Below are 144,179 nucleotides of genomic sequence, written 5' to 3' on the forward strand. Positions count from 1 at the left end.
TAAAATGTGTACATATGACAGAGTTCAAGTCCTGCCCCTAAACCTGCCCTCCCATTAATTTCCAATGTCCTACTCTTGGTCTTGACCTTACTCATGCATGTGAGAACTTTAATTTCTGTATATATTTTAATTACATTTTAGAATGGGTAAATAAAAGAATGGACTAAAATCCGAAACAGGTTATTTTTTTAAAGGGCTTAAAAGAAGAATGAGGAGTCAGAGGACAGAATGAGGGAAGAGAGAAGATTTGAGCGCTGACACACGTTGTTGGGTAGTTTCTGAGGCAGCTGGAAATGAGTGCGGCACAGGGTCCTGCAAAATCACCTGCACCTCAGAGTTTCCCTCTCTGTACACTATTCTAGGGCCTTCAAACTTAGAGAGATTGAAAATGAGAGAAGAAGACAGTTTTATTTCATTTTGTTTTTTTGAGGAAGAGATAGAAAAAAACCCTTTAAAATGTCAAGGTTTTAAAAGGAGAAAATATACATATATAAAATGTTATTCTTTTAGATCATCTATCTAGGGGAAAAGGAAGGGTTAGCTTCTAGACATTATCAATGCTAAGGCAGCAATTCTAGAAAGTCTGAAGTTGTTCAGAATGTTTTGAGTTTATACTACGGTATTCAGTGCAATTGAGACCAAAGTCGCAGAAAGTGAAGAGCAGAGAGAAGGGAGAGAAGTTGCCCTGCAGGGAAAAACATCTGCAGGACAAAGGGCTAGTGCCAACAGAAATGTCATCCCAGTGTGGACACATACTCAGTAATCCCTTCCTATCACCAACTCAGAGAGACCTCATATGACCACTTCATTTCAATAAGTTTTGATGAATAATTGACAGAATAAATGAAAGCAAAATATCTCACTTTGTCAGTAAAGTTGCTTTGATGCTTGGAAATGATATAGTATGGTTCATGTTGCTAGGATACCATTAAATTTACTAGGATGCCACTTCCAGAGAATCAATTACTTGAGCAAGGAGGACAAATATAGACAAACCTATAAACCTGAATAAATGAAGAGAGATTTGTATTTCATATCCGGGCCTTTTATCTGTTTCTTCACCGGAGAGGCTGCTATCCCATGGTGCAATTTGGGTGTGGATTATTGTGCATCCTTTCGGGAGTCATAAAAATCTGTGGATGGAGCTCTTCTTGAACATTATTATGGTTGCTGTTATGAGCTGAGTCGTGTCCCTTCCAATTCACATGTTGAAGTCATAACCCCCAGTAGGTCAGAATGTGACTGTATTTGAAGAGCGGGTCGTTAAGGAGTAATTAAGAGTAAAGGTCATTGGGGTGAACCCTAATGCAATATGACCAGCATCCGCATGAGAAGAGGAGAATAGGACACAGACACGCACGGGGAGACGGTCCTCTACAAGGCCAGCAGCGGGGCTGCAGAAGAAATCCACCCTGCCAGCAGCACCTTGTTCATAGATGTGGAGCCTCCAGAGCTGTGGGAAAATATATTGCTGTTATTGAAGTCACCTGGTCTGTGTTACTTTGTTGTCAACAGTGGCGAACTAACTCAGTTAGCATCTGTCACCCTTAGGGTTCACAGGTGGTAGCCACTTAGCTTCTGCAAGTTAGTTACAGATCACATGCATTTTCTCTCATGGGCGTCAAAATAACAATGTCACGAATCTAGAAAAGTTGCAGTCTCCAGGGTAATTAAGTACTAAAACAATAGTTTTACTAGAAAACTTCCCCAGATAGCCAGGAATAAAATTCCAGGCTAAATTCCAGTTTTTCTTTCAATACTCAAATGGGGGTGATGGGAATACATTTTTAAAAATTCTGTATCCTGTTTTACCTGATCACTGGTAAGAAAATAAAAGATATCCAACTCTAGGTAAATCTCTTGCTTAATCACTGCCCGTCTTCTTATCTGTGGTGTGTTTATTTGTTTTTTTTTGTTGTTGTTGTTTGTTTTAACTGGGAGCAGAGTTACTTGTAAAATAATTTTTAGCTGATAAAGGGGTAACTCAGTATGAATCATATGATTTACAAAATCATTCATAAAAGGAAACATTCCCAGGAAAGGTTCATAATTTCGGCATCTGGCTGATGAGCAGCACGTCCCGTCCCGTATGCTCTGGCGTTGCCCTGTAGGTGCTGGGGATCCTACGCTGAGCAAGTAAGCTCATCCGTGAAGCTTAAACCCCAGGAGTGAAGACACATATTTAGACACCACAGAGCTGTGGGCACTTAAGGGCATCAGTTTACTGATTCAGGAGTCCAGGACAGGGCTCAGCAAACATTTTTTTTTGTAAAGGAACAGTGGTCAATATTTTAGGCTGTGACCACCTAGAAGGGTACAACTGCCCACCTTTGCTGTTACACAGTAAAAGTGGCCACAGACAAAGCATAGACAAATGGCAGGTTCCAGTAAGGACTTACGTAGGGACACTGAGTTTCAAATGTCTTGTACTGTTGATATGTCTTAAAATATTTATCTTCTGATTTTTTTTCAACTGTTTAAAAAATGTCAAACTCCTTCTTTGCTGGCGGTCATAGCAAGGCAAGGGCCTTGGAGAAGACCTGGTGAAGAAGGAGCATCTCAACAGAGAGCTGGGGACAAATAAAGTCAGAAGGCAAGCCGAGTGGGGTGTGGTGGGCCGGGGTACTGGAGTACCCACTCGTTTACGTGCACTGAGGAATCAGAGAAGAAAAGTGTGAAGATCACCCTTTGTCGGTGCTGTGTGACCTTAACAAAAGCAGCTCAGGGGATACATAACAAGGAGGCTTTTGCAGCTCCCAATCACCCCACGCACACGAGCACCTACTCCGCCCATAACGGAGACTCAGCCGACTCTGTCTGTAAGCTGTGTGTAACTACCATCTACTCCATTGCCTGAAGGCCTGTGGGATCAGCAAATGGTTCCCTTATTCTCTTGCTGCTGTGGCAAAGCAATTGTATCAGCGCAGAAAAATAGATCACGAGACAGTGTGATTTAGCAAGGCTTTGGCAATCAGTTCCCGGTGATATGTGAGTCCGTTGCTATAACTTTTTGTGACACTGGACAACTCCCTCCATTTCCTTTATACACCCATTCGTACCTGCTAGGTAAAAATAATCGCCACCAAACCTACCGGAGTCATTCTTGGAGCGCACAGAATATTTTCTCATGCATAGCACAAGAAAATCCCTCATTTTAGAGGAATTGGATAAAATGGATCCCAGGTTAAACATGAATATTTTCCAAAGACTCACTAATCCAAATTCTGATTTATAAAAATGTTGTTGGGTGTATTGTTACATTTTTGAAAACGAGATGCAGCTTTTATAGTTGTTTGCTGCCAAAACTAATGTACGCATATATTTTAGAGAGGAAACTCCAGGGGTTTTGGGTTTTTTTTTTAACTGATGTGGAAAATAAAGTAGATTTTTTGACTTTAAAGTAACATTCCATTTCAGTCAGTATCAAATTTGTTCAGTGTGCTACCCTGTAATGATAACCTGGCAAAAACAGACTGCCTGCGTTTGGCCCCGGGTCCACTACTTGAGTGGAGATGGAGCAAAAAGTTTTGTTTTTTTTTTCTGGTAACCAAACACTGTGTGCCTGCACCACCAAATAACCACAATCACTAAGGTGTGAAACAGCTTCAGGGGTCTGACTCCACATCGGTCAGTAAATACATAAATAAAACAGCCCATCTGCTCATTAAGAAACCATCCCAAGCCAGGGGGAGAGAATCGAGTTTCTAATTTATGAGTCAGCCACATTTCAAAAGGGCAGCGCTAACTCGGTCATCATGCAGCTTTTTCCCACACCGATCTTTCTGGAAAAATAAATTCCTGCAGAGCTCCTCAGAACCACTACCAGTAAGTTCTATTATACTGTCAGACTTAGAGAAAAAAAAATGTTTCATGGGACTTCAAACATAAGATTGAAGAAATGATTATGGCAAACTGTTGTTCCAAATTGTTGTTCCTAATCGATTAAAGTGATTTATATGATATGCAGTGCAGTAACTAAAAAATTCAAAGCAAAAAACCCAAAAATCCCAGTAGTGAAGTAGATTCATATTCAAGATAAATGGCATAAAAGTGGAAGAATAAGTCTCCATGAGTGACTTCTCTCAGGAAGCCTTGAATTTAGTCTTCTGGTTGGCAAGGTATTGACCAGTGGGTAGAGATTTAGCAGGAAACTGTTGACCACAACAATTAAATTCCACAACAAAAATTCTCGGATTGGACGTCATGCTGTTGACCACAAGACGACCGAGAAGACGCAATCTCGTTTGCTTTTCATTCTCAAAAGCAAGAGTCTATTCCCTGCATTTACAATCCTCCTAGTCTCGTTGTCTGTTCTCATTGTCTCCTTTGCTCCTCGCTCCCTCCCTCCGCCGCCCCTCCTGCTCGCTCCAATTCTGACCGCTCTGGTCTGCTGGCATTGTTCTGACATTTGCCTGGCAGAACATAAAACAACAAATACGTCCAATTTGAGTGGTTTCCTGCAATGTTATTCTATCAAACTGGCAATTTCCGAAAGGATTTAGAAAGGAGCGTACAATCCCTCAGACACCAGGGAGGTCCGACACTGACTGCCAGAGCAGCCCCTGCTTCCAGCGGGTCCTAATATCTGAGCAGTGTAAAAACATCCTTTTTTCTCAGGTTTATTTTTTGTGCCTAATATCAAGCAGACCTCAGACACAGTCTAAGTGGCCTGAGAGCACTATATTTAGCACCTTAGCACTCAGAGGGGTTTAGGTTATTTTGGTGTGCGTGGAGACACAGCTTTTTTCCCCCAGCAGTCATGTAAGGTAATGACATGTTAATCAGGATGTTTAAAGTATATCTAATGGACTGATGGTCTCACATAGGAACCAGATGCAAAATTCATTAAAAATGGCTCTATTTATTCCCTGTATAGTCATTTTCTGCTCCCCCACCCAGCATTTGACATTTCCAAGATGGTAGCAGCTTTGGAAATTTTATGATTTGATTGTGGCTTGGCTTGAATTCAAATTATAGGGTCTGAATTTGATCACATTAGACATCTAATGCCTCAGGCGGAACAGCGCCTGCCAATGTCAATGGCGGCAAGAAGGACCACAGCCCTGGCTGGAGACAGAGTCCTGCAGGCCTCCAGGGTTGGCGACAGTGCGCCCGTGTCCGCAGGGCATCCAGGCTCTAAGACCATAATGGGTGAGTGTGGCCCATCCTGTATGATTAGAGTGCCGAAGTCTTCGGATCCAGCAACACGGACTTCTTGTGGGCCGATTCATTTGTGTTTCCCTAAGTGTATAACTACCAAGTCCTCTCTGCTCGGTCCTCTGCAGAAGCAGCAGGAGCGTGGAGTGGTTGTGGCAAGCTCGTGTGGTCGCTCCACTTTCCATGGGACTTGTTGCTTCACTCATCTGTTTCACATCAAGTTGCAGCACCGGGTTGAAAGATGTTCCCTTGTGCTTTTTGCTCTAAAACCAGAGAGATGAGCTTCTGGATCCTTGCTCAGAGGGTGTTTGAATAAAGAGGCCCTTATGTTTTTATCAGAGACTTACCTCATTTTGTTCTGTTTAAACACACACTGTCTCTTACGCTGAAGTTCTGTGAGAATAGGGACTTCTAAAACAACCTCTGAGCCTCGTGTGGTATGACTACATGGCCTTTGGGCAAAGCATCCTGGCAGCAGGCAGTGTCCTAAAGAATGCGTCGTCAACAGTGCTACACCCCTCAGCTCTGGAAGGGCCCCCGTATGTTTGTCCTGTCCCAAACTTTGGAGGCCCTGGTGGCTAAGAGAGCGGAGAAACAGATCCTGTGTCTTGCAACATCCACCTCTAATCATCCCCTCTGGCACGACTCCGAAGAGCAGTGCTTCTTGGTTGGAAGGGGAAGTCTCTGAACCAGAAAGGTGGTGCTGGGGAGAAAGTCACAGAATAGTGACTGGTGTCCGCTTGGCAACTAAATGCGTGCCCTTGAGCAAGTCATTCAACCTCTCAAGGTTTCAATTTATTCAAGTGAAAGGTTATAGTCCATGATTTAATTACAGGAGCAGTGGCTGAATTCTTTTGCCGAAACATACATGTATATGTATATGTATATGTGTCTTCACTCTTCTGTTTCACGTCAAGTTGCAGCTCTAGACGTATGTGTGTATATGTACACACACACACAGACACATGCACACACACATATATGTGGCATAAGTATTGTTAAAATGCAGACAGGGGTTCAGTTCAAGTTGCTTCCTCATTCCCTTATTTATGAATAGTATTCTCCTTGCTTTTGTGAACCTTGTATAGCCATCACTTTATTGTGCTCAAGTTAATCAGAATGTTCCCCTGGGGAGCTGGGGATTTACCTCTGCTTTTGGTATGAACTAGACCTTAAAGACTTGTGCGCCCTGGATGGCTTGACCACTCTGGGACTCATTTTTTCCCTCTACCTGAAAAACAAGAAAGGAAGCTTGATTTCGTAACCTCTAAGATTCCTCCTAGTCTGTTATTCTGTAAATGAGTCCTATCCCCAGCCTGGTGTCTGTGGGAAAGCCGATGAAAGCAACCATTCGATGATGAGGAGCTAAGCATTCTCTTGGTGTGGCACAGGTTTGCCTCAAGCCTGGAAGCAGGAAATCTCAGGGTTAGCTATCAGGAGAACAAGTTAATGTCTATCTAGTTTTTCCTTAAGGTGTGCATTTTCAGTTATTAATGACCATGTCAGAGGGCCTCTCTATGTTGGAGGACTTTTGCCGTCAGACACATGGCTGCTAACTCCTCGGTCTGTGCTCAAGGATCTGGCCTGTTCAGGAAGTGTCACCGCTGCTTTCAGTGCCTGTCAGCTTCACTCAGCACCACCTGATCTCCGGGGTTGCTGTCAGAGCCTCCGTCATGGTAGAGTTATTCCTGGGCCGAAGGAAAAGACAAAATAACAAGACTGTTTTGCTCTACTACACCATTCCGTCTGCCATATTCTGTGCCGCCCCTCAGCTCCCCCTCTATCTCTTTAAAAATGAGAGGTGAGGTAAGGGATGATCTTGTCTCGGTCCAATGCAGATGGCTGACGAGCCAGACTAATAACCACACTTAGCAGTTCAGATAACATTGTCGTAACAGGAGACGGAGGCTCGGGGTCTGCAGGTTCATTAGATCCCCAAGTTGTGCGCTGTGCTAGCTACCATATCCCTGGTTTCTGTTATATGCATCTTAAATCCATCCGAAAACTTTAATAAGAAAAGCATGCTTTTATTAAAACAAGATTGAAATTGTCTTTCTATCTTTTCCGTGTTTACTTTTTTCAGGTCTCTGAGTTTGGTTTTTGTAAAAAAAAAAGATTTTGTTTTATACTTGACAGGAAACGTTGTATGTACAAATCCTGCAGTAGAAAATAATTCACATTTTTAATAAATTCATTTTAAGAAAAGATTTTAAACAGAATTTTCAGAGGAGATGTTTTTTAAATATTGGGAGTATTTCAAATATACAGGGTCTGGCAGAAGAAACACCTGCTTGAGCATGGTTGGTAGAGTAATAATACGGGTGTAATAATTTATAGTTTTAATTTGAACATTTCACCTAAAATATCATAGTATGGTATGATAAAATATCATACCATATGGTATGCTTGAGTGTGAGATTGTTATGGTACAGAATTACATGCTTATGATTTTGTAATAAAAGGTTTTGTAATAAAAAAGGGGCATCATTTGTGCTAGACCCTGTATGTATTATATAGATGAACATACAGTTATGTGTGTTTGTGTGTCTTGTTTTCAGGGAAAAAAGTTGCTGGTTCCTCTAATCAAGAACTCAAATCAATAAGTGAAAAGTCAGAGTAATCATTATGACGTTCCCACAATTTTTCCTATTTAGGGAAAATAATTTTCAAAAACCTTTTCTATTTGTCAAGAGGCTTCTTTTAAAATGGAATCAAGTAGTTCATTGATTAAAGTATGGCTTTCTCTGCCTTAAAAGTTAACGTCACTTTAAGAAGCTAGCAAAAAATAAATGAATGAAATGAATATTCGCTGAGTCCTACATATTTTCAAATGTCTATGATACATTGGCAAGTCATATACGTTCAGTGACCCTACATATAACAAAGGCATTTTGTCAACAATGCCCTCCATTAAATTGTATACTTAGGTATTTACAGTTCAAGAAAATCAATTTTGATCATCTTGTTTGTTCAAAGAGATGATGTCTAAATAGAACAAAAGACCATTAGTGTGTAAGATGTCATTTCTTTTAAAATGTCATTATCATGAGAGCTATCTGTTTCACAAATGCCAGTTGACCTTCTGATTCACATATAATATTTAATACCTTTTCAATCTTTCCAATTAACCTTTGTCTTGGAATCAAATTTGAGTTGTAAGACTTACTAAGAACATTCCTAGAGAGCCATAAATTGTGAGTGCTTAGACATACAGAAGAAAGTAGAAATGGGATAAATCTATAAATTCATCCCAGTGACACTGAAAATGAAAAGCATGTGGCTGCATCATAATTGGTGGGTAACAGCCCTGTTCAATGACAGATATGAAGGTCTAGGACTCATTTATACCTTCTGTTATTAGTTTTATTCACTTAGGCAAACCCATTGACTTAACATCTCCTAGTTGCTGAGTACAGTGCCAGTTATTGAGGATATACAGAAGAATAAGTCAGAACTTCTGCTCACAGGGAGCTTAGCAATCAGTGTACTGGTGAGGGTCAAGGCTAAAACAGAGTTGTGCAGAGCCTAAAACAGGGGTGATAAAGGGCAAATGCAGTCAACCAAGCACGGAGTTTGAGAAGGTGAATCCTGGAGCCCAGTTGCATGGGTTCACACTCCTGTTCTGTCATTTATTCCCCACATTCCCAAATGCTCTAGGCCTCATCTACACAAAAAGGGATGAGGCTGATAGCACTCACCCTAGGGTGGAAATGACAAGAAAGTGAGTTGTTATTCATAACATACTTCAAGTCATAGCTGACACATAATGAGCAGAGTGCAAGTATTCATTAAATAACAAAGTCCTGTGACTTAGGAAGATGATTAGAGAAGAAGAAGCTATTTTGAGGTATGTGGCTCATTGTGCATGGAGAAGAAAGAAATCATGCTTATCCACACAAGGAAGCAGATTAAAAATGACCACACATTCCTTGACCCTTCAATCAAGGCCCGAGTCCATGTCCCCTCTCTCGAATCCAGACTAGCTCCTTCAGCCAGCAGTGTTGTGGACATTTCATTGTGTCGGTTCCCATGCACAGGCCTCGTGAAGCTAGCAGCTTTTGCTCTTACTCTAGGAGAAACTGCCACGTGAAAGCAATGACTACCCTGACACCACGATTCTCTGAGGCAGCCCAGGCTAGTCACATGGAGAGGTGATGTGGAGAGAGAGAGGTGTAACTAGCCTCTAGCTATTGCAGTCATTTCCAACCTAGGTACCAGAGTGCAAGGTAAGAAATTTAAGATATATTTATTTAAGATAAATCTAGCCCCGCTACCATCTTACTGCAATTGCATGAGGTTCCCAGGTGAGCCCATCATTTTCCATAATTGTGAGAGATGATAATAATGCTGTCATTTTGAGCACTGAGTCTGGGGGTAGTTTGTCACAAAGTGATTATGGGCCCTAAGAAAGAAGATACCTACTAAGAAGGGTTCTTGATGGCTAACTGGGCTCAAATTAAAGCAAACAAATAAACAAACAAAAAAGGGCGTAGCAACCATTTCTATACAGGGACCTCTCACACTAACCACATTTTAAGAAGCCTGCACTAAGCTACCTGCCTGTGCTCTGGACTGCCTGCCTACACTGTGTTCCTGCCACCTGAGCCAGCCCTTATAAAGGATTTCCTGGAACTGTATTTCCACCACGAGGACTGAGGCTTTCCTTCATTCAATTGGAGCTGTGCAGTTATGTCCCCACCAACATCTTCACTGACCAAAGTGCCCACATTCTGACCAATCAAGACAGTGGCTTTTAGACCAATCGAACTGAGAGGATTTGTAGTTCTCATTTGCATGAAGATGGACCAATTAGGGACCAGGGCAGGGACTTCTGCCTATAAAAGCCAGCTACCCTCTGGCTCAGAGGGCACAATTTCCCTTTCCACCTGACTGAAGATGGTGTTTCCTTGCTAGAGCTGGAACTCTGAAGATGTCTGTGGAGCAGGCCAGAGAGAGGGTGGACAGAGTTGTATAGTCAGAGAGGGGCCTGACCCAGGGCTGCCTCACCCCAGGGCCTCATCACCACCATGCTGCTCTCACAGCTGTGCCTTGTGACTCAAAACTGAGCTCTTTGCACTGAATAAAGTCTCCTTCTTCACCTCACCCCAAATTGGGAATTCGTGTTGGTATTGAATTGACTCAATCAACCATCACCCGTCAGCTGACACAATAGATAACAGAGTATCTCCCTGATACATGTCTGTGCCCCTACCTATCCAAATTACTTGAAGTGACACCAGTAGCCTGAGTTGTTTCTAAATAGCTTTTTCATCTACTCTTTCCACTACTTAGAGAGTTCCTGCACCAAACCTCAAGATTCAGTATAAGCGTTGCACATTTAAAATGTCCTTTTACTAATTGCCTCCAAGTGCAACCCCAGCCTGACTGTGTATGTGTGTGTGTGGGGGGGGGGGGGGTATAACAAACACAAATAGCACTTTATTCAAGTATTCAATACATGTGGTTCTCTTGTTATCCCCATTTTACAGATGAGAAAACTGGGGTACAGAAAAGTTAAGAAGCTTAACCAAGATCAGACAACTGGTGATTGGAAAAGCCATGATTGAAGCTCAGAGTCCGGCTCTGGATTTTGTGCCTGAAACCTTTATGTGCCTCTGACTGGAGATCTTGCCCCGACTCCTTCTCCACCTTCTCATGGCTGCCTTGGCGTTTCCGCCAGCTCACCACTCAGAAGGTAGTTCCTTGGAAAACTTAAAATCTAAATCAAGTCCACAGGCAGGTCAAGTTCTATTCACCCTGTTTTAGTTTCTATATAACATGTATTATAGTGAACACTTGTTTTGAGCAGAGATATTTGTTCTTATTCCCAACTACACCCCCAGAATCTGACGTATTGCCTGATACATAGTAGGACTTAATAAGTATTTCCTGAAGGAATGAATAAATGTACTTTCTGTTTTCCAAATCCTGATTGTAGACACGGATAAAATCCGCCCAGATTGATCATTATCAGGAATTTGCTTCATGACCACTCAATGTAGCAGGAGTATGACCCCCATCAATAGACTAGGCCCATTTTGTTTACTTATTGTGCTGAGCATATCGGAGTTCCAAGAAACAGCCTGTAACTAATGAAGGGCCCTTCTTTGCTGATAACTTACTGCTTCCTAATAACTTTCTCAGAAAAGAGAGTGGCGCAGGTGTGTAGGGTATAAATCATATTAGAACCGATATTATACTGTAGGAGAACCAATGGTATCTAGAATTATGGTGGTCATTATCTGGTACTACAGAAATCTTTCCGAGTTGGCTAAGATAAAAGTTGTAGAAAAGTTTAAAGAAATTGAGGATTCGTGTTAAGTTTTCTTTTTCTAAAAAATTTTCTTTCCCTCTTTGTCTTCCATGGGCTTTCTTTTCTTCCTCTCTTTTTTTACCTCATTTTTTCCTTGCTATATTCCTCATCATCTCCACTCCTCTCTCCTCCCGCTCTGTATCTCTCCCTTTTTCTTTGCTACAGCATTTCACACAGTGCTTGAGATCATGTATCTTTGTTCTCTTGCTAGTAATTTTATCTTTTAATGTTATGCTATCATCTTTATCCTTCCTAACACTGTGTCAGGTAAGACCCCTATTGTAAGGGGTAAGACCCCTTCCCTAGACCCAAGAGTAACCTCATACTTCTGTCTCCAATCTCCTTTTTAAAATTAATTTTTAATTTAATTTTTTATTTTATTACTTAGTTTTTTAAAAAATGTTTTGTTGTTTATGCTGTTACAGTTGCCCCAAGTTTTCCCCCTTTGCCCCCCTCTACCCAGACTGCCCCCCTTCCATAGTCAATCCCCACACCGTTGTCCATGTCCATGGGTCCCTCATATATGTTCTCTGACCAGTGCCTTCAGCTTCTTTCAAACAGTCCTTACCTCCCTCCTCCCCTCTTACCCCTGTTGGTCTATTTCATGATTCTATGCCTCTGGTTATACATTTGCTCATTAGTTCATTTTGTTCATTAGATCCCTCTTATAAATGAGATCATATGGTATTTCACCACCTGGCTTATTTCACTTAGCACAATGCTCTCCAGTTCTGTCCATGCTGTTGCAAAAGGCAGGAGCTCCTTCTTTCTTTCTGCTGCGTAGTATTCCACTGTGTAAATGTACCACAGTTTTTTATCCTCTCATCTACTGATGGGCACTTAGTGTGTTCCCAGCAGTTGGCTACTGTAAATAGCACTGCCATGAACATAGGGGTGCATAAACTCTTTTTAATTGGTGTTTCCTATCTCTTTCTATTCTAATCCCCCACTTACCCTGTCACAGTGTTTCCACAGCACAGGGCTGATCTCATTATATTCTAGTACTAGGATCCAGATTCCCACATAGCACTTGTTCAGTCCGTAATTGATTCATGAACAAATGTTTTCTCAATATAAAGCATATCTTTGAATTGTTTAGCAATGCAAATAATGATTCATGATTGTCACCATCTCTGGAATCTATAAAGTATAAAGCATTCCATTGATAAAATAGTTGAAGAAATTACTCTGACCCAGTGGTGCGAAAACCTTAACTATATTAATTCCTGAAATACCTGCTTCAAATGAATGTCTCCCACAGTTTATAAAGGAGGTCTCCAGTCAGAAGGGTTTGAATGTGGTTTGTTTTGCTTCATCTTGGGCAATGACGTTGCCTCCCTGCCCAGGTTTTTTCTATCATCACCACCTTTACTTCAGGGGACAATGTGTCACGTGGCCTCCATAAATGCCCTATGAGTTTATGTACATGGAAGATACTATTCCTGTGAGTTCCTCCAGGCACCCCAGATGTGTCTAAATGTCTATAGCAAGTGATTTGGGAAGCAATAAATTATCTTCCGCTGAAACCTCCTCCATAATTGATGCAGATTACTTCTCAGTTAAAAAAACTAAATAACTAGACTTAATGAAAAATTGCAGACTTACTATAAGAGTTCCTTTATATTTTTCACTTTACTTCCTTTCATGAAGAGATCTTATGTGATCCCAGTTTTAACATCAATTAATATTAACATCACTAATAATAATCACTATTGAAATACAGTGATCATTTCTTTTATAGAATGTTCCTCAATTTGTAGTTGTCTGATGTGTTTTCCCATTTAGACAGAAGTTACACATTTAGGGCAAGAATATAAAAAATAATGTTGTATGTTTCTCAGTGCATCATATCAAGAGGTCCATGACGTCAATCCACTGTAATCATTGGGTAAGGATGGTGGCGTGAGGATCCCCACTGCTCAGGGGGTCCACCAACACCGCCAGGGAAAACTTCTTCCTCTTTAATATTTTTACCCATCAAAGGTATATATTGTATGTTCCTCTTCTCACACTCCCAGTCACCTGAAAAAATCAATGAGGTTAGATTTTCATCCAGGTTTTTTAGCTTGCATTCTGCAACTATTCTTAGAGGTAAAGAATGCAAAAATCCTTGCTACTTTGGCCAGCAAGGAGAAAAAAGTCAATTAATAGTAAAAAAAAAACATTTTGACACAGCATACAGTTATGTTGTTATGGAAGAATTTTGGCTGAGCTAGACCCCCTCAAAGGCTGGAGGGTATAGCTACAACAGAAAAAACTAATTTTAAAGGGGGAAACTTTTCTCTTTTGTATTGTTTCTGTAGAGGTGAATGTCCATATTAACTTTTGGGAATAAATTGCTCCTTTATTTCAGAAAAAAATTACTTGCAGGGGCCTTTGGTGGGCGAAGGCAGCTCACAATGTATTCTGGAACAGAGATTTATGACACTGTGTTTCCGAAAGCCGAAGCTTTGCTTCATATGAAGAGTTGTCTTCCAGGTGGACAAGATGAATATTGAGAGATCACTTATTTTAGGAAAGTGCATCTTTCTGATTTGGATCTATAATGCACTTCAAAATGTATTTCTTATTAGGAGTTTTGTGCTTTTGTTCTTGTCCAAGTCCTTGCCTAGAGGAGATTATTGGATTCCTGAGAGCTGAGGCTCAGGTGTACTGTTGAAGTAGAGTAACACACAGTTGTTCAAAACGTGCACACGACGGACAACTGCTTTGTAAGCAGGTCAAAGGCAAGGTGATCACTCTAAGGACGCCTTTCCTTTGAAAGGACTGGACAGTTTCACTGTAAAGCCTTCCACAGGATACCTATCCTGAGAGAGAATGGGATTTGAGAGGCAGACTCTGGACACAAATAAAGGCAGAACTGTTTCTTTCTTCCTCCACGTTGGAGGAACAGGTGGTCCCGGGCAGAGGAGTTGGCCTGGAGTAAGAGCGCTACCCCTGGCACCATGCCCGAGACATGCTGGTAGGACCTCGAGAGACAGAGGTGTAGCCCCTGCCTAGGGCTGCAACAGGCAGACATAGCTGCGGATTCTTTAAAAGCCATATATGTTGACCCGTTTAAAAACCCTTTTGTTATCCTTAAGCCGTTAAGAAGAGACGGTCAGGGCTTAGCCATCATTTGGGAGGTTTGAGCAGAGTGTCTGTGCACCAAACTGAGATGATGAGCTGGTACAAGGGAAGCAGTGGCAGAACGCAGGAAGCCATGTTGGAGATGTGATGTGGCAGGGGCCAGTCCCGAGCCTGCAGTGGAATGGAGTGCTGGAGTGCTGACCGGAGGGGCGGTCAACCGTCAGGACAGATACAGGAACATGCAGGCCTTGCCAAGCCAGGAACCTTTGGGAATCGGGAAAGAGACAACCTGGTAAAAGACTGAACTTCTAAGACTCTCTGGTTGGGGCACACCGATCAATATTTCTCTCCCTCTCTTTCTCCCTCCCTTCCCCTCTCTCTAAAAATAAATTAATAAAATCTTTTTTTAAAAAGGAAAAGATTTGCAGGTATTCAGAAAGTATATAATAGCACAGCAAGTTGTAAGTTAAGGCCAAACTGACATAATTTCAACCAGAAGTATTATTGTGCCTCCAGGATTTCCTAGAAGGTGACTAATCTGATTGACAATCCATTAGTTTATTAACAAAACAAACAAACAAATAAACAAAAACATTTAGTCAGAATTTGCCAAGACAGAGATGCAGGTTTTGGCACTGGGAGCCAGGGAATCCAGCCCAGCTCTGTCCTGGGAAACTCGCAGACAGGAGAAGAGGCTAGCTAAGTGAGTATCTGCTGTGCAGGGTGACTGGGGCGGTGACAGAGGTGAGCACCAGGTCCTGCAGTGAGAGAACTCTGCCTTTACAGTGGCTGAGAGAAAGCTACAAGGACCTAACGTTAGTAACAAAGCTAAACTGATCTGTGATGTATAATGCTTTCACAAGTAAAGTAATTTCTGAACAAAATTCATATCGTGTGTGATGATCCATCATACTCACAGTCTCTCCTTTGGCAACTATGTGGAATATTCAGAAAAACATACAAAATGTCAGAGTCGACTCACTATACGGACATAGAAATTATAGCTACCGCCCTTCCCCAGTCCCAACAATCAGTGTGCCTATGGCCGTGGCTCCTTCTTTTATGGTATTGACTGTACAGGTGCTGTACGGGTTCTCTGTCCACATTTGGGCTGCCCTCAGTAGTTAGAATTATTTGAAAGAGACCTTCCTTGTCAGAACAGTGCCCGACTCTGAGGCCCGATCGGCAGGAAATTGATCTCTTGCGTCTGTCACAGAAGTATGAAGCTCTGCACGGTTGAGTGTCATGTTACGGGCGCAGGTGCATTGCTGAGATGACATGCTGATGGCCGGGGGGTGAGGAAGCCCCGTCCCCTTTCACAGCTGAAGACAGAAATGTTGCAAGGAGAAGGAGCACAACTGGCATGCCTCACATTCCTCAGTGTTGGAAACAATCAAAGGTGGGGGCAGGAGAGAAAAATCAAATTTCTACAAAGAGATGTCAGCAGTAAATTTAATGCAGGTGCAATATTCTCCAGACAAAGGACATGTTGTTTCTCCTGTCCGTGGCTCCCTGGAAACCTGCCCCTGCATCCTCCCTGCTGTGTGTTTTCCTTTTTATCAGTGTCAGGTAGATTAAAATGTCGATACCCTTCCTCGGCAAATGTATTTTTAATGTTCTTAGTGTAACTGTTGAAGAAGTATTAACTTCCCCCAAAGCTTAGCTTTGCTGGATGTAGCAGAGCTTTCTCTATCCTGAGGTTCAATTCATTTGTTCGGCTTCGTATTTTCTTGATTGCTTACGTGTATGACTTTGACATGGTTTTTACTGTGTGTTCTCCCTATTTATAACAGAGTTTATAGTGATTTAAAAATTAAAAAACCACACACTTACTTTAGCTAGAGTAGCAAACTTATACACTAAAAAAAAAACAAAAAAAACAAAACAAAGTCCCCACTGTTAGTTAAGATGAGATGAAAGATACTTTATAAGGGACATAAAGGTGCAAGTTATTTGACCTTTATTAAGCTGTCATGAGCAGAATGATTGCAGAGCATGACCTTGTGATCGGTTTTGCTTAGCACTTGCTTAGTGATTTGTAGACTCTACTCTGATGACAGTTTACCAGAAAAGGGTTTCCTATGCCACTAATGGAACTTAAGTTTAGTTCCAGCTTTGTGAGGCCCTGGCAAGCCATTAGAGAGCATTTTAAGATTTCTTGAGTAGTGACTCATTTCACTGCAGACACATAAGCGATATGCCACAGATGCCACGGTGCTGTTGCTCTGGGTGAACTGGTACACAGGCAGGGGGAGTGTTTCTGTACCAGGGCAGCCAGCAGTAATGGAGCTGCAGATGGAGTGACTGGGAACTGTGACGCCATATCCATCCACAGGTTTCTAGAAACCTGCAGAAGTATTTTCAATCCCAGCTGGTGGTCGTTTTTCATTCCAGCCTCCCCTGTCAAGCTCACTACACCGACCCTCCCCTCCCAAGTCGCAGTGGCATTTCTGCAGTTGGGCAAATTGGGGACATGGCATTGTTTATGGTTTTCAGTCACTTCTTTGAACAGCTAAGTCATTGCTAACTATTCTGGTGTAGAGACACTCCCACTGCCCATCGTACCCATTCACCTAGAGAAAAACACGACAGCATCCACAGCACATCAGCTAATGGCCCAACAAATGCACCACTACACAGGAAAACTGGAAATGCCCTCTGCTCCTACAGTTCATATATGCCAGAAATTTGATAATTTTTAAAATCGACATAAGGATAAACATTTAAATATTACCAATACCAAATTGTATAGTTGAAATTAACTTTTCTAAAGTGTAATAAAAAAAAGAAAGAAATGTGACCAACCCTGAAGGGTTGACTGAATTATCTTCCTAATGTTTCTACAGAGAACATTGCACTGATTGTCCCGTGAAAATGGAATTAAAGACCATGCAGCCCCAAACGTATATGAAAAAATGTATCCCAGTAGTGGTTTGCACAGTTAATGCTAAAGATAATACGCTGCTCTTCTGAATTTTATGATGACTGAAGTTGTCAACTTCAAAAATTTGTAGTGGTTGTATTTTTTTTCTCATTCTAAATAAAAATCCACTTTTATGATTGATTTCAATGTTATAATTTTATATTATTTCCTTAAAAGGATTCCCTCAAATGTGTAAGCTTAAGTTCCCATAAAACCTAGGCCTGCCATGAGATTGGCAAGAGATGTTTGGAAGAGGATTTTCACTGACCAAAAGTCGTAACATGGGAATCAGCACTGGCCAATAATTATCCATCCAGTACAAGTTCCCTAAAACTGTGAAGACTGCAGAGTTTGAAACTTCAGATAAAAACTGGGGATTTAGAATTTAGAGGAGGGACGAAAGTAGACCTAGGGTATCTATCAGAAACCTAAGGCACTCGAGAATCTGTAAGTATATTAGATACATTGTAAAGCTGACTGGATTTTCTGTTGTCTGTGAGGAGGATGTCAAGCCAACTCTATCTGACTCTTAAAGGACTAGATCGCAGCAAGCTGGAGTTGTTGAGAACACCCAGAGGAAGGGTATCTCTTACTTTATATATTATTATTTCCATTTTACAGTTTAGGAAGTTGAACCTAAGATGAACAGCACATTCTAGGTCACACAATCAATATTAAAGAAGGAGGTAAGGCAGGTGTTTTATTCTAAGCAATAAGGCAAAAAACTTGAGGACAAATGCTACGTGTTAATTTTGGTGGGACAGAAAGAAAAAGGGACTCTAGTCATTGCTGATCTCATTGAGCCACTGGGCTGCTTACCTCCACATTTTTAAAAATACAGTGCTCTGAAAAAAAAGGAGTATTTGTATTTACTTCTAGAGAGAGGGGAAGGGAAGAAGAAAGACATGGAGAGAAACATCAACGCAAGGGAGAAACATTGATCAGTTGCCTCTCCTACGTGCCCCAACCAGGGACCAAACCTGCAACCCAGGCATGTGCCCTGACTGGAAATTGAACTGACAACATTTCGCTTTGTGGGATGATGCTCAACCAACTGAGCCCGTCCTAGTCAGGGCCCTCCACTTCTTTCTATGAGAAAAATAGATCCCATTTGGTTAAACCATTGTAGTGGGATTCAAGTAAATACAGTCGGTGACCCTTGTTTTCCAGTAACCAAACATTTGGTTCAACTCTGACCACGTTGAGTATTGACCATGTGCAAACCAAGGCTGTTTACTAGGAAAAATAGTGGGAACATTCAGAATGGTTGGATCTGCTCTTTCTTGTTTCCTTTTGGAGCCAATTCTACAAGAGATAAATGAGCTCAGGCTGCAATTAGACCATCTGCAAGCAGAGATGAATCAACAAAGTAACTTGGCTGAGACACACACTTCCTGCAAATGACCTGCAAACTAAGTTGAGTGAAATTCTCTGGGTTTGAGCCTTGGAGGGTTGAATGAGCTCAATTTTTCTCCATCTGAAATAAAGGGCGGCTTAGAAGAGGCAGCTTCAGGCTGGTACCTTGGGCCGTTCCCACATCCCTTCTACAAAAATTTTATGGCAAACACACGCGGTGATGGCTGGGAAAAAATGCTACTCTAAATGTTTGTATCCTTATCCAAGGTTGTTTCTAATTACCTCAAGGCACTGACCAGTAAGAATTCAGGAACATGATCGGGTAACAGAAGCCAGCAGATAATAGACTTTAATGCAGAAAACTGTCCTCACAGGGTCCTTGACTGTATTTACTCAAGCAAACAGCCTAAAAGCCTACCAAACGTTGAAAGACTTACATTTTCTGAACAAACAAACAACTGAGCCCATTCTAGGATAGGAACAACAAACATCCAGGTTAGGAAAATATCCACCTCTGATTATTCAAAGCAATAATCAATTGCTTTCCCCAAAGCAATCCTTGGACTCTGAACTGTCCTGAGAGCAAACACAGCCCTGAAGGTGTGCTCTGACCCCAATGCTCAATGGCCAAAGGGGCTCAAGGCTGCTCTCCTCCCCCACTGCTCAGTGTGGCAGTGAAGGATTACAGACCAGAGAGACCTTCCAGGGTCCCCAGGCTGGTGCTACGAGTGCTACCCTCCCAGGGTACCCAGGCTGGCGGTACCTGAGCTGGAGCTCCATGAAAAGTTGTACGTACTCTTATCGGTAGGATCTGATACATGCCGTGAACTCCTGACTTACCTTTTTTCCAAATGTGAATTTTACTTGCAACTGATGCTGTTCCTATACCACCATTGTTGTACGGGATGTTTTAAAGGTGGATAATGGGATCATTGGATGAGAAGACACTGCATCTGGTAAAGTTACACTGCCCCGGAAATTCTTTTCTCCTTTCAGGAAAGTGATATTCCTGTTTGAGTGGGAGCAAACTTTGGAATCATAATTGAGACAATTCTTTGTTATTTAGGTGTATTTCACATTTTATAAGACAATTAGTGTTACTAGGCCCTAGACACAGAATGCTATGCACTCTACCTTCCCAGATGCCTTTTTCTAATTTTTATTTTTTGGTGATTTTGGGGGTGGGGGAGAGGGAGAGAGAGACAAAGACACACACACACACACACACACACACAGAGGGATTGGCATTCCACTTATTAATGTATTCATTGGTTGTTTCTTGTCTGAGCTCTCACTGGAGATGGAACCCACAACCTTGGCTTATCGGGATGATGCTCTAACTGAGCTACCTGGCCAGAGCTTCCCAGTTGTCTTGACAGCTAAAAATCTCTTCACACATTTTATAATATTCCCTAATATTGAATAATAGAATAAATGTGTATCTGGATGTTGAGTAGCCAACACTGTAGAACGTGCAGATCCCACCAAATGTTATCATGTTTTTATCTCCTTTTGTAGTAGAAGAATCGCACTTTCATTTGGATAACTCATTGGGTCAAGATAAAATACTCACCTTCCCAGCTTTCATTGTACTTACCTATAGCCCCAAAGAGGTATGCAAAAATCACTAGATAGGGCTTCCAGATAAGTCTTTAAAAGTAAGACAGACTGTACTGGCAGTAAGACAGAAGGCTTTTGTCCCTTCTTGGAACATAGCTGGGGTATGCGGAGCTTCTAGAGCTGCCTTGCATCTGTGAGGTAGAAGACCATCCTTTAAGCTGGACCAAAAAGAAAAAAAGAAAGCCCAGGTCTCCTGTGGTGCTTGGCTACTGTATCAACCGAGTCCACTCCTCTCCAGACCACTACATGAGCAAAATAAGCCACTTAATTATTTCAGTCTCTTTTTGGAGTTTCTATTACTTGTAGGCAAACTAATTTCTGCCTGGATAAGAGCAACTCTTTGTCCCCTGGTCTCAATAAAGATGTCATAGACTTGGGGAGGGTAAAGAGGAAGAGAAGAGCGATAAAGTAAGTTACAACTGTGTACTTTTGAGAAAGGAACTTAAATTCTGTTCCCACAACAGGATGAATGCCAGAAAGGACCTCTAGAAACCCAGGGTAAATGCAGGGATGCAGGGAAAGAGGGGAGTGCTTGCTAGATTTTTCTTGTACCCCAATCAGTCAGATTTCCTGTAAGCCACACGTATGACTTACAGGAAAGCTCAAGGTAAACACTGTATTATAGGGCAAAAGTGGGGTTCATTGCTGCTATGAATTTTTTACTCCTACTCCAGGCAAAAACACATCCTGTGCCTTAACGTTCCTCCTTGCAGCAGGTGTACTTTCCATTCATTCAGATGAACAGGTTGAGACCTCCTGAATATGAATAGTTCATTGTAGGTGCAGCTACTACTGATGCACTAAATCCCAAGGGGAAAAAAGTCAGAATGGAATCAACATTTTTCTTTTATGGATTAAGAAAACACACACTGTAAAGAGATAATTTGCCAGGATACCACATGGGAAACTCAAAGTGAGGACCAGCAGGAGTGTCACGCGCCTGTGGTGTCTCACTCTGAAAACGTCCCTCCCTGTAAGAGTTAAATGGAGCTGGAACCACATGCTGAAAACCCCATCGCAACAGCTGCACTCTGAGCCCTTTCTGCAGAAAGGAAAGAAAATAAGTTTTAATTAAATTGTATTAATTGGTTTAGCTGATCTGGAAATGGAGTAAGGGCTCTGCTCCAATGTTGTACGTTGGCTCCAGTCCACTTATCCTTGACATGAGAATAAAGGCATGAAGCAATAAAATGCCTAGAGATGCCCTGGGAGAGACTTTTAAACTGTCCAAGGTTAAAGATGCTATCTCAGAGACGAACTTAAAATTCTGTTGCCAACGTAGAGAAGTCAGAAGTGCAAGCAAGGAAAAAAAAAAAAAAAAGCATGTGATTAAAACCCCTGCTTCCTTAAAGCTCTGCAAAGCTGCAAAGAAAAGGCAGGCATTCTTCCCTAATAGTGAGCACTTGTTATAAAGAAAAGGAGAAGGTTGTGAAAGCGTTGGGGTATAATGACCTTATTTCAGGCCACTCGGCGTAAGTTTTCGTGTATAAGGTAACTGGGATTTATGAGTGAGCATAGCTTCACACTTTGAAACACATTTCCTTTAAAAAGGTATTTGAATTCATGATGCATTCCTGTGTTGCAGCCTTTTTTAAGAAATAAGTGTTATTTTTAAATATATTATTTTAAAGGCATAATACTAATACTATCTACATTTTTTTTTGCTTTTGAGTTCTTTCAAGCTGGAAGTTTAAATATAATCTCAATGACCAGGAATCATTCTTTCAATGGCAAAATTCTGTGACACATGGAAAATACAAAGAATAGCTTGAATTTTGCTCTCTGGAAACCACGTAGTTAAAATTTTATGTGGGGGGAAAAACCCATATGTGACAATAAACCTGCTATGGACTGAATGTTTGTGCCCTCCCCAAATTCATGCGTTAAAGCCCTTACCCCTAATGTAATAATTGGAGATGGGGTGTTGGGAGGTAATTGGGGTTAGAAACCACAGGGCTCTCACAATGGAAATAGTGCCTTTATGAGAAGAGATACCAGAGAGCTTGCCCCATCTCTCTGTCTCTCTCTCTCTGTCTCTCTCTCTCCCCTCCCTCCCTCCACATCCCCCCCCCACCCCGACTGTGTGAAGACACAGTGTCAAGGTGGCCAGGAAGAGAGCTCTGAACAGAAGCCAACTATACTGGCACTCTGGTTTCAAACTTCCCATCTCCAGAACTGTGAGAAGACAGATTGCTGTTGTTTAAACTACCCGGTCCATAATATTTTGTTATGGCAGCCTCTGCTGACTAATACAAAGTCAGTGGGGAAAAAATAAAGAGACATCATTTCTAAGTAAATGTTTGTGGTAATAAGATTGTCTCTCTCTCTAACTTGGTTTTCATCCATGACTGGGCTCTGGGAGTGCCTGATTAATAATCTGTGACTTCTTATCCTTCACACACTCCTGAGTGATGATGCATTTCCCCATAGCATGATAACTACTAACAGGAAGCATCTAAATGTTGGTGACTCAGGCAGGCACTAATAGTGTGTACTCCCCATCTGTTTTGTATAGTAGAACAAACTGTTGTTTCCAGAACTCAAAGCATGTCTCTCGAGAGAACTATATCAGCTATTTCCCTTCTACTGGAAGGTCTGCATGGTTGGGCTTCATGAATTGTGGCCAAATGATGGTCTGAATGAGACTGGGTTCTCCCCTAGGAGGAGGAGGAGGGGTAGGGGCAGATATCGGTGTCCACACAACTCCAGGAAGGGGCCGATGCTCTGTGGGATGGAGACGCTGATGTGGGATAGGGCCAGGAGTGGAAGGAAGAAGGAGAATTAATACATAAACGAACAAGAGCTCCCTCCTTATTTCTCTTTCAGGTGCTTACCTGAATTTATATTCATTTATATATTTATATAAATAGTCATACTGGGCATCTTTGCGTTCTTACTTTTTTCCCCTGTAGTTTGGTATTTCCTTATAATGGATTCTCAGAAGCAGTTCTTAAAAGTTAGGATTATGTCAAAGACATCTCATAAATATTCTCAGCCATTTCCAACATCGCTCGTATTAAAATAGTATGGTGGCAGGTGATAGAGGAAACTTCGGACGGATCAATAACTTAAGGGAGGTGCTAAGAGAGGTAACAGGTGATATCTTAGAAGTCAGTGACAACATAAAAATGGAGAGAATGGAGACAGGGAAGAGGCAGAGATTGGGAGGGACGACTGTCGGTATTACAAAGTCTGGGTAGATGGAGGGGAACAACCATTGAACTCATGTAGTAGATGGGATGCCAATCCATAAGACACTAGACAAGAGAAATGAAGATGAAGATAACAGGAAGGACGCATAGGTTATCCAGGAAGATACTCAGGGGTGGGTCAGTATGTTTGATATGGAGCTATTTATGACACAGGTGGGCATTTTGTCATGGGGACAGGTCAGAAGCCTAGCTGCGAGGTCAGGACAAGATTAAGCAAGGTTTTGATGCTGATTAATCTGAACTATTAAAATGGTGTTCCTTCAACTCCCTCACTAACAAAAGGATCATTTCCAACACCTAGAATGTAGCTGAGCCTACTGATGGGATTTGGTCGGAGAGTGGAGGAATGGGGCGTTAGGGAATGGGGCGCTGATATTTCCAGCGAGGATCACTTTGCATGATGGGAACAAGGAAGCTGTGAAGTGCTTGGAGGAACATGTGAAATTTTAGAAATTAGAAATAAAGAATTACCTGATTTTTAAGAAATTTAATTTCAATCATGCTCTTATATAGATTTCTACATTTCTTAATCTTAATTTGGGAAATGAGAAATAGAAAAAAGTGACCACCTATGTATGTGGATTTTGCACAAAATATTATTATTATGAATTTTGTCCCTGGGGAAAAGAAAGATAAACAGCTTACCAAGTGTGTTTAGAATTCTGATGGCAAGTATGTTTTGGCATAAAATACAACAAACATTTTTTTTAAAAAACTTTATATATTGGTTAGCAAGATCCAGCTAGAAGAATAATTCAGTTGATTAATTTTATTTCTCCTAAAGGGGGTAAAACAGTAGTGGCAATAATAATCAGAATTCCATTTCTCTCTAAACAGATCTTTGCTGGAGAAACTAAAGCTTTAAGAAGAAACCCCCACCCCCAGCCCCATACCTCATGGGACAAGGCAAGGAGAGAGGGGCCTGTGATGAGTTTGGCCTGCAACATGATAAAATGTCTGAGCCCAGCTCATAGACTGAGGCTAAGAGTTTGGGATTCCAGCCACAACATTTGGATGCTGCTGTGTGGAGCCTGAAAGCCACTCTTTCATCTCTCCCCCAGCAGGAAAGAGGGGAGACCGCATAACCGAGCTGTGGTCCCAGACAGGCCAATAATATCACATTTGGAATTCTCCCATCCATCCCACGGAGAACACCACCAATTCATAAGAGAATGAAAGGTAGGTATTTGGTTCTATTTCCTTTTTTTTTGTTCCCCAACCTAAATAAATAAACTGCTTCCATTGTTTATAGGGGCCTATTGTAAAAACTGTCCAGTTTGGCAGAAGTCTGTTTGTGGAGACCTGTTGTTAAGACTGCTTCATATGGTAAAATCCTGTGTGTGTGCATGGACCAGGAAGAATTAAATAAAGCATCTGTAAACTGCTCTTTCTAGTTCAGAGGTCAAGTATACAACAATCCATAGGAGGAATTTGGCCTTCATGACAAAGGCAAAAGAAACTGCTATGCAGACAAATCTGCTAATGTGGCTAGTTGAATATTGAGAGCAAAAATTAAAGCATAGACTCATTGTCATTTAGAAATGTTAATAGGCTCACCTAATACAAGTCATAATTATAGATCATTTATTATATGAAACTCATAGTGCTAAGGTTCTGTGTCATGATATCCCTAATGGCTAATTCAGTGCAAGGATGCTCAACAAAATTTTATTAAATGAACTTTTGAATAAATACATTCTAATGCCATATATTATTTAAATCATTTATAGTCTTTTTTCTTTTTTATTGAATTTATTAGGGTGACATTGGTTAATAAAATTATGTAGGTTTCAGGTGTATAATTCTGTAATACTTGCATATAATCTGTGTATGGTATGATGTATGCACCATCCCAAGGCAAGTAAATAATGTATATTCTTGATCCAGTTTGCCAAATAAAGCGTTTTGTCAAATTTAAACCTTACTAGGATCTCTTCTCATTCTTTTTCAGTACAGAGAATTTTCCAGATCTAAATGATAAAAGTGTATTTATCACGACTTAAGAACACTGTACTTTTCCTTACATCTAATCTTGACTAATTCTCACATGTATTTCAGAAATATGAATAACGCCTTCATGCAATTCATATAAGGCACAGAAAATAGGTACCATCATTTCTGTTTTAATGACAGATTTTGAGGTTAAGATGACTCATGAACAGCTGAGCAGCCAGTCAGGAGGAGAAACCAAAATAGAACGGAAACGCCTCCATTCCCACCCCCGGGCTCAAACCTCCAGCGCACCCTCCTTAGTGGAGCGAAGCGTGATGTGCCTGGGAGTGAGCTGTGAAGTGCTTCCTGCAAGTTAATGAGCTGCGGAAGGAAGGGTGGGCTGCCCCTGGAGGTGATTAGTGAGCGCGACTCACTCAGTGCAGCTGGCAAAAATGGAAGCCAAGGAGAACTACTCAGAAAAGCAGCTCCTTGAACGCTGAGCTCCTTTCAGTTGGAGGAGGATGATTCACTTACCTTTTACTGACTAACTTTCAGAAATCGCCATCCAAGTCACCTAAACTGAATGATTTTTACATCCCAGAAAATGTTACCTTAAAAGGCGTACTATTTTCCCTGTTAGTTCATCTTGTTCATTAGATTCCATATATGAGTGAAATCATACTGTACTCGTCTTTCTCTGACTGGCTTATCTCACTTAGCATAGAGAGCAGGCTGACAGCTGTGGGGGCGGGGCAGGGGGAAGGGATTGCGCAAAACAAATAAATAAAAAGAGAGAAAGAAAGAAAAAACACCCTCCTGGACTCGGACAACAGTGTGGTGATTTCAAGGTGGAATAGGGGGTGGAGGGAGGTGGAGGAGGGATGGAGGGGATAAATGGTGATGGACGGACACTTAGGGAGGTGAACCAAACAGAGTGTACAGGTGATGTGTTGCAGAATCGTGCACCTGCAACCTGTGTAGTTTTGTTAACCAGGGTCATCCCAATACATTCAATAAAAGGGAAAAAATGCAAAACACTTCGTGTTTTGGACAGGCACAGCCCGCGTGTTTTATTCTCTATGAGGGAATTTTTTTTTTATTAAACGAGGTTCTCTGATTGTTTTATCTGCATAAGAAAAGAGTAGTAAGGCGTGTTTCCACTTACTTTCAGAAAGCCATCAACAACAGAATGTAGCAGATGTCAATCACTCTTTGACTTGCAAACAAATTATTCTGGGATTTTTTTAAGGAGCTTGAGAATATCCTTAGAATATTTAAGGAGCTTAAAGGTAGCCTTTAAAGTGTGTTAAAAAAATATTAGCAATCATTCTGTAGCTACAAACAAAATGGGCTTGAGTAGATGAATTTAAAACTACACCTGTAACATATTCTGTAAAGTTAGGATGCACATTTCCCTCCACCATCTGATTCAAATTACTATGTTGTCCAATGCAAATATTGGTTCCCACTACCCAATGGGTCTTTCTTTTTCTTACACCTCTGTCGCTGGAGGCACACCAGGCTATCTTACTCACTGAGGATGCTTTCATAATCCCAGTGGGCTGGGTTCTAAGGGAAATTTTGTAACTGTTTTCTTTTCCATCAGCCCTTCACCACAATACTGTAGTTTACAGCAACCCACACCAGACAAATAGGAGAAAAAGAGAGTTACTAAAGCTTAATTCATCCCAATTTTTCTATTACTCTTACTGTCCACGCCCCACTCACATTGTTATTTAATCACCTCTCACATCCTACCTGTCTGATTTTTCCTGTTCTCCTCTCAGTGCCTGTGGTTCTTTGTGTTATTCATTTCAGTACTCCCTGAATGTAAACGTCTAGAGTTTATGTTCTCACATGTCCAACCCTCCTACCTCCTCTTGAAAAACAAACGTGAATACAAAGCAGCCAGCCATTGGATATAAGAGGAAGAGCCTGGGAATGAGAGAGACACTTAGAGAATAGAAACCAGACACGTTAAAGCCACATTTGGCCACAGAGAACAGCCTGGGTCTCATAGAAGGACTTCAGCCAAAACAGAAGGTTCTTGTGGCGAGTCAGCTGATACGCTCCAGCTGGGAAAACCTCGCCACTCCTTCCTGTGGGCACCTGGACGCCACAGGCTTGCGGAGAGCAAGAGTCACTTGGCTCACGTGGCTCAAGACGTAATGATTTCAGTTCCTTGAGCAAACTCAGATAAAATAGGGGAGAGAATGTTTCCCCACTCATTCTGGACATCATCCCATCAAAGTGAGGCAGTGTGGTCAAGTAATGTTGTCTAGGGAGTGTTAGTAAGATATGCCATTATTCCTGTGTAATGTAGCAAGCAGGTAGGAGGTTCAATGGCCTCCAGAAGCTTCAACACGCTCTATACAGGGTGGGGCAAAAGTAGGTTTACAGCTGAGAGTACTTGTGAAGCACAGAGTTTATTCTTGCATTATTATTTATTATTGTACTATTTTCCATATGAACAACTGTAAACCTACTTTTGCACCACCCTGTACACATATATTATTCTTGGGACTAGCCCAGTCAAAGAATGATATTTGGTCCATGGATTTGCTTTGAAGTCCCTGTATCCACACAAAGTTTGATAACAATTTACTTCCCTTTGGAAGCTATGAGCACAATGTAGATCCTGACAGTCTTTAATTATGATGTTTTAATTATGGTTAAGGTAAAACCTAGTGGAGTCAGAAATATCTAGAGTAATTCCACTGCAAGAAACAGATTCTTGGGGCAATTCTTCTGTTTCATACTTTGTCCTGCAGAGCTTTCCCGAACCTCAACTTTTGTTAGGCTAACACAACACCAGTTAAGTACTCTGACTTATGTTTATCTCAAAGAGGAATTTGATGTAATGGCTGGTGAGTAAACAAAGTGGCAATGTTATATGGAAGGTGACCTTCTGAAGGAAATGTTCCCTGCAATGACAAAGTTGTCCCTGACCAACCTCTAGGATTTCTTAGCTAAGCATCTGGGAAACCTGGGCAGAGGACTTGGAATTAGGCAGAGTATCCGGGGAATACCCTAAAAGTATATGCCAAATGATGTCATAACATCCAGAAAGGGCGCATGACCCAACTGGTTCAAACTCAGCATCCAGAATTTTCTTATTTTACTTTTACCTTGTGTTGTTTTCTTTGTTCTCACCGCTTGTTTCCCAAGGACGTGCTGTTACTGTTCCTGCTGTCACCGCATCCGCCTTCAATTCAGCCCGCTCCTGCAAACGCTCATTTTCCATTCACTCATTCATGTGTTTATTCAACAAATGTTTGTGAAGGGTCCCGATTGGAGCGCTAGAGTAAGAATAGTGAAAAGAAAATAAAAGCCATTGCTTTAAGAAGCTGATGAGCTAGTGAGGGGGGCGTGGTCAAAACTAGTAAGCAAACAAGATAATTTCAGAGAGCAGTAAGTGAATAAACTAAATAAGCCAACAAGTTTGCAAGTAACTGGAGACACCTTTGCATAAGATAGTCAGGATAGGTCTCTCTGAAAAGAAACCATTTGAATTAGCATTAGAAATGTGAGCTACCTCTACCTTTGACAAGGTTAAGATAAAATAATCCCAGGCAGAGTAAATATTAACACCCAAAGCCTTGAGGAGAAAAAGAGTCTGCCCTATCTGAAGGGCAGAACCAAGGCCTGGAGCCTAACACGTGGTGGGCGGGGCGACTAGTGACACCAGGGACAAAGGGGGAGGTCCGATCTTCTACGATGTTGTAGGCCGTGGGAAAGGGTTTAGATTTGTTTTCAAATTTATTGGAGACTCTTGACGTATATTAACGAGTGGAATGATATGGTCCAATGTACAGTTTTAGAAGATGACTGTTTCGTGTGGAAACAGACTGGAGGGTACAGAGAGCAGACAAACTTGTATGGATGCTATTGGAGTAACAGAGAATGTGGGGCTGTGAAGCGGACAATGAGAGTGAAGATGAAATGAATTCAACGGATACTAGGTCTTCTGTCTTGACAGCTTATCTGAAGTTTAGACACTGGGCATGGTGGGAAGGTAGGTATCAGAAACTTTGTTTTGAGCCCTGGCTGATGTGGCTCAGTGGATTGAGCTTAGCTTGCGAACCAGAAGGTCACCAGTTCAATCCCAGATCGTTGTTTCTCTCCCTCTCTTTCTTTCTCCCTTCTCTCTCTAAAAGGAAATTAAATCTTAAAAAATAATACTAATTTTATTTTGAGCATTTACGGGGATGGTGATACCATTTTCTGAAATGGCACACACAGCTTTGGAGACACAGAGGGAAGGCAGAATCAACAATTACCTTAAATTGGAGATGTTACCACAGGTGATCAGAGACGAGACCAGGGGAAGACTTCTGACCTCGTGAGTCATCAGCCCACAGGTGGTCTTAAAGTCAGTCTATAGGCCTGGCTGCTGTCGTCTGTGATGCAGACCAAGGACAGAGAGTGTAGAGGTCAAATGGATTAAGATAAACAGTCAACATACTTCCTTGAGAAACAAACTACAATGGATGTGGCAATAAATGACTACCACAGGGCAGGACAAAAGTAGGTAAATATGAGTAACAATGAATGAAACCCTTGAAATGGATAAATGGTACCACCATAAAGCTGTTTTTAAAAAGAACGAGAAAGGCTGAAGGATCTGCCAGAGCAATCTCTATGATGTGTTGTTATTTCAGCTCTGAAACTATTAAAAAGCTTTTAGAGTCATGTAAGAATCACTGTCACCCAGAATCCTGAACCCTACCAGGTACTCCTTTGAGCTGTTCTCTCTTGAACCTATAACATGCTTAGGCTGAGTATGTTATCAAAGAGTTTAAAGGGGGAAATGGGCTTCAGATTTTGGTAGAATGTGTTCCTGGGACTTTTAGAGCAGGGGTGTAAGCTGGTATCTTTGGGTTAGAGGGAAGGGGTGTGTTCGTGGGGTGGGGGGGAAGTCATAGACGGTCTCAGACTTCAACCCTCCTGAAGTTGTATGTCAGCCATGAACTTGTGGTTAAGTATCTTTTATGAGGCACTTTTATCATAGATTCATAGTAATCAATTGCTCCCCGTACCCACCTCCCTAAAAGAAGACAACTTTAAAATTTTGAAATATAAAATGCAGAATATTTTAAATGTCATGTCCTAGTTTATATCCATTATGTTTCCGTGGCTGAGGAAGGAGTAGTGGAGGAAGGACGTGAAGGGAAAAGAGAGAGAGAGAGGGCAAGGGAGAGGCAGAGAGAGAACTCTAATTCTCAGTTTCTGAAAGGAGGAAGCATTATTTCCTCAAGCACAATCTAAATTAGACTCAGTAGAGCAGGAAGGGCTGATTGAGTGTGCTTGTTCTCCCTCCTTTTCCTGTAATCATTTTAGGAGAGGGTATGGTTTACAGGCATAGGCATCAACTCTGATGAAGCAAATGAAACGAATGAGAAAGCCATACTTCATCTAAACACTGCAAATCAATGTTGTCCCTCCTCACCCTCCCATTGAAGACGCCTGCCACATGAATGATTCATGGTGAACCATCAGCGCAGCACAGTCACTCTGCAGAACACCAAGGGTTTGCTTACACATAATTACTCACAACTGAGTAGGAGGAAATCCCTGTCTAGGATCATGGAAGATAATGGAATTCCAGCTAAGGATGCCTTGGCAAAGTAGAAGTACTTTCCCTTGGACCTTTGAAATCCTTAATGAGTTGAATCATGTCAAGTAACAAAATAAACAAGGCTGAGAAACATCAGTTGGGTTTGGTCCAAAGTCTAGCCTGCTTAAGATTGGGCTTCCCCCCCTCCCCGTCATTGCTTAAACATTATACAGTTTTCTATCAGCCAAGCCTGTGGTTTTAGTCCATTTTTTTTTCTTAAATCAGATTTCAAAAGCCAGGCACTAGCTGATGGTAATTAGTAGGCATTGGTTGAAGTTTATTCTTGCCGTTCTTTCCAGGCATGCATAATTTTTGTGAAGAGAAAAGAAAATCCAATTATCCCCAAATCCAGCCGGTGTGGCTCATCTGCTCTTGTGTTAGATCTTTAGAAATGGTTCTTAACAATTGAAAGGAAGACATATGGTACTTAAGAACAGCATCTTGTAACCTTGTTTATAATAGTAAGAAAAAAAAGCCTGGTCTCCTGACCATTTACATCCCTCTTTACGAAAATCTGACACAAGAAATATCAATCCTATAAAACATGTGATACAGAGTCTTGCTCATAGTGTAAAGAATTTATTGGTGATTTTATTTCTAGGCACCCTCTTACATTTTAAAAGATTCCCTTAAAAGTGCTTGACCTGAAATTTTCCAGGAACGCTTAACACAAGTCAAACTAAAAACATCTGATATAATGTTGGAAGACCCAGATTCTTCAAATCAAGGAAGGTAGGAATTTCTACTCAGATTTGCAAGGGTTAGGTCTATGACAAAAGAGTCAGCAAATTAAATTATCTCACAATTGATATTATGTTTTGAAATGGTTAATTTTAGAAATTTCATTGATCTTTGAGTTCCTGCAAATGTTGTAGTACTACAAATGTAAATATCAAATAAAATTTTGGTAATGAAACTAATCTTTATCATTTGGATTAAAAAGTTTAGGTCCTATATTTCTACTGTACAATTTCTCTTTAAGAAATAAACATGGCATTAAAGGCATAAACCTTTAAAAGCCAAAGATGCTTTTTATCATTTTTTTTGCTCAAGTAATTTTATTCTTGCAAGTGAAAACTGAAGAAAACAAAAACAGGTTTACATTCATGAATTAGCTTGCATTGAACCCTTCCGACAAAAGCGCTGTTGAACAACACTCTGCATATACAGCCAACTTTCATTATCCACCTTGCTTCTGAGTAGAAAACTGTTGAGTTCTGATGACTGCATGTCACAGATTAGCAGGAAAACAGCTCTCGAGATGGCAAGATCTTCTTTGGCTCTGGGGAACTTTTCTACTAAACATGTAGCAAGACGTTGATGATGGACAGAATTCTCTAGTTATAGAGACTTTTCTCCTAGTGTCTGGATAATAGTTCAATCATACCATCTTTACACTGAAAGAGTTCCAGCAGACTGACACGTTACACAATGAAGTCCAAATTCAATAACATAGTTCTCAGGGCTCCCACCACGGGACCTCACTGTGTGTGTTCACTTGACTTCCCTCGGCAAGTCCAAACCCCATCTTCTGTTTCAGTCAAGGCAGTCTTCTTGCATTCATGTGAATTTCCCCTGCAAGCCCAGGTTTTGCCACACCCGGCATCCATTCATCTTTTCATCCATCCATCCACTCAGGCTAACGAATTCAATGAAAACAGACAGAATCAGGTGTTGCCCTGGGCATCATGGGAACAGAACGGTGACTAAAATAGTCTCTGTCTTTGAAGAACTCACAGTTTAGGGTGAAACATGGACCTGTTAACAAATATGAAACACAATGCAAGATAGTAAGAGCATTTGAGATTTAACTAAAGAAGAGACTTACCTAAGGAAATAACGTAATCAGAAGTGGTTATAGTAGACTTGAACCTTGAACGATAAACAGCAATCTACTACAAGCATTTAAATTTTGTATGGTGAATTTATTAATATCTATTATATGTCTTCTAAAATATTTGTTAAGAGCTAACAAAATGCTAAGCTAGTGGTTTTTTTAAACACAGTTTTCTTCCCCAATTTTTACAACAGCCTTATGCAGTTGGTAAGGCTATCATGCTTTCCAAATAAAATACAGATCCAAAGGAAGCTGATCCATTAATCTGAAGATCTGAAGCCATATCCATTTTTTCTGGCCCCAAGACCTTTGTTCTTTCTCCTCAGCCTTCCTACTCTCTGTCATCTTTTTGAATTTCCTGACTGTTCCTATCACAAAGTGAATTGAGAGCAGATACTCAACAATAATAATTTACTGATAAAGTGAAGCATGTAACTTTGACGCCAAAATTTTAATACAGATTTTTCAAACACTCCAACAGCTCCTAAACCGGGCCATTATCCCTCTTAAATTTGATCCCTGGCCACTTCCTTGTCTTTATATTTCCTCAATCAGAGCTAAACTGCTTGCCTGTGTAGAAACAAAAGTATGTAAACTTGAAGCAGCCAACTGCGCCCAGTGCTGAAGAATCGCACTCCTGAGCTATTGTCAGAAGAGTGCCTGGAGAGGGGAGAAGGGGAGGAGACAAGTCCACGGCCCTATGGGAAATTCTCAGAAGCCCGTTGCCGTTCAGACAAATACTACCAACTACTCTGCAAGTTTCCTCCACAGCCCTAGTTCATGGTGTGGGACCTTTTGATTGCTTAAGTGCTATGTTCAGAGCTTCAAGGCCACAGCAGGGATCCTAATTTCCCTGTCTGAACCAATGTATCTCTTGAATTACTCTTTTCCAGAAGGCACTGCAACTCTTTCATTCATTGTCAAGGTTTCCCAGGTCTTCGTATGTTAGCCCATATGCGATAGTCTATAGGCAAGTAGTAGGGTAGGGCCTGGGAAGAAATGTTCTCCCTTCCCTTTCAAGGATGTTCCTAGAACACTCCATTGAGCCTTGTGCCCAGAATGATGACAGGACATCTCTGGGTGGGCGGGTGTATTTCCCACAGTGTGTTCTCATATGCTTTCCACGAATGACTCAGGCAAGGGTAAGCTGCTCAGAATTCTGGCGCAGAGGAAGTGAGGAAGCTGTAGTCCACTCAGCGTGAGTGTGCTTGTTTGGAACAGGCTGAATAATGCTGTTCTGAAGGTGACGTGTTCGAGGAGAAGCCAGGGAGCAGGGGTCAGCCTCTCTGACTTCAAAGATGGGCCGGTGAGTTAACTGATCAGGACCTCAGTTTCCACCATGTCAAGCAGGAAAAGTAATGCCTATTTTTCCCACTTGACTGAGGCAGTCAGAAAAGTCATGTGCAAAATCAGATTGACTATTATTTATTGAATGTTTGATCAAGAAAGAGTGGGTGAAATTACTTAGAAAAGGTGCCTGAAGAAAAAAAAGGAATTGTTCAACTCCTGCTTAGTGTCTGGTGCTAGGGATATGGTAGTAGACAGATGTGTTCTTGCCCTTAAGGGCTGACATGGTACTTTAGGAGGCAGACACTAAATAATTAATTACATACTTAATTATACAATTAAAATGGTGATAAGTACACAAAAGAAAATTATGGCATTACAAGAATAAATAAGAGCAGATAAAATTCAGTCTAGTCTCAAGAAGGGATTCTTTTTTTTTTTCTAATTTCAATACCTTTTTATTTTGGCTTTTCTGACTTAAGAAGGGGTTCTGCATGGGAGTGACATTTATGTTGAAGTATGAAAGATGACAGATAAAGGTGAAGTGGCAGAGATGTGGGAGACACCTTTTAGGAAGAGTAGGTGCTGCAGGCAAAGCTCTGCGAGGCAGGAAGCTCGCGGCAGGATACAGAGTGGAAAGCAGGCCTTCGGAGCTGGAGCCAAAAGAACGAGGGATAAGGAGTGTGGAACAGATAAGGCTGAGAGGCAGGGGACCAGCTTACACAGGGCCTTGGAAGCCAAGGTGAAAGTTTGGAATATTTATTTTTGGAAAAAATAAGAAGTCTTATCAGCTACCAATAGGAGATGGTATTTGCAAGCCATATATCCAATAAGGGATGAATTTCTAAAATACATAAGGAACTCCTAGAACCCAAAGGTAAAAAAGTAAATACATAAATAACCCAATTGAAAAATAGATGGAGGACTTGAATAGACATTTCTCAAAAACAAACAAGCAAAACAAACAAACCCCATACAAATGTTCAACAAATATATGAAAAAAATGATCAACATACTACTCATCAGAGAAATGTGAATAAAACCACTATGACATATCACCTCACACCTGTTAAGATGGCTATTATGAAAAAAAAAGACAAGTGTTGGCAAAGATGTGCAGAAATTGGAACCATTGTACTCTCTTGTGGGAATGCAAAATAGTGCAGCCAGTATGGGAAACAGTGTAGAAATTCTTCAAAATATTCAAAATAGAGCTACCATATAATCCAGCAATTCCACTTCTGGGTATTTATCCAAAAGAATTGAACTCAGGATCCTGAAGCATGTCTCATGTACATTGCAGCACTAGTCACAATAATCAAGATGTAGAAATAACCTATGTGACTATCAATGGATGAATGGAGAAAATGTGGTATATAAATACAATGGAATATTATTCAGTCTTATAAAAGTCTTATAAAAGAAGGAAATCCTGTAATATGTAGCAATATGCTCCAGTTATTTATACACTCATTGATTGATTCTTATATGTTCTCCGTCAGGGGATTGAACCCACAATCTTGGCATTGGGATGAGGCTCTAACCAACTGAGCTACCTGGTCGTGACCAATGTGGCAATATGGATAGCCTTAGAGTACATTAAGTTAAGTGAAATAAGCCAGTCACAGAAGGACAAATACTGTATGATTCCACTTTTATGAGGAATCTAAAATAATTGAACACATAGGAGTAGAGAGAGGAATAGTGGTTTCCAGGGTTTGGGAAAAGGAGGAAATTAGAAGTCGTCCCATGAGTTTTAGTTCTGCAAGATGAATAAAATCTTGCAGAACTTAAGAGATCTGCTGTACAACAGGAGCCTATAGATAATAATAATCCATTGTGCACTTGAAGGTCTGCAAAGAGTGTAGACCTCATGTTAAGGGTTCTTATCACAATAAGCTTTTTAAAAAGACAAAACAAAAAATGAAAGTCTTTAAGGGGTTTTAATGAGAATGGCATGATTGGAGGGCTTTTTTCCTTTTTAAAAATTTTTATCACACTAAACGCATGGTGGAGAATGAATTACTGAAGTATATGCGGACAGAAAAGGACACCAGGAAAGTTGATCGAAAAGATTTTCAGTTTCTTCCTCCTGTGAGACAGGAATCCAGGGTCTACATTCTGTGGCCCCTTTATGACCTTTCCTCATGAATAAACTCTGAAATTTTTGTCTACCTATGCACATCTCATCAGACTTAACTTTCCTGTCCTCGATCCCTTCCAAATCCCTGCTTGATAGGAGAAAGTCTCTTTACTTCTTGACATAACGTTGATGGGTGGTAAGCTAATCTTCCCGAGCAACCTAGTGGCTTTGTAATGATTCCACAGCTATCTTTTCTGATCACACATTTATTAAACAAATATGATCTAATTGTAGAGACAAATTAAAGATAATAGAGAGATTATATCAGTTAATATGCTTTTAGTTTCAAGAAACAGAAGTCCCACATGATAAAAGGTCTTGAGGCAGGGTGACTCCAAGTTGACTAATTTCTTGGTTCATCATCATTTTAAGGACCTAATTCTTTTCTTTTCCCCCACTTTGCTGTCCCCAGCGTTTGGCAAGCTCTCATGACGTTCACGAGCTGTTCATGTAACACTCTCGCAATTACACCCTTTCGGTCCAGAGCCAGAAAAAGGGTTTATCTCTTCTAGATGTGTCTCCTTCAGTGATAAGAAATCTTTTTCAGAAGTTGCCTGGCCAACTTTATTTATGTCTCACTAAGTCATTCAAAGGAGAATAAAATTCCTATGAACTTCAATTCATTAACTTAATTATTCTGAACTTATTAAAATTCTCATTTTAGGACCAGAATTGAAGGCAGGTTTTCCTGAACCAAGAGGTTTTCATGAGTTTGAGATCAAACAAAACCTGCTACTGACAAAAGAGGGACAATGGCTGCGGAGAGCTAAGACAGCAATAGCGTCTGCCACACATATATAAATTAAAAGTAAATCACAAAACAACCGAGCAAATGAAGATTTCAGAGTGTTGTCTTTAGACTGAGTTTGTTAGAAATATAAATTTGGTCTCTCTGTTCCTGGCCTGCTGGATCCTACTGGTCATGGGCCCAGACCTCTATGTTAGGAGAAGCTTGCCTGTGATTGTGATGTGTAGCAAGCCTGAGAAGCACTATTCTGGAATTACAGAATATGCTAGAAGGTTAAATGATACCAAGCAGGGAGTAGAAAATACAGGGTAGGTGTGTGGGAGAGAGATCAGGCCTTGGAAATTTGACAGCCCGAGGAAAACACAGGCCTTGTAGCAGCCTAGCGAAGGAGACCTTTTGCAAGGAAGCCATTTACCATCCCATAAATCGTATTACCTTTCTCATCTGCCAGTGGAGCCCATCCTGGATGCCTGCAGAAGACAAATGGGTAAAGATAAGAAAATATCATGCAAAAACTATACAGGGAAAGCATAGTGAATAATTCATTGGGAAAAGTGCCCAGGCATGAAAGGTTTTGAGTAAGCTTGAATTTGGGAAATTGATGATGAATTCTGGAACATAAATATGAAAATGAAGACACAGAGGAACTGTAAGGCATGCTATTTTACAGATCCAGAATAACAATTATAGGTTCTTTCTCTGGACATTCCCAGAATGCTAATCAAAGAACGCTTGATACAGCTGCAAACAGCTGGCAGAAAAAAAAAAAAAACTTTATGAAGGTTTCTATTCTAAATGACAAATACTTTTGGGAAGTTGATTTGTGGGGGAGGGGATAAAAGTTTACTTGTGTTTTCTTTATTTGTGCATGTGGAGGCCACACACCTGCTGTGGACGTTGTCCAAATAAACACATTAGGCTCTTTTGTAACAGGGGGAAGTCTCTTAAACACGAAATGCAGGAAGTGAAAGCACGCCGTTAGCGTCATGAATACCTGCCCGAGCGGGTCCCGTGGAAAGGAAATCTGAGGACCTCTGCGGTCTTGGCACCTCGCAGCCTTACGGCCCGCTGACTCTAACCATGAAAGACAGATTTGGGAGAGAGGAAACGGGGAAAGCAGACTTCACGAGGGGTTTGTTACTAGTTCTGAGGTAAAAGAAAAAAAGAAAAACCCAGCTAGTCTTTACATAATAAGAATAATCATTTCCCAAAAGAGCCTTGGCGGGCCCCAACCCTATTCAAAGTGGAGGACACGACCTTGGTTTGCCCTTGACTTTGACGTTTCCGGAGGCTTCACCTTCAGCCGTGGTTCCCAGATCTGTGTGTGCAGTGGAACCTCTTAGCGGGCATGAACAGAAGCACGGCATTTGATTCTACAGATTGGCAGAGGGCTTGCGAATTTGCATTTTTACCAAATTAGAAATTCTGTTAGTTTAGGACCACACACTGAAAACCACTTAGTACTATTTAAGATTTTTGAAATTAAACTATTTTTGTATATTCTCCATTCTTCCTGATTTCCCAACACACACACACACACACACACACACACACACACACACACACACCATGAAACCTAGAAATTGCTCCCTAGTCCAGGCATCTTGAGATCATTGGTGGCTGAAGACAGCTAGGGATATGGCAGTCAGCAAACGGGTTCTTGCCCCACAAGCCAGCCACCCCGTGTACTTAAAACATCGAAAGAGCAGATGTACTTAAAACATGGGAAGAACAGAGAAGGACGACTCACCAGTGTGACCACTCTTACTTGCTTACCAAGTGGAGCAATGAGAGCTTCTTAAAATTCAAGCTAAAATATATGTATTATATTAGGAAGCAAATAAGGAAAGAAAGACCAGCCATAACCAAAGATTATTTTGTCAATAGCTTTAGATGATAGCATGGGACTCTATCAGAGAAGATTGGAGATATAAAGTCCTGGAAATAAAATCAACTAATAACATATAAGAATTGGAACAAGCCATGAGACATAAATGTATTATTATTTTTAAAAGGATGATCAAATTTTTTCCAAAGATGGCTGGAATAATTTTAAAAAATTAGTGATAAGAATGAGGTTATAGGCATTTTTTAAATATTGTGATTTTGAAGTTTTTCATTTATAAGTGAAAACATAATAGTCAAAGAAGTATACATGTAAAGAGTAGCCATTTAAAAATGTAAAATTAAATTTTTTAATAAAATTTTTATTCTAAATACAAAAGGATAGAAGTTAAATATGGAGCCCTGGCTGGTGTGGCTCAGTGGACTGAGCACAGGCCTGCAAACTGAAAGGTCGCTGTTTCGATTCCTGGCCAGGGCACAAGCCAGGGTTGGGCCAGGTCCCTTGTCGGGGCGCATGTGAGAAGCGATCGATAGATGTTTCTCTTGCTCATCAATGTTTCTCTCCCTCTCTTTCGCCCTCCCTCCCTCCCTCACTAAAAATAGAAAAAAATAAAATCATTTTTAAAAAGTTAAATAAAGAATATTTAGAAAATATGAAAAATTTAAAATCTCACTGTCTCACTGTACAAATATAAGTATTAATATTTTGCTGCATTTTAGTCTTTGTTCTAATTTAAATAACTTTGATATGTAATTTACATATGTAGCTTTTACAGTGTTTGTTTTCTTAAATATTATAACATGTATTTTCCATAACTATGAATAATTCATTTGCACATTTAATGTATACATGCATATTCTTAGAGCTGTATTACAATTTAAGTAAATTTTCTTTACTGCCAAACAGTTTGTTTCCCTCTTTTTTCACCTATTCTAAATAGCACTACAGTAAGTACCTTTATACATAAAACTTTCTTTCGATAGATTTCCAGATTTAGAATTACCTATCTTAGGCTTAGGAATTAAAAAACCTTTCTTACATATTATCAAATTATTTTTCAAAGTAGCCATAACAGTTCTTTTGTCCATTAGCAATATACTATGTCCAATATTGAATGCTCTAATTTTTTATCTCTGCTATTTGATAACAAAAATTATATCTATTTCTGTTTTTATTTGCATTTATAGTTCACTAATGGATATTTTTCATGTTTTAATTAGATAATATTCTCATTTGCATTTTCTGCTGACATTTAATTCACTTAACTTTCAATTTAGATATATATTTATTTATAAAAACTTGAGTATAGATTTTTGGTAATTAATAAAATAAAACCTGAAAACACATAAAGCATTTAGTTGATATTAGAGAACCAGCTGTTATATACAGAATACTTCACAGTCATAAGTTTTTACCGGTGGAGCTCAGGCATCAACACTGTGTTTGAGAAAAATAATTCCCCCCTGAAACAACTATCGCGTTCGGATAACTACGTGCCAAGTGCACTGAAGCCTCTGCCAGGGCAAGCACATCAGAAAGGCTGTGTCCCCTCACATGGAAGGATATGCTCAACACCAAATGATGCTAAGTTCTTTCTTTAAGTAGAGAGGGAGTGAAACAGTAAGGGGCAAATATCCTAAATAACCGCTCCCAACTCTTTACTAAGCACTGGAATGAACACAACCACCAGTCCATTGCTTACTAAACATTACCTGGAAGAAAGCAAGTTTGTTGATCTTAGTTGGTTTTCAAATCTTCTTTGCCTGGAAAAGGGTGATTGAAAAGGTGTCAAAAAGGCAGGTGCCACACCTGGATATAAACTGCATCCTGAAACCTCTTTTTTTTCAAGATTCATCCTGTGGAGGAAATGCTTGGGCTTGGTCAATGGGGCCATTCGTCTCCAGGGCCATTGACGAAAGGCCATAAATGTGTGCTCCTTATTCTTGTTCTGTCAACAGCCTTTGGCATTTCCAGTTGGCCCACCCTGGACCAGCCATGGGGAGATGGAAGATGGCTTCCTTTCCCTTAAGCTCAGAAACACAAAAGTATCTCAGAAATTAAATTCATTACAATTCAGTACTTTTGTTATTCTTTCACAGGAAGTGTAGCGTAGTTAATCCTACACATACGTATTATATTTAGTGGGGGGGTTTCTGTTTCATAACATGTCATGATGAGACTCTATATAACATTCCCTGTTTCATTAATTTATATTAAAAGACATTCATACATTTTACAAGAATGTAATTTTAAACACCCAGTCATGCACAACTTTAATGTCCATGCTTCTGAAATTATTTTATTTGCATCAATTAATTTGCATCAGTGGTGCAAAGTGTTCTTTAGAAAAGAGCATTGTTAGAAGAAGAAGACAATTATTTCATAGAAAACACAAAGCCAAAGCCAACACTAAAGTATCTATGCTTAGTATGAAAATGCTCGTGTGTCGCTATCCTAACACTCCTATCTCCTTTACCTGAATATCGAGTTGGGAGTATATAAATAATTTAAAATAAAAACTCCCACTTTCCCACATCTGCTTTGGCCACCTCTCCTCCCAATTCCCCTCTTCACTGTTCCTGTCTGCAGGCAATCTTTATGCCTTTGGTTTCCAGAAGCTTAAAGGGGTAGTTCCACCTGGCAAGGTCTGAAGACAATTTTCAATTTTTGTAATTTAGGGTGCCTCTCGCGTCTAATGAGTAGAGGTCTGGAATGCTGCTAAACATCCTAGAGCAAACAGGACAGCTCCCTGCAGCAATAAAACATTCGGCCCTGAAGGTCTACAGTGCAGAAGCTAAGGAACCCAGTGGTTAGGCAAACAGTGAGTATGCTGTGTAAGGACAAAATAAGTGGGAAGGCGAGTGTAAGACAGTTGACCCCTCCCCTACTGCAGTCTAGAAAAAGATTCATCTGGACCAGTAGGAAGACGGGAGGAATGAGAGGAGGTATGTTGAACAGAGATAGCCTCAGGGTTGCAGAAAGAAATGTAGTTTCTCTACCTCCATTCTGCCCCAAGGTGGGGTGTCAAGAATAGAGGGGTTGGCTGTGTGTTTCGTGGGAGCAAATCAGACAATGAAGAAGTGACAGTTCCTATCCTGTGTGGGCCAGTAACTGAAGACTAGATGCGATGGTGGGTATCTTAGTAGAGGCTCCTGCACGCAGGTGCTGCTCTAATGTTTACGGAACACGAATACAGCCCTGGGAAAGGGGGTAACCCAAGTTGACTGGCCCCTGCCCCAGGGAAGGGAGACTGTAAATGAATTGAATTTGTTTGTTAAGTGTACCACATGCACATCATACGATATGGTCTAGGCTTAGTACATGATACAAGTAGTTCTGTTCTGAATTACCCAGGTAGATTGTAAATATACAAGTCTATCTCAAATAATTCACCTAAAAACAATCCCTTTCATTTTGTTACATTGATTAGAACAGGTATCGCTAAACTTTCAACATGATATTGGTGTTTGATTTTGTGACACCCACCCCTTCCATCATCAAAAGTGTTTTACAATTTTGCTCTGTGTTTATGTATCGGGTCCAGTGGCCTGACCGAAGACAGCCTGGCAGGTTTGCAGCCAGGGCAAACTTAGTATAAACTATCTGGTTTAAACTCACTTCAAATATTGGATTGCTATAATCTTAATGAGACTTTAGCATTGTTTTTTTTAATCATTATCTGGTGTAACAAGTATAGTTCGGGGGTATTTGATCTGGCTAGTCTTAGAAAAGAAAGAAAGGAAGAAATGCAAGATTATGTAACACCCTGTCACAGATACCTCCTTCTGTTAACTAAAGGCAGTATTATCTTTCAAGGGTGTCACGATTCTATTGATAGAAGTCCCCACCCAGAAACCTAGGAAATTTACCCAACTATTCATCAAGAATTCTGGACACCATTATCAAAGGAAAAGGACACGTGTTGGCAGAGGACACATCACCATCTGCTGCCAGCCTCGGCAACCGTCCAATGTTTGTGTACCAACAGCGGGCCAGAGAGGGCTTTGTTCCTATAGGACATCGACTACACTGTCCCCTCTGGGTGCAAACTGCTCTTCTCCCTCTTCTTGTGGCCAATCCGTTGATTTGCTTTCTCCAAATCATTTGGTTTCCTTACCTCTCATTGGAGGCTAGATGTTAAGAAGAGAACTTGGGAATTCTCCTTCTTCAGTGAGGACTATTATTTAAATATACTTTAATCCTCACTCGAGGATATGTTTATTGATTTTGGAGAGAGTATAAGGGAGAGGGAAACATCGATGTGAGAGAGAAACATGGATCCAATGCACCCCAACCAGGGTCATATCTGCAACCTAGGTTATGTGCCCTGACCAGGAATTGAACTCGCAACCTTGTTTTGATGTACGTGAGGCTGCTCTAACCAATGGAGCCACCCGGCCAGGGAAGTGAATACAATTACTTATTAGTCAAGCCTTGATATCAAGTTTATCTGCCTTCACAGCAAGTTCACTTGCAGATAACTGACAAGGACAACCACTCCACTTTCTTTCCAACAAACTGCAGGTGGATTAGATATCTTTCCCCAAAGCATCGGTGCTTAGGGCTAACTCTTCATTAACACTGATAATGCCCCCCTTTATTTCTTGAGGCTCCAGGACAAATTTTCCACATTAAATAAGTAGAAACCTTTCCCTGATATAAAGACATTTCTTGGAGTTTAGAAATAAAAAGTTCAATTGGAGCTCAAAGCTACATAAAAGCATTTCTAATCTACACGTCAATCTTCTCTCCACGATTATGTTTTGTCTTCCTACACAGCCTGGAATTACTGGAAGCGTGCCATATTTTCTTCCCCTCTTGGGTTATACAGATGTTGCTTTACTGTTTATTCTGGAACCTCATTCTCATCGTCGACACGTCAAAATGAGAGGGATTAAAGTGGATCCTGATTTGCATCGGACTTGATCTACTGCTAGCCTCAGCCTTTGCTGAACCCTTCTACTCAGTGGGGAATCACCGTTGTCTTACAAAAGTGATAGCACAGTCCAGTGTCATTCACGGAGGAACAGAGAGTTAGAAGGGTTTTAAATAGATGCGCAGGAGAAACGTCACGGCGTAGAGGAGGAGGTGCACGGGGCAGAGGCTTCGCAGCTGTCTTCATGTTTATGAAGAGTTATGTAATAATGTATTAATGAAGAGTTATGTAATATGCGTAATAAGTCTTCATAAGTACATTACATATCTTCTACTTCTGCTATGAAAGAAACAAATACACCAGGAGGGAAAGAGTCAAAACTGATCAGAAAAACAGAACCAGTAGTAAAGGCTGTGGGCAGCACGATACCACGGAGGACCAGAAACAGAACCATCGTGGAAGCTACCACGGCCTGCGGGGCAGGGGTCACAGTGGCTCCTGTCTCGTCAGCAAGAGTGAGTTCCCAGGTTTTCCCGTCTGGAAGCTCCTCTGGCTGGAACCTCCTTGTTTACTCTCCTTCATGGTTCCTGTGACGTGGGCCTTGGAGGGGGTGTCCCTTTTGGCTCCCGCAGCCTGCTTCTTGCAGGTACATGTCTGAAGGCCCAGCAAAGGCTTTGGGGTTGAACAGGATTTTGGTTTTTAGTAACAAAATTTCTTCAAAAACCAAATAGACTTACAACTCATTTGCTTCCGGTCACTTCTATGGGTTAATAACCACAGATAACGATCTTGCAGAGTCACAGTTTTTAAGACTGAAGACACACAGGTTTTTTACTTACTGCCTCTGGGCTCTGCCCAGCCCCCTTTCCTCAGGTTTCAGCCTGGCTCACTTAAAGCCATCGGAAACAAAGCGCTGGGGCGGGCAACAACACTCTGCCTCTGATCTTTGCCACCGAGCTGGCTCCTATTGTCTGGCAAAGACAGACCTCTCCACTGCAGGTGCTGGGGAAAGACTCAGAGGCCCCCCGCCCGCTTATCTTCTGCTAAGTCCGCCCCTTTGCAGCCTTTACTTAGAACTGCGTCAGTCTGGGCTACAAAGGCAATTAGCTTTTTCAATCCCTTGAGGCCCAAATTGCTGCCTGTTTAATGCAGCAGTCAGGAATAGAGGCTTTAGACTCAGATTGCCTACTTCCTCACTTTGATGACATGCGACTGGCAAGTTATTTAACCTCTTTGCTCCTCATCTGTAAAATGGGGCTAAAAAACGGTATCTGTTTCATTGTGTTGTTTGAAGATTAAGGTACTTAAAATATATAGAGCACTGGAATGGTGCCTGGCACACAGTATGCACCACATATGCATAGTTAATATTTATTAATGTAAGGTTGCTAGACTCTTGGTCAATTTATATTGCAGGGTGCTGTCTGCTTCCAGACTGATTCGCTCACACCTGAGCTTATCTCTTCTATAGACCGATACAGCAGCAAGAAGTAAGCAACCTAAGACAATGATATTTTTCCTATTGCTTTGGCCATAGCATGTGGTCTGCTTTCCAAGATAACACAGTAATCATTCCATCAAATGTTTTGCCACAGCATAACGAGAGTTTTTAGCTTTTCGGCTTCCACTGTCTGAGCCATTACGATCTACATGTTAGGTTTTGTCGTGGCCAATACTCCACTTTCAGGAGTTCGATTCTGTATTCATTTGGATGGCTGTTCATAATAGAGATCTTAAATATAAAGACTTTCTGTTTTCTTGCATAAATGTCTGGATCAAGGCAGTTCAGGAACGGCTTGGCGACTCCACAGTTGGAACTGGGGCACACGTTGCTTCCAGTTTTCCACACTGTTGTCACCAGAATGCTTTCTTGTCCTCCAAGTTCAAGATGAACACCGTCATCACTCCCACCTCTGAGCAGCAGAAGGAAGGGAGGGAGAAGGAAGATAGGTTCTAGACGTGGAGTACACATATCCAAAACTGGTCACATGGCCACATCTAGCAAGGGACTTTGGCTTTGTGTTATCACAGGCGAGAGGGAGAACAAGCTGGATGGAGAAAACAAGAGTTCTGCCCCATTCACTGGAAATGGTTGTTTCTGAAGCTTCATCCGGCATCTGTCTTTAAAAAAAAGACAAAACACACAACACATGACCTATTCAACCTTTATTTCTTTATTCCCTATTACATAAAAAGTAAAACCAGTGAGTACATATGTATTCAATAAAAAATAAAATCCAATTGCTTATATCAAATGACAGTTCTATTCTACAATAGTTCATAGTTTTCCCTTAAGATATAATTGCATGTCCTAAAATTGGAATTAACTTTCACTTGTATTTTTTTAAAAATAAAAGCTAAACTCCGTGTGTTTGTATAACATATGGTTAGTAGAAGCTTATCTTATTTATAGAAATAAAACACCTTTTCTACCCCCAATATGCTTCCTAAATTCGCATACAGTAAGATTATGTTTTTAAAAGGTTTAATGACCAAAATATGTGAAGTGAAATGAAAGATGAGATATCCCACTAGAGCTGAACCTTCAGGATGAGTGCAAAAGACTGAATATCTTGTATTCGTTTTTGTTTTCTTTTTCCGTTTATCCTCATGAGGATAACTGACTAAGCAAAAAAAAATATTGGGGGTTTTATAGTTGTCACAAAGCTTCTAATAAAAAAATTACCAATGAGCTAAAGAAGAAGAAGCAATATAGAAATGGCTGGTTTTGTTTCTTCATCAACCAGCATTGCTATATCTGTGCCTAAGCTTTTTTTTTTTTTCAGTTGGTTGGTTTTGTTTGGTTTTGTTTTGGGTGATGTTCAGCATTTTGTGTCCTGATGGGAATTTTAATGAATGTAAAACAAAGGCACTGGTACCAAGCTGAGCCCTGTGGATGAATCAGGTAGGCGTGCATTTTCACAGCCCTGATTACTGACAGTTTTCCTGTACCACTGTGGCCCAAATGTTGGTCATTCAGACATGTCACTGGGTATCAACAGATCCTGGGTATTTTTTTAATGTATATTTCAGGGATGGAATTAAAGCAAACTTTACAAAACCTCTAAGCAAATCTGAAACGTTCTGCAGAGTTCCCTGTTTCGGATGCAATCGAAGTTTGGAAGCGGCAACCAGCCTGAGAACGCCTCTGCTTTGGAATGTAACTCTTAGACTTGTCACTGGAGATAAGTGCTTCCCTGCAGCCAGGAGGCATTAACCATTTCCTTTTGCAGTCAGTCCAGTTCATAAATAGAGTAACAGCTAATTTATTTTTCCCCTTCATCTTTAGAATACTAATGGGGGCAACAGGTATCCAGAGTTTATTAGTGTAACACATTTTACAACAGAAAAAGGAATTCCTACAGGGCAGAAAAGAGACTTGATCCATTTGGACTGGTTAATACTTATTTATGTCTTACTTAACCTTGTCCAGAAAGGATTCAAGGAAACTTGAACTTTTGGTTTAACTCGCAGCCCTTACCCCCATCTGAAGGTGATTTCCATCCCTAAGTAACTCTTTTCAAGTCTCTATTTGGCAAGCTCTAAAATGGAAATAGTCCCTCCTCAGCCTTTGCTTTAAAAACTATTTAAGATTCTTCATCCTCCACAGTCAAGTTCTTTAACATGGCACGCAAGCCCTTCCTGCCCTTGCGTCTTCATGCCACCATAGTTTCGCATTTGTTCTGGTACCATCTGACTTAGCCAGAAGTGATTGAATTAAACAAAATATTTCTATGAACACTTTCATGTAAAGAAAGCAGAGCCATGTGAAAAAGAAATTTAAGTAATGACCAAGTGGGTTTTAAGGTATTGGCCAATTGGGAATTATTCTGCCACTCTGTGTGTTTTAAAATTTGTGTCAATTTTAGAATCATTAGTGCTTTTTAATTTATGACTAATTTTGTTTGTTTTGCAATGGCATATAACAAAAAGGATAGCAAAAACGTTCATCAAATGGTGGTTTGCTTAAATTAATTTTAGTGGGTTATAATGTAGCACACATGGTATTATCTCATTCTACAAAAGAAATCAGCAATATGTAGGACTATATAAAATCATATAAAAAGATCTAGATAATATCCAGCAACTTATTAATAGAAGTTATGTTTGAACAGGTGGGATTAATGTTTCTTCATGTTTTCCCTATTATTGTTTTGGCTTTTGCAGTAATAATTCATGGCTACTTTGAGTAAGGAAAATGTAGTAGAAACTAATGGTGAAAACATTAACTTTTTAATGAGTGAGAGCTTACTGTGGTGGGTACTGTGGCAAATTTTAGTTTTAATTGTCTGTTTTAATCCTCAATAATTCTGAGGCAGATATTAAGAATGTAATCTTATAAATGTGAAAATATGAACTTATAGAGGCTAAATTCAAGTTCAAGACTAGGTTGTGTCTATGTCCAGATATGGGATTTTGCATATAGACTTACCATGCTCCCAAGTAATCATTATAATTCCTGCTGCTGATGGATATGTAGGTTGTGCTTTCAGCTATTACAAACAGCACAAGAAAGAAAAAGATAGTTAAGTAATTAGTTTAAAAATTTATAAAGCTTGGGAATAAAAGGGAGGAAACTCTACTTGAACAATGATTAAAACAAAATTAAAAAAAGAAAAAAATTATAAAGCAAAATTAAAATTAAAAATCCATTTTAAAAATCAATAATGGTTCAAGCCATGTGAGGGACTTACTCGTGGTATGCAAAATGAGAAACATTGGAGAAAAAAATGTACCAGAGACACTTATTCTAACAACAAAAATATATTTTAAGCAAATTACTACATTGATCAGTGTTTTAAAAAATGTGTAACCCAATTACTGTAGAGACAATTTATCCAGAGTACTCTGGCTCCCCTAGACACTTACTGAGCACCCCAGTCACTTCAGACTGTTTATTACTCTCCACACACAACCAACAATTACACAATGATTTGAACCCTCACCTTTGCCCTTGCTCTGGAATTCTCTTTCTGCTGCTTAGTAGCTCTTACTAATTCTTCAAAGTTCTGACTGTTCTCTCCCAACAGGCTTCTTTTTCCACCCAGAAGATGGGTTAAGTTCATTTCCACTCTTCTCTCACATTCAAAACACATAATAGCCAATATGGCAGAGGCCTTGGCCAATCAGAACAGATCCAGCTGCACAGGTACCAGTGCACACCAGCTGAATATCTACAGCCAGAAAGTTCAGTTGTGTATCATCTACGTACTAGGTACCTAAGCTCCTTGAGGACAGGGGCCATCTGATATTTCATTTATGTCACAGTGCATACTGGCTATGCTAGGGCTGGTGAAGCAATGCTCAAGCACAGACAACTATTTTTTAGGTCTAGAATGCTTAGGAAACCCCTTACCCATCACAGAATATCTGGTGATTCTGAGAAACACTGCCCTGTCTAACCGCCTGATTTCCCTGGAGCTCCACAACGTCATCAGAAACAGCACAGAACCTGTCCACCATTACTGTTCGATGTATAGACATGGCTGAAAAAGGGGTGGAGGTGGGGAACAGGATCCAGGTTCTACCAAAAGACATGGGTCCCTTAAAAGAAAACAGCATGATGTCAAATCTGGCAGGGAGGGCCTGATGCTCACCTTGGCCTATGTGTGAAAGGGAGAAGTAGATTCAGGTACAAGTGAGATGGTGCATGATCAGTTCCCCACTGGGCACTCTCCACACACCAGTCTGGAATATCTGGGCACTTATAAAATAAAATTAGTGTAAGACCAGTGGCACAAGCATTGCTCTGTGGGATCCATCCCTCCTTTCTAAAAGGCACTGATACGTGAAAGTCAATATGCCGTCCAGTCTGGGGAAAAGAGTCACCAAAATTCAAAGTCAGATACATGAGTGTTCTAGGACAGGGGTCCCCAAGCCCCAGGCCACAGACCAGTAGTGGTCCTTGGCCTGTTAAAAACCAGGCCACACAACAGGAGGTGAGCAGTAGGTGAGCAAGGAACCAGTCACTGGTGCCAGAAAGGTTGGGGACCACTGCTCTGGGGGACAGTACGGAAATCCCATTTCCCAAGGTTGTATAATGACATCATCACAGAGATGCTGCATTATATTGTCTGCTGCAACAAATTGCCTCAAACATGGTGGCTTAAAACAACAAAAAAAATCTGATTTTACAGTTCTGTAGATCAGAAGTCTGACAAGAGTCTTGCTGAGCTAAAATCAAGGTGTCAGCAGGGCGCGCTCATGCTGAAGGCTCTGGCGAGCGTCTGTTACCTTCCCCTTTCTAGCTTCTAGAGGTCATCCACATTCCTTCTAAAGCCATCAATGGTAGGTCAAGTACATCTCGCATTGCATCACTTTAACTTCTTTTGCCTTCCTCTTCCATTTAAGAACCCTGGTTCTTAGGCCCACTGGGATATTAGGTCCACTGGGATAATCCTTATTTTAGGAATTAGCCATCGTGCCCTGGCTGGTGTGGCTTGGTGGATTGAGTGCAGGCGGGTGAACCAAAGGGTCACCAGTTTAATTCCCACTCAGGGCACATGCCTGGGTTGCAGGCCAGGTCTCCAGTAGGGGGCACTTGAGAGGCACCCACACATTGATGTTCCTCTCTTTCTTTTTCCCTTCCCTTCTCTCTAAAAATAAATAAATAAAATATTTTTTTAAAAAAGAATTAGCTATCTTAATTTGGTCTACAAGCTAAATTTCCTTTTGCCATGGAACATAACATATTCATAGGTTCTGAGATCTAACTTCTAGGATGTAATCGTGCACATCTTTTGGGCGCCATTATCCTGTCTACCCACATGACTCAGCAGATTACACTCTAAAAGGAAAGACCAGTGATACCGTGGAATGAGGAAGGATGTCCGGATACGTCTGGCTGTGGCACAGGTTCGAAGAAAGACCTCAGAGGCACCGCAGATAATGAGGTAGAGGGAAACGCGCACACACAGGCAGGGAGAGCAGGAGCCAGGAAAGAGGGCCTCGGGGCCGTGGGCAGATTATGTGTGGTCACACGTGAGCAGCGCGTCTATACGCCACCGTGCACTCCACCGGATTCCTGCGGAATCAGGAAAGGAAGGGCTGACATCCTGTCTCTCAGCATTCGGTAATGCATCCAATGGATCTATGAACAAAGTAAAAACTACGCTTCCTAAGAACATTCCTATTGATAACTTCTGGGCTACTTTTTCTTTCACATTTAGAACACTTCATGAAGGTAAGGGCTTGGAGAATAAGCATGTAGAATTATTGAAGTATATCAAATTTGTCCTCACTGGCTGGTAAATCATGGGTATCACTCTTTAATAAACATCTCCTGTGTCAAATAACATAATTTAAGTAGCTCTCAGTAACCACATGCTAAATGAACAAATGAATGAATGAGCTAATCTCAGGTTGCATTCGGCAGAGTAGACAGATTGTTTTTGCATGGGTTTAAAAAAATAATTCTTAAATTATATTTCTATTAAAACCAAAGTTTAGTTCCTCTATTTGTTTGATTTTCTCTGGCACATTTATCCCTCTAAACTTTATTATTTATTTTAGTAAATGGAGTTCGAATGCATTATAATTACATACTATTTGGCTAAAGGATGGAGATTTTTTAAAAAAGCAGGGACACTCTCCTGTATTAAATATTTGACCTATAAAATCAATTGTAAAATATCATTTATTATACACAAACAAGTTGGAAAACAATGGTCGATTGTATAGGTTCATGTAGACATATTGGGGTAGCCAAAAGGTTTGTTTGTTTTTTTCTGTAAGATGGCTCTAGTAGTGCTTACCTGTCTTTGCCTTCATTCTAAACAATTTTGTTAGATTGTATTATGACAGCGGTCCTATCAACATGCATTTTAAAAAAACTTATCAAAATTGGTGAACTTTTGTGTAGCCATTTTAATATTGAAGATGGAAGAAAATAAACAATGTTTTCAGCATATTATGTTTTATTATTTCAAGAAAGGTAAAAATGCAACTGAAACATAAAAAAAGATTTCTGCAGTGGATGGAGATGCTGCTGTGACCGACTGAACCTGTCAAGAGTGGTTTGTGAAGTTTCGTGCTGGAGATTTCTTGCTGGGCGATGCTCCACGGTGGCTAGCCCAGTTGAAGTTCATAGAGAGGAAATCAAAGCATCCATTGAAAGCAGTCAATGCCAATGTTATACCACGAGGGAGACAGCTGACACACTCAAAATATCCAAATCAATGAAGTTATTGGTGAAAATGAAAAACGTGTCTTTTATTTTATGGAAAAAAACCTAAACAGACTCTGGCTAACTCAATAAATTGAATGGACTTGCAAATCTTAAGTAAAAGATGACCTGCCATAATTATTACAATACCTCTGTCACGTGATGCTCAATCTTCAAGTCATTTCTCAAAGAAAATTCCCTTAATTGAACTTTAAATTATGGATTATAGATCTGTGTGAAAGATGTTTTCTGTCATTTACTGTGGAGAGCAGAAAGAGATGATTCATTTTACCCTTGAGACCGAGATGTCCAATAGCCCTCAGCGCGGCACCATTTTTCTTTCTGATCCGGGCCTTCCCCTGCGCCCCCACTGCTGATCTCTGTCTAGGTGAATTGTTGGGGCTCTTAGCAGCAGGAGAGCGGGATGAATAGCTAAATATAGCCGTTCTATTTTCAGACAGGTAAGTGTTCACTTATTCTGAGATACTGAATGTGGATTAGCATAACAAACAGCAACATCGTTAAAGAGAAATTCGTATGATTCAGTTAATGAATCCGAAAAGTATTTTTATATTAATACCTTTCTTGGCTCACACTGATATTTATCTCCTTTCTTTTCCCATCATGTGCTCAGCGTTCAAAGAAGAAAACTTCTGATTTAGGTTACTTTACACAGAAGTCGTCTGGTGTCTTGCATACGCTCTACAGTGACTCATGATCACGACAGTTAAAAATGTCTGAGTTCAAATTAGATCTGCTTTACCAACTGTCTAACTTTATAAGTAGCTCCCTGAGAGACAAAAACTGAACTAGGATTGGCCAGTGATCAAAATTATGTAAAGAAAGGCAGTTTCTTGGGTTTATTATAAACTCTTGGTTTGGGGATTTCAGGGAGACACACTTCATGAGGGGCAATCACAGGGAAATGATAATAACAATCCCAGGAAAGTGAGATAATATCTCAAGGAGTTCGAAGGACAGTGTAGAAAGCTAAACACATAAGCAAAAACTACATACAGTGATGCGAGTCCTCAGAGAAGAATACACCAAGTGTTTGGGGGCTGAGGGAGGAGAGGTCCAGTCTTGCCTGGATGAAGACAGGAATGGCTCGGAGGAGTACCAGACTTTGGAGTCAGGCTTTGGAGAATGCGCTCACCAGAAGAGCAGGGAAGGGACACTCTGACTAGGGAAACAGCGTGAACAAAGTCATGCACGTGTGAAAGTGGGTAGCAAACTTGGGACACCAGATATGGTGGTTTTAACAGAAAGAGTGTGGGTATACATAGCGGGAGGAAACAAAACAAAGGAGATAGAAATGAAAGGAAGGCCTTGGCTGTTCTGTGAAGTGTCCCTGTGTGTTATAGGATTTGATAAATCAGTTTTAGAAGAGTAGTATTCAGTGTGTAATGAGTCACCATAGTTATAGGATCGTATGCCAATTATATGAATATATTAATTTACACTTTACAGAATATGTTGATGTCTTATTTAATTCTTATAGCAGCCCAGGAAGATAGGTTTTGTTATCCCTGGTTTTGCAAATGAGGACAAAGTCTCAAAGGACATTAAGTTGCAGGCCCAGGGTTGCTGTGCTTTGACCGAAACCAGCTGCCTGGGTATTCATTCATATTCAGCAAACATGTACTGAGTTCCTACCCCACTGCCAAGTGCTCTGATAGATGCGGGGAATACAAAGAATGCTCAAATGAATGCACAGAGAGAAAGGGAAAACTAATATATAAACAATGAATTAAAATGTGATGAAGTAGAAACTACTACAGGGATGTGTATATTGTTGCTCAGAATATGCACAGAAGGGCATATGAAGAGCCGCCCAGAACAGGTGCCACTTGAACTGTGAATAGGTGTTTGGAGGGTGAGGAAGAAAGGGTGTTTCAGGCATGGGAACTGCATGTGCAAAACCAAGGAAACACAAGAGAGCACTACATGAGGCCAAGCTATGAGAAGCTCAGGGAGGACAGTCTTGGGTTGTGAATGAAAGACCCAGGAGCCAGATCAAAAACAGTCTTTGCAGGCTATGCTCAGGAGTTTGAATTTTCATGCTGCAAGTGGCTGAGATCCACTGGAGGATTTTAATTGTGTGAGTGACAAGATCAGATTTGCTATTCAGAAAACACACCCTGGCAGCAGTTCAGTGGGTGGAATGGAAAGTGGTTACCCTGGAGATGGGCAGACGCATTAGGAAGCTATGACAATAATCCAGGAGAGAGAAAATGAGGATAGTGGTTGGAGGAGTGAGCAGATTCAAAGACATTTTGGAAGTAGAATTGATGGTCAGGAGAGATTCATTGTATATAAGTGCTGAATGGAAAAGAGGAATTAAAAATCATGGCCAAGGCTTGGCTTGCACATCAAGATGTAGAATACCAGAGGAGTCACAGACTTGGAGGAGAGTATTATGAATACATATGGGATGACTTGAATTTGAGATGCTCTGAGACTTCTAGGTAAATATATCATGCATGGTTAATATAATATATTTAGAATTCAGACGAGAGGTTATGACTAAAGCTGTAGATTTAAGAGTGATCATCCAACAGTCTGATATTGAAGTTTTGACAAGCTCCACATCTACAAGATCTGGATACCATTGCTTCTACCCAATTCGTTCGCACCATCTCTGAAGTAAGTACTAACTCAAGCTTGGTTCCAAAGTACAAATTAGCATAGCAGCTCTGTAAACAATGTCCCTGAGCTTCTGGAAAGAAAGATGTTCAGTCACCATAAGGCCCAGAATTAATGAAAAGTCACAGAAATAATAGCTCTATTCTCCAGTGGCTTTTGAACCTCAAATCACTCTTTGGCAACAAGGTAAGAATTTACAGAAACTGCTCAAAAGACTTTCTGGTAAATAGGACAGCAAAGAGAGTTTGTTTTTAATATTCATTCTAAGCCATATATGTGGCTGTATTTTTAAACTGCTAGTTCACATTCTTGACCTAAATTCCTTTTCTAATTGGACAGTCAATTTTGATTTTGATTATAGGATATAATTTCTTCAGGAAAAAAAACTTCCTATGAGAATTAGTTCCTTCTCATTATGTTTTTTTAAACCAGATAAAATGATAAGAATCAAATTATATATGCTTATATAATGGATAGAGTGTGCCTGTATTTGTTAGAAGACAGTTCTTAGAGGAAAAATATTTTTGCTCAGTTGTGGACAGATATCAACAACATACATTTAAAAACAAACAAGCGATAAATCAAATTTCTTTAAGGTTGGGTAGAGATGACCATAATGTCAGACCAGAGCATCGTCATCGCTAATGTTTGCAAAAACCCCCAAAATCAATAATTTGTCTTCAAATTGTGATAGATATGAAATAATCAATTACATTACTTTTCCCTTCCCATCCCCCCACTTCTTAAATGGGCTCCCAGTGGAAAGACTAGAAGATTGGCACAGCGTGCATTTGTCACCAGCATGAGTAAGAAGCTCACCTACAGTATTTAAGAGGAAGAAACCCGCAACAGATGCTCCAGGTATTTGAGCTCGCGAGAGTTTTGAAAAAAACCCTGTTCTAGCGTCACAGACCTACTACATTTAAAACTATCAAAACAACAATAGTAAAACTATTAAAGCAGTAGCTATTGCATGATAATCCTCCATAAATATTCAATGGTATTATCACTAGTTAGCCGTATCTCCACTTCTTATCTGAGAAATCCCATACTTGGGATGTTAAACATTCATCCACAGTGGTGTAGCTAGTGAGGGGGGAGTCCCGCTTTGGAGCCCAGGTTTGCCTGTATCCAGAACATATTCTCATTCCATTATTCTATGCTGCCACTTAGTGACAAATGGCTTTAGTCCCTATTGAAAACAACATTCCCTTGTACTGTATTCTCATGGAGACACTACTGAATAGGTATATTAAAAACCTCACTCTTATTCCTTGAAAGCTGATTTCAACACATCTTTCAATTTCCCCATGCCTTAGTTTTCTTATTGGAAAATAGAGATATCATTACTACCCTTCTTTATCAATACACTATAAAAATAGTCAATATAGGATAATATACTAAAGTTTCTATATTACAATGTTTATAGACATTATCTCCTTTGGTCTTCAATGAAGCGTATGTGACCTTGTGGAAAACACATTGAATTTTCTGTTTCTTTTAGTCCCTGTTTTCTTGTTTGTAAAACTAGAGGGTGAATTAGATGTTCTCTCTGGCTCTTTCAACTGTCTTCTAAAACAGAGTTGCTTAGGGATTATTCCAAAGTTTGGAAGTGGAAAGGGACTCAGAGAAGATCAACGATTCCACCTAAGGGTGTTGGGCAAGTAAATGATGAAGTCTTAGGACCCGGAGTTTTCACTTAACACAAGTTTCTTTCCTCTCTACTGAGCTACACGTATATCCTGATGGGTGAAGGCACATTAATGATGTTTGACATGAGTGATAATCTTATTCATCAGATGATTGCTTTTGCCTTTAGGTGGACTGATAAACTTCAAAGTAATTAGCATTTATAATTGCTAAGCTGAGATCTGAGTGAAGCTGGTGACCTGCCAAAAGAAAACAGTTGACACCAGGCTTTGTGACTTGCCCTCCATCAGCAAGCTTCGCTTTAACACAACCAAGTCCATCTTGCTTACACCTGAATGGCCCTCCTAAAACAGGTGACCTGTGTCATCTTGCTCTTGAACTGACTGACACGGCTGTGAAATCAATTATCACAAGATACGCCAAAAGGCCATTGCAATCTCTAGCTTCGAGGTGCTGGCAATCCACTTGGAGAAAATGAAGTCTGATGTGAAGCACATGGCGGTTTCTATCAGAGTTGGAAGGAACAGAGGGGTCTTTAAGGTACTTAGTACTGATGTGTCACTCAATATTTAAACAGGGGGTGATGTCAAAAAATCTCAGGCTTCACAAAGGCAGAACTTCAACTATTAAAGCTATCAGGACCTTGGGAAATATTTGGTGTACTCACTTTATTTTATAAATAAAAAATGGACAACTTTGTGTAGGCAGGGGAAGAAGGAATTGGACCCAGAGTGTTCTTTAGCTAAGTTGTTTAGGAAACTGTAGAAGTAAGCGGATGCTTGACAGACACCACCTACACAAGAGGAACCGTGCATTTTCTATTTAGATGTTGATGTTCCTCCATATAAATCCAAATGGTTTTAACATTGCTTCATAATCAAGTACCCCATCCTTAGAAATGTTGGGGACCTACAGAGAGGTAATAAAATGCAGCATCCCCTCCTTTCCTCTTTTGCTCTGTCCATGCCTAGTCAGGTGCCATGTTCCGCCGGCTTCCCTGATACATTTTTCATGCTGTCACCACTGACTATCATCTTCCTGAGACACCATCTCTCTTTCAAAAACAGTTCAACGAAGCAACTCATACCCTACCTGCTACGGACTGAATATTTGTATCTCCTCAAAAGCATATTGCGAAATCTGAACTCCCAATATTAAGAGGTAGAAATAGAGTCCTCATGAATGGGATTTAGTGATGTTATTAAAAACAACAAAGAAACAAAGAGCTCTCTCATCCCTGCTACCATGTGAGAACGCAGTGAGAAGATGGCCATCCATGAACCAGAAGTGGGTCTCCCACCAGACACTGAATCTGTTGGCACCTTGATCTTGGACTTCCCAGACTCCAGGACTGTGAGAAATACATTTCTGTCGTTTAAGCCACTCCATCTATGGCAGTCTGTTGTAGCAGCCTGAACAGACTAAGACACTACTCATGTTTTTCTAATTATGATTTTCTTTTTTCATCCTGACAATCCATCCTTTTCAGTTGCTCTGTGTCACGATGACCAGTTCTGATTTTGACTTGGATAGTGGCAAGGATGCATGAGGCTTTGGAGCAATTAATGTGCTCTGTGTCAGATCTGATTCAAACAGAGAACAACAGTTATTCTAGAGGGAAAAAAAGTAGTATAATCATCGAAGTTACACAGTGCAGGATTTCCTCTAGACTGTGCCTCTCTTCATCTCATAAGCCTTCTCCGTCCAGCTGTACTTAATCCCACTGGGTGCATACTGCTCTCTCGGTGACCTGCCACTCATAGCTCCAACTGGATGAAAGATGATGGGGAGGGACATAGCGGGTCCAGGGAATCAGTTTTCTCAGTTGAAGGGGAAGAAAGTGGCTCTGATATCATTTCCTAAGAAAAACCTAAAGCTGTTTGGTGTGGTTGAGAAAATGCTTTTCCTGAATGACCTGTTGAACAAGTCTCCTTACTCTGTAGTTTCAATACACATGTAGCCAGAACAGAATTCCTGTCCCAGCCCCAAGCCAAGCTGGTAGAACAGTCTGACTCTCTCTTTCCCTCCATTCTCCAAACTGCAAGGTATTATCTTTGCATCTCTTTTCTACTTCAAGGCTGCCCTTGAGATTCAGCATAACCTGAGTTCACCTGGATACAAACATGGGTTAGGAGAAGGCACTCAAAGAATCCAAGTCCAGAGTCCAGAGCCTCCAGGGAGGGGCCAGGCTGCAAAGCTCAACAAGGAAAAAGTCATCTGATATAATTTGAGAGACAAAATTCACACCAGCCTGGACAAAGTGCTGCTTGTCAGTGAGAGCATAAGACATTAGCACAACAGGTCTCATTTTCTAGTTAATGAATTAAAGAAATAATCACAAATGGAGCCCTGTGGCTGAGTGACCACATCATAAGCCACCCATTTCATGATGAATAAATCACCAGTTGTCTGACCGAGGCATTCACAGAAGTAGGATAGCACTAAAAATTGTTCGAGCTTGTCCTTTCTACAGAAAGATGATGCTACTGAGCCACCATCGACAGTCAGAAATGTTTTCAACAATGAGAAAATATTTGCAACGTAACACGTGAGAGCTATTTGAAAGCGCTGACCAACAGACGTGAATCAGAGACTATCCTGAGAAAGCGTTAGCCTCGTTAGCAGGAGTTCTCAACCGCCACTGCTGCCACAGCAATTATCGTGCTGGTAAACTCCACACGGAAACACAGACCTGTGAAATGCCAAAGTGATTAATGCCTGATGCTTCCCTTTTGCCAAAAAAATAAACAGTTTCTTCACAGCGATTGTTAGAAAAAATTTACTATTTTGTAAGTGATAAAAATCAGATATTGAAATAATAGACACACACAATTGTATTAAGACACACAAAGAAAAGGGAAATAGTATGACTACTAATTTTTAAACTAGTTCCAAAAATAATCTCAATTCTCAATCTCTAGATATTCACTTCAACAAATATGTGCTATTACACATGCAGAAGTAAAAGACATTTTACTGTAAAATTTAAACTGGGGTTAGGAGACTGACTGAACAAACTACCTTTGGCTATGAGGGAGCAGTCTGGATCAGACACATCCTCTGCCAGGAACAATGGCAAAGTGTGTATTTAAAAAGAAAGAAAGAAAGAATTCTTTAAACATTACAGAAGAAACCAGTGCAGCCAGGACTGGAGGATTCTAGATCCTGAATCCCTGAAGATTCAGTCAGGATTAGAGAGAGAAGGGAGATACTCTGAGGTGAGTCCCACAAGCCCTGGGGGAACAGGGTGATTCTTGGCACCAAGCATGAAAGCAAAGCAAAACAAATAAACAAAAATAGCGGCATACATTTTTTAGTACTCTCACTACATTGCAAAGATAAAAATCAAAAGTTTTAATTGAGGAGATTAGAAAATACTTGGAAATGACTGGCAGGTGTACAATGTCGAAAGAGTAGTGTTTAAAGGGAAAATTTTAAAGTCTTAAATACACTTACTTGCAGAGGGAAAGAAAAGGCTAAAGATCTGTAATCTAAACATTCAATTCAAAAAACTTAGGAGAACAAACTGAATATAGAGAAAGGAAGAAAATAGCAGTAAAAAAAGAGTAGTACTTATGAAACAAAAAACAAATACTCAACTGGGAAAATACAAAAGGCAAAAGTTGCTTTTTTGAAAACACTAATATAATTTATAAATCCCTAGCAATACCAAACAAGCAAAAAAAAAGAAGGAAAATATTAGAAAAAGTACTAATATCAAGAATAAAAAGAGAACATTACTACACACATTAAATTATAGAATGAGAAGTCATGGACAACTTCATAATGATTAATTTTATAAATTAGATAGACTTGAAAAAAATCATATCTTATCAAAATTGATACAAATAAAGAAATAGCAAATCTGAATAATGCTATTATCTGTTTTTTAAAAAGATCAATTTCAAGAGTAAAAACCTTCCCACAAAAATGCTGGGGCCAAATGCTTCAAAAGAGAATCATTCTAAATCATTTAAAAAGAACAATTTCAATCCTGCACAAACTTTTTTACTCTCGATATAAAGGGAATATCTCCCAACTCGTGTTATGAGGCCATCATAATCTTGACAGCAATACTGACAAAGACATAAAAAAAATTAAAATTCTCTTTTGTGAACAGAAAGACACAAACATACTAAATAAAGAAATTGCAAGTTGAACCCAAAATCTAGTGTATCCTCACAAAACTAGGTTTAAATAAAAAAAGAAAGGTTGATTTATCAAAGATCAACCACTGTAATTCACTACACTAACAGAAATAAGGGGAAAAGCATGTAGTCAGTTCAATAAATGCAAAAAAGTAAATAAAAACATTTACAGCCATTCATAATTGAAATGAAACAACAAATTCCTCTTAGCAAAACAGAAATAAAAGGACTTTTTTTCATATGATAAGAGTATCTTCAAGGAAAATTTAGAGCAAACATCATACCTCATGAAATACTGGAAAATTTCTTTTTAAGATAATAATATGCCAGGAGATAAGAATAGTCCCATTGCCATTTTCACTTAACATTCTCCTGCAAGTCCTGTCAATGCAATAAGACAAGAAAAAGAAATAAAATATATACCAACTGAAGAGGAGGCATGAGAATGCACATAGAAAATCCAATAGATAAACTATTAGAATCAATAAATAAATTTATCCAAGTAAGTAGGTACACAGTCAACACACAACAGTAAATTATACCCTTATAAAATACCAACAAAATAATTAGAAAATAAAAATCAATACAATTTATTTACAGTAACATCAAAAAACTAAGTATCTAACAAAAGTGTGTAAGACAAAACATTATTGAAAGATATTGAAAAAGGCCTAAGTCAATGTAGCATATAGTATAGCCATGAATTAGCTGGCAATGGTGTAGAAAAGCAGTTCTCGTCAGATTGATCCATAAATTCCATGTACTCCTAATCAAAATTTAACAGGTGTTTTAAGCAGAGATTGAGAAGCTTATTTAAACCAATGTGGAAGTGTTAAAGACAAAAATAGCTATGATGACACTGAAGGAAAAAAAACGAAGTTGAGATATATGCTATACCAGATATTAAAACTTAGTTATTGCAATTGTATATTATCACTTAAAGGATAGACAATAAATTTACCAAACAAAAGATTCCTGAAACAAATGAACATATACACAAGTGCTTTATTGCTAAAAAAAAAAGTATTATCACAAGCAGTCAAAAATAATAGTGTTTTTTGCCTTTTTTCTCCCCATTAAATGGTGCTGTGTAAATTGAATATCCACAAAGAAGAAAAAAAAAGTGAAGCTTGAAAAAAGTGAAGCTTACTATCTTGTACTATATGCAAACATCAATTCCAGATGGAACAGATTTCAATATGAAAAGGAAAACAATACATTTCCTGGAAAATAAAATGAGATAATATACACATGAGCTTAGAATAGGCAAAGATATTTTAAGCAGGACACGAAGACACTATCCGTAAGAAAATGATAGGTAGTTTGACTTCATTAACTTAAAACCCACTGAAGCATTGGTGCTGGCCCCCTCCATGTTTCAGAAGGAGCTAAAACACCCAGCTTTAAAATTTATAATGTTCAAAATTTTAAAAAACAAACACATTGGGTAAATCAACCATATCTAATTAGCAGAAATCTTGTGGCTTAAAACAAACGAAACAAAAAGCATTAATCATTTCAACAACATGGAGTCCCTCAGTGGAGAGGCAAGAAACACTTGACTGTGATTCAGCTAATCCTGTTCCAAATGACGCAGTAGCGGGCAAAGAATTAAGTCTGATCCACAGAAAGCATTTTAAAATTCAAAAGTGGTCTAAAAGGGGAACGTTAATCAAAATGTCTGCGTATTTCTGGCTTCACTCTTTTCTTAGTTAGGCTTTTCTGAAGTGCGGTTTTGACAGCACCAACCCATGGAAACAGAGCCTAAAAGTGGAAGCAAGTAAATATTGAAAGACCATCAGGGAAAAAGCAAGTGAGTGTATGAAACCTGCGTGCAGATTCTGTCGCAGAGAGCCAAGGCCAGAAGAATGGATTCAGTATTTGCAATGGAGGTTTGACTTAGAGCTCTATCTCCCAGCATTACCTACAGTCAATAGACTGCCACTGAACTGTGTGTGTGAGGAGGGCAAGGAATACCTCCTAATAAGAATATAGAGAGAACCATACCCTGCCATTGAGAAGCCATGAGTTATTCGTGTCCATAAGTATAAATAGATCAACCCCCCCAAAGTAAGACTGTGTGATTTTTTAAAAAGAAAAACAAAAGGCTTTATGCCCTTGTCATTTATAAAGCAAAAAGATTGGACTGCAAAATGATAGGTCCAGCAGACCGAACTGGCTACATAATTTGTGAGGCCGAGTGCACAATGAAAATGCAGGGTTCCTTGTTCAAAAATTATTAAGAGTTTCAATGCTTGGTGACAGCAGAGCATTAAACCAAGAGCAGAGCCCTTCTGGGCGCTGGACCCAGAGCAGTTGCCCCCTGAGGCTGACCTTGTTAGCAGGCAAAGACTGCACACAAAAATCAGGCTTTTTCTCTGCACTTGCCCACAGGGAACGTTACACCATCAGCAGCGTTGTCTGTGACTATGGAGAACTACATTGTGAAGGTTTGGATTCGATGTGCTTTTCATTTGAGGTTAAACAAGGGGTAGTGTCCTCACACTGAATTGTACTGTGCTTTTACTTCTGAAAATGATAGCTTGCTGATTCAAGGCTGTGATTTTCAGAATACATTCCCATTTCTGTTTCCAGTCTTGTGTTGCTTAGGCTGCCCAGAAAGAAAGCATTGTGTGTGTGATGATTTTTTTCAATGCCCCTGGAAGCTTTCAAACCGAGCCAATCAGAAATGACGCATGTGCACATAATATCTAGCTGTCTTTAATTCCATCAATTAACATACAGAGTGAGACTGGCTATGTAGAATATTTCATGCATAGAATAAAAGAATGTCAGAAATGTTTGGTGAGTTGTAGTCTCTGTCCTCTCATGTTCTGATGCACATTGCAGGTGAATTTTCCCCTCTTGATTCTGCTAAACTGTAAAAAGACTCGCAAAGCAAGACATCTTAGATGCTTTATTCATGCTAGGCACTGACAAAATGATACAAATTTTTTTCCTGCTAAACACAAAATACCCATCTCCTGGTATGTTTCTCTAAAGCTATGACAAAGCACAGATCTTTATTTTATCTGAAGGACATAAAATGTACATTTAAAATCACATTTCAAGGTATAATTTGCTATTTCTTGCCATTAAGAAACACATTTCCAAAATCAATATCTACTCCCATTTAGATTTCTTGGAAGGGAAGAATGAAATTGAATATGAGAAAATGTGACTGGTAATGAACAGTAAGAAAGGGGTATTTATACTTTATCTTCTGCAGCCCATCCTGTGAAATAATAATGAAGCCAGGGGATTGACGATAACGATCACTTGCTTTTATGTGCCAGGGAACCACCGTTTCAGATGGTAGAAACCACTAAGGAAGAGTGACGGCTGAAGAGAGGCAGAAGCAGAGCGCCCTGATGCATAATTTAAGGGATAGCATGTTACAGGAAAGACTTCATCAAAATCTGCACCAAGTGGAGAGTTAGTGCTACGTAATGTGAAATTAATACTCAGCTAGAGTTTTAAGAGCAGCTTAAAGAGGCACCAGCAAACTCCTTAATGTTTGGATGATCTTACCACTTACTGCCATTTTTCACTTTACGTTGAAACATTTTCATCATTGGATATTTCGTTTACGGCATTCCTGTCCTATACACTTTTCTTCCATGCCATTTGATAAGCTCAGAAAAGAAAAGCCCCTCTCTGTTTGGGAACCTTTGCATTCTGAGAGTCATTTTCCACTACAGTTCTTTTAACCAACTTTGTTTGCATATGCTGATGATCTTGCGCTCTCATCTGCGATACTTTATGACCTTGATTGCCCTGGCTCCAGCCTTCTCCCCTTCTGATCTTCTACTCAGATACCTTCTAGATTCTCTTTTCAAAATCCATATATCAGCATGTTGTTACTCTTCTGGCTTATAGGACAAAATCTGGGCTTCCACATAGATTCAAAGGAAGCCAGCCAAGTCCAAGGGGCCAAGGGACGAGAGGGAAGGCGTGGTCAAGTCCATGTGTATTTGAATCCCTGCACCGTCTTGATGCACCAAAGATGAATTAACCCTGGTGCTCAGCGCTATCCAAAATTAAATTGGATTCTCTTTTCTTAGATTTAGAGTCTCTTGGTGACTCACTCTAATTAACTAATCAAACTAATCTGTCTGATCTAGAGACTGCTCAGTATTTCTGGGTCATACCTGGCTCACCACCATCTCTGTTCTATCCCAAGGGAACACACTTTGCAGGAAAAGAAGATTCTAAGCTGAGCCAAGGGCACAGGTGGAGTTTTAATTGCTGAATGCCAGGGTGGTCTGCAGGGGAAGGAGATGAAAGCAGGCTGCGGGACTGCCTCAAAGTCTAGGTGTAAACTGAAGGGCATTAGAAGTCTACAGGTTCACAGGTGGCCCGTTCAGGATTTCACTGAGATTTGGTATCAAAGCCCATACTAACCAATTGTGTGTTTCAAATGCCCCTTCTACCATACCACTGGGACTGTGGGATGGATTCCACTGTATGAATTTGGGGATTCAGGATTGGGATATACCTCCATCAAAGCCCACTAACAGAAACTGTTTACAGCACCTCAGCCCACAGTAGGAATTTGAGTCACCTTCCCTAATGACAACAGATGAGTTCAGTGACCCACAAAGGGACACCACCTGTGAATGAAAAACCACCACCACCCACAACAGAATTCTGTAAGGCTTTTCCTCAAAAATGTCATATTTGATATAGAACTCATGTTACCTCTGAGCAGAAAGATACCGAACCTCTGAAAGATCTTAACAAATTATGTAAACATCACTTTAGTTGCAGTTTAGAGCAAAATCTTTCCTGTTAATAGAAGATTTCTGCACCAAATTCCCGTCATAAAGCTGTTGGTGGCATTTGTGAAATGAGCTGGGCCCCGTCAGACCTCAGGCCACAGGCCACCCTGTCGCCCGGAGCCTTGGGGTATGTTTTTCACACTTCACAAGGGATTTCATCCAAGGACTAGTCTTTTAACAATTATATCTTTCTTCATATTTTAATGGCTTAACAGTCCTCCAGGGGTGCAATGTTAAACTGAAACTTCTTCAAGCGTCACAAAGATGGAGCTACGTAAAAGCGCTCAGAAGGGTTCCCAGAGCCAGATTAGGACTTCGTGGGAGACGCTCGGATTGCGTGGTCACCGAAACGTCCTTTCCTCCATAGCGCATTGGGATTTCTGTATAAACCAGTGTCTTGTCTTGTTTGCTTTCTTTCAGTGGAAGAAATTTAAAAATTAAAATAGGAAAAAAAAAGCCCAACCTGTAATTCTTGGTAGCAATTTAATAGGTGACAAGAAGAGGCCTCCATAACCATGGAGATGCTCGTTGTGACACGCAAACACTCCGGCAGAGTGTGAACTCTGATCCGATGCACGAACAGATCCTGTTTCCCCCGATGCCTTTTGGCGAGACTTCACGAGGCCCTTGTTTTCATCGTCGGTCACTTAACAAAGAACAAAAAGCTAATGCAATGGAGGGAGCAGGTCACAGGTCTGACAAATGGATAAAATGTTCCTTTGCTAGATTTTTTAAAAAACTCTTTACAAATGTTTTTACATCCTTCTGTGCGCGCGCGCGCGCACTGCCACCAGGAAATCCAGCTCCCGCGTGTTGCCCCTGGAGCTCCTTTCATCTCTCCTCCCTGGTTCTGGCCTTCGCGTGTTTTCCATGACGGCAGTGGGAGTCCTTATAGAGGAAGGCGCTGACATCTGCCCTGGTTTCGGGGCCTTCTTCCTGCTGTTTCCGTATTTTTGGAAAGCAGGACTGCCAAATCCCCCAACCACGGAATGCACAAAATGGACTTAGGATTGAAAAGGCTGACCAAAAATAACTGTAGGCCACGATGAAAGGACTCAGTCCAATCACGACTCTTTTTCAAGTGTGTTTGCCAAGATCCTGCGTAGACAGCACTTAGGGTCCCAAAGGTGCGTAACAGAGGCTATGGGAGACAAAATGCACGATGTCTGGATGACCGTGATTTGAATAGCTAATTCTGTTAAGTGCAAGGGTCAGCGAATGCAGATGGTCCACAAACTAAATTCCAGCTGGTGGCAATATGAAAACAAAATAGGATTCGTTAGAAATTTCTGTAAGAAAGGACAGGCGTGGGACATATTCTACGTGCCTACCTTGACCAGATTGAGATATCAGGTCAGGCTCTCATGTGTTCTGTTTGCGTTAAGACTGCTAAAGTTTCCAGATATTATGAAGAGGAAAGTTTTTGGAACTGATAATCATGTGATCCCTGAGAACATGAGGGCCACTGAGAGTCACTCACTCCCTTGTGCACAGAGAGGGGCGGTCCACCCACCAACAGGTGCTGAAAAGAACTCACTCTGAGTTATAAAGAGCCCGGGGTCCTGAGATCCCCCTGGTCATGGTTTAGAACTTTGCGAATATACTCTGCTCTGGGCCCCAGGGACTCTGCCCTAAATGGTTTCAGGAAGTGGACCATAAATCAAAAGAACAGGGTGGCTCTCAGGGATAAATAGAGGTTAAAAAAGAGAGGTATTCTTGTTATGTCAAAGACATTTATGAAGAGAAGTGTTATGCCCAGAGTGGAATGACGAGGGTACGAAGAGCAGTGGCAATGACATCAAGGTCCCTGGTATCTGTAGCAGTCCTGTGCTTCTTCAGGGGCATAGAAACCACTCAACAAGGTTGTTGAGTGTCATTCTCTGAGTGCAGGCCAAGGGAACCCTGGGGGCAAATATCTCCACTCTGGTTCTAGGGACCACTGGATAGATCAGTGGGGGATGGGCCCTTGAGGAAAGAATGGCTTTGGAGAAGGGATGAGTGTGGGCCAGGACAAGCCACCACATCTAAGGGTACAAGTCATCCCACTTCTACTAGTGCTAAAATGCACGAGTAGATTTTTTATTTCTAAAAATCTACTGTGAGATTTTTCACCTCAAAACCAAAATAGTGAGGTTAGGCGAGAGAAAAGCATTGCAAGGGGTGGAAATAGCTAGCATCCTAAGATTATATAACCGGACGTTTCAAAATATGGTTTCCTTAGAAAAAACAATAAATGCAAAAATGGAGATTTCCTTAGCTGTCATAACAACTTGATTTATCCTTGGTTATAGTTTATAAATATCCAATATTATTTTTAAAGACTTTTCTAGGAGAATTTTCATTTTTAAAAATCTGTTATCCCATTTATCAGAATCCATCATTGAGGCTTCAAACAATTGAACAATTAGGTTGCCTGTATGGAAAATAATTCTCTTAAGCATATCATGTCCATTACTGAACTCTCCATCCCCCCACCGAGACCGTCTCCTCTTCTTACGTGTTGCACTGCAGAGGCTGTCCTGACCAGTCACCGAATGGCCCAAGCCAGCAAACTGGAGATAATTCTCAATTTCTGTTTATTTTTTTATTTGTTCATTCCCATATTCATTCCTTTTGCATTCACCAAATGTTTCCAGATGCCATCCACTAGCAAGGCACTCTAGTGGGTGCGAGGATAAACCACTTGGACCACATTCCTGTCATCACGGCACGTCCCCATAACTCGGTTAACAAGCCCTTTGGATTTAGCTTCACTAACATTGCTTCCTTCCGCCCACTTCGTCCCATCTCCATACCCACACCTTAGCTCAGGACAGGCTTTATCAACACTGGCACTATTGATGGATGAGGCTGGATAATTCGTTTTTATGGAGGGCTCTCCTGTGTACTATAGAATGCTTAGCAACACACTAGACACTGCTCACTGGATGCCAGTGTCGCCCACCCCCAGAAGTGACAACCAAAGTGTCCCCAGACGTTGCCCAAGGCCCCCTGGAAGTGGAAAATCAGTCTTCACCTCTTCCTCATTAAGCACCTTCATCACCTCACTGCTGAGTCACTGACATGAACTCCTACCTAGGACCCTTTCTTCCTATCTTCTTCAATTTGTTGAAGATAAGAGTAAGACAGGCTTTTTTTTCTGCCCTCACGTAACCTGCAATTTCTCAGCAAGACAGGAAATTTCACAAACAGAGATGACACGAGCCCCATGTGCTTGTTTCACAGGAGCAGTTTCTCAGAGGAAATGACTTCTGAGCCGATGACTGGAAGACGAATGAGTGGGCTGGTAAAATCTGAGGGGAGAGGGAGAGGAGCCAGCAGGGGGAATAGCACAGTGGGAGACTCAGCAACAGGAGACAACTCGGAGCCTTAAGGGGACTGAGAGGAGTGCGGTGTGGCAGGAGGAAGGGGGGGCAGTGAGGGGGGGAGGTGGAGGGGAGGCCGGAGATGCAAGCAGAACATGGGTCATGAAGAGTCTTTAACTTGGTTAAGTTTGACTTTGTCTTATGAATACTGGGAAAATTGACAACTTCTTTGAACTTAGGAATGGCACAAAATGGGGGAACGACATTGACAGAAGGTCGTTGGGCTGCAGTGTGAAAAATGCAGATGTGAGGATTAAGAATGGACCCAAGTTCCGCAGCATTTTCAGGAGTCTAGGTGAGTGATGGCAAGGATTAGGGTGGTGGCTGAGAGTGATGCTGAGAGATGCACAGAACTGAAACGGAATTCTTTTAGTCACCATTGATGCCCCTGGTGATTAATGAAGCGGTCAGAGAGAAGGCATGGATGGGCCCGGGTTTCTGGCTTGGGGAGCGGCGTAACCTTTCACGGACATGGATGCACTGGAGGACTCGACAGTGAGGAGGTGATGGGTTTGCTTTCTAAAATGTTGAATTCAAGGTTCTTAGGTGCCTCTGGGCAAAGATATCCCATAAGAAATTGGCTACATGGCCCTGTGTTCCAAAAATAGACCAGACTTAGCACTATCCTCATAAGTCTGGGAGATATTTTTTAAAGCCATTGAACAAAATCCGTTTTCTCTTTCATCACGAGTACATAAGTAGACTGTGTCACTACATTACCTTGTGTCCTTGGCAACTGGATACCACCGTGCGACTGGAACCTGGCCAGGGAAGGTGACAAGGAAAATACGCCACTTGTGGCCAGACCTGTAAAAACCTCCAGTGCTCTGGTCCCTGGTCTTTTCCCTCTGCTTTTCCTTTTAGCAGGTTTGAGCAGAGCATGACCTCTGTCAGCCTGAGTCACTGAACGGCTGAGGAAGAGCCCTTCTGCTGACCTTTTCACGTGCCCAATATGTAAACTGTATGTAAACTATCTTATGAGTGAGTCATTATATTGTATGTGTAGGGGTGAATTTGTTACAGCAATGAAATCACCATCACTGATTCAGGGGCCTCCTGAACACAGGTGGGTGAGGAATGAAGACCTGAAGCTGCAAATGAACTTGCCCAGGAAAACGACTGTCTCCCCTCTTCCGTGGCTGCTGTAACAAATGATCACAGACTTAGCGGCCTGAAACAACACACTGTGTCACCTCACGGTTCTGGAGGTCAGACGTTTGAAGCGGGCCTGACAATGTCAAGGTGTCAGCAAAGGTGCATTCCTTCCAGAGGCTCTAGGCGACAGTCTGTGTCCTTGCCTTTTTCTGCTTCTGGCAGCTGCCCATGTGGCTCCCACCACTGCTGCCATTGCCATGCCTCCTTCACTGAGTCTCCTGCCTTCCCCTTTCCCTGATCAGGACTCTTGTGGTTACATCAGCTCACCTGGCTGATCCCTGTCAAAGTCCCTAACTTGATCACATCTGCACAGTCCCTTTTGCCCTGTGAGGTGACATACTCAGAGGTTCTGGCTAGCAGGACGTGGACAGGGCTATTCTGCGGAGAGGGCTGGTCTGCCTCCCACGACGTGTGAAATGACCCAGGAGGAGCACTGGAGACGACACTGTGAGCAGCATCAGTTTAAAAGGTTTGGGCCGAGGAAGAGAAGACAGGCTGCGGGGTAGTCCTGAATGAACATGCAAAGTCACTGGGAAAAATCAGGGAGCACTGTGATGTGGAAAATATGAAAGAAAGCATTTGAGGAAGAAGGGTGCAATGAGTTGTATTTTTATCAGTGAGAGATCTTTGAAGTTAGTTACAAGGAAATGGTCTTTGAAGTTAGTTACAAGGAAATTATTAGTGGTCTTTTAAAGATCTGCCTGAGTAGAGCAGTAAGAGTGAAGGTAGGTTGAGTCAGGATTGGGAGGGGGCACTATGGGGGCACCAATAAAGTCATTCCTCTCCAGAAGATGGGCTCTAAACAGAAACAGAAAGCTAGGGAGAGAACGGGGCAGGAGCAGGAATCGGAAGCAAGTGAATCGATCCCCCACTCCCCCACTTCCCACACTGGAAATGCATATGTATATTTAAACGTGCCAGTGGAGAGAGAAAGACTAAATAAAAAGAGTGAGATGAAATAGCCAGATTTAAGCCCCCTGAGGAAGAGAATCTCTGCTATTTTAACAGGGGAGAGATAAAAGAATAGAGTTGCATATAAATAAATTGAAAGCGTTACTGTCTAATCACTCCTTTTCTCTAGGAACCAGAAGACAAGGTCAGAGGCAGATAGTGAAGGGAGGCCAGGGAGGGGAGGACGCACTTTGGAGAGCGCAGATGTTGTCTGCAATACCACACGGAGCGAGCTCGAGTTGACCAGGAAAAACACAACAGTGTTGTCAGGAGTTGCAAGTGTCTCACCAAGATGAGAGACGTGAGGCTATGGTGGGCCAGTCCTGGGTATGGTGTGACTTTTCTCTTGAAATGTCAGTGAGCTGGATGCAAAGGGGGAGGATGGCAACTAGGTTAATTAAGATTTGTGGTGTTTTCTTCCATGCAGTGTGATAGGAAGACCATAGGATGAGAGGTTTTAGAATAGTAGTAAACAAAGGGTTGAAGTGATGGCACAGGTAGGGTGCATAGGAGGGACTGAATGGGGAGAGGGCCAAGGGACTCCAAGATAAAGATGTCAGAGAACCAGTGTGCTGGAAACAGTAATGAGAGAGACGGGGTGGCGGGGGGCGGGGCGGGTGCAGAGAGGTGGTTGGGAACTCGTGGTGGTAAAGATGAGTGTGAGTCTTTATTTGAGAGGTGAACCGATCCGGATGTGACCGTTGGGTGTGGGCATGGAACGGTGCCCGAGTGTGTGCGGTGCGGGAGGGCCCTGAAGGTGAGGCAGGCATTGAACCCTGAGTCCAGGCAAGGTTGTCCTGTTGAGTCACCCAGCATGATGTCAGGCTCGAGGGTGGAAAAGATGAGTGTTGGCCAAGTGTCAAGTTCTCCCAAGAGAATTACTGACCGTACTGTCAATACACAGGCAAGAAGAGAAAACATAAAAGCTGCCCAAAAAGGTAAAACACATTTAAGCAATTACGTGAATAATTCAATTAAAAATCTTTGTGGCTTCTTAGGAAAAGGGAACTTTGCCTGTATTGGCCTAGATGAATTTGCCTGACAATTTACAACGTCCTAAATTATTTTTCCCCAGCTGAATAGTGAGCAACTCACAGGCCACCTCTGGTCGCATCTGGCATTCAGGCCTGAGGGTGGATTTGTGCTGAACCCATTGCCAATGCAAGTTCACAAGGGAATGCGGGCGACTTTCTTCTTCTCTTAGACTGGTCACATTAGACAGACAGGGATGTGGTAGAGAGCGTTTGAATCGGAGAATAAGGCACTAAAAGCATCCCTGCCCCAACTCTGCATTTTGCCCTCTGATCTGCAAAGGAATTGCTTGTTCACATCAGCCCTCCAGCCCGATGAATCAGCCCTGTCATAAAAGGTATTTTTAAAAACAGCTATAATACCTGGACTGTTTAATGTACTCTCTAATGCAAGATAAGCTGGCACCGTCCTTGCCCTCCAGGAGTGAACAATGGTACACATATTTTTAGCTGCCTAAAATAATAGATTGGACCAGCAGTCCCCAACATTTTTGGCAACAGGGACTATTTTCATGGAAGAAAAATTTTCCACAAATGGGGGAGCTGGGCTATGGGGGTGGGGGAGGGGGGATAGGAGGTGGAGCTCCGTGGTAATGCGAGAGAGAAGCTTCACTTGCTTGCCCGCTGCTGGCCTGCTGCGCCAGCTGGTCCCTAACAAGCCGTGGAGCGTTACTGGTCTGCAGCCTGGGCGCTGGGGACCCCTGGATTAAATCACTTCATTTAAACCTTCACTTGATATGAGCAATGTGCAAGTAAACAAACAAGTGCTTTTGAGTTATGATAAACTCAAGGATTCTTAATAAAGGGCTCGTCAAGGATATCACTCTCTGTCTTCTTCCAAGTCAGAGAGCTATAGCATCTCCTCACTAACCATCTGCCATGCACCCAGAGCTGAAGAAAACACGAAGAGAATGGGCACCCATATTTCTGCTGAGCACACTTGCCGGCTGGTTTATAGTATACATGACATACACAGAACATTCACAAAACAAAAGGCTTTATCAACTACCCAAGTCATCTGAAATAAGTAAATGGCATGTATGACGGGAGGGATGAGCTCTGTTCTCTCAACGATGGTGACATATGCTTCCAGTTCTCATGTCGCTCACAGTCTAGGGTGGGGGGAGGCAGTGACATGTACACAGGTAACCCCAGAACCACAAACAACACTTGTATAGATTCTACCAGAGTCCTGTGGGGCAGAGAGGAGGAATCACTCACAGGAGAAGTTAGAAACATTCTCCCAGAGGCGGGAAGTCAGAACCAGGTCTGGAACCTCCTGCAGAAATGTGCTGAGGGGCTGGTGGGAAGGTGAGAGACCAGGCTTCCCAGGCCGAGCCCTGTCCACAGCGGTTTTCCCTGATTAACATCACCTTAAATGAGTCCTCTGCTCAGTAATCCTGAATGTATTAAATACTTTTGGAAGCAGAAAAAAATAAACCTCAAAGATTCTATGCTTCAGAAATTAACACTGAATGCCAGAATTTTAAAAAGTGCTTTTCAGAGCTCATGTAGCTCATCAGGGGGCAAAGTGGGACGGGGGAATCAATAAATGTCTGTGGAATAAGTGATCACACGGGCTAACCAGTCCTGGGACAAAACCTGTTTAAAAGGGGGATTAAAAAGAGGGAACGAAGACAAAAGCTCAACATTGAACCGCATTTCTAATGGTTATGACAATACTCATTTTTATTTCTCTTAGGATTTTCTGCTCAATGCCGTTCAATGCCATAGTCATTAGAGTAGACATAACTTGGTGAAAGTTTCCTTGCACAAATATTCTGTGCTTGCTTATGATATTTTTGAAATTGCATCTGAGTCATTTACCTTGGGTGGGGACCCCGGGCCCACACTGAGCAATTGTTTATTGGGAGGGACAGACAAGGCGGAGTCCTGTTCCTCGGTGAAACCTCGGTTGCCTCAGAGGCTGACAATCAGGATTTTGCATTTTTCTTTTCTTTTTTTTCCTTCACTGGACAAAGTGAGAACTGGATGGACCAGAACTTAACAAAAATATATCTAATAACCCAAATGGTGCAAAATAAGGAAACCCTAGCCTACCCTATTGTAAGCGAACAATAACCAAAACTGATGGCATGCCATAGGTGGTGTAGGTAAGTGTGAGCATTTGTAAAGAGGTCAGGGTAACTTCTGGTTTCCACTCCAGCATTTAAGTAGCTCAGAAGTCACCACTCCATCCTAAAAATAAATAAAAATCTGGACAAAGTGAAAAATTAATAACTCTCCTCAGATCTATCAGACAGGCGAGATCACAGGGCCAACCACTGTCCCCCAAATTAGAGGGACAAAAAAATACAGAGAATCACAACATACTAGAGCAGAAATTCATGAGCAGAAACCTCCTTGGGAACCGCTTCAGGGTTAGAAAAACCTAACTGTAACTGATAAGCAGCCAGAGGCCCGGCGCAGACAAAACTGGGAGTTCACAATTCCCGGTCACAGGGGAGTCCCTACACTCGTGTGAATTTTACCCTCAGTAGCTCAGTCCAGGTCCTTCCAGTGAACATTGGGGGAAAATCTCCTAGTGCTTCCAGCGGGGGGAGAGGGGAGGGAAAAAGGAATCATTTTGAAAAGCACAAGAGCATTCAGCTCTCCTTAACAAGGTCTGTCCTCAGGAGAAACTATTTTTACTGTACACTAACCTGCTGAGGTTTTATCAGAGCCTAACCTATCCGGGGAAGGGAAACACTCAGCCCCATCTCCCTCCCAACACTCTGCCCCACCTAACGGGAGGGTGGTGGGACTGAGAAGCCCAGGGCAAGTTCAAAACCCAAGGATATAGGTTCACCAAAAACTGAGATGTAACCATGGGACAATAACAGAACGTCTCCTCTCCCACACCGAGAGCAACAAATGCTGGCTAGAATGTGGAGCAACAAGAACTCTCCTTCATTGCAGATGGAATGTAAAATGATACAGTCACTTTGGAAGCCAGTTTGGTATTTTCTTACAGAAGTCTTCATACTCTTAATATAAAATCCAGCTATTGTGCTCCTTGGTATTTACCAAAAGGTGTTGAAATGTATGTTCAAATCAAATCCTGCACATGAATATTTGTAGCAGCTTTACTCATCCTTGTCTAAACTCAGAAACAGCCAAGATGCCCCTCAGCCGGTGAGGGAATGAACACACTGTAGCACAGCCAGACATAAAATACTCTTCTGCACTGAAAAGAAATGAGCTATCCATCCATGAAAAGATGTACAGGAAACTTAAGTGCACATTGCTGACTGAAACTATCCAATTTGAGAAAGCTGCATACTATATGATTCCAACTATATGGCATTCTGGAAAAGGCAAAACAGTGGAGACTAAAAAAACAACAACAATCAGTCGTTTCCAGGGTTTAGAGGGGAAGAAAGGATGAATAAGCAGTGCACGAGGCTTGTAGGGACAGCGAAACTAATCTGTATGATACTACAGTGGTCGGTACATGCTATTACATAATTGTCCCAACCCACTGAGTATACAATGTCAACTGCGAACCCTAAAGTAAACTACACACTTTGGGTGATGATAATGTACATGATATAAGTAATGAGGTATAAATATTCAGTTACCCAAACTGGGTGTCTAGGCTGCATGGAGACAAGTGTGGCATAACCCAAATGGGTAGAAACAGCAGAGGCAGAACCCTGCTCTGCACTCGGTGACAATGGTCTTGACAGGAGGCAGCAGTGGGAGCAACACCTTCCAGGCCGGGGTGTTGCTCGTCAGGTTTCTCCACCATGAAGATAACTCCCCCTCCCCACTTTCCATAGGAGAAGTTTTTCGAATAGATTTTCTTGAGTGCAAACAGGGATCATATTGCAGGCTTCAGGTTATAAGATTAGTTGATATGACTGAAGGAAAAAATCCCCAGCTAACACATTAAATAACAGGGAATTGGCATATTTTTTTTCCAATTATACTTCAGTTTGTTTTCCAAGATTTCATATAAGCCTCAGTATTTAGCTCTATTTTCTTGGGAAAATGATATACAAAGTCATTTTTAAATAAAGTCAGATTCTTTTACTAAAGGTTTGTTAGGTGATTCATACACAAACTATTTGAATAAGTGGAGTAAATAAGATGTCATTTGTAACAAAGCAAAAGGATTATATTTAACATATACGAGTATACACACAAATAAAGTGCATATACAAAAGGAAAAATCTGTCTAAAACTTAGTGGAATATTTCTGGTTATAGTGGTAGATGGTGTTTATCTGTAGTAAAATGATTTTTATCATTATCATAAACAATAATCAAAATAGCCATAATTAAACTAAAATAAAATTAAGCCAAAATTGTGATGGTAGAAAGAGATAACTCTATGTTCTTTATTTCACAAAATTCTCTTAACACCTTCTGTGCTTCTTGAGGTCCTTTCTCTTTTGCTTTAACCGTCATCTTTAAGAAGATATTTTGAATGGTCACACCTTACGATGAATTTAAATAGTGTAGGTACCTTTATTATGGGGCCCCAGAAGCTTAAACTTCTGTCTGGGTTAAAATCGGAATAAGGTTTTAGACTCTGTTGTTTCGTTTTTCTCCTGAGTTTTAAGTACTATGCCCTAGCAATGCTCTTTGGTTGGTGTGAAACCACACAGGGATTAAGCAGCAACCTAGACGGGCAGGTTCCCAGCGCTCCAGTCTGGAAGGTCAATAAAACTTACTGGAAGAAATCAGAAATATGGTGCCAGTTAATTCAATGGGCATATTCAGGTTTCCTCATTCAGCTTCCTAAATAAATGGAGAAAGAAAAGTAGCATGAATGGAAATAGATTTTTTTAAAAGTCCTCACTGATACATCCTCTATAAAGAGCACTGTGTGAAGTCAGCTGGCACCCAGAAATACAAAGTTAGCAGTCTCAGCAGAATTTCTGAAAGCCGATAATGTAAACCAAGTCCACTTGGCTAAGAAGGAGTTATTTGATTACGTGAATTTTACGGGTTACAATGCCTCCCCCAAAGTTGTAGGATATGAGAAAGAGCACACAACAAAAATACACGCTAAGTTCCTTACTTCGCTTTATTTATGTATGAGACTTGTGAATTATTAAATAGGATGCACGCACGTGACCCAAGGCGGAAAGACATTACGCGGCGTGCAGTGAGGAGTCTCCCTTCTCCTCAGCCCGGTCCTGCCAGCGCGGCTCCTCCAAGACAACCGGCGTCCCGTTTCTTGCATGGACTTCAGGAGACATCCCATGCACTTCTAAAGATCCAAGGAAGTATTTTTCCACACACGTGGTAACCTGTTATATGTCGTTATGCACTTGGAGTTTTTTCAAGTAAGACATTTTGGAGACACCTTTCTAGATCATAAATAAAGAACTTCATGTTTTTAAGTGGTTCACATGGTATTTCATCATGTGGTTGAACAATTGCTATTTATATAAAAATCAGACTAATGGACATTTAGTTGTTTATAGACTTTGGGTATTAAAACTGATACTCCAATGAATCTTTGTCATATATCACTTTATACATATTCCAGAATACCTATGGGAAATCTCCTATAACAAATAATTTTAATAATCAAAACCCCAAATAAATACTAAACTAATATTTATAGAACATCAGTTTGAAGGGAGGTCTGAGCATTAATACTGAGGTCCCCCATACACCCCAGCATTGTTTTTGGCCATTTCATTGTTCTTTCTAAGATAGTTCACAAGTACCTGAAACACAACTCAAGATAACACAACAGGAAAAAAAGGGGATTTTTAAAAACAGAGATTTGTAAATTTATTTATGTAAAGATTTTTTAAACACTAGGAAAATTAAGTCCTATTTACTTACCTATTTTAAAAATGACAATTTCTTGAAATTGCAACTGTACTGGCAATTTCACGACTTATGGTTACCATCCACAGACATTAGAATGGGGAAGGTCAATGGCAGCATTTGGTGCTCTGAGGTCTGAGAAGGCTTGCCCCGCTCCGTCCGGGCAGGGCTGAAATGACAGAGACCTGGCGTCACACATCAAGGACCTCTGGTCATGACAGGCCAATGGATTTCTGTCAATAGCAGGAAGAAAATTTCCTGCCAGAGGGAATGGGATATTGTTTGAGAAAAAAAATAAAAAACTTTCTCACTAACTTTGATTTCTTATTCTAAAGGGCTGATAGGGGAGACACAAGTAAAAATCTGAGACAGTGTCCCACGACTAGAGTGATAGCCTTCAAGAAACAAATGTGGCAAATAGAATATTTTGGGAAATAATATTCACTGAGTCATGCAGACCCAAGTCCTGATGTAAGAGAGCTTGGGGAACGCTAAAATGAAAGACTCAGGTGTTCAGCCATTACTATTTAAAGCTCTTTTCGTTGAAGGGTCTATATAATAATCTAGGATTTTACTCTTTCTAATCAAGTAAGTTTCTTAGGAATATTATTAAATATGGCATCTATTAAGTTGTTAGGTTTTATTAAAAAAATAATAAATAAAAATCATTCTTAAAAATTTGCATTTACCCCAAGTAAAAAATGGGCAAAGATATAAAAGTTAGCACATGAAAAGATACTTGCTATCATTAATCAACAGGTAATACAAATCAAAACTATAATGAGATAACCACTTCACGACCACCAGGATGGCTGTAGTCAAATAGTCTGACAATAACAAGAGTTGACAGGAATATGAGAAGTAGGAACTCTTCCGTGCTGCAGATGAGGATGTAAAATAGTGCAGTCATTATGAAAAAGAGTCTGGCAGTTCCTCAAATAATTAAACATAGTTACAATAAGACAGAGTAAATCCCACTCCTAGGTATATAATCCCCCTCCCCCAAGTGAAAATATATGTCCACACACACACACACAAAAAAACATGCATGAATGTTTATAACAGCATCATTAATAATGCAAATAACCAAAATGCAGGGACAACTCAAATGTCCATCAACTAATGAAAAGATAAACAAATGTGGTGTGTGTGTGTATACATATATTATTATGATTATATATATATGTGATTATGATATTATTTGGCCATAAACAGGAATGAAATACTACGTGCTGCACCATGGATAAACCTTGAAAACATGCTAAATTAAAGAAGCCAGTCACCAGAAGAAACACACAGTACATGATTCACTCCTGTGAAAGTCCAGAAGAGTGAAAACTGCAGAGACAGATCAGATGCTGTTTAGGGCCAGGGGCTGAGGGGGGAGATAGGAAGTGAGGGTGGAGATAAAGGGCACAGAATTTTTTTTTTGACATAATGAAAATGTTTTAAAAAATTGACTGTGCTGATGGCAATGACATCTAAAACTACAAATACACTAAACTGAATATAAAAACTATTCTATTGTACATTTTAAGTGTGTGCCTTGTATGGTATGAGAATTATATCACATAAAAGTTTTTAAAGTTTCTCTCTCTCTCTCTCTCTCACACACACACACACACGCCCACAGAAATCCCGGAAAAAAAAAAAGGACCTGCCCTTGTTACATAATATACTGCTTCTGCTCCAGTTTATTTAGATAATCTCTGGTTTCTGGGAGAATTAGCAGTTTTGTAATAAGACAAAGACAGTTTTACAAAGAAGGAAATATTCACAGTGGTCTTCCTAACCTTCTGTATAATCAGGCACCATTGAATATTCAGCGGCCTACTGTCAGAAGCAGCTTCTGCCAGCATATTCTAAAGCATTTATGAAGAATGAGCTACACTGATTTCTGAATTGTCAGAATGAAAAAAAGCACAGCTGCTTTCAATGGAAAGAAAATTAGATTGAAAAGAAAAGTGGCAGAGCATATTCCTATCGTTTGTGAAAATCTCCTGCTCTCCAGGCCCCCTGAGTCCACAGGCCATCAGGAAATGGGACTCTTAACCTGATATTTCTGCTACCTAGACCCTATATTATTATAGAGACCCTACATACCAGTTCACAGACACTTCTGTCCTTCACACACACAGCAAAGTCAGGGAGACATTCTTCTTATCTAAATCCTCAACAAAACTGAATGTTTATCGTGCAGTCAGTCTGCAAGACAGTATAAGATTTTGTCTTTGGGGGAAAAGAATAGAAACCATAGGCGATTTGTTTTCACGAAAAGCACATGCTGAAAGCTTCATCTTCTTTCATTGCAGTATTTTTAAAACCCCTAAATCTGCATATATTTCAGGCAGTGAGCTAAGTGCTATATATAGATGTTCATTTAATTTTACACCAACACTGTGAAGCAAGCGTCTTAGTGGAGATCCTCAAAACTTATGACAAAGCTGACAAAATAGTACACAAAACTTCCATGGACTCAAGGCCAAGAAGCAGACAGGAACTGGGGAGGCAAACTATGACCAATGGCATAGTGGGCAACAAAGTTCTTCTAAGTCCCTGAACCCTGGAGTTGAACCCTGGAGTTTCCAGTTTTAAAGGAAAGTGAAGTACTAGAGACAAGACTGTAGACCTAGGACACAGAGAAGTTGAAACTAAGAATCCTTGAGATATAAAGGGTCTGAAGAGGTACCTTGGCAGTAAAAAGGTGGATTAGAAAAATTCATCAAAAGGCAAAGAAAACTATAAGGTGACAACATGGTTCCAGCTAAAAACTGGATGGGGAAAAAAAGTCTCCTTTAAAAATCTGTAACCAAAGTCTGCTCTCACGCAGGCCTGGGATTCAAATTTACATAAGTCCCATGGTCTAAGGAGTCCCAAGCTGAGAAATAAGCTTAAAATTGTACCCGATTTAAAGTTGCCTAGCAAAAGGAAAAAAAAGAAAGAAACTCTTTAGAGGAAGACACATGATCCCCACCCAGGCCCCACATAATTGCCAGGTATAGCGTGTTGAGAAAGATGAGTTTCCCATCCACGTTATAACAACACATGCCCAATCAAGCCAATTTGAGAGTGAGAGTAGGCAAAGGCTGTCAAAAACAGAATTAGACCTTCTCTAAATAGGACATTAGTTACTGAAATGATCTGTTACAGGAGGAGAGAAAGAGAAGAAATTTGAGAGACAGAATTAGAGAGAGAGAATTAGAGAGAGAACTTCTTTGTCACAGGGAGAAGGAAAAAAATTACTCATAGCTGAATGAGTTTCTGAGTGACACATATTTAAAACATCTGAGCAATATAAAAAACTTGATATAATAGATATATGTATAGAACTCTGTACCCAACAAGTGAAGAATAAACATTCTTACCAAGAATATATAGAATGCCTATGAAAATTGACCATGTACCAGGTCATAAAGCAAACACAACAATCATCCAAGAACCAATATTATACAGACTGAGAGGGCCTAGACGTGCCTCAGCCCCTCCCTACTACAGGTCACGGACAGTCCCGCCGGCACAGTGGTACTCTCAACCCGGTGAACCATTGGGACACACTCCTGTCTATATTCCTGAAGGTCCTGAAAGCCTTCTGTGTTCACCCCCCAGCTGCAGGCTGCAAGCAGGCCTGCTGGCCCAGAGACCAGGTGGGAGACACGTCTATGCCTCAGGAGATCGGGAAAGGGCCCTATGCTTGGCTCTAGCCCGTCTAGCCACGTCAGGGGCCCGTCCAGCCCGCTCTGGGACCTGGCAGGAGACACACCCACTCGTGCCTGCAGAACAGGCCTGTAGACCTCAGCCTTGTCAGTGGAACCTGAAACAGCCCTGGGGATCAGTTCTAGTGCCCAGGACAGGTTCTAGGGCTCTGATGCTCAGCATGGTGACGATAGTTATCAAACCATATTATGTACTTGAAAGATGCTACGAGAGGAAATCTTAAATGTTCTCTACACAAACACACACAATGTAATTATATGAAGTGATGAATGTTTGAACTAACCTTATTGTACATTGTATAATATACATTTAAAAACATGATAAACAATGCTGAAAGTAGGTATACATCAAGCTGTTCAGCTACTAAAAACAATGTTTAAGAACATTCTTGTATATTCTTCTTTGGGCTCATGTGAATGTGCAGATTTTTCTAGGGTTTATACCTAAAGACTGAAATTTCTAGAACATAGGGCATGTTCATGTTCAACTTTAAAGAAAATGTTAAACTGTTTTCCAAGCTTGTACTGATGTGCATTCTCATTAGCAGTTACAAATGCATTACTTATACTAAACTTATTTCCAAATTCTCTGCATTATAATGAAGTGTTGATAATAGAATATAATTCTTATATTGTAAAAAGTCCTGGACTACACAATCTTTAATATTTTTTCATCTTTCCCAATTTCTTCATAGTATTGTTTCCTGGGATGGGAATGCTGGAACAATGGAAACACACGTTTGAAACTTGGTTACCTATTGCCCCATTGCCCTTCGGGAAAATCTCTGTACGCGTCCATTTTGTCATACGCTTGCCAACGTAGACCAGTATTAACTTCTTCTTTCTTTGTCAATTTTATAGTGGAAAAACGATATCTCATTGCTTCCATTTGTATTAATTTATTATTCAGTTGGTTTGAATATGTTTTAATAAGTTTATTGTTCATTTGCATTTCTATTTTGGGGTTCCCAATTTAAATTACGAATAATTTGAATTAGTCCTAGAAGACAATCATGCAGATAATAACAACACCTACTACTGTTCCTTATATTTTACCCCTATATTTATATATAGATTTAGCAATAATGATTTTGAGATCATCCATACTACAGTCTGATAACAAAAATAGCTAGTTTTTCTAAGATTTTGTCATGTTCTGTACACTTGGCTAAAGACTTCATATGCCTGATTGATTGATTGATTGATTGATTTACCTGTTCATTCAACGGTTATTTACTATGTCTGAGGCGGTGACCTGTTGTGTAGTGGTGGATGAAACAAAGCTTCTGTCCCCGTGTACCTTGGTAAGATGATGAGCAATAAGTGACCAATCAAGCAATTATTTACGAAATATGAGTGCGATAAAAGAAAGGGAAGTACGTGGAAATAGAGGACCACATGGGGCTGTACCTAACTGGAATAACTGAAGAAGTCTCCCCTGAGTGGCAGCCACGGGAAGGAACCAAAAAACCGTGGGGAGGAGGAGCTTTCTTGCCGAGCGAAGATCGTAACCACAAAGCTCGCTCAGGAAAGTGGGGAGCTGAATGACTAGCACAGAGCAAGTGAAAGGGAAGAATGTGAAAGCAAATTGGAAATATCAGCAGGGACCAGACGACAGGACCATGACGGCCATGGAGAGAACGCGACTTCATTCCCTGTGCCATGAGAAGCTTAGCCTAAGAGAGTACAGAGGCCCAGACGTGGCCTTGACCTGCTGACGATCCAAACCTTAGGTTAACTGAGCACTGCACTTCCATTATTCTTTAGAGACTGCAAGTATAAATTAAACTGCATTCTTTAAGAATCATACAATTATCCTATCTTTCATAGATGTAACACAGCTTAAAAATAAAACAAACTTGAACTTCCAGGGGGGATATAATCAATATCCTTATCAAATTCTTACTCCCTTCAGTGCAGAAGGTGAAACTTGTCTTGGGTGTTCTAAACCATGCTCTTTACATGACGTCACAAATAGAGATCCAGTCCTCGCACCCACTGCAGCTCTCCTTGGTTCCCTTTAACACGGCGCTCACCTGAGGGTCTGAGTAGGAACGGATTTGCTGAAACCTTTTTAGGGATCTTCTCACTGGGCAAAGATCTTTGCAGTGTGACAGCATCACGCACATCCTAGTCATCTGGATGACAGCTCCTGCTGCATCGTCTGCTTTTAGATGTTCTTAGGGTTATGGTAAATCATCGTATCTCCCTAAAACGTCTCTATTCCTACCTGATCCTCACAAAAAGCATGAGACATTGGCTGAGAAAGCGTTATTGTCTCCATCTCATAGGTGAAAAGATATAAGCCAACCTCACCGAGCTACAGGCTCCTCACCTATGACAGGGAGATAGCAACACTTACTGGGCCAACCTCTCGTACTTACTGCAAGGAGCAAACAAAATAATCATGGATGGGAGAGTGCTTGACAAGCTAGAACACATCATAAAAGGTAAGCTATTAATATGTTATCATAAAAGAAGACACATCTGTACTGCATATACTACAAGACAGATATACAAAAAAAACTGTACATAGTATCCACATGAGACTTGCATCTTGTTCTGAGGCCCCATGATAATAGACCTGGGGTAGGTGAAAACCTAAATCTGCCCATTCTGAGTGACTCAGGCTCTTCCAGTTTAAAACAATCTCCTTTTAGATTAATTCAGTCCATTTTGGGCAGAGTCAAGGGAAAGCTGAAACTTTCCATCAGGGCCGTCTCACCTGAGTCACAGATTTCCCTGCTCTGTTCCCAGATAACAAGTGAGCACAAGGGGGAACTTACACACCCTTGGGGCATTATGGCAGGGACCCTGTGCTTCTGTCTGGCTCCCACTGTCCTTTGGCTAAGGTAAGCTCCTTTTACCTGTCTTCACATTGGCCACTGTCCTTTCTGCATCTGCTCGTGCAATTGTTTAGCTCATGTAATGCTGGTTTCTTCTCAGCCCAGCAGTTTACACCCGGCACCTCAGCCTGACTTCATTTCTCTCTGCCATTCTGATCTGAGTCTCAGCCTTGGACTCCATCTGACCCCTGGTGAGGTCATCCTCTCTTCAGCCTCTGCTAGGGGTTCCCTCTTGCCTCACTGCGGCGGCCTCACTGCTGGCCTGCTGGCTCTCAAACTTTGGTATACCTGGGCACGTGTGGGAGTTCTGAACCTCTCCATGCTACCTACCAACAGATGTGAGGAAACAAGATATATTCTCTCTCTCTCTCCTTATATACCCCTTCCTGGAAGTACCATGAGCTTCTCCCCTCCCCGCTTTATTTTTCACTTCTTTTCATGTGGTGAAGAACAGAGTAGCAAACCTGCTGATCAAAAGGGAAAAGAATCGGTAGGTGTCATCCCTGTTCCTTCCTTTACCTATCTGCTCATTCTGTTAAGACCCTCAAGAGCCCAAGACTCTGCTGTGCATCTTTGCACATAAACCAGTGCTTTGCCTATGTAATTGACAGAAAGTTTGTTGATTGACTCAATGATTGAATCTCCTTAATTCATTGCTAAGCAGTTCAAACATTTTGCCCAAGTTAAATATAACATATTGCTTTCTGTCTAGTTGTCCTTAATGGCAGGCAATACAGAGCCTAGCATATAAGACATAAATTTGAGGAAGGGAGGCAGGAAGAAATAAATAAAAGTTCCCCACTGAAGAACTGAGCTTAAAAAAAACCAAGGGCAAGTATTTAACATTTAAAAATCAAAATACTACTATTTTTCTCTTTGCCTGTACAACACAGCATCAGCTCAAATCTGTACTGCTAAAATCTCTGAATAAGGATTTTATAAAATGCTTTGTTTCTGCCGTGATCAACTACTTGTAGCTTACAGCAGAAATTCTTAGACATTTTCCCCTACAGACATGTATATAATTAGGACTTCCTCCTCCTCATAATAATACATAAAAGATTTAAATGAAAGCAAACTCCACCCCCTTGAAAGTGGAATTCTCCCATTTTGCTGATTTAAAATTCATTGCCTTCTGAAAATTGTAACTGACTGTCTTTCCCTCTAAAAGATCGATCACATTCAGAAATCCTACTGGAGACGTGACTCCTAACTCCTGCGCAGAGAACAATAACCAAATTTTAAATTGCGCCACACTCAGGCTCAAGTACAGCATGATGACAAACACACACCAAAGAAATTTGGGGAGCTTAAGGTTTATGAGTTCGAAACATTATTTGCTTAGCGAACAACAGTAGCACTATTCTCGGGAAGCATACCACAGAGGGAGGTGGGGTTTCAGATCTATTTGTTTATGTTTCCGAAGGGGATTTAAGCAACTCGCTTTTGTGCAGTATGTGCCAGAGCGGACTACAGCATCGACTGGGCACTTTAGGGGGGCACATTTATGCCAAGGATTAAGGTCCTTCTGAAGAGCGCAATGGTAGACGAACAGGAGGAAGTCCATCTACACCCTTAGCTTCTGCTTTCCAAGTTCACCTCCCTTCCCCACCCCCAACATCATTTGTCCTCTCCTTTTGGGGGGAGGGGTGTTCTGAGATGAGGTGATGTGCCGCAGAGGGTTTCTGGACACTAATCCCTTAAAACATTCGCACACATGGGCACGAGGCAGCCAAGCACTCACACACAATGACATCATTCTGGGGTATTAAAATATGTCACCCGAATTGTTTTCCTGTGCGGACAATGTCATATGACTACAGATAGTGACCTAGTGTGTATGTGCATGGGTGTCCTGTCAAGGAGGAAAAAAAAAACACTTGTAAAAGTCTTAGAAACTGAAAATGCATCAGTGAATAGGCCTTTATGTTGGATATTTATGGGGAATTTGGTTTGTTTTCTGATTCTGTTTCAACTTTTAAGGACCACCGTTAATGTGATTAATTAGCAAGAATTTATTGACTTGAAAAATCTCGACAGCCCAACATATATGATTTTTTTAAATGTATTTTTTCAGGTGAAACTATAAACTGGAGGTCTAATTAAGACCTGCTGTTTCCTGAAATTTTGTGTGCACAGCTCTGGGAAATAAGGTTGCATGGAACTTTACTCGAAGGGGTACATGTAATCTTAAGAGAAAAATCCCAGCGTGCACTTCACTCCTTCCAGACATAGGCCTTACTTAAGAGTCCCAGTGAATTTATATCCGTGGTGAACATGAAAGCCCGCTATGGAGCCAGCTTAGGGAAAACTCCAATCAGCTCAGACGTCATGAGTTGAGGACTTCAGCTGTTCCCAGTCCGTATTTCCAAATTTACACTTAAAAACCGTGATCGATCATGCAGTTTTAGTCTGTTGACATTTTCTTACGTGTTTCTTTCCCATTACTGTGCTAGGAATAAGTCTCTCTAACAAAAGAGAGCAAATCAGCTGGCAAGAAATGTAATAATAATAATACTAACAACACTAGAACATTCTATGTGAAAAAAATTTTGACTTTTGATGAGGTCGCAAAAGGCCTAAGTGGACCTGATTTCCAACCAGTACCCATTTTACCTGCTTTCATTTTCCTTTTCTTAATGTTGCCTTTTTATTAAATAGTTCCAACATTACACTTTAAACTGCAAGAATAAAAGAAATCTACACTTTTCTCAAAACCATCCAAGTTTTATTAGGTTAGTACATATGTGCATGGCTTATCCCAACATTCAGTATTTGGTGATGATAAACGGCCAAAATCAGGGTTGCTTCAAAATAATAAGCAAATTTTTTTTACTCACTTGAAACAAACCTTCTTCTAATGCCATCCTCATCATTCAGCTAGATATTTTGAACTGATAGTTTTTCAAACTGACTACCTTGTAAGAAGTGAGGACTAAAATCATTGAATTCAAAAAAATTTTTTTGTATTTTTTAAAAACTATATTGTAAAAGAAACTTATCCAGCTTGCAAATCTCAACTAAGAAACAAGTTATTTCCTTTAGATAACACACTAAGTATCAGGTCATAAAGGATCAGCTAACAATTTAGTCCCGGTGCATAATTCTGTAGCCTGTAAGCTCAGCAGAGCCAAACACAGATAATACCCAACACAAAAGCCCCTTTTTCCACTTCATGGGTACAGCCTCATGCGCCTCCCTAAACGTGCAGGGGAATAGAAGTTCTTCCTTCCCTTTATAGTACTGTACAGTGCTTTTGTCCACCAGCTCGTGACCCCAGAAAAGGTCTTGGTCACTTCCTGTAGACTTCCTGTGGCCCCCTCCGTGACCTGGAGATAGAAACATCCATGGTGCCGTCTTCCCTGGCTCCACCTGGCTGTGTTCTTGCCTCATCTCGGGCCCAGTACAGGCCCTTGCTTGGGAGCTCAAAGCCTCAGGCCACACAAGGGCAGAGCAGCCAGTCAGAGTCGCTCCTGGCACCAAGGAAAATTATTTGCCCCGAGAGGCAAACACAGCAGGGGCAGTGTCCAGAGTATCAATCCCTCTCTTCTGTGTTATAAAAGGCCCTATTGTAGAAGCACAAATCACTCAGAGATGGCATGTACAATGTCTAATCACTTACTAGCTATTGGGCATACACTGGGTACAGGCCCCAAACTAGACACTCTCTGTAACCTATTCACTGGAGGAAGGCAGGGGAGAACATAACACAGATTTTTATTCATCTCCTCTTCTAGCCCTTCACCTCTCCGCAAACACGCATCCTTTGAACAAGTAGACAACTACAATCATAATAGAGATGGGGCTATTTTGATCTGTGAGTAGCCAGCTAGAGGAAAAAACACAAGCTTGGTATTCACACTGCCTGAGCTCTGAATCCTGCCTCTGTAATTAATAAATGGTGTGACCTTGGGGAGTTTCACGACTCTCTGTGGGATTCTCTCTTTCTTTCTTTCTTTTTTTGATTTGCAAAATGAAAATGATCCTAGCTACATCCTAAGTGCTGTGAAGAACACTTTAGTGTGTAGAAGTTCCAGAAGCTCTTGTGAGGCACATAGTAGGTACTCCTCAATATTATTAATTCCCTTGCCTGCTTCTAGAACTCTAAATGCTTGTCAAGATATCTTATCTGACCCTTACACAGACCCTGCTCCTAAATATTTTCATCTCAGAGGCAGAATTTGAGGTCTTTGGATTTCTTTTCATTTCCTTTTAGGAAACTCTATTGAAAAGATACACTTGTTTTCTCCAATTACCTTAGCTCTGTTCTTTGGCAAGTTTTACAAAGTACCTGAAGCAATAAAAAGGGTTAATTTTATTCCAATGTTCCAGATGTCTTCAGCACCTTGACTTTAGTAATATACTAAGAACAGTAAGTCTTTTTAATGAAAGTGAAAGGTATGCATTGTACCTAAATCTGGAACTTTTTCCCCTAAAGAAACGCTGCCACCGGGACCGCCATCCCGCCATTTTAGACAGAGTGAGATATGTTTTTGCTCTGGTTCACCCTTTTTCAGCACATTTTCAACCAACTGCAGTTGGGATCCAAGCAGTTAAAACTACATCAGCACTAATAGCTATGAGCTCATCTTGTATAAAGACATTTTTAGTTAAACACCACAATCTTGGGGTGGGGGGGGGGGAGTTAGCGTGCTTAACCAGGCCGGCTTGGAATAGCTCACAATATGACGCATACCACAGGAAATAGAGTGGTATGAGGCACCTACAAAATATTTTTCAAACAAGTCATTGACGCTGTAAGCCCCATGCCTCAGCTTTAGGAAGTCACTTATTAAGAATCAACACCAGCCATGCCAAGCTAAGCTTTTGCTCTTGGTGATTTTCCAATTGAATATTCAGGGCCCTGTCTCAGTCTTGTTTTCAGGGGAGGACATGCCTGGAATGTTAGCGAGCTATTTGCTGGAAAAAATGCCCACAACAGGCCCAATGTCGATCACATTAATGCGTTTGAGTGGGTATAGAGTGCAAATGATTGAAAATGCTTCCAGATCCCCATTGCAGGGGACAAAGCAGGCTCTGTTCTCTGATCTGATGGTCATTTTTTTTTCCAGCGGAGGATGTGGTGCAGGAAGAGGGAAGAGTGCCAATCTCTGTCTAATGGTTCCAAACAGGGCCTGGGCCTAGCTCTCTGGATGCTGATGAGTGGGAAATGAAACACAGATGGGTCAGATGGGTAAGGAGAGAGGGATTACAGGTCAGGCCAAAGAGTTGGAATAAATTAAGTGCTTATGAGGTACAGAATGGCACATTGTTTAAGTGAATGGACAGGGAAAAAACATTCCAGCATTGTCCCGTGCAGGGAGCGAACCCAGCACTCCTCTTCCCAGACCAGCAGAAGCCACCGAGGTCCTGGTCGTCAGGATGCGTGTGACCGGCAGACCGAAAGATGGCCGATGGGTGCCCGGAACATTCTTCTAGGCTCCAAAGAAGTCAGTTCTGGTTTATGACACGTGAGATGTAATTTATTGGGAGAAGTGTTTAGGTTCGTGTGTCAGATCACAGAGGGTCAGATTTGGAGTTCCCTGGGGATCTCTGAGGAGAAGGTGAGTAACCACAAATTAATACAGCAGGGAAATAAAGTGACAAAAGAAATGTTTCATTGTGCCTGAAATATTGAACCAATTTCCCCCTTTTTAGCCTTTTAAACCTTTGCTCACAAATCAAAGGGTTAGCTCAAGGGAGAAAACGCAGCAGACGCCTGTCGTGCCTGACAGTGCAAACAAGTGCAGCCCGATCTTCTTCCTTAGTTTTCAGTGTCTTCGTAATGTCAGGAAAGGCCGGGAGAGGGGCTTTCTGAGAATATTAGAAAAGAATCCAAACTTTCAAAATCAAAGCACCAAAAACCGTAATGGGCGTGCTCATTTTGGTATTCCAGATATGTTAGAGAAAGCTTGAAATCCCAAAGAGCGTACAAGCCTGATTGTCATTGAATGGTCAGCTGTAATAAGAGGAGCTGGAGAAGGTGTGTTTTCTCGAAGGAACAAAACCCTTAGAACCTGAGCACAGAACATGTCACAACAAGGGAGGGAGCCGGAGTTGCCGTCGCCAACAGAATTCGGAAAGTTCTAAAGCTTGGAATTAATGGTTTCTTTTTTTTGGAGTGACAGGAATTATTTTCAGAAGTTTATTTTCATACCAGCCATGTTTCCATTTCATGGACTTGACCTTTCACAGAACATCCCACAGGCGAAGCTGGAGACAGTGGTTGTCCACAGCCATCGGGGCCGCTCACACTGCGGGTATGAAGTTTCCCAGTTTATCGATTGGTGCGGCTCCAGAGACAGCAGGGAGATCACTCCAGACAACCAGTGTAGAAAGCCTGGATACAGCATGTCTTTAAAAGGCCAGTGAGTTCCACTGTTAAAATCTTTTAGTAAGTTGGTTCAGTGAATGATGCTGATCATATGTACAGGTCTTATTTTCCACTGTTGAATGCCATTTCAAAACTATGCTACTTATAATTGAAATATTTTACCCTTTCCCCTGGTCTTTTCCATCCAAAACTTTTTATTATTTCTATGCTCTGAGTCTTGGAACCCCAAGAATAAGTAACCAGTTCATAAAGCGCATTTGAAAAACGGTCATGACACAGGCATCAGTATTGAGTTGGAGAGGGAAAAAAATGACTGCCGAGACATTTCTAGCCTATGCTGAGCAAAAACACACACAAAAATTGTTATTCATGGAAAGAAGGACAGACCCATAAGAAACCAATATCCAGTTCTGGAAATTTTCTATTTCCTTTCCAATAAAACAAATTTTTTTTTCACTTTCTTTTTGTCTGTTGCATAAAAAAAATGACAGTGGAAAATGTTTGTGGAAGAACCTAAAGCTAGAGGTTATTTTGATGATGCTTAAATGACTACGTGTTAATACATTTGGAGATCATTCTTTTTAGAAAAACACACGTGAAGCAGCAGGGGTCCCAGGAGACTGCAGTTTCCTCCGGAACGCAGCTCCATCGGGATGTCTGAATGTGGCACGCACGCTGCCACCGAGCTCTCAACTCGACTTCCTGAGTCACACCCTGAAGTATTCATAGAGGGGACTGAGTAGCAGAAAGGCCTCTCGTGTACCTGTGAGGACACCTCGGCCACCTGGCTGGTTGCCAGGGATTACCGAAGGATAGACAGTGTGCTCACAGTTGGAAACAGGGCCAGCTGAATCTCAGTGAGCGAGGCAGAAGGCTAAAGCAGGACATGGGAGCTCACGACAAACTCTCTCAAGGTGGAAAAGCAGGGCAGTGACGATGCGGCCGTCGTCACCTCCGGCCAGTGCTACCTATCAGCAGCCACGACTGAGTGTCCTCTCACACACGGTGCATCTCCTGAGGGACGTGGTCCCCAGGCTGGAGAAAACGCCAGAAAAGCACGGCTCTCTAGAGCACTGAAATGCATCTAATATCTATCTGCATCGTCCTTACATTTACTCTGCAGTTAGCATCTGTCATCAGAAATAAATATCTTCAAGAGAATTCCTCCCATTTTATAAACTTCAGACCTTGCAAAACCTGAATCACCCCTAGGATGACCGTGTATGAGGTGGAACTGTAGACTCATGTTTAGAGAGAGAAGGGGGGACTGGTAGATTTCAGGCAAAGCTGTCTATTTGAGGGCCAAATACACGGTCTGGAAAGTGCACCTGAAATCCAATTCTTCTGATCCCCCGTGTATGACTGTTATACTACACCATATCACGCACTTTCTTTTTTTACACATTATACTTGTTTTTAATTTTAGAGAGAGAAAGAGAAAGAGAGAGGAGAAAACAAAATTTGTTGTTCCACTTATTTATGCATTTATCAGTTGCTTCTTGTATTTGCCCCAACCAGGATCAAACTTTCAACCCTGGCGTATCAGGACGATGCTCTACCCAATGGAGCTACCTGGCTGTATCACACACTTTCCCTTAACAAAGGACCGGAGGAGAAGCCTTTTACCTAATCTAGGCATTCTCCTATAAACAAGTCCACAATCTCTCTATTTTCTTTTTCTTTTTGTTTTTTGGTCTTTAAAAACATATCGTGCCCACAGAATTCTAAGGCCTGGAGGCCACAATGTAGGAATTTGCTTTTCCACCGGTGACTTTCAGAAACAAGGAAGAAAGCACTCACTGACTCTCTGCAGAGCGCAGGTGGCACGCTGTTCCCAAGTTGTGGGGACAGATTTACGCTCCGCCAGCACCCTTCGCCCACTGGACCCTTGGAAACAAAGGCAGGTGTTCCCAAAGCAACTGACTAGGGCAGGGGTGTCCGGTGCCCATGGAGCACATCGAAGCTGTCTGTACCGGAAAGGGGTGGGCATGCCCCAGCCTCTGTCATCCTTGGGAGAGGTTCAAGATGTTCCACATAGTGATAAAGGATGCTCTGTCTGGTCAAAGGCTAGAAGGAAGAATAGAGTGCTCCTCCTTCCAGGGACGGCCCTGACATCGCTGTTCTCAAAGGGGCCCTTTGGTAATAAGCACGAGGAAAATACCATCATCACGAAGATAAAAATTCACGCACAGCACTTACACGGTAGGGATTACATTCAAGTCAAGGACGTCTGCAACCCTGTCTGCCGGGCCAGTAATATAACCCGCAGACCAGTTCACCTCCATAGAGTCAGTTTACAGCACTTGGGTGTTTGCTCAATTAAAATCCTACCCTGGTGGGAAAAAACAGATTTCCAAATGGTGACTTTATTGATTCAATAAAATTGAAGAAATTCTGCTTATGAAAAACTCATTAACCAAAACTAATAAATAAGAGTTTACCCTGCAGTCTGGTTCCTCTTTATTTGACAGAATTAAAAATCACTCTGGAACAACTTAGTTCATTTTTCACTTGTTAATTGAGCTTAATAGTTTCGTAATTCCCTTTCTGTTCTAAGCTTGGGAACTCTTCATTCTTTCCAGCAGCGCTTGCATTCTCTTGCTCTTAGCTTTACAGAGCATATATTTATAAAGAAGTCTCACAGACCTGAAGAGCAGGGAGGAAGGGGAAAGAAATGCAAACCTTTTACTTGGGCTGATGCAATGACTCTAGGCTCAGCCCAGCCTTTGGGGACGGTGTCAGATTACACTGCCCTGTTAGAAGGATTCTCCAGCGTGGCCTCCAGCGCAACGCTTGTGTCAGATACAATTTTATTCTCTGATACACGTCACAGCAAATTTCCACAACTGGTCGACATCTTCTATAAGAAATTGCAAAGAGCCGAAATTGTGGCACACTGGACCACAGCTTTCGATGGTTTTTACCCTCTGACACACAAAAAAATTTCCTTTGGAAGGCAAATGTTTGTTTATTTATTGTTAGCACAACACTTATTTTTTTAAAGCAGGAATCTGTTAAAAGTAGCTTATGCTAAATATGTGTGTTTGGATGACCTAAATATGTGTGCAAAGCTTGAAGGACAAAAACCAGAGCTGGTCAAGGTAACTTTGTCACTGTTCCATTGTCCCTTGAACCACTGCGCAGATGCCCAATCACACCTGTTCATGTAGATTATACTTAACATGCATTCTAGGTTCTCTGTACCAAGACCGCCTGCTATACAGTAAAAATCGGTCAACTCTTACTGCGCACATCTTAAAAGCCAGTCGTTGAGGGGACTCCCCCTGAGTTGTAGAACCTTTGCAATGTATTAGGTGGTTTCATTTTATTTCAGTGTATAGTCCTTTTTGTTGACAATGTTTAATGAATTATGCATTGAAAAGAATTAGGGGAAAAAAGACTTAGGCAGGCAAGAACATTCCAACTAGCTTAATGTATACAGATAAAAGCAAATAATTGTTTTGTCTTTGGATAGAAATTGAGCACTAAAAAAAGAGAGAGAGACTTGGACGGAATTTGGTATTGTCAAGTTATTTTTCAAAGTGGTTATACCAACTATGCTTCTACCAGCGTTGCTAAGTGTTCCCATTGTTTTACATTCTTTCCAATTTGGGCCTGAAATAATTCATAATTTTAAACGTGCAAAATCACTGACATATGCAAAAGCAGTGGGTATTTTTATTTCTATGTTAAATTATTAAAATCAAGTCAAAAGGAAAATTGTCGAAGTTGCCTGGAATCAGTCCTCAGCCCACTTTTCCCCTCTCTCCTCCCACTCAGAGTGGATCCCGGTTAGGTCTCCAGGTTTAACCATCATTCTGTGAACTCCGAATTTATATCTCCAGTCCTGACCTCTCCCCTGCTTGTCGCTCAGTTGCCTCTTCTGTGTCTTCTTTTGCATGTTTAATGTGTGTCTCAGATTTAACCTTTCCATTTCTCTAAGGGGACTGCCTGAAATTCATAGAAAAAAAAAGCTGAAAACTACAACAGGCCAAATTGTTTCATGTCAGCTCACATCAAAAACCATGACTGAATTTATAAAAAACAAATTCCTTATCTTGTTTGAAAGGGACCCACCACTACTGAGAGGTTTTCCATCTAAGTATCAAGTGGATGGATTTTAGGGATTTCTATTTGTGTAATTTCCTCCTAGGTGTGAATAAGCTTACTATTTAATTTGGCATCTTGAATTTTTAATGAACTTGATAGTAGACATTTGATTCTACTATTGCAAATTCTCCTGAAAATGCAGTTATAAATATCTGCATAATATTACATTATGTACCTAAACCATGCATTATATTTTTAATTTCTCTGTTATTGGGCACTTATATTATTCCTAATAGATGATGCTGATTCTATTAGTGATTTCTTTTTCCAGTTTATTTATGCAGAAAGTTATTAAATATATGCCTCTGTTCGTCTTGTGCTAACTTCACTAAACTTTCTAGAATTATAGTTAGTTTCTACAATAATAGTTATTCAGTTGATTCTTGACTGTTTGCAGAGATGTGCAAATAATGGAAACATATAATAATGAAAATATTTATTTCCTATGCAAAAATATAATTTTTATTTTTTGCATATTCGAGTGCTTCCAAAACAATGTTAAGTGAGAACATTTATCATTTATTGAACACTTACAATGCACTAGGCCCTGCCACAATTATTTAATAAATGTTATATATCATTTATTACTTCATTACTTCCTTGATTTGTGTTAATTTTAAAAAGAGTCTCCAATATCCTTAAATATGTGATTGGCTATTGGTTTGAAATAGAGTTCATAGTGCTAAAGCAAGTAATTTATATTCCTTTTTTTAATGTTTATTTATTTATTTCTAGAGAGGGAAGGGAGGGAGAAAGAGAGAGAGAGAAAAACATCGATGTGCGGTTGCTGGGGGCCTTGGCCTGCAACCCAGGCATGTACCCTGACTGGGAATCGAACCTGCGACACTTTGGTTCCCAGCCCACACTCAATCCACTGAGCTACGTATGCCAGTCAGGGTTTATATTCCTTTTTAAAAATGAAGTTTTATTTAAAAATAACGATTAGGTTTATAGAAAAGTTCCAAGTAGAGTACAGAGAATTCCTTTATCCCCTTCACTCAGTTTCACTCAGTCTGATTATGTGACGATGTTCATAATCATGGTGCATTTGTCAGAACTGAGGGATTCCCATTGGTATGTACTATTAAATAAATTCCTGATTTAAGATTACTCCAGTTTTCCCACTAACTTTCTTTTTCTGCTCCAAGATCTCATAATTGCACTTGGCCTTCACGTTTCCTTAGTTATCTATGGTCTGTTTCTTAGTTTTTCCTTGTTTTGATGACCTTGACAACTTTGAAGGCTTGGTCTTGTAGTTTGAAAAATGCCCCTCAATTTGAGGTTGATGTTTTTCACATAGTTAGATTGGATTTATGGATTTGGGGGAAAATATGACAGAGAAGTGTCCTTGTTACCACATTATATCAGTGGGCATGTAATATCAACCTAACTTATCTGTGGTAGTGTTAACCATGATTAAGGCAGTGCTTGCCAGTTCTTCCCATAGCAAAATGATTTTCTTCCCTTTCCATACTCTATACAGTAAGGTGCTCATGCAGTGCACCCCACTCAAGTGGGGAAAGAGAAACTAAGCTTTGCCTCATGGAGAAGAAAGTACCTACATACAATCTTTATAATTCTTTTGTAAGGGAATCCAATCTCCTTCACTTATTGATTTAAGTATTTATGTATATTAGTGTGGCCTCACACATGTTTATTTCATACTTTGGGTTATAATCCAATACTATGTTATTTATTTTATTGTTCATATTGTTCCAGCTTTGGCCGGTTGGCTCTTTCGGGTGTCCCCCGTGTCCCTTTGACATGCCCCATCATCTGTGGGGGGTTCTGCCTCGTTTTGCTCCCTTTGTTCTGTTGAGCATTTTATTGCTTTTTGGCAAGACCCTCTCAGGCTTACCTTTCACAGAGTGTTAAATTCCTTTTTTACATTTAGCGTTTTGTTTTACAATTTCTTTTAAAAAATTGTAGTACTATAAACATAACATAAAATTTACCATCTTAACCATTGCTGTGCATACAGTTCAGTGGCATTAAATACATTCGTAGAGTTGTGCAACCCTCACCACCATCTATCCACAGAGCTCTTTTCATCTGGCAAACATAATATTCTGTACCAATTAAACAATAACTCCACATGATGTGTTCCCCCAATGCCTGGCAACCACCATTCTAATTTGTCTCTATATACTCGACTACTCTAGGTACCTCATATAAGTGGAATCATCGAGTATTTGTCTTTTCCTGACTGGCTTATTTCGTGTAACATAATGTCCTCAAGGTACATTCATGTTGTAGTATGTGTCATAATTTCTTTCCTTTTGAAGGCTGAATAATATCCCATTACATGTACATGCCACACTTTGTGTATCCATTCATCTGTTGATGGACAGCTGGGTTGCTTCCAGCCCTTGGCTATTGTGAATAGTGCTGCTATGAACACGATTTTATGAATATCTCTTGCAGTCCCTGCTTATAGTTTTGTGGGTTGTATATCTAGAAGTGGAATTGCTAGATTATATGGTAATTTTATGCTTAATTTTTTAGAGAAACCTCCATACTATTTCCACAGCAGATATACCGTTTTACATTCTTATCAACAGTGCCCAAGGATTCCAATTTCCCCACATCCTTACCAACAACTCTAAACCCATAGAATGTACAACGCCAAGAGTAAACCTTAATGTAAACGATAAGCAAAGTTCATAGTTTACATTTATGTGTCAATGTAGGTTCACTGGTTGTAATAAATGTACCGCTCTGTGGGGTGAGGGTGATGTTTAGAATGGGGGAAGTTACATATATGTGGGGACCAGGGACATCTTTGTACATTCCTCTCAATTTTGCTGTGAACCTAAAAGTGTTCTAAAAATATTTTTAAAAAAGAATATTTTTCAACATTTCTTTATGGCCTTAGTGAATCTGTTGAAAAATAAATTGAACTTAGCCCATTGGGAAGGACAAGCAAAGCAATTGCATTGAGACAGTACCATCAGTGAGAATTAAGATAAATATTTATTTTTAAAAGAAATGAAACAATTTTTATTTGACTCCTTTCCAGAAACTGGTGATGTTCTTTCTCTTGTACTAGTTATCCCTTAGCTTTACCTGCAAATGAAATAATAGAAGTTTTGGTTTCATTTATTAAATCATTTATTAGATATCTGCAGTGAAAATGCCAGCTAAGCAATTACTAATGGTGTTTAACACAACTTTAAAAATATTTGTCAAGAGAATAAACTGACAATTTAGCTGAGCACGTCGGGAGGGGAGAAAACTTTTTGATGCCATTCCTGTTCTTGCACAAGCTCGCTGGAGAGAAATTTGTGAGGCTAGAAAAGCTCTGCAAATTGGCTGATTTAATAACCTCTTCCTCCTAGAGAAAAATCCTTTTGGTCTGATGAGGCTGAAACAATCTAAATGGAAATATTGGTTCCCACAGATTTCTATTGCCTTTGATGATAAAACCTTCTGCCTCATCTCTTTCCTTTTGATCTAGCTGGAAAAGGACGCTGGGAGAGGCTCGGACCAGGCCCCCTCGGTGACCAGCTGCTGATACAGCTGTGGCTTGTTAAGGCCATAGGACAAGGAAAAGTTCCAGCATGCTTCCTGTTTTATCACATTCTTAAGTTAACATTATATTACTGAGAAAAGTGATATCCACACAGATGCAGAAATATGGTACATACCGAAGGCCAAATGGATTGTAAAAATGAGGATACAGCTATATATTTCAAGAAATTATTAAGATGTAAAAGCTTATCAATAGAACCTTTATTCCAACTTAGCAATTTGGAACAAAGATCTGCTTTTAGATAGTTTACTTGTCTAAGATTGATGGGGAGAGAGTTTGAAATCTCTGGAGAAACACACTTTCTGGTCTCAAGTATCCAGATGGATTTGCATCCTAGATCCAACCTCAGAGGCTGAAGGAATGCTGCAGAAGGCCTCCAGCTGATAGGGGGGATCTTAACCATGACTCTTACTGCTTTCCATTAAGGAAATGAGAAGCAACTCAGTTTTTACAAGGTGTTAACTAAGCTTGGCTGAGCAGCCCAACTGAAAAATCAAACATGCCCAAACACTTCATGTTTATAAAAACAAACTCCATTAACATGCCTGGCTTCCCTTTTCATAAAATTACAGATGATTTACTGCATATCTCAGTGCAGTCCAATTTTCCTGTAAAATGCATGTTCTGTATTTTGTTTGGCACATTTTAAGTGATCAATGTGTAATTGTTGAATTGAATTAGAATTGATTTGTTTTCCCTGAAAATTATAATGGAGGATTTTACAGAACTTGTGACTACCCAACTGGCCTAAAAGAGAGTATTTATACAAGCTATAAGAACTTGTATGCACTCCTTAAAGGAAGTTCAACATTTTTTTTAACTACCACAGTGTTCATCCTTCCAAAATCAGGCTTAAAAGGAAAATGACCGAATTCTCTAACAACTTGCTCCATCAAGTTGGGCCCTTATTACAAGTCTCTCCGGAGTAATTTAGGTGTCTCCAATTCCTGTACACCTGATTATTTAGATTATTCTAGTAAACCCAACTCTAGGACTTTTCTAAATGTCTAAAAAGATTCCCAGAGTAATAGCTACTTTTTCTCTTTAGACACTTAGAAAAAGACATCCGATAATAAACATAGAAAGAGTAGACAGCAATCGTCTCTGTAGCCTTGCACAGAAACACACACACAGAATCGAAGCCCTCTGTTTACCCTTCCTTGATCGCATTACCTGCCCTTCCCCCCTCAGAAGGAACCATTTATCCTATTTATCCAAGTCTTAATTCAAATTTGCTCACCGACCCGTGGCCTGGAAACAGGGAAGCATTGTAATAGGTTCATAGCAGAAATTAGTTTCACTTTTAATGTTTTGCAAATCACGGACTTAAGTGAGGTTGTGATGATTTCACATAGTCTTTAGAAGACTCTGGTTCTCTTAGTCCTGCTTCAGACATACACTTACCAAACTTACTAAAATGTTGGCAAAGAAGAAACAGATATTGTAGAGGCTTCAAAACCCATGCTTCTCTCATTGCATAGGCAGTTTAGTCCAACCCATTCCCCCCGCCCCCCCCCCGCCCCCGCACCCCACCCTTACCCAGGCAGGACTCCAGTGTTCTACATGCATGGCCAAGTGCACCTCTCTGCCCTTCGCTGCTACCTCTCTAAGTCTTGCAATACACTCCAACACTGTTTTACCTGCAGTGCCAAAAGCCACATGAAAGGACTAATTGTACAATACCCTTTCAATCCTAATGGCTTTTTGTCGGTTGGTTGGTCTGTTTTTTCAGAATCAGAGGTTAAAATGTCCAGAAGAGTTTTTTAGTTAAGGATAGTCAGACTAAAATTGTAAATACTGATTCCTCGAATATTTATTGAGCACCTACTGTGATGCCTGGAAGATACAAAGGTTAGGAAGCAAATATTTATTTAGTGTTCTGCTCTTTTCAGAGAACTAGGTAATGGGGCTAAGGGATGAGCGAAATTGTATTGGTGATTCCTGTCTTCAGGGAGTTTACGAACTGGTGGGAAAAAATAGAAAAATGAAAATAAAATAAAGTGTTTTGAGCAAGATATGAACAAAGGCCTGCAGTCAGTGTGTCTTCACGTTTACCTCCCTCGGCTTCTTGGTTCAGATTTCCTCTTCTAGGGCCACTGCTCCAAAACACAGGTCCCCAGTCTTGCTCCTCATTGGCCCGGATCTTGGGGGACCCTAAGTATTCCCATTCTGCTGACTTTCACCTCCTTCCTCCACCTCCTCTGCGTTTTACTTGACAACCTCATTTAGGTGACAACAGCTGATAATAAATTTAATTGGATTGATCCTGGCTTTTCTGAAGGTTCTCCCTGGGAATATTGTACAATACTGTAATCCAATGGAAATAAAACATCTCCCTGAAAAGGGGAGGCCATGAGCACAAATTTGAAGGTGAAAGGCCTTTACCAGGCAGGCTTTTGGAGGGAAGCATAAATCATTTTATACAGACCAGGCAACTCTGCAAACTGCATGTGGGAACCCCCATGGGTCCTTCTACTATTGGGCATTTCCTTTCATTTGAATGATTCTTAAATTGTTCAAAGTAATAATCATTCCAAACACATGTATTGATTCTCTTAGATTGCAAGCCACTTTGAGGATGTTGACAACTTCCTTTGAATTTATTCAACTTTTCCCTTCCCCTGCAGCAAAAGGCTTTTCATACAGCAAGCATTTATTCCTCCCAGGAACATTTATTGGCGACTGCCCCAAACAAGACCTAGCGATAGTGGTGGGGAGAACACAGAGATATAAGCACAAAGCTGTAACATGCCATTCTGACCAAGAGAATGAGGATTATAGTATCTCCCTCTTCCACACACGTGGAAAAGCTGTGAGCGTTTGGTACTTTAAAAAATGACTTTTAGACATTGCTTTCAGCCACGTATCACACAGCACTGACAAATATGTAGTGTCAATACAATATTGTTATGTCTTCAACCCACATCATCAGTCATAGGCTTATCTGTGTTCCTCAGGCTCCATTTCAAAGCACTCAGGAGACTCTGGCGGGTAGTGATTTAGGAAGAGATGAGAATAGTTGCACATTTCCTAAAGAGTCGTGGGTGTATTTTGTGGGAATGATGATAATGATGATCATGATGATAATGATAAGGTCCCCAGCTGTCTGTCGAAGTTCCTTTCTGGGAAACAGCTGGAGATTCATTCTCTCCAGATTGCATCTGGCTTGATTTGCCAGCACTCAAATCCCATTGATCTGGTTCTGTTCTGGCCCTCTGTACTCACAGTTCAAAGAGCAGGGAGGCCTGTAAAGAAATTACTGCCATATTGTTCAATCGGCCACAGTGAGCAATATATACGATTATAATTAGGAACACATTAAGGGAAGCAGCTCAGTGGAGATAAGCTGCTTGACTGCGTACGCTTTTTGATGAGGGCTTAGCGCCAATCCGAGAAGAAAAAGATTAAATGTTTGTTACCAATCCTTTTGAACTTGTGGCAGAACATGTGGTAAAGCATTTTTGATTCAAATTAAAAGCATCCTAGGATAAAAATAACCCTGTTCTCCCAGGCCTTTCCAAGTGAAACCATTTGGAGACTGATTTATTGTATAGCCCTTAACCTCTTTCCACCGGCATGATTAACGTAAGCATTTCTGAATCCCATGTAAGCCTGGACAGGTATTTGTCTTGTTACACATCTGTGGAACAAATGGCATACAAATTAGACACTCAACAGATGTAAGTTTTCAAAGGCCAGGCAAATTTAATTTGACTGTGCATGTAAATGAAAAGTTCATTGAGCTCCGAGGTCAGTGCTGTGGGTTACAGGTAGAGAGGGTTATCGCGTCAAATGTCACTTAAGGGCCAGCAATTCAGAAAGCCTCTAAAAGGAGCTTCCTAAAGCAAGCAGAGAAAATATAGGCGGCGGCTGCAGTGCCGGAGAGGCAAGCGTGGGGAAGGCTGGAAGGAAAAGGCCTGACCTGACCACAGCATCGAGCCTCTCCGTGCACCTTGGGAAGAAAAAGCGGCAAGATGAACATAGCAAATAGCCTAAGCTTCCACGTCGAAAGGAGGCGTGGCTTAGTGGTTACTTCTGGGAATGGAGGCTGGAAAGTTTGCTCCAGATTCAGCCTGTTAGCCTGTTACTACCTCTGTGGCCTTGGGCAAGTCTCTTAACCTCTCTGTGCCTGTTTACCTGTAAAACTGGGATTTTGCACTGCATGGAAATCTAAAGTTTAATATCCACCTAAAGCGACTGAGGACCTATTGAAAATGACAATACGTATTGTACACTTCATGAACCACGTGACATTATCTGCCAAAGGAACACTTTAACTTGGTTTTAATGATAATGTGTGTTATTTTAATTTCTATAAACAGTGAAGTCTTTAAAGGCTCATTGACGAAAAACTCCGCTGCAGTATTTTCTCACATTCTCTCACCCAGTCCCCCCTCCCCTAAGACAGACACACGCAGGCAACACAGGCATTTCCTCTTACCATTCCAAAAGCTGAAGACGTTTTTCCTCCGTACAATTTCTTCCTGATAATGTAGGTACAGTGGCAGCAGTATTGCTGCATTTCTGAAAGTAAAAATCAATAGCTGATACCACAAGCACACTTTTCAGTACTTTAGCTATCAGCCTCTGCCAAGATGTCCACATGCTATTATCTAAAGTAGCATTTCCCACGTTCCCAGGGATGTTGATAGGTGTTTAATGTAAAGAGCTCTTTGATCATAGCATTTTGGAATATATTTGGTTAAACCCAGTAATATGACTCCCTTTAATATGATAATGTGTGTTGTGAAATTGGAAGAGAGGGCAAAGTATAAAATATTTTCCATTTTGTGTTTCTCCACCACTGAACGCTCTCAGGCCTGTTGCGCTGAAGAAAACAACTGTGGAAATACTCATCTAAAGGGGTTTGTTGCACTTTTGTTATGTGAGAAAGGTGAGTGAAATGAGGGCCTCCTGAACCATTTGGAAGTTATTTCCAAATCCAAGTGAGATGGGTTGAGAGCGAGGATTTGCCTTTAGAAAGAAGATGAAGGCGAGTGGACAGGAAGAGTATTCATTCCTTTTTACTCTTGCTTCCACTATTGCTATTACACTTTTACTTTATTTGGTTTATTTGCTTTGATTCTTCTCTATAGGAATAATAATAATAAAAGTATTTGGAGCAGCAGAGCTGTCTATACTGTAAATCTGTGCCAATTCCTAGAGGGTCAGACAAAACCAAAGTTTATGATGGTTTTATAAATAAATATATTATGTTTAAGTGATCCTTATTGTTCTTTGAAATGCCAATTAGTCAGGAAACTCGTGCTGCTTTATAGCCATTGGGCAGGGAAAGTGGGACTTGCGACTTCACAGCGGTGTGAGAATAACTCACTGCCCGGCTCCTAAATGGCAGAGTTACAAGGGAGCAAGGGACGTCTTTCAGGTAGAAGTGGTATAAATGAAGATGAAAATCCATTAACAACTTTTACAGCCGATAGCTAGGTAACCACAGCGCCCTGCCTGTGAGCACCTTTCCATCACGTGTTTTTCAGGGCGGCCTTCCCCCATTCAACCCTGAGTTCCTCGAGGTCAACAGACGAGAGCTCATTTGCATCATTTTTCCTGGAACATTTCGTCGTGCCAGAATCGCAGTAGGCAGCTGTTAGACAGTTACCGAACTGAACTGACATCAAGTGATTTGGGACAAGATGTGTAAAATCATATTCTACAATACATAAAATACTGAGGGTGAATCCCATTTTCAAAGGGAAACAGAGAAATTCTGTGTTTATCTATGTATTCTGGTCAGAATATACTGCTAATCTGTGGCTAAAAGAGATGACATAGAAGCATAAATATATTATAATATTATTCTGGATCATAGAAACCTGGCTCAAATGCCGTGTTTACCTATATGATTTTTTTAAAAAATCAATATGAGAAACTTTTTAATATCCTAGGTAAATGTCACTATTTGGTTATAACCTAGTGAGTTGATTTTGAATCTGGATTCTTCTACCTGTCATGGAATTATTCCTCAGTGTTCTGTGTCATCCGAGGATATGATAACCCTATCATTATTACTCAAGACTTTGATAAAAATTTTAAATCCAGAGTCAAGAGAAACAACATGCTGTTAATTAATCAACAGCATGGGATGTGGGCTTGCAATGGGCAGTTATGTTCTCATCCAGCCCGCCTTGCTTTAATATACACTGGGTACCCCGAGACTTTGGCAAATACTTTCCTGACATATATTTTGATTCCATTATAATTGTAAAGCTACTGTTACCATGACACCAGGTCAGAGTTGACACCTACCTACAGCATAATAGAGGCAAAACAGTCATGAAGACTGACATGATCAAGACTCGAACCGACAGACAGGGCCAGCCAAGTGAGGCCTGGCCCAGTTGCGTGCTTTCATGCGTCTATCTTCCCCGACATTACCACTGAAACTGCCGTCATGGAGCATGTGGCCAGTAACTTAGGGCCCTCAGACTTCCTTCCCCTTGAGCAGTCTGTGATGGGAATTCGCTACTTCATATCCTTGTGTTGTCATACCTTCCTTTTCCCCTGAAATGCTAGGAGAGTGCCACAAGATGTCTTCGACTTAGAGCTTTTGGACTTTGGGAATAGCTCCTTGAGATATTTTACTATTTATCATAATCTATATCAGAAATTCCAGGAGTTACCATCAGGCAGAATCTGGCACCAGACTCTAAATTAATTGCTACAATTTTTTCTATTAGTTTTAAGAAATTAAAAAAATTCAGAACTTTGGGTGCTGAACATACAAAGCGGGATGCAGATGATGTTTCATTGGGATGTACACTCGAAACCTGTATGGGTTTTATTAACCACTGTCACCCGACAAATCCAATTAAAAATCAGAGAATTAAATGAGAGAATCTCAGTGTGTATGAGAATTCAATATAGACAAAAATAGATTAATTTATTGGAAAAACCATGGGCTATTTAATCATTAGCAATGACACAGAGAAAGAAAATGAGCATGGGCCCCGATCTTGCAGCATTAATTCAGATGAACTAAAGATGAGAGTAAATAATACATGGATTAAAAAATATTTAAAGGAGTCCTAGCTGGCATAGCTCAGTGGATTGAGCTTGGGCTTCGAACCAAAGTATCACAGGTTCGACTCCCAGTCAGGGCACATGCCTGGGTTGCAGGCCCACGGCCCCCAGCAACCGCACATTGATGTTTCTCTCTCTCTCTTTCTCCCTCCCTTCCCTCTCTAGAAATAAATAAATAAAATCTTTTAAAAAATCTTTAAAAAAATATTTGAAGAAGATCTAAAAGGCCCGATGTGCAATTTTAACCAACATGGGAAACCAAAAGAAAAGATAGACATGTTTTACTTTAGAAAAGCTAAATTGGTGAAAGATATCATACACACAGTTAAAGGACCAACTAAGAATAAGAAAAAATATGTGTAAATCAAACGATAAAGGGTTAATATATAAAGCACACATCATAGTAGATATATAGATGTTACAAATAAAGAAAAGAAGAATTATTGACTTATAGGCATGAGATAGTCCTAGGCAAGTTCATGGAAAAGAAAATCCAAATGACTAACAATTGTATGAAAAGATGCTCGATTTCGCCATCAGTCAAGAATGGGGAATTTGAAGAAACAATAACCTGTCACTTGGTCAATTTTCCTCAAACTAGCAAAAATTGGAAGTAAGAACACTTGTTAGACATTTACATAAAAGAGGTAATATGAATTACATAAAAGAAAATGGGGAACTCCCACATAGTGTTGGAAACATGAAGTATTGTAGTCTTTCCTAGAAAGCAATGTGGCAAAATCTATTAAGTTAAAAATACACTTCAATCCAAAATTCCCACTCTGGTCATCCAGAATATAAAATTTTGAAAAAATTATATAAGAAGCCCTGGCCACTGTGGCTCAGTTGGTCATCCTGCAAAGCAAAAGGTTGCTAGTTCGATTCCCAGTCAGAGCACATCTCTGGGTTGTGGGCCTGGTCCCTGGTTGGGGAGTACCAGAGAGGCAAACTATCAATGTTTCTCTCCCTCTCTTTCTACCTTCCACTCTCTATAAATAAGTAAATAAACTTTAAAAATATATATGTGTATTTCATGCAGCCTTGTTTAGATGTATTTCATGCAGGATTGTTTCAAGTGGCAAAAAAAACCCGACTGGAAACAAATAAAAGCCTACTTATAAGTGAATAGTTGAATTCATGTGATATATCCTTACTACGGAATATTATGCACCCCCTAGAGATAAGAGAAAAAAGCTGGAAGATTTGATATGATAGAACTTATTTTCATGTGGTATTAGCAACTGAGCAAGTAACTTGCAGAAATGTTTATTCTATAATCTTGTATTTTTTTAAATGATTTTTAAAATCCCTATTATGCATGTGTGTAAGGGAGTGTATGTATATACTAAATACACACACATATATTTATATGTACGTGTGTAGGTATCTGTGTATACTTTTGCTTGCAGTTATATGAACATGGTAAGATACACAAGGTGAATGAATATATTGCTGTTACGAGCCACGGGGGTGGGGCCTAAGGAATGAGAGGAGACTGAGAAGGGATAGCAAGTGAGAAATCATAAGACCCTCTAGCATGTGTGCAGCTGTACGCATATATCATCACGTTTGTGCATTACGTAAAATAATACGTAACTACTTAAAGGAAAGTTTGAATGAAACTAATAAAAAGGGACTAAGCACAGAAACTATGTCAACAAGACAAAATGCTGCTTCTAACAAGTTGAAACTATTACATGACAAATTAAATCAATTAAATAATTTCTGACACTAACAGCACTTATATCAGCTCTCCCTATTACAATACTTTAGAGATTACCAAGTGCTTTCCTACTAATTGTCTCATATAAAACTCACACCCTTGACCACGATTAAATGTAAGCATTATACGCAACTTGTATCCTACTCTGCGAACTTGGTTTAAGAAATTCATGTGCAAAAGGTCAGATTTTAGTCATTTACTAAGAGAAAAGTTTACTAAGTTAAAAGTTACTAAGATAAACTTTTATTCAAAAGTCTCTGCCATTGTATAAGGCCGACAACTCTAAATGACGCTAAAATTTGGCAAACTGAAGAAGTGAGCGCTCGGAGGCAAGAGGCTGGGCCTGGGAATTTCAGTATTCAGCCCGTGAAGCTGTGGGCACTAACGTTCTTTCAAAAAGACCCAGCTGAGCTGGGAATGAAGGATCACAGCTTCTAATCTCAGCTTTGCTGAGAACTTGCAATGTGACTTTGAGTAAATCACTTGACCTTTCTGAGCTTCTGATTCCCCGTAGGTAATAATCCTGGCCTTATCTCCCTCATTGTTCCAAAAATAAAGTGAGAGGGATGATTTATGTGAAAGCACTTTGAATAGTAAAATGTGCTATATTATTATTCAAACAAGGCATTATCCTCTCAAACCTACTTGGAAGGGGGTGGTAAATGAAATATTGCATATTAATGTGATCCTGGGTTTCAGAGAACTTGGCTTCTCCGGGCACCATTAGAGTCTCTGCTATTTTTCTGCATGGCATAAATTATGTGCTCCAAACAAGTCTTCAATACCCTTCAGAAGCCTGAGAGGCAAGTATGAGGCTACTTTAGTGCCCCCAAAATAGGGGCACTGAAGAGAAAGGAAGAGCATTTAAAAAAACAGTGCTCAGGCGCTGCCTGCCAAGTCTGTGCTCAAGCTGCAGTTCCTCGTGTGCACGGGTGTTGAGAATAAAGGAAGCATGTCCAAAAACCCAGTCTGGGCAGGAATTTTCATACCCTCTGGGTATTCTACCAAGTTACTATCATAGAGGCATGTCCGTGCGTAAGTGTGAACGTACACAAACATGACATTATAAAAGCAGATAGCTTTGCCACGTTACACACCCATTTCACAAAATGGCATCGGTTCCACAAGTCTTATTTCCTATTGCATTTTGAGCCCCTTTGCAAGCGTGTTTTGTGTGTGTTTTGATGTTAAGAGTTATTTACCTATTTTGTAGCCTTCTAGGTATTCGCAAAGTGCATTTTTCCCTCATACTTGTATCTGTATGCTGTATCTAAAAAATAATTATTTTCCTACTTGAAAATCTCACAAGTGCCTGAATAGTTTGTTATTGTTGTTGTTTTTAAAATGTTAGAGCTTTGGAATGAGGCAAGACTTGGAAAGATTTGGTCATGGATTTTCTCAATCTGGGGACCCTGACTCAATCTGGGAATTCTCATCAGCATTTTATTAGAACCACCAAATCCATTTCATTACCTGTGGGGTTTCAGAGGAAGTAAATCCCTAGAACAAGGTTCCCCTTGTGTGTTCAAGTGCACCTTGGGCCTTCTTCTCCCCACAAGCCCATAAAGATAATAGCAATACACTTTGCTGGGCACACAGTAAAAAAACCCTCATTCCTGTTTGCCAAAGCCCTAGCGGCTGCCATTCTTCACTCTCTGAGGCTCCTGGTAGCCCTCTCACTGCCAGGAAAGAGATTTTACCCCTCCATGCTATGTAGTTGGTGGTACAGTGTCAGCATTGTAGAGGTTTGAATAGACATCTCAGCTCAACCACTTACGTGACTTCAGACAAAGTCATTGACCTCATTGATCCTATTTCTTCATCTGGCAAAGGGGTATGCAGTTTCTAACTAAACGAATGGTGGTGAGGATTAAACGAGAGTGCATGGAAAGAGCTTAGGATAGTATCAGGTAAGCAATAAGCCCTCAGCCAATGATTGCTAGAAATTACAGTAACACAGCAGCCACAGCAAGGATGGCTCGGTACCCCCACAGCAGCAGAAGTGACCAGTTATGGAGGGGTCTAAGTCATTTAAAAGAGAAAACAACTTTTATTCTCTAAACTTGAAGGGGGACAAGCTGTACACATCAATTAGTAAGAGCGTAACCACACAGAGAGCTTTCCTGTCCCTAAATCACAGGTCAAGCTACATCAAATTTGCACACGGAAATCAGGAAGCAGGAGCCTCCACTCTCTTGGATGATTCCCGAACAGCTCCACGGTAAAGCAAGAAAGGAAAAATAAATCCAGAACATTTAATACATTAGAAGCACTTGTGTATGCAGCTTAAGATGTACATGACATTACAAAACACTGCAGACCCCTATGTACACCAAGAATTATAAGCTCTGGGTTGTAAGAACAAGCCTCCATGCCCTCGGAATGACGGTTCAGGCACAGATAGTGTCTTTAGATTCTAGTCTTGTCTTTTAAAGAAGGGATCAAGCTGGTCTGTGTGGTTCCCGTGGGCATAGTGGTGACAGACTTCTGTAGGCACAGTAGGGGTGAGAACTGCCCTGATTTATAGCCTTTGCCAATGTCTGTGGTGTAAATACTCCCACCATGAGGTTTCACTGACAGCGAAATGGTGAAGAGATGCCACGTGGCCAGTACCAGCGGGCTCCACTGTCCCACTGTGTAAGCAGAGCAAGCACTAAAGGCGCGGGGGTGGGTGTTATTATGAAGATGTCAGCTCTCTCAATCTCTCGACTGACTTCCACTCTAAAATTGTTGGATTCTATTTTTGTTTTCAGGCTGAATTATTTTCATTCCTTTAATTTTTCCCCACTGATCTTACCTACTTGTCCTCGGTTACTCCTCTTGTTCTGCTATGAATTATAAGCAACCCACATCCTTCTGACTGAGATAATGAAAGAGAGATGTAAGAAATCAGTCATCTAGGGGAATATGCAGACCTGGATTTCTAATAACGCTGTTCAAAATCATCTTATTCTAATTCAGCTTTATTATAGCATGTGTCTAGAATAAATTACTAATATTCAAGTTCAAGTCCTTAACAACTATAATTTTGGCCTCTCTTCAACCGGTATTAATGTGGTTTATCAATTTCTGTCTCCACCCAATCCAGCCTGCACACGCTTGCCAAAAATATCTTTCTGAAATAATACTTGGATCACATTTCCTCCTCAAAACTTCCAGTGGTTTCTCAATCCCTTCTGAGAAAAATCCAAACTCTTCTCCTTCAAAGAGTTCTTTCAAAGACAAAACTCCAGTGGCTTCAGATGCCTGCATCTCTCAGGGTCTCTTCATTCCGGCCAACTTGCCATCTTTTCTGCCCTGGAATTCCTGTCTTCCTTTATGGAGAGAATGTTCCAGTTTATCTTTGATGGCTAAACTCATGCTCTTTCTTCAGTTATGACTCTATTCTAACCCCTCTTTGTGATCGGATCTTCACTCTTCTGAACTCATTCAGTTGTCTTTACCTCCCAAATTGCTCATATAACACACTGCTTCATGTCGAAGCTGTTTGTTTACATCATGTCCTCAGATGGATTGCCTGCATGAAGAGCACAGGGATGATATCTTTGACCATTCTGCCAATACTCCCCAACAGAACTCTCTGTGATAATATAAAAGTTTTTAGTTCACACTATTATGGTAGCGACTAGCCAGAGGTGCCTATCCAGCACACGAAATGTGCCAGTGCAGCTGAGAAGCAAAACTTTAATTTTATTTATTCAATTCATTAAAATTTCAATTTAAATAGTCACAGTTGATTAGTAGCTATATATTGGACAGCACAGCTTGACCCTCCATAGGGCATGGCACAGGTTCTTCTACTTTGCAGCTATTCAAGAACTATTTGTCAAGGAGTCACTGGGATTCTCTAATGTCACAATATAACCCCCTAGCTACCTTCTAGCTCATTTCTAGCTTCTAATTATTTCCTACTACAGTCTCTGGGCACGTCCTAGTCCTCTAAAACCTTTTTGGGCCTTGTTGAAACAGTCACTGGTAGAATTGGTAGAATTTAAATGTTCACAAGTACACAGTCTGCTTCTATCGCTCTAGACTCAGAGGTGGTGCTGAGCATGCCAGGAATGGAGAATCTGAGAGCAAACTATTTCTTTCCATGGGCTTATCTCCACTTTTAAGACAAGCGTGCCAAAGCCTGCCTTAGTTTACACTGAGACTTTCTAGAAATTGTCCTGCACTTGGGTCATTTTTGCCATGCTATCTAAATATAGTAAGACTATATTTCAGCTTTTCATGTTTTCATGTTAATTCTTGGTAAAATATATACATTTTAATACACTTGTATGTTTAATTCAGAGCAAATAATCTCATATATTTTGTGCATTCACTTGCAGAGATGAAACAATAGTTTTTGCAATAAAAGGAGTTTAAAATAATGTAAGCATTCTGTTTCAGCAATGTTGAAGGAAACTAGAAAATTCTTCCTCTCAAACAATTTGGAAAATGTTAATAAACACTGAGGAATAATTCTGAATAGAATCTTAAAGTGAAATGGACTTTAGACATCAATGAGCTCAATACACCCACAGCACAATTAAATATAAAGTCATGTAGCACTGTTTTCATTGAACTATTAATAAATCTTTGCCTACAGGAGAGATAAGCAGAAACATATCTGATTTCTGTAGCACTTTCCATTAATTAACAGAATCCTAGTTTATAAGAGTATTAAAATGTCTTTTATTTAAAATGAGCAAATTCAATTAGATAACTTCACTTTATGAATATAAAAGATACAATGCTATTTTTACTCTTCACTGTGTAGTACATATTTAGAAAAAAGTAGTGTAATAACATCTATCTCACTCACAAAAAATCAATGTCTGTAAGAAAAGGAAACATTTACTTATTTGCCTTCTGTTTCTATTAGACACCAAGATTTGCAGATGTCGCTTTCCATGAATAATTCACCCCAGGATATGGCCCAACTCCTTTCTCAGAAAACATTTAGAGACTTCTTCCAGTCAAGATGGCAGCACAGGCAGACACAGCTCACCTCCTCGCACAACCACATCAAAATTACAACTAAAATATACAACAACCATCACTCAGAACCATCAGAAACCGAGTTGAATGGCAGTCTGACAACTACAGAATTAAAGAGACCACATCCACCCGGACTGGTAGGAGGGACACAGATGTATAATAGGCTTGTCCCTCACCCGTGTTTGGTGGACAAAAATTCAAGATGGGTGTCTTGGGAGTAAGGAGTCCCAGCCCCACACCAGGCCCACCAGCCCAGGTTTCCAGTGGCAGGGAGATAAGTCCCCACAACATCTGACTGCGAAAACTAGTGGGGATTGAGTCAGTGAAAGTAACTTCTGGAGCCCGAGCAATTCCTCCTAAAGAACCCACAGGCAGACTCGCCTACTCAGCCTCACTCCCTGTGAGCTCCAGCACTGGAGTAGGAGCTTCAAAGGCACCTGTGGCACACAGGGAGGGACAGAGGTGTCTGGCATCAAGGAGAAAGCTCAGGAACAGCTTTCTTCTGAACAGAAAGGGGGAAAGAGGCCATTGTCCCTTGTATAAACCCTCCTCCTGTCACAGGGCTGGCTGGTGGGAAGGTGGTGCCATATCTGAGATTCCACCAACCGGGCTAACACTTGTTGACCTGCTTTGGAGATCCACAGAGGTTCCACCCTACCCAACTATGGGCCCACCCAAGCTGCTTTTCCATACGAGTAGCTGGTCTTGGTTCATGCTCCGAAACTTCCTAAATCCTAGCAAACAAATAACAGCTGGCCTCAGTGAGCCCCAGGCCTGGCACTAGCAGCAGCCAGCTTAGATTCACAGTGTGGCTTCACCTGGGATCTCCAAGCCCAGCACAAGTAGCAGCCATCTCAGATTGCTTTACAGCTCAGGCAGGGTGACCACAGGCAACACACAGGTGGGGGCTGACCTTGGTGTGCACCACCTGAGGAAACCCCAGGGCCAATGCACCCAGTGGACAGCTATAGACCATGTTGGAGCACCACCACCCTGCCCCTGCACAGCCGATTCCCCAAAGAGGGCAGAGGTTGGTGGTCAGTGGTCATGGCCAATCCTTGCAGCTGACTGGCCTAGGCAAATCTCTTCCATTTATCTGCCAACAGCAACCAAGTCTCAACTACAAGAGGAGGGTGTACTCAGCCCACACAAAGAGTACACTTCAAGTACCCACCTTGGGTGATAGCGGAGGCTGTGCCACTGAACCCTACACCTACTATATTAGGCCACACTACCAAGGAATCAACCTAACACATAGAAATAAACAAAGGGAGGCTGTCAAAATGAGGAGACAAAGAAACATAGTCCCAATGAAAAAGCAGATCAAAGCTTTAGAAAAAGAGCTAAACAAAATGGAGATAAGCATGTATCAGATGCAGAGTTCAAAATATTGGTTATAAGGCTGCTCAAAGAACTTAGTGAGTACCTCAACAGCATAAAAAGGGTCCAGTCAGGAATGCAGACTACACTAAATGAAATGGAAACCAATTTACGGAAAACAATAGTAGAATGAATGAAACCAAGAATCAAATCAATGATGTGGAACATAAAGAAATAAAAATACAACCAACCAGAACAATGAGAAGAAAGAAGAATCCATAAAAATGAGGATAGTGTAAGCAGCCTCTGGAAAAACTTCAAGAGGCCCAACATTCGAACCACAGTGGGGGAGAAGAAGAAGAGAAAGATCAAGGAATTGGAAGGCCATTTGAAAAAAAACACTGAAAGAAAAATTCCCCAATATGATGAAGGAAATAGACATGAAAGTCCAGGAAGTACAGAGAGTCCCAAACAAGATAGATGCAAAGAGGCCCACTCCAAGACACATCATAATGAAAATGCCAAAGATTAAAGGTAAAGTGAGAATCCTAAAAGCAGCAAGAAAAATAAGTTAGTTAGTTACTTACAATGGAATTCTCATAAGACTGTCAGCTGATTTCTCAAAAGAAACTTTGCAGGCTAGAAGGGATTGGCAAGAAATATTCAAAGTCATGAAAAGCAGGTACCTACAACCAAATTTGTTCTACCTAGCAAAGCTATCATTTAGAATCAAAGGGCAGACAAAGAGCTTCGCAGACAAGAAAAAACTAAAGGAGTTTGTTATCACCAAACCATTATTATGTGAAATGTTAATGGGACTTGTTTAAGAAGAAGAAGAAGATCAAAACTATGAACAATAAAATGGCAAAAAATATAAATCTACCAAAAATTGAATCTAAAGAACAAATTAAACAAACAAGAAGAACAGAGACAGAATCATGGATACAGAGAGTGTTTTGATGGTTGGCAGATGGGAGGGAGGTGTAAGGGAACGGGTGAAGAGGTGAGGGGATTAAGGAGTACAAACAGATAGTTACAGAATAGCCACGGGGATATACAATACACCGTAGGAAATGGAGTAGCCAGAGACCCTATACGCATGATCCACGACATGAACATTGGTGGGGGGGGTTGCCTGGGGGAGTGGGGGTGCTGGGTGGAGGTGAGGCAAAGGGGGAAAAATTAGGACAACTCTAATAGCATAATCAATAAAATATAATTTTTTAAAAAAGAAAACAGTTAGAATTACATCACATTTGACCTAGGACACACACACACACACACACACACACACACACAAGAGCTTAGTGCCAAGTGTAATTAAATATTCTGTAGTATGATATAAGTCACAGATGATACTTTTTATGATGTCTGTATTATCCTATAAATATTCTTTGTAGAAAAATTAGGAAACACTTCTAGGCGACTAGTTGTTTTGTACTTCGCTTTCCGTTCCCAAACAGTCTTTGACTTCCAATTACACTGAATCATGGAACCTGTTATACTACACAATGAGTATATTGTTTTACTGCAAATTCCCAATTTCAATATCAAAAGGAGTACAAACTTGCCTCCAAGATAGTAATACTGAAATGTATTCAGTGTCAATTTGCAATTTATCCAGCTCCAAATGTAAGAATTAGACTATAAAAAGGCATTTCTGAAAGGCAGATTAATTATATAACATAAATAAATGCAATGTTGTTATCTTTGAACTCACATAGTACCCAAACTAAGCCAAAAGATGTTACCAGAATATTTGATTAGATGCAGGTTATGCAGCCCTTTATGGTACACAGAATAATGTGTATGAAATTAATACACATTGCATATAGAGTATCTTGATGAAGAGCTTATTAAGTTGCCTGACTCTAAAATTTGCCTACACTGATTGATCCACCTACCTTGGTTTTCCTGATTAATCTGGCTAGAAGCCTCCTTCTACATGACACACAATGGTCCTTTTTAGCTCAGCCTGTTATATTTATCTGAGATTACAAATAAGTGACAACTGCTTTCTTAGGATGTTACATGTACTAGGAATATTTTTTGTTGCTCCTTCTTTTTATCCTCACCTGAGGACATTATTTACATTGCTTTTTTAGAAAGGCAGGAAGGGGGAGAGAAAGAAAGAGACAGAGTGACGGAGGAAGAAAGGAAGGGAGGGAGGGAGGGAGGAAGGAAGGTTGATTTGATTGGTTGCCTCTTGTAGGCTCTATGACTGGAAATGGAACCCGCAACCAAGGCATGTGTCCTGACCCCAAATCTAATCCACGACCTTTGGGCGTACAGGTTGACGCTCCAACCAACTGAGCCACACTGGCCAAGGCTTTTCTTTCTTTTTTTAATGCTCACTTTTGCTTCCAGGAAAATCAGTTTGGTCTGAGACAAACAGATATTTCCCATTTGAGGAATGCCTACATCTTATGTAACCTGTTGGACAGATGGGCCGAAAGCTATCCGGGGATCGTGTATTGAGCAGAACCTGTTCTACACTCCAGGGAAACTCACACTTCCAAACAGCATGTTCACAGTCAAAAAACTTTCTTCACTTCTAAGCACCCAGCATGAGATCTGTTCATATTATAAACAAATTAGCTTATATTATATTCAAGACGGCAGACATTAGAATTGGTTAGTGTTTCCCAACAGTATTGAAACAATCCAAAGACAGATGTGAGTCTCTTTAGACACAGTAACAGCTGAGCCTAAGACTCAAAGCCAGGCTCATGGAATAATTCGTTAATCAATTGCATAGCCCAGTGAAAACCATTTCTTGTGTTTAAAACAGAAGGAATTCTTAGAAACACTTAAAAGCATTTGGATATAATGAATGAAAATTCTGCTTAAAGAAGCCAAATATTTTCTTCTTCACCATGAGGGAAAAAATTTCTAAGGCCTCATAAAATTTAAGAGATATATTAAAAAGCCACGGCTGAGGCATTATACCTCAGTCAGAGACCTGACACCGATGGTGAAATGGGGTGTTTTCCTCTGCTGCCACGTGCTGAAAGGTTACTTCATTCATTCATGGATTGAACAGCTTCTGTATTCTAGGCACATTACTTAGGATATAATGTGGGAAAGATACAGACCTAGTAAATATCACAAGATCCTGGCTCTTAGGGTCACCCATACTTAGTATACTTGTGGAGAGATATTGGGAGGTAGGACAGAGTGTAGAAAAACTAGTTACAGTGTGATTAATATTTGCTGTTAGAACAAAATGTAAATTGCTAGACAAATATGAGGAAAATAAGTCTTTTGTCTGAAAAGTAAAGCAATTACTCTGAATCTATTCAAAGCACATCATGAATACTAATGTCCACTAGGATCATACCATACTAGCTACTATGGATGAATGAAATTAATACACACACACATAAGGAATGAAATCCAATGGTATCTACTTAAGTTCCCAAGTGATGTCATAATGGGGGTGTGAGGGGAGAGGAGAGTCTCCACATACATCTTCTCTAGCAGCTCTATTGGCAGGTATAATGGGAATAGCCAGGATATCAAAGCAATATAATCTCATCCTAGGTAATCCTTACCTCCTACTTTTTCCATGATTCCTTATATGAAAAACCAAGCCTGGCCATCTCACATTTGAGAGGTTTTTCCCCTGGTACAGAGAGACTGCCTCCGCCACCCATGAAGGCTAAGCCGTGGTTCCCACCGAAACAGATGTGGCCTACGCAGTGTTTCTGCCATAAAGGAGATGCAATCAAAATCACTGATCGAGCACCGTGCAGTGTACAAAGAAGTACCCGGGTGATAGGCAACCATGACAGAAGCAGATTCTTAACTGTCTAACCCCCAAGACCCCCTAACATCTTGAAAGGTCCAAGGACACTCGAGTTCGTAACATACTTCCTCTGCAATAGCCTGAGGAAGGGAGAAGCTCTGCATTTGTCTCTGTGTCTCATCCAACGTGCCACCAGCATGATAACGCGGCAGCAAGAGAGATGTTACTTAATGACTGCAGTGGCACTTTTCAGTGTGGGACGTGCCCGGCTCCTGTAAGCTCCAATGCGGGGCCCACAGAAGCGCTGGAAGGGTGGGTGGAAGTCAGGGTGGGGAACCAGGGCTGCCGGGCGTGGAGCCTCCAGACTGGAGGCAAAAGGCTGGGCCCACAAATGTCAGGTGTGGGTATCAGCTCGATCTCTCCAGAGGCCACATGGAGCCAGCCACATGTCAGCAGACCCCAGTGAGCCAAACAGACCGACTTCCTCACCGCAGAGCCCGAGAGCGGTGCACAGAACAAGGGCCGGCATTCATAGAAGCCCCACTTGCCCACTGCCACAGGATTACATGATCTCCTCTGGCCCCCAACCCCGGGACATATGACACCAGCTCGGGAAGGAGCAGGGAAACGGTTGAGAAATCTGAAAGACTGAACATTTACCCTAAAGAGACTGAGTCATCCAAAAGAAATTATCTAAACAGGAAGAGACAGAAATGCATTAATTAGCAAGATTAAAGCACCCCACCCCCACTCCTATGCCACTAATAAGCAGAGTTAACAAGCTCAGGAGAAAAATTAAATCATTATCAAAAGAGTCCCCCAAGCTTCTGAAAAGCCTGTGAGAGGGAATTATGTGAATTAGTAGTCACAGGGCAAATGTCATTTATCCTATTACACTAACACCCAGCACGCAGAAGCCGGTTCTTTGAAGCAAGGTGACCCCTCACTCAGAAGACAACACAGACTGACTACGGTAAAAGAGAAGAGATCTTCAGTCAATAGGTCTTTGATGTCAATATAAATCTTTTTTTTTTTTTATCAGCTGCTTGCTGCTACTTGCCTTGACCAGCAAAGTGAGTAGTCAGCGATGAGGGCTAGCCACAAATACTGGTTTCTCCTGTGTTATTATTACCTCTAGGCTCATATCCCCCAGTTATTATGAGATGGGGAATAGGAAGAAAGTAAAATATATTCACAAGTTGGGTAGATGTCTTGGTAGAATGTAAAAGAATCCAGGTTGGAAGACAGTAGATGGCATGGCTGAGGGTATTTTGTCACTGACTTTCCAAGTTTCCTCATAATGTCTACCATTTCGGGGCGGGGGGGGGGGGGCGGATGTCATCAGGTAAGTTTGTAGAATTACGCTGACTGTTTCTCTGAAGGTCTACCTATGAGAAACCCAATGTGCACAGTGAAAGTCTGAGAGGGCTAAGTATGGAGTTGCCCCAATGCATTCCAGTGGCAGGCTGCCGCTTCCTGCTGCCAGCTCATGGGAGGCTGTGGGCCTGTCTCCCCAACCCTGGGGCTGATGGTGTTCGGAGTAGCTTGAAATCAACTGGTGGGAGGACTTATACCATAGATATTGACAAACATTGATGGGGCTTTTTTGTTCCTTCTCAGAAGCTGATTCTTAAACATTTACTAGTATAGTATTGTCTTAGAAAGCCCTTGTTAATAAAATATGTCACGGCACTAGCATTTTAGTGTATACAAGGCCTGTCCAGAAAAAGTCCAGCCATTGTTAATATAATGAAAATAGTTTGTGCAACATCAGCGTAACCTGGCAGCCAAGGAGAGTGGACTGGAATGCATGTGCGAACAATGATGACTTCACCGTACTAGTCAGTGGGGGTGGTAGATGCTGTTGAATAAGCATGTGCACTGTGTGGCTGTCACATGCAAAATGACTGAGCAAGTAGAGCAATAAATCCGGGTCAAATTTTGCATTAAGCTTGAACATTCCTCCACAGAAACTATGCAGATGATTCAGAAGGCTTTTGGGGATGCTGCAACGAGTGCAACACAAAAAAGTGTCACAAATCCTTCAAAGATGGTCAAGAATCTGTTGAAAATCATCTACATTCTGAAAAGCATGCAACAAGCAGAGCACCTGAGATGTTAAATGTGTATGGGCTGCCATCAGCAAAGATCACAACTGACAGTGTGAGAATGAGAAGCTGATCTGGGGACTCCAAAAACTACTGTGTCCAAGATTTTGACACAAGATCGTGGCACGAAAGGCGTCCTGGCAAAATTCATTCCATGGCTCCTGCTCCCAGGGCAGAAGGAACACTGTGCTGCAGTTGCTAATGACTTGATTCAAACCACTACCAATGAATCAGATTTCCTCAAGAAGGTCATAACTTTGAAGGGGACTGAGTCATCATTGTCCTAGGTATAATGTCTCTTGTATCTTACATCTTCTTCAAGAAATGTCTCTATTTTTCATAGTACATGACCAGATACTTTCTGGACAGTCCTCGTATTCTGTTGCTCCTATAAGAAATTACCACAAAATTAATGGGTTAACACAATGTAGATATATTATCTTGCAGGGCTGCAGGTTAGAACTCGGACACAGGTTTCTTTCTGGAGGCTCTGGGACAGGTGCATTTCCTTGCTGTGTCTGACTTCTAGAGCCATCTGCATTCCTTGGCTCGTGGCCCCCATCCTCCGTCATCAAAGCCACTGACACAGGCTGAGACCTCACACTGCATCACTCTGATTTACTCTACTGCCCACGTTTAAGGACCTTTGTGATTACATTGGATCCAGCTGAATAGTCCAGGATAATCTCCCTATTTTCAGGTCAGCTGATTAGCAACCTTAATTCCAATTGCAACCATAACTACCCTTTGCAATGTAAAACAATGCATTCACAGGGTCTGTGGTTAGGATGTGGAGATCTTTTAAGGGCTATTATGCTGTCTACCATGACCGGTGTTCCAAGGAACAAATTTTGGGGAGAGTCACAAAGCCCTTTAATGGAAAGGTCATTGGCTACTCACTTCCTAATATATCCTGTGTAAGTTATTTATCCTTTTAGAGCCTCAGTGAATTGCTCTGTGAAATGAAAATAATGTGTTCTTTATCTACTTTGCAAACTTGTTTGGTTTGCTCAATTAAGGTTACAGAACTGGACAACTGTAATAGAACAAACAATAAAAAAAGATAACAGAAGTGTCAATGTCTTTACAAAGAATGAGGTTCTCTACTACATAATATATAATTATTATTAAAAATAACTACTACTGCCCTGGCTGGTGTAGCTCAGTGGATTGAGCGTGGACTGGGAACCAAAGTGTCCCAGGTTCGATTCCCAGCCAGGGTACATTCTTGGGTTGCAGGCCATAACCCCCAGCAACCGCACATTGATGTCTCTCTCTCTCTCCCTCTCTCTCTCTCTCCCTCTCCCTCTCTAAAAATAAATAAATAAAATCTTTGAAAAAAAATAACTACTATAATACAATGTTTTATTTAAGGTTAACATAATTCTCATAATTTATATCATTCCTCACCTATGTGTTCTCAAAAAGATAGGACTGTCTCTGTTCCTTGCCGGGAGAGGGTATACAAGAGTAAGGATTGGGGACATATATTCAAGTGTCAATCCCCAGGTCACTCTAGACTTTCACTTGAAAGTCCTGGAAAATGCAGCATCTGCCAGGGCCGTCAGGACTAGATCTGGGCAAATTCTCTCTTGTGGGCCATTCTTTCCTCTCTCCTACTTCAACTTTGTCTATAACATTATTAAACCATAACAGATAAATGGGTTGAGGTGGAGTAAACAATGGAATTGTTCTCTGAAATAATAATTGTTGTTGTTGTTGTTATTATTATTATTATCCCACTCAGGGATATTATTGATTTCAGAGAGAGAGAGAAAGTAACATTTGATGTGAAAGAGAAACATGGATTGGTTGCCTCCTGTAAGTGTCCCTACCAGGGACCAAACCCGTACCCTTTTGATGTATGGGATGACACTCCAACCAAATGAGGCACCTGGCCAGGGCAGAATGGGAATTATTTTTAATGACTGCTCCCTTTTAGACCCAAACTGAAGCCAAGACCCTTTCCAGATAGCATCCAACTAACTACTCTTCGTCCTAAATGTTGATGGCTGAGTGTGTGTCTCACTGTATCTCAAATAAATGACTCCATTACTTATTGAAATATAACGTTCCATTTTTGCATCAATGTATTGGGCATTTTGTCTTCTTTTGCCTGTATGTGCTGTTATATTACTTAGAATAGGAATTCAACTGGAATTCTGCTTGCAAATTCACCAATTTGTGGATCTATCTACCCAACCATTCCCGGCATTCTAGGAATCTTATTACATGTACTATTGCCAACACCACCTACCAGCCTTCACAAAGAGTAAATGCATAGCTGGAAAAGAGATTACTAAGGAATGTATTTTTAAGTGAACTATAGATTTTACATGGAAAATAAATCTTACTAAACGATGTGTTCGTTTGACTGTTGAGAATTTAGAATCACTTGACTCGGTCTCACAAAGAAAAACAAGATCTCTCCGGATGTTCTTGGCAAAAACAAGTAGCTACAAGTTGTTAGTTATCAGCCACTGATAAACCTGACTCTACCCCAGGTTGGTTATATAATCTACCACTCCCTGGTCCTGCAGAGGCCTCCGCCTTTGGAATCTGTGTCACACTGTGCTGCCATCAACAGAACCAGCCAGGCGAGAGGGTGACCTGGGCAGAGCTCACATTACCAGAACGGGACCACTTTCTGCTTTGTTGAGGCTCAGCTGTGAGGATGGTGAATAGAGTCTTTGGTGCTGGGGCTTCCCGATGGCCCTGTCAGAACCCACACTAACCTGCGCTCCTGGGCTTTGTTTACTCCAAGGAGCCAGCAGGAGGTGGGAAGCAGTGGTGACATCTTGGCAAAAAGAGTCGTGGACCCACCTCCGTCATCAGTGGGGTTTCTGTGGGTCAGTCCACTGTAATGTGTAAGATTTTACTCTCTTTGCATTCGTGAGAATGGCAGAGGCCTTTGGGGTAGAAATGTCTGAAGTGTACATGCACAAGTAAAGCAGCAGGCCCAGTTCTAGCAAACCTAGAACTACCCCCACAAGACACGAGAAAAGAAACAAGTAAAAGCAAAAATGCACTAAGTGGGATAAGATGGGGTCTTTTTTATAATTTCTTATGATGATTTTGAAAGTGTACACACACACACACACACACACACACACACACACACATTTTGGGCTTAGGCCCTGTGCTCATTTAACAAGGACTAAAATTACAAAAAATAAAAATAAAAAATAAAAAATCATAGAGCAAAACAGCGTAATAGGACTACTCCATAAAAACAGCTGTGTAGACTTCCAAGGAAACAGCGTGGTTTCACAGACAGGCTTCAGAGTATAAAGCAGACCTAAGAATATCCCCCAGGGAGTTCTCACGAGATCAAAAGTCACTGAAGGTCAGAGATCAGAAGGAAGGGCAAACCAACTCTGAGAGACCCTCTGAGAGACTTTCCTCGGGGAGGTGGGCAGATACATTTATCAGGTCGGAGACACACAGTCTTCGAGCAAACAGCGCCAACCGAGTCAAGCCCTCTCCAGAATCTCATTGATTCTGGGAAGAAAGACTCCCAAAGTCTTCTAAGATGGTTTAGTTCCGGAACAGCCTTGGCATGGCTTGTGCTGATATGTGTTTACTGGGGGTAAATATGACACATATAATCAGTCAGAACTCGGCAAAATTTAGTTTTCATCTTCTTCTCTCATGAGCTGAAGAGCTCAGCACAGGTTGAGTTGGAAGAAGGGCATGGCCGTGGGGTTACTGAGGAAACAAGAAATACCCAACATGAGCTGATCCGCAGTACTTGACTCAGGCTGTTTCAGAGGAGAGCCAGTCTTCTGAAGCTGTTCGAAAATATGGCCATGAAATTCAACATTCCCTCCATCGAGAGACGAGCACTGTTCTCCTCCTTTTTAACCTTAGAGATTGGTACAGTACAGCAGAGGTAACACTATGAGATTTCTAAGGCTAGGTCACAAAAGGCCAGGTGGCTCCCATCTTTTTGGGGGGCGATGCACAGTTGTAAGCCCAGAGCAACCACATCGGAAGTCCATCTGCCCAGTGGTCACCATGCTGTAAGATCAAGTCACATGGGAAGCCATGGGTCAGAGCTCTGGTCATTTGACCCATCTGAGCCCAGCCTTGAAGTCATCTCAGCCCAGATGCCAGACACGAGTGAGAAGCCTAAAGATGATCGTAGCCTCTAGTGGTTTGATTCATGCCAAAGCTTCTTGGACTGGGGCCGCAGACGAGGGGAGGCGGAAATAAGCTAGCTCACCTTTGTCAAGTCTGAATTCCTAACCCACAGAATAACATGAGCAGCATAAAATGTTGCTTGAGGCCTCCCTCCTCTTTCACCTGGTGGCGAAGATTGAAAAGACAGGGCCATTCAGACGATGCCATTTTATTATCGAATCACCTCATTTTCATGATTCAGTGGCAAATATTAAATTCTATCCATGATCAGAAGAATGAAGTTGAGTTCATGGCTTCTAATACCCGAAACCTGTCTGTATATTTTGCTTAACCACCAAAAGTGATTGTGTCTGGTTGGCAAGTTTATACCCCTGATTACTTCCTTAATAAAGCAGAGCTCAGAGAGGTCCGGTCTTTGGGAGACCTAGGGAAGACTGGCACCCTCCCTCCCAACCCCTGTGGCCTGAGGCAGAGAGAGAGCACCACGCCCAGCCTGACGGACTGCACTGGAGAGATCGGATGTCACAGCTCCTGCCCTTGACCAAATGATTAAGCAGCAAGAAATAAGCAGCAAAGTGTTTCTTACTGAAATAGTAAAAAGTTTAGTAATGCTACTGTACTAGCATAACTGTTGGAGAGAAGATTTTTTTTTTACCTGAAGATACCTGGGCTAGAAAATCTCAGAATATTTACACTTTTCAGGTAGTGAAAAGAGTGGTATTCACGGTGAGAAGAGAGGAAAGGTTAAACTAGGAAAAAGTCGTGGCGAGGCTAGAAAGGACAGCCTACCAAAGGAGGATACTGACTTAACTATTCTGGAAATGTGAGCGGAGTTTACTATGTATATTACTAGACGTGCACTACTTAGTCTATTGAGTAAATATTAATTGAGCTTCTATTTATGTAACATAGGTATATCAAACATAACAAAGCAAAACAAAAACCCCTTTTCAGGCTACAGGACAAAATGTAATATATTTCTGTATGATTTACGGTAATTCTTATTACTGAAGTTTAATAATGTTTTCACTAAATATTACTTTTATAATTTTATTAACCATACTTCAGGTATCTGAACTTCAGAAACTTGGGATTCCCTGTCTTTTGATTTGGCATGATCAAGACAATTAACCAAATTAATTATAAAGATTCCACTCTAACTATTTGGAATTACTGAGGGGGGTGCAGTTTAACACTTTATTAAACTTTAGCTCTGCCAGAGCCCAAATCTGGTTGTCCACATGGACTGGGCTTCTCTTCAGAACCAATTCTGGGATTCTGAGTCAATTTCTTTGTTGGATAAAGTAACTTTAAATCTGATGTATACATTTAACGATGAGAAATGGTGGACACGTCACTAGTTTTTCTCCAGGAAGGAAGAGAGCATACTGAGGGGTAAATTACAGTCAGGTGGTGATGAGGCCGAGGATCCCTGAAGAGGCCGGGGCTGGTGCAGGGTTCCACTCTCAGATGTGGCCACGTGATGCCTTCCCAACACTTGGAAAAGCCAACTCATAAATCCTTCCTAGCAAGGGGGAAGACGTTGAGAGGGTGTGAACACATGCATGCAAATCCATCACTGTTCCTGGGAAAGGTTTCAAAATACACTGGGCAATGTCATGAAAAACAGGCCACTTCTCACCAAAAAGAACCATTCGTCATCTCCCCTTTCCACTTTGACAAGATCAAAGAGCTTTGAAGTGAGGCATCCTCAGAAATTTACCTGGAAGCCAGGAGGCTGACCATCGGTTTCCCCAGAAACGCTGGAGAGAGCCGCAGGAGGCGACCACAGATTTTTTTCTTTCTGATTCTAAGCATTTCCTCTGTGCCTGGGAATCATGTTCTCTGGAAAACTTATCTCTTGAAATTTAGTCTCTGACATTATAAATCAGCCTAGTGGGCAAAGTCTAGGCCTTGAAAGAGAGTCTTGAAAGAGAAAAAGGCCTACTCATAAGTACTTATTATTTTCCGTAGATTTTAAATGTCTTTTATGCTAGCTGTAGTCAGACTACTCAAGTTTAGCAATGAAACAAGCCTAGCCCTGATGAATCATAGATAATATGCAATTAACCATATGCCTCCTAATGAACTAATGTTCTAAAAACTAATCAGTGAGTGAAAATTTAGATAATGCTTGGTTGGAGTGAGAAAGTACAATATAAAATATTTTAAGATTAATATTAAACAGCAAGTTGAGTTACAAAATATGTTCTCTTCTGCTTAAATGCCATGTTATTAAATAGGTCCCTATCTATTATTCTCTCTTTTACTTTTAGTTCAGAGTTGCGTTTTTTAATCTGGACCCGTGGGGTTAACTACAAATTGTCATTTTTTTGTTCTGATAATAAATTTATGCTTTCTTTAAAATGCCTACTAGTATAAAAGCACATATTTGTAATTATGCTCTTGAAGTTTTAATTTGCTAAGACGGTAACTTTACAACCATTTTCCTATAATCACCTGAATGGACATTGACCTTGGGTGCACCTGGTGATGAAAATGAAAAATGGATTCATTCATATGGCCAGAATTATTTTATTAGGCTGCTAGCCTTAGTTTTAAAAATGTCATGCTTCTGTATTTAAATCATGCCCTCTTCTCCCAAAAGGATCAGACCTTGATCGAACCAGCTTTCTTCTTTTCTTCAATCAGCTATAAAAAAAGACGTGAATGAAGCACTAAGATTAAATTAGTGCTCAACGTAGCAGCTCATAACCACTTCTCAAACCTAGTAGTGTCGGTCAGGCAAAGAGAAGAGAAGGTGCAAAGCAGAGAATCAGCTGAAGACACATAATAGGACAACTGGACCATGAGTTAATTGCCTGAGGGTCCCCTAGAAACCTTGATTAGAAACATTAACATCTTGATGTAACAAATCTACAGGCCTTCTTCATCCTTGTTCCCCAAGCTCCCACAGGCTTTTGGGGGCCTTCTGGTTGCCTTGGTCACAGGTTTTCTTTCTTTCATCACATTCCTCCTCCCCCAACTCCTAGTCTCCTGCTTGTTTTCTTAAAGCAGCCTTTGCTCAGCAGACCAATTCCAACTTTATTACTCTTTCGCCTCCAGAGCACACAGCCCACAGTTTGCTGGCAGCTGATGCTAGTGTCGCACAAGGATTACCAGGACAGCTACCTGAAATGGAACCAAAAGACAAAGGCCACAGGCTGAGACGTTCCTGGGGGATCTGCTTAGAAAACTGTGACTACATCCCACAAATATCTGATTAGTATTTGTCTCCCATTCTCAAACGTCCTGAAGGTTGAGTGCTTAGTTCTCATGTCAAAAACAAGAAGAAGGGAGGCCAGGGTGATGGTCCCATTGAGAGCTTCGCTTACCTTCAGGGCCAGCTTCCCTTGGCAATTTCAGCTCTATTTCTCCTGCCCTTTTCTGTGTGCTATCTTTTGTTCTGCCCTCCTCCACAAAGTTGAGCATCTCAAAACATTACAGCTAGGTCATCTAGTCCTCTTACAACTGGGCTGGAGCCCACGTTTCTGTGATTGTAATGCTCCAGGAAAGCATTCCACTGTCCCCCAGTCTTGTAGGCCAAGTCTACGATCTTGATGGCTGGACCCAAGCCTAAAATTCACCCTTCGAGCTTCGCTTTGTTAGCCCAGTCATTCCCTCTGAGGCAGAAGACAACTTATACCCAAACCATACAGACATTTTCTTTAAACCACAGATAATTTCTTCTCTTAGGAGGTGTACCAGATGTTTGGGGAAATACAGTGATTTCCACAGTTTGAAAAAACTGACCAAGGAGTTCTTATCTCCCTGCCCTTCCACGGCACACCCCCTACTAGAAACACCTAAGACTGTGTTGAGAGCAGCTTCTTTAAACTAAGGCTGTGATTACCGGGAGAAGATGAACTCATCAAGTCAATAGCTCTCACTGATCATGACTCTTCCTTTTCCTGATTAAAACTCAGGCAGCTTTTGGAATGGAATAGTCATCTTCTAAAATGTGGGTCTGATTCATACTCCAAGGCAGTGATTTTCAACCTTTTTCATCTCATGGCACACATAAACTAATAATATTTTTTGCCTATCTGATAAAAAAAAATAGGTATAATGTTGATTCTTTCACACCAGAGGGCTATTGTTGTGTTGGCCATTGTCATTTTTTTATTTGGCCATCTAAGGGAAAAGAGGTCAGTGTCCCTGACTAAACAGTCTGGTGTTGCATGGTTTAGAAACTCCTGGCACACCAGGTGATAATCACAGCTCTACAGGCTTTCTCCTTTGTCCTTGAATGGAGCTCTAACCTCCTACTCTTCAGGACCATCTGCTGCTGTGTCTTTCCTGTCATTGAAATTTACTCCAAGTTTAGGGACTACGCACTTCTCCCTCGTGGTGCTTCAAGCACCATGCCCTTCTGCCTCGAGATCTTCATCCTCTCACTCTTCCTCCCACCCTTCACGACTCACCCAACAGCACATTTCTCCAGAGCTTCTTCAAATCCTCAAAACCTGGGTTCACTGCTCAGCTGAGAGGAGCAGCCCTTGCCAAACTCCCGTATATCACTGCTCATCACACCGTATTGGGAATGAGGAGTCCGGCTCCGTTTTTTTACGTTTGACTGTGGATAGTTTTGGAGTCTCCCTGTTTCCTCTTTGCTCCATGTCCCACGTTTGGACGAGCTGACACGGAGGCCTGCGAGCTCCTCCTGGGGTGCCGGCACGCGATTCCAACCATGCACACATTTGTCCATGGGCGGGACCTCTCACGCCACTTCACCCCCAACCACAGTGAAAACCGAGGCCAGTCTTCTTCCCTTGTTTTCTCACGCTACTTCAGGTCTGGTCGGGAGGCCCGCTCCACGTGCCTCGGAAACCTCCACTGTGCAAGCGGTAAAGCTTATCACAGCCTCTAGGTGCGGATGTCATTGTAAGTCTCAACAACAGAACCCGACTGTGCGGGGAGGGCCCATCTGCCTTTGAAGGTGAGCATAAGTGTTGTAGGCACTGCTTTGTTTCTCCATATTCTCCAGTAAATTATGAGTCCTTTGAGGATAAGGACTGTGTGCCGTTTATTTGTGAAACTCCAGTGCCCAGGTCAGTGCCTGGCGCAATGGTACAGAAGATATTCGCTAATTGTCTTCTTAATGAATAACCTACCTGTTTTTAGCTGAGTTCCTGTTTCCATTGAATAAAATGGAAATAAGTTAGACTTTTAAGGTTTTAAGGGAACTTGGATGTCATCAACTACAACCCAAACTAATGAGACATATTCAATGTATAATGTATCCTTGCCTGTTGTGGCAAAACAAACAGAAGGGTTTTTGTTAAAGAAATTTCAAGGAGAAGTTAGTAGATACAAAGCTCTCCTTTGTGGACCAGGCTGCGAGGTAATGAGATCACAACCCCGCGAGGTATTTAAATAGGCATCACTTGGAGATGTCTATTCCAGTCTCCACGGCTTCAATATGGCATGCTAGGATTACCATTGATTCGGGTAGTTTGAAGAACCTGGAAGTAATCATGGACACAGAGCCAGGTAGCAAATTATACATACATTTATTACACATTTCACAATTATTTCAAAAATGCTTTCAGATGGGATGCTTAGATTTCAAAGCAATGAGTATCAAAGCTAAATCTCTCCCAGTAGCTGACTTGCTAATAGCTGCCTATGATACACAGAGCTCATCCTCTGCATCGATAACAAGGATAATAGGCGAAAACTGGTGATCTGGCTCCATAGCACAGTGCGATGAGGCCTTCATCTCCCACCCGTCATTGGCTGGCACAGGCGTAGCCCCGCCCCTGCAACCAAGTCTTCCGTAGGTCCCCGGCAGACCTCTGGTGGAGGGATGAATTACGCTGTGATGTAACTTTCTATGTTCTTTTCCATCTCCCTCCACTCTCAAGTACCATAAAGGAGAGACTCCTTGCTCACTGCTGCATCTCTAGCTCCTAGTACAGTGCTGGCCGCCAGGGCTGCACTGTGTCTTCCTCCATAAAAAAAAGTGTGTGTGTGTGTGTGTGTATGAGACTGTGTTGATATAAAGATAGACTGTTATAAACTAAAATGTTGTCTTAGACATAGAAGTTAATTTCTTACTGCTTTTAAAAGCAATAAGAACATTTTTCCGAGCTCCCAAAAGTGCTGTTGACCTTGGTGCCTAGTGGATAAATTGGTCTGCTGGTCATATCAAAGTCTCAGTCATGTTAGACCAAAGGAGAATAAATGGCAGACAAAAGGGGAACACAACCAGCCAGCTGGTAGTAAAATACATATGCATATTATGTATTTGCATATGCATATTATAATCAGTATAATCATCTACCTACCCACACATGCACACACCTATTATCACGTGAAGTCATTGGACCCAAGCAAGTGGGACTCCTGCACCTTGTAGGGGTCTGCCCTTTGGAGTGTCATCTTCAGTATTTCCTTCCAAGCCACCTTTTCTGCCTGGGACCAATAGGGACAGCAGTGCCATCTTGGCTATGAGCCCAAGCATTGGTCAGGACCCACAGGGACCCCTATTTTTGTTCCTCCTCTTTGAGGTGCTCTCCAACCCCTCAGCCTTCCAAATCTACCCGCCTCAGGGATGTGGTTGGCCAAACGACCCAGGAGCTCCAGACCTGCACCTGTGCAGTAGTCCTGAGATTCTTTAGCTGTGACAGGGTTCCAAGAAGGTGGCAGCAAGCAACTGCATCATTCTTATTGCCTACTATGGCACTTAGGTCACCAAAACTGTACTGCTGGCACACTGATTTGGATACATTTTTATTCACATCAGGTCAAGAAGAATCTGAGTGTTGTGCTAATCTCCGGGTCTGAGCATTATGTGTGGGTCCTCGGCACGTGTGGCCCACAGCACAGGCTTTAGTCTGCAGTGCCTCAGGACGGTGGGGCGGTGCGGGCCTCCTTCCCGCGGTCCGCCTGTCCATGCCTATGCCAGCACCAGGATGGTCACCAATGCCCTTCACAGCTCTGCACCATGTGGCAGGCAGTCCTCCAGCGTGGCCACACCTATCTCTGCCTGGGACAGCCACTGCTCCTCAATACCAATGAGCCCTCCCCACCCATATGGTGACAGTGGGCTTCCTGGGTTGGCCTTCAGCTGTGCTGGCTGAGGAACACACGTTCCTGGCAGGAGCCACTTTTCTTATTCCTCCATGGCCCTGTGTGCACCCTTCCTGCTGGTGACTGTGTGTGGAAGACAGAGGATTGTCAACATTAAAAGATGCCCCTGATCTAGGAATGCAGTGATTATGGCCTAAAGAACTCAAGGCATAACACTGTGGGAAGATGTATCTGTCTTATGTTTATTCTCCAAAGTTGCACACGATAAATTCTATGTGGCCAGAAAGTGAATTATTGTTCACATTTTCTGTGTACTCTCATAAAGATTTGCATTTGTGGCCCTGGCTGGTGTGGCTCAGTAGTTGGGTGCCAGCCTACAAACCAAAGGGTTGCCGGTTCAATTCCCAGTTGGGGCACATGCCTGGGTTGTGGGCCAGGTCCCTGGTGGGAGACACAAGAGAGGCGACCACACATGGATGCTTTCCCCCTCTCTAAAAAAATAAATAAATGAAATCTTAAAAAATGATTTGCATTTGTGGCCATCATCAGCGAAGCCCAATAACAAACTCTGAGCGAGCTTTGGAAGCCTTGCCCTGCGGGCAGTGGGATGGCAGCAGGAGGTATGAAGCAGGTCATGAGTAAGGACGCAACCAGCTTCAACTAAATGAAATGAATGGCAGTGGGGAATTTCAGAGGCAAAAATGCTGCCATTGTTTTAATATAAATGAGATTTGAAAAGCCATGGCATTGTAGTAGCATCATTGCTACCTTGTTTTTGTGGTGGGAATGATCACATTTAACCAATAAGAATATGAAGAAATGGTACTTTGGTCTGAGCAGAAAAAAATAGCATCCAAACAGCACAGAGAATCTTCCTGTGCTTCTGATTGGACAATGAACAAATACCTAGGTACCTCTTCTCTAACTTTTACTCTAAATCTTCATGAATAAAGTACTGTACATAAGCTTATGAATGTTGTAATACTTTTTTTTAAGGCATAGTTTTTATGTAGAGACAAGCCTTTCAAAACATACATACTTGCCTGGGGCTCTGCATACCCTAGGGGTGGTCCTGATGAAGGAAAACAGTTGAAATGATCCTCCCTCCTTTCTGTATAATACTCGAATCCTCCTACAAGGATGCCTATCATAAGACATTTACCTTAATTTCGCACAAAGTTTAAGGAAGAGGAGGAGGAACCATGTAATTAACAAAACGAAGTAGATGCCTCCCCCAACCGCCCCCACCCGCCCTCACACCACCACCACTACCCTCCACACACACGTCACTAGTGGCAGTTTCTCTCCAGGCCTCAGCCACTCATCATTTTCATGGGAATTGCGAAAAGTAGTCCCAAATAATAGCAGCTCTGAAGAACTGTAGTGAAACGCAAGCCCTTCTCAAAAGTTCTGAAAATTGTGTTCTCACAGTTAAGAGAAAATACTTTCTTTTTCAGGTGTAACGAATAGAAATGTCCTCAATGCCACAGTGGCTACCTTTTCAAAAAATCTTTAGAGGGCTTCTTCCCTTCTTTGTCTGTCTATCGGCGGAAGCAAGTAGACACTTAAATGGGAGATAGAGAACTTCTGGATGAAGAAGCAGGCATCTTCACAAGTACCTAAATAAGGACCCGGGAAAATAGCACCATTTCGGACACTGTCCATCCCACTAGCTCATTCGCAGTGAAAAGGGCATTCTGTGAGCTCAGGCAACATCAGGAATACAGTTGCTTAAAAATGAGGTGCTCTCCTAATGAGAAGAGCCAGAACAAATAAAGGAAACATATGTTGATGTTTATGAAACTCCATTTGATGATTTTATGGTAAGACAAAAAATAGCATCAGGAATAGTAACAGGAAATGAGCTCTTGTTAATCAGCAAATTCCAGAAGCACTCTGCAAATGTCTTCAGAACACTGCAGATCTGCTATAGGGTCTTAGAAGAATTTAGTTAAATGTCAGGGCGCATGATACCTCATATTTCTGACTCTAAAGCCCAGTTGATTATTCCAAATATATAAATATATATGTCACATATATATATATATATATATATATATATATATATATATATATGTAATCCTTAACATTTAACTAGGTTAAGGTACTCTTACAATATTGAGAAATGAAGGGCTACATCAGTTTTTGTCATCATTTGTGGATAAACAGGATTGAGAAGATACAACATCATCAAAGAATAACACTGGAACTACACAGAGTGTATCCAGATAAATACAACTTAAGAAAAGAAACTTTAAGGAATTAGAATCTGGGTTTAAATAGAGAATTAATTTTATAGGGGGAGGATGGTTATTGGTTTGTTGCTGTAAGAATGGAGAGAACGTGATGTGAAAATCAAGACGTGACATGGTGATAGAAGGACTTTGGGTATGAGGTAGGCTGTACTTTTATAAGGAAGTGAGAGGGCAAAAAGTAGTAAGGACTCCAAACCTAATTTATAATAGAAACATGTAAGGGTGGAAAACAGTTCAGAGATTATCCAGCTAAAGTATGTGGCAGGTAGAACAATGACCACCCTCCTTCCCTCAAAAATATCCACATCCTGCCCTGGTGACTCAGTTAGTTGGTTAGAACATCATCCTGATATACCAGGATTGCAAGTTCGATCCTGGGTCAGGACATATTACAAGAGGAACCCAATGAATGTATCCGTAAGTGGAGCAGCAGATTGATATCTCTCCCTCTCCCTCCCTCTCTCGCCCTCTCTCTCTCTCCCTCTAAAATCAATAAATAAAGATTTAAAAAAAAATGTCCACATCCTAATTCCTTAAACTTTAAGTACGTACGTGACTTTACATGGCAAAAGGGACTTTGCAGTTGAGGTTAAAAATCTTGAGATGGGAAGTTTGTCCTAGATTACTTAGTGGACCCAAGGTAATCACAAAGTCCTTATAACAGAGAAGCAAGAAAGTCAAAGTCAAAGAAGGATCTGAAGAGGCTGGCTTTGAAGACAGGAAGGGGTGCCGTGAGCCAAGGGCTGCAGGCCATCTCTAGAAGCTGGAAAAGTCAGGAAAGCGGACACTCCCTTAGAGCCTCCAAAAGAAACCCAGTCCTGCCCACACCTTGATTTTTTTTAGCCCAGTTAGACTATCAGGTGCTCAGAACTGTAAGATAGAAGATTGTGCTGTTGTAAGCCTCTACATTTGTGGTAGTCTGTTACAGCAGCTACGGGAAACTGATAAATTCCCATTCTTACAGAGTTTAGCTAGTAAAATAACTTACCCGAGATAAAAGAGCTGGTAGGTAATGGAAAGGAGACTACACCCCAGAAATTTAAGGGGCCAATTCATTATATGCCACTCTCAGATTTTGTTCTAATGGAGAAATAGACATGATTTGTTTAGACAGGGAAACTCATCAAGTTGTATTAGAGAGCATATTCTGGCCTTGAGACCCAACTGGTCTTTCTAGTCTCTCTCCACTAAATAGCTCACAGACAGAGAAACCGAGTAACAGTAGGTGCACCCTTCAGCTCATCTTTGCAGATGCAGCTTCTTCAGGAGGCTCCATCAGGAGGACAATGCCAGCAGCCTGCAAGCGGGGGCTCCCAAGAGAGCAAATGGGCTACAGGCCACACTGGAGCAGCGACCTTGACCATAGCAGACCCACCCACAGGGGAGGCGTGGGTCACCTCAGCCAGGGAGAAGACACGAGATACAAGGAGTGTCTTCCCCAGTCTTTCACTGAGAAGGCAGGCCCATTGGAGTTTCTCTTTTATGGGCACAAGAGCTTCAGGAGGTGAGTAATGGTGCCCTACACATCTAATTCCACTCCGGTCCTGCCCGCCCTTTGTTCCGTCGCCTGCCTCTTTCATAACTCTGCCAGACATAGCAGAGCCTATATGAAGCAGGAGAATCTCAGGAGGAAGATGTATGTGTTTTCTTTTTACTGATTTTACAGAAGGGGTATGGGTAGTTACAAAAATATAAACTGAGGTTTTAAAATTATTTGTGGAGAATTACAGAGTACATGCAGAAAGTAAATACATATGCAAGAATGACCCCTAGTAAAATGGGAGTGTATTTGTTACTCTACAGAAAGTTTCTGGTCTCCCACAAAACTCTCAGCTGCTCTTTCTCCAAAGCTGTGACTTTATATCACTAGCACTTAGCATAATATCTGTCAAAGAGAAGGCTCACTAATGTTTGTTGTGGAGGACTATTTAATCCCTAGTAATGTACAACAAGATAAGTAGTAGTATGATCACTCGTGTTTTACAAAATAAAACACTGAGAAACCGGTAGATCTGGGGACATGCTGAAGGCAACACAACTGAGACTTGAACCAAGGCATCTGTGCAATAAAACCTTAGCTGTTGACCGCTGTGTGCTAGTATTTGTACTTTGGGCAGCTGGGATATTCAGCGTCTGAATAGCCAAGGGACTGAGGAACCATTCAGAGCTAGGAAGCATATCACAAAGGGAGAAATTCTCTATTCACCGTCTCATTTCCTTTCAAGGGAAAACTGTTACAACAACACAGTTTTATATGTGGAAAATGAATTCTCTCACTATCGTGCGGTTTAAAATTGCAGGAGTTTGTTGTTTTTGTTTTTTTTAACAAGTAGTTTAAAACACGTGCATTTTAAAATGTCAGTCTGTTTTTGTTGTTTTTCTAATATTTCAGGCCTGTAAGTTTTGAAAGGATTTCCCCACATAGGCAAATTCTAGGTTTATGCAAACCTCTGAGTCATATGAGAAAGCAACTAGAAATTTGTGTTGAATTGGCAAGATCGGTTATCTGACAAAGGAGCAGCGTGCCAAGCCTGTGCTCCAAGAACAGGTTTCTTTCCTCTGGAGCTCTTCTTTAGAACATTGTTTTCCTAATTTGTCCCTGCTTTTGCTTTTATCACAAATATTTTCCTTCTGCTGGGGGATGGGCAGGTTCTTTCAGCATGGAACTTGTAGATTTCTCCCACTGAGGGTTCGCCGTGACCACTGACACGTCACGGGGATGTCACTGGTCTGTGTGAATGGGCTCTGTCAAGAACAGGCCTGAGAAAGCCACCACGTCATTTGTGGTGATGATCCCACTGAGGACATTATTTTTTTCCAGCCAGTTGTTCCCATTTGGAGAATCCTGGATATAATTCATTCTGGCTCTGCAACTGAGACCGTCTCTGCTTTTCTTAAAGCTTATCTCTCATCTACTGTCAGGAGGGCTGTGTCTGCATTTCCAGGGGAAATTAAATGTTAAGTCAGAGGGACTGGGACAGACGTGGCTGAGAAGTTGAAACTTCACTTAGTCAGGGGGCAGGAGAGGAAATTTGGCGACTCCTCCTTTTTATCTCTGTAATAAACTTAACTCTGTCACATAGAATGCTGTCCCTCAGAAAAGTGATATGCTGTCACGTAACATGAAATCTCAAAAAATAACCTAGCCCCGCTGCACAAGGTTGGACGGCCAATGGAAGTACAACTTCTTCAGATATTCATGTTGTGAATTTTCTTTGAAAAACAACAGAGGATGATGGATTTCAGGAGTTGGAATGATCTTGTCTACCTTGCCCCCCACTCTATAAAGCTAGTACTTGGTGGCCAGAGACTCATACCAAACTGGCCACAGAGAATGAAAATCTAAATTATTTACACTTTTCCTTGAAGGATCTATACTCCTGTATAAAATTGAAATAGAGTGGTGCTCTGGTATAGCAGGAAGATTCGTACCTTGGTGTCATTTGTACCTGTGTATGAAAAGATATGTACAGGAATATTCACTGCACTATTGTTTGGAGAAAAAAAAAAACAACTTGAAAACGACCCAGACACCCATGACCATGAAACTATGTAAATCTATTGTGGCTTATCTAACAAACAGATTACTACAGAGCAGTGAAAATGAGTCATTTCCAGCTACACACATCAACACGAATGAATTTCAGAGTCATAAAGATGAGTTGAAAAACTGTCATCAGAGAACACATACTATAGGATACTATTTGTGCAAAGGCCAAAAATAACAAAAAAATTAAAGCTTGGATATAAATATATCTGTCAAAAAAATAATAACCAAGAAGCACCAAAATAAAATAGTTTATGTTCAAGAGCAGCATACAAAATGATGCATAAATAGAGAGGCGTATAAGAGATCTCAACTGCATTGGTAATATATCATTTCTTAAACTGGCCTTATGCTTTGTATCTTCCACATATGTGTGTATAGTATATAAGAAACATTTCACACTTTTAAAAATCGGTAGAACCAACCAGCTTGCTTTGGCAGAAACTAACCAACCATTCACCATCATTTCCTTTGTCTTTCTGAGCACACTTCCAGCCTCTCTTGTGTTGTCCAGTGGCTGGGGGCAGAGCACTGGATGCTGCTTCCAGGCCTGGCCCCAAAAGCCTGCCATGCAGACACCACACTGTTTACCTCATGCATCTGCTAATGAGCTGCAGGGAGCCCAGGGCAGAACTCAGCAGCCTGGGCACATAGCAGAGACACTGCACGCAACGGAACCCCTGCTCCTGCCCTGCATGCAGTGGTGCTGTAAGCCACTGAGATCTGGGGGTTGCAACACCAGCTAGCTCACGGTGCCCAGTACACTTGCTATAAAATGCTGACTGTTCACGCTGAAATGAAGAAGGTGAATAAACTTAGAGGACAAACTAAAGTCTTTTGCTGGGAAACTAAATGAATCTCTTCGGTGAGGAAGAACACCAAGATTCAAACCCATCTGAGAAGCTGGGGCCAGAAGTTTCCTCCCCTGGGGAATAAACAAGCAAGATTTGAGATAAAGTCAATCCTCCTTGGCAAAGCAAGTAAGAGCATTTGCAGATCTCAATTCAAGCTATTTCCTTACTTCCAGTTTGGTTTATTTGTGAGGCAAGGAGAGAGCCATCATCTGAAGTGTTTGTAATGGAGAGGCCAAATATTCAAACAGCAAGAAATGATAGGGTCGTGACAACATTCCACAGACAGACTCCAAGGAAAAGATAAGCAATTACTTCATGCAGCCACACAACCATAGCAGCAGAATGCAACGTTTGGAGGAGAAAAAAAATAGCAATAGCTATACTTTATGAGTATTTTGAGTCAGGCATTGTTACCATTGGCATACCAAGGCATTAACCTTCGTACCTGTGATAGTGCTGGGATCACCATTTGAGAGCTGAGGAAAGTAAGGCCCAGAACGTGAAGCACCTGTATAGGGTTTAAGGCCCCCTTGACACCCTACCTAAGATTATGTTAAGGAGCAAAAATCTGACTTTTCCAGAATAAGGGATAGTTATTTCCCCTTAAATATATGTGTTACACAGAAGCCCCAGTCCTTCTTGAATTCTCTGTTTAGAATTCAGTGGACCCAGCAATAAATTACAAGCACCACTAACTGAAAGTCAACGTGGCAAAAACTGAAGCCCAGCTCTACCCTCTAGAAGCCCAGTAACGGGAGGCAGAGACAGAAAGCCCAGCAGAGGGGCTTAGGGCAGTTGCTTATGCGCCACTGTCCCTCTTTCTATGGCTTTTGGAAACCGTCAACATTATTTGGAGGATGCTTTGGAATCCCTCGTTTTAATGTTTTTTAATTTTCACCAATAACTTCATTGCTTTGGATATTTTGAGAATGTCAGTTATCTCCCACGTGGTGTAATGTTGATTTCTCTCAATTGATGTCTTGATTTGATCTCTATCAACTTCAACTGGTCTGCCCAATTGTGCAGCATCATCCAGCGAGAAATTTTCAGCACAAAACTTTGCAAACCATTTTTATTGTATTTTTTCCATTACCATTTAGTGTTTTTATACCCCCTCCCCCTGCAATCACCACACTGTTGTCCATGTCCATGAGTCCTTTTTCCCTTTGGCTCCATCCCTCCACACCTTATGCTTCCTGCTCTCTATCTATGAACAAACTAACAAGCAAAATAGAGACAGACTCATAGAATTGCTCATTTAAAAACAAGAAAACCTATTTAGGAACACGTCCTGAGTTCCTATGGAGTGCCTCATGTTTCATTAGACATAAAACAAGGGTGGAATTACCTAAGAAACAAGGTCCCCACGCCCAAGTACCTGGGAGGCAGAATAAAACACAAACACGTCAACTACTTAGTTGGATCAAAGAAAAAAAATCAATATCCTGTTTGCCTGAACCACAGAACTACTAATTGCCTTTAAGTGGACAATATATTTCAGTGGAATAAGATGAGCTAATTGCCTTTCTTCCCTTTGCAGAAGCCTGTCACAATGCAGGAATCGGGGCGGGGGGGGGCCTCTCCTTTTGTTAAGATGGCTTTAGAAGAGTATAAAACGTCCTGGAGACACACAAAACAAAACAAAATGAAACAAACAAACAAACAAACCAAAAACATAGAAAGGAGGGAAAAAGTGATAAACGTGAGACAAAAAATATAAATAAAAAGTGGGGAAAGGCAATAAAAAGTGGGGAAAGATCTAGCAACTCTGGAAACAGCAGGAGCTGAAAATCATCAGCAAATGTGCCCGTGGGTCCTGGCCACTTTTGCCCTCTCCAGCAATAAAGCTCACACTAGACAAGCGATTGGTTTTTTCATGTGTTTCTCTACACATTTTACGTGTGTTGTCTCATTAACAACGAAGTTAGGTAAGTACCATTAACGTTTCTATGTTTTAGATGAGGAAACAGAGGCACAGATCATTTAAGTAGCTGCAGAAAGGTCACACAGCTTCTAACAGACACAATTGATATTTTTAAATGTGTGAGCAAAGGCAACTCATTGGATGGGAGAAGATATTTTGCAAATGATGTAATAATGAGGGAGTAACATCCAATACATGTGAAAATCTCATACAACTCAACAACAAATTGAAAAATATCTGATTAAAAAATAGAGGGCTTGAGCAGACATCTCTTCAAAGAAGACAAACAGATGACAAACAAACATGTGATAAGATGGCCAATGTCATTAATCATCAAGGAAATGCAAACTCAAACCACAAGGACATGTTCCTTCACACCTGTAAAAAAAAACCCTAATTATCCAAAAGACAACAAAGAACAAATGTTGGCAGAGGATGTGGAGAAAAGGGAATCTCCTGCATTGTTAGTGGGACTGTAAATTGGTGCAGCCATTTTGAAAAATTAAAAACAGAACCACTGTACAACCCACCAATTCCACTTCTGAGTGTTTTTCGGAAGAAAATGGAAGCACTAATTTGAAAATATACATGCATAACCCTATGTTCACGGCAGCATTATTTACAAGAGCTGAGGTAAAAAAGCAACTCAGGTGTTCAAGGACTGTCACTCAGCCATAAAAAGAATGAAATCTTGCCATTTGAGACGGCGTGACCAGAGTTAGATAGGATGTGTGGAGGAAGACAGATACTGTATGACCTCACTTACACGTGGAACCTAAAGAACAAAACCAGCTAACAGACAGAACAACACAGAAACAGACCGATAGATACAGAAAACCAAGTGATGACTGCCGGAGGGTAGGGAGATGGGTGAAAAACGTGAAGGGGACTGAGAAATACACACTTCTCGTTATAAGTCATGGGGACGTAACGTACAGCGCAGGGAATATAGTCAAGAATATTATAACATTCTATTCTATTATATAATAGAACAGAATATTCTATTAGAATATCCTATAATAGAGAATATTATGATAACTCTTCACAGTGACAGGACACACCCCACACTCCATACGTCAAGGGTGCCTGTGGGCTTTTCTGCCACAGAGGTACTAGACTTCTCATGGCGATCCCGTTGTAAGGTATATGAATGTTGAATCACTACATTGTATTCCCCCAAATAATATAATATTGTATATATAATAATATATATCGTATATATAATATGACATTGTATGTCAACTACAATTTAAAAAATAAAATTGAGCCCTGGCTGGTGTGGCTCAGTGGATTTGTAACAGGGTGCACCCCAGAGTGGGGGCCAAATAGGGATTTGGAATGGGGTCCAGAACTCAAGGTGTCCAGGAAATATTAGAAGGATATATAGGATGTCCTCACCCATTCCCCCCTCAGGTGTGAGTTGGGGGAAGGGACACGTGGAGCAGGAACATGCAGGGCTGTGTTGTATAGCAACAGCTTTGCAGCTAACCTCTGGCATGGTCATTTAACATATCTATAACCTTTAACTGGTTACATAGATATGTTAAATTGCTGTGGCCACGCACGCTCTGAGCCAGGGGGATGGAAGTGACTTCCTCCTAAGATGTAACTGGGGGGCAGCTCCCCCTGGTTACAGCACCTGCGTGAGAGCTTGGAGCTGATTGGTACCACGCCATGGGGCCACACCTGCCCAGACTCACCATGGCAGCCCAGTGAACTTGCAGTAATACAGGAGTGCTGGCAGGTGTAACTGATTGTAGCAGGAGTCGGAAATGGGGGTACAGAGGAAGGTTGGCGGGGTGGGATTTAAACCCAGACTTGTCAGCCATGAGAAGAGAGAACTACAAGGTTTTGGCAGAGTAGAGACCCCCACAGCTTTGGCGAGACTGAGGACCACATGGCTTTGGGGTGCTCCCTTTTGCCATGTGGCTTAGGAAGCAGGAGAGACTTTGCCTGGAAGAAAAGGGGTGAAAGGACTCTTGCTGGTGGGCCATGAGAAGGTGCCACATGGTTTTGGATTAGCTGAAGATCCTGGTGGCAACACAGCTGATGGTGCTGGGATCCTGAGTCACAGACTTCTACTGCTTTTCCTGAGATACGGTACCCCAGATTAGGGCAGAGGGAGAAGGAAGGACTGTGTGCGTCTGTGGGTATCCTAAAGGACTTTAATATTTTAATGAAGACATTGGGTCACTGCTTTAAGTCTGTATAGCTTTAAATCAACATTTCCTTTCCTTTTTCACAAATCTCTGGCACTGAGAGACATCTTTCCTCTGGCGGCAGGCATAGGGAACCTAGTGGGGGTCCTTTTGGTAATAGTATATCATAACCCCCCTTGGCCCTGTTCTGTAACAGGTTGAGGTGCCAGCCTGCGAACCAAAGGGTCTCTGGTTCGATTCCCAGTCTGGACACATGCCTGGGTTTCAGACATGGTCTGCGGTAGGGGATGTGTGAGAAACAACCACACTTGAATGTTTTTCTCTCTCTCTTTCTCCCTCCCTCCCCCTCCCTCTAAAAAGAAATAAATAAAATCCATAAAAATAAATTAATTAAATAAAAATTTTAAAAACGCATATGAGTTCAAACACTGACCCACATCTAAGCAACCATCCTCTGGCCTGCTTTGGCTCTTTTGCTTGAATTAAGTCTTCGTATCTTCCAACGACTTTAATGAATCCTGATGGCAAGGAATCGGGGCAAACCTTTACTGATAATTTCTGCACATGCTAACCTTGAGCACATTCTCTGGGATGAATCCCCCTGAGTAGGTAGGAAGAGAATCATAGCAACAGTGGCGTGAGCCAGAGAGGCTGCAGGAAATCCTACCAGGTGGCATAATATTGTTCAAACAGTGTTGACAGACCGCTTGTGATCATATGCAGAGAAAACACAGGAGTGAGAGAGAAATTGAGAATGCCCGTGTAAATGTGAGAGATAAGAGAGGGAACAGGGATGAGAAAGGAGAAGAAAAAAAAAGCAGTAATGAGTTTACAGTAGCTTCTAGAAGATTATGAGCCATATTGCAAATAGGTATATTATTATTTGAATTGTATATGATTCTTATAGAATAACAACATTACAAGAGACCAAAAAATAACAGCCACTCCAATTGCTGAAGAAGAAAAGTAACGTTACTGTAGGACAGGCAGGATTTTTTAAGTTATCTAGCTGGTTACTGTCAGGGCCAAGAAGAAAAATCAGGTTTCCTAACTTACGGTTTATTCCTCTTGCCACAACCCAGTGCTACAATGACTGAAAAACAATGTCAAGTTTTTGATTATCAGAGTCTAAATTTAACATGAGCAATAGGCAGCAAAGTCTTCTATAGCTTCTAGATTACTTTCCCTCCATCTGTGTGAAGTTGCTAATTACCTGCTGTCAGTGAAAACAACCCTTGTAGGCAGCTGAAAAAAAAATGAATTGGAAATTCGGGTTTGAAGTCAAGTAAAAAACACAGGTGTTGCTTTGTTCAATTAAAGCCTAACAAGAAACTTAGTGGGATAAAAGGGTGGGAGGTGGGAAAGGAAAAGGAAAAGATGACGTCAATTTCAGCTGAAACTGTCAGAGAGAGGATAAAAGCTACAAAACAGCTTCCTAAGGACTTCCTGAAAGGGAATTGGGAGACCAGAGGATGGATCTGCAGGACCAAATTGAGTCCTGCAAACCGTTCACGATTTACATTTTAGAAAAATAATTTGTGACCAGATTTTCCCCTCAAATGGAAGAGATTATATGTTGACTGAAACAGGCAACAAGCTATGAAATTGAAGGATTTTTTTTTTGTCTTTTTTGGAGAGGAACAGGGGATGAATTCTAGTTAATTTTTAAAGGTTACTATCTGTGCCCTGCAGAACAGTGCACGTCCCCTGGAATCCTGTAGCCAGGACTGAAAACATCTTTCTGGTTTGTTTTTCATGATGATCCTTGACTTTCCAGAGAAGTCATATAAATGACAGGCACTGTTCCTAAATTAAAATATGTTGTGGGCTATTAACTCTTCACTCCAACACTTGGTTCTCTTATTCCAGCCTCAGATTCCATTTAACACAGGAAATAATTCCATTTATTTTGACGACTTACTTTGCATAGTCCGAGGCCAGGAAGTCTCGGGCTCTGCAAAATGTATTGAAAAGCCACGGAGAGAGGGATTACTTGAAACTTCAGGAAGCTCTTTGCCCCCCCTCCCCGCCCCCCTTCTCAGCTCCACCGTTTTTAAATCCAGGTACATTTGTCCCAGGAATTTGTTGGGTGAAACCCTGCAGCAATATTTCTCTTCATTTCCATGACAACAGCTCTCTATCAACTTCTGAAGGAACTTGCCTGTATTGTCAACAAACCTCTCCTGGCAACTGGCCTGTTTTCCTTCTCTATCTCATCTTCCATCTGCTCAAAGGCTTCGCTTCAAAAAGAAGTAGGTTGCAGGTGTGTACTTTTCTTCCCTTAACCCCCTCCCCTTTTGTTTCTGAAAGAGGTCGATCTTGGAGATTAAAATTCTCTCAGTTTGTGACTTTAACAACCTCGCAGAGCAAGGCTGGGTACCTGTGCACCCAATTTTGGAGCCTATCCACATAGAGCAGGCTTGGTTCCATTTTAACACAAGTCCCTCAGAAATAGGAAGCTGACTAATACACTTTATGAAGTACATTCTGACTGCAGGGAAAAAAAAAAACTATTGAGGGCCAGCCAAAAAAAAAAAAAAAAGGAATCAGAAATCAGGCTGTTGGTGTTTTGTTTTGTTTTCAGGAGCTTTCGTTCAAGACGAAAGTGGCTGTTATAGAAACTGTTTTCAGGACACAGCCAGAACCTTACCAATAATCAAGGTGAGAAAACCTTTTTTGTTTTCTTCTGAAAAAAAGACAATGTGTCTTATATGTTTTCACTTCAGGTTTCATGACCTCCAAATGGCATAAAATTTGAATCCTCCAGGACTTGAAATGTAGGTCAGTTATTTGTGCAATATAATAAATTTGACATTTTTATACGTTCATTTACTGACTTTCTTAAGTCTTTTTTTATTCAGTGTCCCAGCTATTGGATCATGTGATTACTAGAGCAAACACAATTGTCTGGCATTATGCCAGAGAGCAGAAGAAAAATTTTAAAAAGGCCAGCAAAAGAAAAAAAAAGATACATTTCTTTCACTGAAACGCCAAATTTGAAGAGAGAGAACGGGAAAGAGTGTGTCTTGGCTGGAGTTTGAGAGAAGTTTGGGGCATAAGAATCACAGCCTCAGGTCTCCATTGAAAAGGTTGCTTTATTTACTGGTTTGTTGGTTTTCATTTTCCTTAGGGTTCCTGAGGAGCTGAGGAGGGGCCACCTAGGCGATAATACTAGAAGAAGGATCTTC

At 41.1% G+C, this 144,179-nt stretch overlaps 1 long non-coding RNA gene across 1 annotated transcript in view; it reads left to right on the forward strand.

The window, feature by feature from the left end:
• Positions 1–142,559: 142,559 nt before the first annotated feature.
• Positions 142,560–144,179, forward strand: part of LOC118497240 — a 1,692-nt gene continuing 72 nt past the window's right edge. Inside the window, exons 1-3 of the long non-coding RNA XR_004899770.1 lie at positions 142,560–143,254; positions 143,576–143,652; positions 144,122–144,179. The exon at positions 144,122–144,179 is cut by the window's right edge and continues 72 nt beyond it. This is a non-coding gene — a long non-coding RNA (uncharacterized LOC118497240). The remainder of the gene's footprint in view (positions 143,255–143,575; positions 143,653–144,121) is intronic.

The sequence above is a fragment of the Phyllostomus discolor genome, chromosome 11 (assembly GCF_004126475.2).
Source record: "Phyllostomus discolor isolate MPI-MPIP mPhyDis1 chromosome 11, mPhyDis1.pri.v3, whole genome shotgun sequence".
Taxonomy (NCBI): domain Eukaryota; kingdom Metazoa; phylum Chordata; class Mammalia; order Chiroptera; family Phyllostomidae; genus Phyllostomus; species Phyllostomus discolor.